Source organism: Gavia stellata, chromosome 1 (assembly GCF_030936135.1).
Source record: "Gavia stellata isolate bGavSte3 chromosome 1, bGavSte3.hap2, whole genome shotgun sequence".
Taxonomy (NCBI): domain Eukaryota; kingdom Metazoa; phylum Chordata; class Aves; order Gaviiformes; family Gaviidae; genus Gavia; species Gavia stellata.
The window spans coordinates 96,189,241-96,333,419 of NC_082594.1; the positions used below are offsets into that span (position 1 = coordinate 96,189,241).

Here is a 144,179-nt window from a genome sequence, read left to right on the forward strand (position 1 = left end):
TCTTGTGCACTGTATTTTTCATTATGTGAGTGAAGAAACAGAATCACCGCTCTGCCTCTCGTTCCCCAGGTTGTGCAGAAAGCTAAACGTCCTTACGTGGGCTGACGCCTTTCCCACCAGACGTAGGAGAGGCAGGAAGAAGAGATTTTTTCCTTACGTGATTTGTGTGCATCTCAGCCAGATACTGCTCTCCACATGACAAGATGATTAGGCTGATGTTTTGTAGTAAATGCTACGCTGCCTTCACTTCTTGGTGACGCAGAGCTCTGAGAGCCACCTCACCGTCCAGCAGCTCTGCCAATGGTGAGTGCTCCTGCTGAGGGCTCTCCCAACAGGCGAAACCATCGCCATCTCTTCAACATCTGTCTAATGTCCTATAGCCTAGGCAATCGTGAACTCATGTGTTTATTTTACTGGTAGAATACACCTGCAACTTAAATATTGTATGATAAGCAGATGTTCACTTCTATAAATTGAACAGTGCACAAAGATTTATAGACCCCAGAGGTTCAGATTTAGCGAGTGGGAGCCAAGGTCACAACTGGACCTTCAGATTCAATAAATCTTGACATTACTGGAGCATTGGGGGAGGGGAGGAAGCCATCGTTATAGACATATAACAATTTTAAAAGTATGCCAGTGGTGATCTGCAAAGCAGATGTAAGTCAGGCTGATTTTGATACGTTAAACTGATCCTTCCAGGAAAGAGATGAAATAACTCAGGATTTGATTTGGAGTCACATATGGAATATAGGAGTGGAAATGGTGATAATAAGCCCCTGTTCATATGAAAAGCAGAAGGGAAAAAAGCTCCATTAAAAAGAATAAAGGTTTTGTTTTCATGCTATAAGAAGGACACTGTTGATATCATCAGTGGTGGATTTATTCTGATTAAGGTACTTTAAATGACATGTCTGCCGTATTTTTCTTTCATGCAGTTCACTAATGAAAACCACTGGTTTAGCTACAGAAAACCCAAAGTCCTGTGTGAGGAGAACAGGTACCTGCCGCACCCCAATGGTGTCTCCAAGCTCAGGAGGCAGAGTTGGCACTGCTGGGTGCATTCGCAGGGCTGGCAGAGAGAATAGGTTGTCAGAAGTAATTCAGTCTCTAATGTCCCTTCAGACCCTGGTCTCTGCTGGAGCTTTAAACACAGGCTGGCAGCAAGGATGGAGGGGGAAGAGAGGCGAGGCAGTGTGGACAACCTGCGCCAATGTCACTGCAGAAGAAAGAGCAGCTGGAAATAGAGAGAGTTAGGTAGAGTAAGAGGCAAGGAGGAAGGTTTTAATGGGCACCAAAATATCCTGACGTGGCTGTGTTACAAGCACCTTCATAGGGGCAACTCAGTTGCCATTGCCTTTTGATAGCTGCAATAAGATAGTGTCAATAGAAGCAGATAAAGTCTGAAACACTGGAGGCAGCCTGAACCAACCCCTGCCAGCCCACAGCCCAGCCTGGGCTGTGAAGCCCTCCAGAGAAGTAGTACAAGTTTGTCTACTCCAGACTCCACGCCATACCCGGTGACTCCCAGGTTAGCGCAGTCGAAGTTAGCTTTCATCAGCCGACACACCGTTGCAGCCCGGGCTGGGCAGGGAAAGACAGAGCTGCCGCTGATGTACACAGGGCGTACGTGACCGGCTCCTCCCGCACCCCCTCCACCCTGTGGGCACCCGTCCCACTCCACACCTGCAGTTTTGCAACTGCCAGCGACGTTTTAAAATGAACAGCTCGACCAGCCCATTGAGCAAGTCACGGTTACAACAAAAACCCGCATGGAGGTTTCCAACGAGCAATTATAAATTACACTGGTGTTTTGGTGGTTGTGCCTTTCTGTTTAGAGGAACTCATAGCAGTTTATGAGAATCATCTAACTAGCAATTTTTAGGGACTTCCAAAACATGTAGCTCAGCCAAAGCAAAGCAGAAAAAACACTACCAGTAAGGAATTCCCCAGTTACTGAATAATAACTGACAAATACAAATACTCATTACAGTAGAAGATGGAGGCAGAGAAGAGAACACAAGAGGCAGACAAGAGAAAACAAACATGAAAATGTAGTACTGACTTTTTCCTCATTGAGGTAGGTATGCATGTGAACATGTCCCCCAAACTCATGTATCTGAAAGCAGAGCTGTCTGAAACAGAACAGACAGGAAGATGTAGCATTTGATGGCTTCTGCGGCAACTGAAATGAAAATTTTGGAGCCCAAGTGAAGTTATCATTAGCTGCCGGATAGAATCTTTGCAAATGAGAGTGCTCCCAAATAAAACTGTGGGATATACCCTGGCTGCCATTTGTAATATTGATAAATAGTCATATCATCCAAAAAGCATGACAGTCTGAAGCACCAGCTCAAGATTTTCAAAGTGCTTGCACAAGGATGCTCTAGATGTCCATGCACAGCTACCTGCATGCCCTCCTGAAAGGAAATCCATTGGGAAAAGCTGGAGTCAGGCCAGGGTGGTCGGGGCCCAGAGCACTGCCCTCTCTTGCTCTCATTCTGGCTCCAATTTTTCACCTCTGGGCACAGGGCTCATTTTAACAACTCTCAAGCCCATGTATGCAAGATATGGGCATATTTTGCTTCAGAGGGTGTAGTGAAGCTCACGGTACATACAGACCTGGAAAAGGCTGCTGTAACAACCTGATGTACAACAAACCTTCTGTCAGCTGGTCTTCCGTGACCGACGGTGCATTTTCTGCACCCAGCTCCCAAGTTATGGGATGGAGGCACAGGGAGTGATTACGTGCCCCAGTGCCACCCAGCAACCCCAGACAGCAGCCCCCTGCAGTGATCCCAGTCACCACGTCCCCTCGCCTGGACATTTTTTCCCCATGACCACAAGTTCCAGGATGATTAAGGAAAGGTATTTCTCAGTGGTTTCTCCACTGCTCTTTGTGAAAATCCTACATGACCAGGGAAATTGGGAAGTGTTTACACTATCTGGCTTTTGTTCCGGTAACTTTAAACACTGACTCCAAAATAATTCTGATTTCCATACCAAACAAGCACATTGTGGCTTCTTTACTGGTGAGGCACAGACTGTGAATTTCCCTGCCTTGGAAGTTGCAAAAGACAGCTCTGGTATCGGCTACATCTTTTAAGGGAGCCCCTGGTGTCCTTAATGAAACATTCATTTAGGGTAGATCAATATTCAGCTTCATTGTCATCCTATATTAGACCGGGCTGCAGGTGAAAGTGAGTTTAGTGGTTACTGTTTATTCCCAGCTGACTACTAATCCCATTTCCCATTGCTGAAATAAGGCGTTAAAAATCAAAGTAATCTCTTATTGAAAGGAAGACATTCCTAACAGCTGTATCCTTCAAAGGCTTCAGCCTTTTCTTTCCCCTTACTGTCTCCCTAGGTAGCCCTCCGGGACACATGGTTATGTGGGATGCCAACTGCTCGCTATTCATCATGGCCCTATTCTCCAAGGGCCCATTGACTTTCAATAATTTATCACATGATGTTTTGTGTGTTGCTGCAGAAATAAATCAGAACTGGGAGCACCAGATGCTCCTGCATCCCATCGTACTGCCTTAATTTATTAAAAAGGGTGTTTCTCAGCCCAGCCATGGGGTGCAGGAATCTCCTCCGCAAGGAGCAGTGAGGATGGGGGTTAAGGTCCACTGAGCCAAGTGCGAAGAGCATTGAGAGAGAGAGGCATTTCAACATGGAAGCACATGAGCTTGGAAACCCTCGCAGGGTGAACAGGCGGTCGGCTTTCCAAGCAGAGCTAGTGGTGACAGCGCTCCAAGAAAAATACATTTAGTCCTTAAGCGTGTAGCTTTTGTTCTGGGCTCAGAGTCTCTTTTTGTTACTTGGACTAGGTCTCGCACCCGGATACGGCAAGTAAATATCAAGCCATAAATCACAAATTTGATGCTTGCTTTTCTTTCCTCAAGGTTGTATAATACAATGAAAAAGATCAAGCAAATGCAAAGCTATTTTACACTGTACATGCAGAGTGCAAAAGGCCCTAGGTCTTTTCCAATGACCCCGCAAGAATACTAGGCCTCCTGCTAACAAGATCTTTTTTTCTGAGGCATCACACAAATCCTCTCATGGATTGAAGAGTTTCTCCTGTTCTTGTTTTCTTTAATGCTCTTACAATATAGTTAATTTAACATATAATGACCCTTCATTCAAACATTCTGCACATATATATTATGGAAGTTTCATCAAATGTGCCTCTGGCAGAACAGGAAAAGCAAATTTCCTACGTTCCTTCCCAGAGTCCTGAACGCACGTCAACAGTTTTTTGGTACTTATCACCCTTGGTCATTTCTCATCTCCCCTTCAGAGGGGTAGAACTGTGGCTGCTAACACACAATCTTGCCTCTGACGTTACTGCTGGAGCACCAGGTTGACTCCACCTGGAAGATGGGAGGGTACCGGGAGTTCTCCTTGAAGTTCTGGGACCTTATCATTGAAGTCCAGCCTTACCAAGGTTGCACACTCAGATCCACCACTCCCTGATGCAGCAGGGCCTGAAGTCACACCACTGGTGCTCTTATAAAATCAGCTTCTAGCTACCTGCAAGGGGAAGAGCCAAACCAAGAATGCGTGATTCTTCTTACCCGCCAAAACATTGTTTGGGGTAATTCCTCTTCTCTAGGACGGTGCCCACCAAACAGGAATTATATAACGGGATAGGAACATTCACAGTACTGCTGATGCGTTAGCAGCTTCTCTGCTCATCTCTGAGCATGTAAAAATAGGACTTTAGAGCATCACGTAACTAACTGGCAGCTCGTTTTTGTGGTGACAGCAAGAAAACACACTTTCTTGACACCAGCTCCTTTGCCAGGTTTCAAGTCTTTGCTGCACCTCCAGAGGGACTTAGCAACCTTTACGGGAACGAGCTGGCAGGTGGATTGTAAGACCCCATTTCTGTCTCCATTCTTTGCTCCTCCTCAGAAGTTTCCATTTGCATTGACATTTTCCCAAACTTGTAAGCTAGGGAAAGATATCCGATGTGCATAATTCTAGCCTGAAGAGCTAAATTTTGCCGATGACATGAGAAAGCATAAGCAAGAGCTTATAATGGGAAATGTTGGGCAATCCTGTCTTTACTGAAGGCAAAATCCCCCACTGTGCCTGCCACCAAGATTAATTCCAGATTTCCTTTGGTTCTGTGACAGGCACAGGGCCTGTCCCAGCAGCTGCTAAGCACTATCAGGTCTAAAGCTCTCTTTCAAATCTCTCAGCCCTAGCATCAAGAGCATTATCCTGAGATTTTTCCTGAAATCTTCATGAGACAACATTGGGAAATCCTAATTAGTCAGTAAGACCGTTGTTTACCCTCCTGGTAAAACACAGCTTCCGCTAAACCAGAGCCATTCTCTCCTTGAAGATAAGCAAATGTTAGCAAAATTACTGTAAATCGTGAGATTACTGGTTAAGGTTGCAGCAAAATGCAATTTGTATCTTAACTCTGTTTTCTCTCATTTACAGCCTTCTTCAAATGTCTTCTTTGGCTCTGAAAACATTTGTCTCAACCTAAAAGTGAACTTTGGGGGGGGGGAGTCTGAGTAAAACCCCTACAGCTGTTTTTGAATCATCCAGGAAGAAAAGAATGCACATTTCCCAGTATAAACATTATCTTGGTTTTATTTGGGGTTTTTTTTTGTTGTTTTGTTTTGGGTTTTTTTTAGTTCAAGGAGAACATTCAGTTTATTTAGAGTTAGATTATTTTATTTTATTTAGATGTCAGCACAGCACATCTGTATTTCTTGGTGAGACAGTGGAACATAAGAACTGCTCTGCAAGGTCAGACCAAGGGTCTGTCCAACCCCGTATCCTGCCTCCGACGGCGGCCAGTAGCAGATGCTCAGAGCAAAGCAGAGAGGAAACAGGACCACCACCCAGGGGCCTTTCCTGGTGTCCCCGCTGCGCTCCCAGCACTCAGTGGTCACAGGGCTTCCTGAGCTGGAACTGCAGCTGGACCGCTGCATTTGACAGTCACCAAATTTGGTCCTCTCCAAATTTGTCTAATCCCCTTTTGAGCCTCTCTACCGTCTTGGCCTTTGCAGCTTGCTGTGGCAAAGACACAGGCACAAGGCAGCTATGCTGCATGTGAAATCAATATGTCTTTGCCCTCTTTTTAAACCTGATAATGTCCTTGAAAGAATCTTAGTTCTTACATTACAAGAAACACTGAATAGGCTCTTCACCTGAACAGGCCTTTTTTCATAAGCTGTTTCATCATTCCTCATGTGCAAGCTTGGTCATAGACCTCCTCATTCTTGTTTTTATTCTCTCTGTACCTCTGGCTCGCCTGCGTCCATTTTAGGGGGACTGAAGCATGGCATGTCTTGGACTCACGATTCAAACAACAACTTCCTTTGCTGGTAGTATCTAGCACTTAATTTGCCTATTGTTTTCCTCCATTGCTGAGTAGCAGACAATGCTATCAGAGAATTTTCCATCGTTATTCCAAACTTCTTTCTAAAAGGCAGCAGCTTCCTGAGAGCCAACTGTTGGATAAGCAGTGGTCATTTTGTTGCTTTCCCTCTATTTTACTACTTTGCACTGACTTCCTCCTGACATTTATCTCCCAGTCACTCAGCAGTGTGAGATCCTCCTGCAACTGTTTGCTGTTGGCTCTTCTGAAGAGTTCTGCATCATCTGCAAATGCGGTTAACTCATTATTTATCCCCTCTTCCAGATCTTTGATTAATACATCGGAGTATACCACTTACTTACACTGTTTTCTAGACTGGAGCAGCTCCGTGAGAGGACTTGGGCCTTTTTCCCTCCGCAGCTTGGCTTTCCAGTGTGCCTGGGGCAAAGTACCATTTCTGGAAAGCTGGATACACTTTATTGGTGATGCCTTGCTTAGTCACATATTTACTGACCTCTGCAAAGACTGCCAACAGATTTGCGAAGCCTGACTCTCCCCCACAGAATCAACATTTCTTTCCTTTCACCATCTATCTCACACACATGGGATCCATCCATTCTATCAATTCTAATCTGTGTTACAATTTTCAATACCTTGCCCGGTGTAGAAGGCCAGCACATTATTTTGCAGTTCTTGGGTTCATTCTTGAATTATTTCTCGCTATAGTTAATATATCTGGAATAAAAGGTTCAAATGTGAGGTTTTATTAATAATTAGGACAACAAATATTCCCTGTAGTCAAGTTCAGTTGTCTGTGCTAGTTTCCCTGTTAAAAGTATAACTTCTTCCACAAACTGGGCAAAAGTATGCCCACACTTAAAATATTTGGAAAGCTGCCCTTGTTCCTTGAGCAAAGGGTTGATTTAGTTTTTGCACCACAAAATGCACTGGCAAGTTCTTCCCCCTTAAACTCCATTTTTGAATTCACAATTTTGCTCCTATAGTCTCTTGTGGGTCAAACATAAAATAAGGCATCAGCTGAACATCCAGAAGTTGTCATATAGTTTGGCATCTGCAATTAATCCTGCGATCTGAGTTCACAAGTAATTATATCTCCCCTACACTGGGAAATGCACTTGCATTATTTTGCCTCTATAATTTCAGTCCTATTGGTACAGCGGTCGATGCTCCATGCCTGTCAGTGTTTAAGAGGCATTTGGACAATGCCCTTAACAACTTGCTTTAACTTTTGGTCAGCCCTGAAGCAGTCAGGCAGTTAGACTAGATGATCGTTGTAGGTCCCTTCCAACTGAAATAGTCTATACTATTCTATTCTAAACTAGAGCTTTCCCTGTGCACTCCTTTCCTGGAATAATTGCGCATATTTGTTGATGTTGTAGCATATCTTCCTTCAGCATGATTACCCCCAGTTTTACAAAGCAGAAATTTGCATACTTTTAAAATGTAGTCAAATGTATAACATAGGGTAAAAATATGCAAGTCTATATTTGACTTGTCTGTCTTAAACACCTGTGTGTGTGCACGTGCGTGCGTGTGTGTGTGTGCATAATACTGCAGGAGCATTCATGCAGACATTAGAGAAGGCAAATGCATAAACAAAGGTATGTGTACAGGAATTGTGGTTTATTTCAAAAATTGCTAAATAAAACCTGAAGAGGTAGAAGTTACCTATAGCACTGAAGGCATCAAGTGTTTAATCATGAACATAATTGCATATATGAAAGCACTGTCTGTGAAATGAATGCAACCTATAAGGTGCTTTAAAAATAGGTTCCCACTTAAATATTTTGCCTACCCAGGGCTTCAGTGGGTACCATCATCATGGTACCACCTAGGTAAGCAAATGCAGATTAATGGAGGGAGCGTGGGTGCTTTCACCTCTCTCCCTCAAAATTAGCAGCACCGCCGCACTGTGCATTCCCACATGATAATACATCAGGGCTGTGCAGCCTTGCCTCCACCCTCAAGTCAGTTCAGAGCTGTGTTTGCCTCTGGGTAATGTTAAACTTAGGGCTTGCATTTCAGGACTACTCATCTTCACTTCGCAGCTCTCAGCTGCAGTATATCACTCACAGGCCAATACCCTTAACCCATAGGGGGGTATCCCATGTGGCATACACTAATTTATAAATGAGAATGATATCTGAATGTGTCACATTTCAGTGAAGAAAAACAAACCTTATGGACTCTTTTAAGGCTGTGATAAATTGGAATGTGCATGGTACAAATATTTATCTTGCACCCTTATTACAAGTATTTCCTTTTCACTGGTTAATTTAATTAAGACGTGTCCCTTCGGATTAAAACTTTGTAAGATGGATATATTTTTCTCCAAAACATAATTCATTTTGAATGAAGAGGGGAAAACTCATAGCTCCTGAACTTATTAATAATGATCTGAATTAAAATACATTCCTGGCTTCCTTGAACACTTACGTATGCTACAGGATAGCTGGGAGGGGAGGCAAGAGAGATTATTTTTGTTTTCATGAGACGGACCTGATCCCAGAAACACTGTTGAGCACATATGATGAGGAGTTAGTCACAATGATTTCTTTGGCAAGGGAGAAAGAAGCAGAAACAAAAACAACACTGACCCAACTTTCTGTCAAAGGGGGAGACAGGGATGAGAAAGCTGGTATGGGATCATTCTTCTTCCCTCCTGACGCCCAGGATCCCACCTCACTCCAAAAAAAGCCTCCTTGTACTTGGTAGCCCATGGCTGTGAAGGAGACTGAGGACAGGAGCAGGAGAAGTGGTCAAGCCCACTGGGAGCGGGTAGTGGCCCAGAGGGGGTCACCCTCCTGCATGGCCCTGCAGGCTATGGGGGCCTCCTGTGTGTCCCCCTCTCTGTGCCATGCAAATCGCCACCCAGTGCAGGACACTGAGCCCTCAGGGAAGGCAAAACACACAGGAGACCTCATCCTGGTGCAGCTGGCAAGTAGGCGAGAGCAGCCATCCTCTGAAGATGTTACCTGAGCTGTAGACCCAAAAAGAAAAAGGGAAGCCAGCTGGAGAAGGTGCTATTTAGGGGTTCAGAGGGTCAGGATTTTGCCTCGGGTCTGCCATGCTAATCTTGGATGTGCCACTTCATCTCACATCTCGGGACCCATTCCTGACTTTTGTCTGATCTACTTCAAGGGCGGTATCTCTGGATCACATGCCAACTCCTGTCGTGTCTGTGCAATGAGACAACGAGGCTCCACGCACAACTTTGCTGACATACAGGCATTACAGAGAGATGATGACAAAACTGCAACTGTTTTTCCAAAGTATCTGCTTTGCCTCTGCTCACAGAGCAATTGCTAGAATTGTCCATCAGAAAATTAGTCCCTGGCTCAGTCCCTGCAGAGGGGTGACTGATTTTGTGCCCGATTATCTCTTCAAGGGGGAGTTTAGACATACAAATATTTGGGAGACGCGCCTATTTTGAAAGGCCTCTTCTTCCACAAAGGTTGGTGTTTACAACTTCCATCACTGCATCTGTGGCATGCTGATGAGGGATGATTTTAATAATGTTCAAGATTGAATAATAGAAAAAGGCTTGTCATTTCACTTCCTCTTTAGAGGATAATTTTCTGATCAGTTTTGAGTATTGTGTCAATAACTCCTGTCATCTTTTCTTTCATTACAGAGCTACCAATACACTGCTAGCAGACTCATCAACAAAACAGGGGGCATGACTGCCAGAAGAAAAGGCTACTCAAACATAAATACTAAGTCTAGCAAAACATGACAAGCATATAAGCTTGAACATGAATCATTGCTGCAGGTATAATTGAAGGGGTTTCTCAAGACATTATTCAAATCCATGCTGATGCTGTTTTGCTTCCCACCCCCCTCCAGCACCTGCAGAAACCTCTCTGCTGACCCTAAGACCCTTGATGAGATTCAAGCCAGAGCGTTTGGTCAATGCCAGCTCTTACATCAGTGACTGGCACCCCTTCATGGCTCACACATCCCACTTTTAAAAGAACAATTACGGCCATGCTGTGAGTTGAATGACAAAACCCAAAGGAAAATGAACTTGAAGATGTTTCCCTAGCAACTGTGTGCAGCAGTGTTCCCACCAGTCCAACATTACAGCATCACACTCTGAACTGAAAAAAATACAGATTGAAATCTTTACCACTTAAACGGCAAGTGCAGCCTGGCAGAGACACAGCCTTCCTTGGTCACACCGGCCAGTACCCAACTCATAATGCTGGCTTTCACCTTATGTGGAAGACCACTTTGGATAAGGAACAACAACAGCATAGCAACCTCAGGAGCTGGCCCTGAAAATAAAAAAGCTTAATTTCAGTATTGTTAAAAGAAAATAAATGTTGATTATCTCTTTCTCTTTCCCTTTCCATTCCTGATCCTTCTCACTACAACATTAGTGTAATTTTAGCATATGCTCTTTAATGAGTCACCTTCAACCATCTGACACACATTGGCTTTCTTGAAACAAAAGCCATGAGTTCCCAGTGGGCAAAGCAAGGCTTACTCACCTAACTGTAATCATCTTTGAAGCAAGTCTTTCCCACGCCTTCTTGCTCATCCTTCCTAAAATGGCCTAACTCTCAGAAACAACGTGCCCTGGGGCAACCCACCCTTTCTTTCCTGGCAGACTCAGAGGTCCATATTTTCTCTCCACTGTATTACCCAGAGCAGATACAGTGAGTGATGCAAGTAGGGGGAGGGAAGAGGCCGCAGTCCCATTACTATCTTAATAAACCCACCTATCTTTTGTTTACATTGCCACCATTCTTTTAACTGATGTAGTCCAGTCTACTGCACAAGGCCAACTTTTTATGCTGAATCCTGCATTATTATCTTCCAGAATGATAGTAACCATTTCCCTCAAGGATGCTATTCTGGTTTGAATATTTAGGCACACAAATGAAAGTCTGCTGTGACACCATACTGTAAAATCTATTTGCACTGGTACATTACCTATTAGTTGTACTCCTGAGATAAATGCAACATCATACCGTATCACCCCAAGAATCATTTCCACTCACCTGTGCTGGAAACGTCCTGCTCCATAAACTTGGGTTCCACCTTTTGGACCTGAAAACACTCTGCAAATGCTCCCCAGAGATGGCCAACTGATTGCTTTCCTTAGCTGATGCATGCTCAGCATCACTAATACGGATAAATTAGCAATATTAAATCAAAAAAATTGTATCTCGCACTGTGATTTACGGTTTATCTCCTGCAATACAAGAGGCCTTGGGCATGCTGAGGCAGAGATGCCTCAAATGCCACCAACGGGACATTTTTATAAACAGAATGTGAGGGGAGGGAAGTGTTCGTCAACATGGACGCGTTAGTTGTGCAGCTCTTCCTCCTGCTTGTCAGGTGTTAGTACTCATGTCATTCATTCTTTCGATAGCTCTCTGCACACCATCAGTAGGAAAAGCTCGGCCAGGGGCTTTGCAGGGCAGGGCTAAACAGTCTCAGAGTATCTGAAAGCCTCAGCTGATGAAGCAGGAGGAAGACTAGACAATCATCCTGACCCACGAGAAAGGGAGTATTGCTTCTTACCCAGGGAAAGTGGTAGGTTTGTACAACTGAGAGGAGCAATCCAGGAGGGAAAAGAACAATCAAAAAGCTAAAACCTCTCCTCGGTGATGAGGCAATCCTGCAATTGCTGGGCCTGCTTTGGGAAAACAGCCCCTCATTACCTTCCGAGGTACACGCAGGGACTTGGGCAATCCACGAGGCCCGCAGTCACCCGCAGACTTCAAATGATGAGTTTCTAACCTGAGAGAAGGGCCGGATCCCACTCCCTCTAAATGACCAGGAACCTCTCAGGAGGCTTTGGAGCATTTCATTTGGAGTCAAAGCCTGAGATGTCCAGTTTTCTTCTCTATAATTCAAGTAACGCCCACCCACATACTTAAGATTAAGGTGTACTTTAGGATAATGAAAAGTCATTAATTCTCTTCTTACGAGAGTTTCTTATGAAAATTTCTCTGTTACTCCATCAATCCCCTCTGTTGACAAAGGATGATAGAGATGTAGTAGATTAGGCAGGCAATATTACAGGCATTTTTCTGTGATGCAGAATCTCAGATCCTGTCCTGCACATCCACATACTTACATGGCATCAGGAACGTTATCTCATAACTTGGAATTACTCCTTTTCCCACCCCTGTGCAGTCTTTCTAGCGTTGCTTGCAAAACCTCCCTACTCACAGGTTGGAGCTGGCACTGGAGTCACCATCTGTCTTTCCTGTCTGCACGAGGCTTTGATCCAGCCTCTCGTCTTGCTAGGAGCCAGAGCACAGCTCCTCCTGGCTCTCCGTCCCACCAGGTGCCAGGAGCCAGAGCCGCTACTGCTGCGGCCACAGAGGAGGCGGTGCGACCCTGTCGCAAATGGGTGATTTAGATCGCTTAAAGAACCACTGTCATAGGTATCAGCAAAAGTGGTTTTATTGAAATATGATGTTGTAAAAGTGCAACTTAAGAAAGGAAGTTCAATGGCAAGGTTCGCTCTATTACTGTACTGCACAATCACTTGAACAATGATTCAAAACTACCAAGGCAGAGTCAAAGTTACCAAGACACAAATCAGTTACCACAATACAAGGTTATGCGCGATATCAGTCACTTACCAAAGATCTGCCCTTGGTGAAAGGTCTCTCTCTGCCTTGAGGAACAACCTAGAGAAGCGTCCCAGCTCAAGGGGAGACCACCACCACACAGCCAGGCTGCTTAGCAGGGAGAGCTCAAAGAAGGCTCACTTAGGCTGTCATACTTATGGAATAAAGTGGTTGGCTTGTAGTCAAATTACATGCAATGGAAAAGGTACGCATGAGACTCCTTGTACCCACAACTTTCTTTGTTCCTTGACAAACGAGTCTTGGAAAAGCCACCCGCTATTCATGTGTTAATCACATGATCAGTGTTCCAAGCTCGTATGCATCGATGCTCACTCTGCCACTCCGCTCCTTTGTGGGTTTTCAGAGAACAGATTGGAACTAGAGAAGTTCTTGGCCCCGTTACAGCTTAGGCCTTTACCTCCTTTGGAGCCTGTACCAAACTACCCCTAGTTTGGTTAAGGAGTCAAGCGCATCAGCCACAGATCCCCATACCTTCTTATCTGCGATACTGCATTTTGAGCTGGGATCTGCCAGGATCTGACCCAGTCCTAGGACCTGGCTGCTGCAGCTGAAGCCCGTGGGCTACCCTGAGGTGAGTTGAGGATTTTGTGTGCAAGGGTGGGAAAGCAGCAAAGCAATTGCCCTTTCCCACAAAGTAAAGCCAAACCCTGTTCCCTCAGAAATCAGTGGAGAAACTGTTGGGACCTCAGCAGCGACAGTTCAGTTCCTTCATGACTGTCTGCCTCCTAAGAGGAATTTTGCTTCATTAAGATGCAGAGTTTTTCTAATTCGAATATTTGATTTGCCTCGGGTCTCGGGTTGTCTTCATTATGTGGTTGTCAACGGGGAATCAAAAGGGGCATCTCTGAACCTGCTGCGAGGCCATGAAACTTTACTGAGCGAGTGTTACTTGTGGGGGGAGAGCGAGTGGGCAAGCCCATTCCTGAGGGAGCGCCTCCCTGTTTGATACCATTGTTACGGAAACTTAAGACTTCAGGGTAAACCAGGAAGGCCAGTAAAATGCAAATGTCACGAAGCCCAAGAGAGACCATATTTGCTCACTACTTCCGTAGAACAAAACGGCTGAGTTTCTGCCTTTTGTGAAAATGAGCTTTCCTGGGGTCCTGAAGGCCAAACTCCCTTGTAGGTGTATAGGTCAGGAATCCAGCAGCGGTGAGGTGATAGATACGAATCCCAACAGCTGCTTGAGATGCTTACTCTGGAAACAAACTCTCACACAAAAGTGGCAAAAACAGAAGATATGATGCAACAGCAAAACAAATGAAAACTGTGTGTTTCATCCCAGGATGAGTTACCTACTGGGCGAGGGAGGGCAAGAGCAGTGGCTCTGTTGTGTACCTCTAGCTTTTCACATCCATTTGAACCCAGCCAGGTAGCGATGACAAAAACTTCCTGCATTTTGAGGAACTCAAACAATATAATTTTAACAACACAGGAAGAAATGTCTTTCAGCAGCAAAATAAGTGACCAGACAGAGGCGGTTCATTGTGCAATGATTAGCTAAGCAGAACAGCGCCCTACCACACTGCAATAAAGCTATTTCGGACAAAGGAAAGGGTTCATTTTTTGTTGCAAATGGTTTAATTAATCACTTCCCTCAACTCCAAATGGAAAGAGGCTGGAGCTACAAAAGCTCTGCTTGTATTAACCTCCAGGCAAGCAGACATTCTTCCCTGAAATTCATTTAGCTGTCAAAATGAGGAAAAAATGCCAGCAGCAGAGAGGTTCAAAAACTGTGAAGTCCAGGCACTTCGATCAAGCTTTTCCTTTAAAAAAAAAAAAAAAAAAAAAAAAAAGAAAAGTACACTGAAACCCACTCTAGAGAAGATTTTGTTCCCATTTCTCCAGAAGGGAGAGGCAGGGTGAGGATACCACCAGCACTTTTACATGCAATCCTTTCATGTAAATGATTTCAAATGGGAGCTCTTGCCTGCGGACAAAAGCAGAATGCATCACTGTTGCCAGACCACCTGGGACATGGGAAGGAGAGGAAATTTCCAGATGGGTTTTAAGACAATTCATTTATATTTATATAGCCAGAATAAATGTTTTTTTTCTGAGATAGCATTTCCCTTTGCTCTATCTAGACCACCAAGAAAAGAGGGAGGCACAAAATTTCTACTGCATTAATAGTCCTGGTGTTTACGGTTTGGGCTTTTATGAACTTGTGGGAGCTGTTTATTGAGTCATAAACTCTACTAATGGGGATATTATCTCTAAATTATATAAGTACTACAGTATTTGGGTTAGTTAAAAGAAAGGTTTAAAACAGTTACACACTTAGAGTTTATCTCAATTACCAACATGATCCCATAATGGGAATTTAATTGCTAATTGCTAGCTTATATTGCAGAAGAACTACAATAACAACACACAATATATAGCCTGTATAAACATGTCCAGACAATTCTATATTATCTCCTTTCACTGCTACCTTCTCATATGGTGGGGTTTTTTATTACAATGATTTAATTCCTAAATGCCTCAAATTAGGAATTCCTCTTTGTCAGGAAAGCATTTCCACCAGTGCTTCATTTGACAGATTTTAGCAAGCTGCCTGCACACACTCGAGTGGCTTTTTGCAAAACGGACAGCCTTATGCATACGCTTAAATACTTTGCTAAATTATATTCTCAGAGAGCTCTAAGAGAAATCATAGTTCCATTTAAATCAACCCAGGTTTTCCTCTGCACCTAGCTGGAGTGAAATTTGACCAAGACCCACTGGACAGAGCCTGAGTCGAGCTCATTGAGGACAGTAAGGTCCACCTGCTAAGCATGGCACTGAGTCTCTGCTCAGCCTAAGCTCCAGAATATCCCATGAGAGGGATCACAGGCATGTTCAGCATGCAGTACGGACTCATGCTCTCCTCTGCCAGGTCTCCCCAGCTCAACCTGGACTACCCACAGCTGGCTAAAGCTCGGCCCTTCCTACACATACGTACTCAATGCATGTGGCCACGACCTGCAGTAAGGGTGGGGAGCAGCCAAGCCGTCAGCATGCTTGACCTCAGTGCTCCTCTAGCAATACTGATGGACCTCAAGGGCTGGATTCATCTCACCCGACAGCAATGCAAACATCTACATTTAGCTGGTTGTTTTAAATCCCTTCACAGTCAGTGCAGAGGGAGGGGCAGTGTACGAATAACAGGCCTCCTGTAGATATTCCTGTAGGCTAGTCACTCCCTAGAGGTGACCATCACCCTTCCATTGGCGAGTAAGGGATCCAGAGAGCTAGTGCAGGTGCAGACATCTGCACTGTAGACATCTGAAGGCAAGTGACATAAGTCCCACCTATAAACCCCATGCTAATTTAGAGGAAGCTGCATCCCACCTGCACCACAGCAGCTCTGTAGAAGGTCTTTCTCTTGTCTTTCAAGACAATGCCATTCTTCTGACAGATTTGCCTTTCAGAGTGGGGGCTCTCTCAAGTACTGTTAGGTGATATATAGAATTTTTGCTGTTACAGATCATCCCACCATGCTGCTTGCCAGGGATCTGCATCAGATTTAGGAGAAGTTTGTGAATCAGTTCCTTTACTTCTCTTTGTTCGTAGTTCTTAATATGAAACTAGTCTGACGAAAGAGAAGAGCAAAGAGGACAGATGGCTAGGGTGAAGGGCAGCTGAGGATAATTAGTTTATTTGTCTGTAATACATACCCGAAGAAACTTCCAGGTGATTCAGAAATGGCCAACTGTGCAGAGAAAGTGTTTTTATAATCAATATAACCTTAATATATTATACCTATATTAACTTCCTTCCTTGTCTTGGTTATGCTTCCTCACTGGTTTTAAACTTCACATTGGAAACTGGTAGGGACACGGACTTCCCTCCACACCCCTATCTGAGTTGCCTGTCCACTGCCTAGAACATGAGTGCTGCTTCTGACTGGGTCTGAGTCACCACTCTAAACAAACAACAACAAGAAATTAATTCAGAACAAACAGTAACTTAAAAAAGTCCTCTTTCAAGATACTTTTCTCTCAAATATTATCTATACTGCCCTCTAAAAGCTAGAAATAATTTTAAAAATCTGACTGAGCTCAGATTGTGGTATTTTTTCTTCCTGATATCGTAACTTCTTTACAAACATGCTGCCGTTTTGACTTTCTCATTGTATTGGGGCTTGCTGGCTAAGCCACCTTGAAGAGGAAGAAATGCCACGAGTAAATACGCAATGGATAAGTTACTGAGGGTACAGGACACTATTGCTTCAAGAACTAATGTTTCCCTCCATGTCACTGAATAACCTACATATAACTATAAGATGTTAAAAAATGGAAAATTCTTCTAATGATTAGTTCCATGTTTCAAAACACAGGAACACATAGAATGGCTCAGCAAGCAAGAGACCAGTGAATTACTATTAGTGATATATGGACTGCTGTTCTCTGGATGCTGTCAAGTGACTGAAAACATCCAATATTTTGGTTATTGTGGAATTAGGATCCCTGCAGTTTTCCCACAGAAAGTTTGCCTTTGGGAGGCAGAAATCTCTCTTGGGCTAAAAGGACAAGACAGAGAGAGCAGACATAGGAGTCAACTGAGCCCAAACCTTTTCTGTGAAGAGCTTTCCTGCCATGAAGTACGATCAACTCACATCAGCACATGAGGCACAAAAGCAGAAGGAGGACTTCAGCATCTTTTCATTTAAGTAGATGACAAGTAAGATCTGTCTGACATTGGTACAAATGGCTCTGTCTAGAAAAATACAGTAGATGCCTGTATGATGAGCAGGACACAGGAAAATATTGCCTGGTGAGGAACTTCATTTTTGTCCACAGATTGTCTATGGCTGCTTGGGGCTACCCAGTCTGAGGGGGCCCATCTGCTGATGACCAGAGCAGGCACTCTGAACTGGAGCGGAGCAGAAGCTGATGCGAGGCCCTGACCTAACCAGCGCACCACCTGCACACGAGGACTGGTCCTCATTGCCGTTTGCAGCCTGCCATTTGCTTGCAGCAGCAGCTATTCCAGACAACTTGAAGCCTCTTATTCTCAAATGCTAAGTTGAGGAAATAAAAATTAACACTGAACACACAGCAGACCCCAGCAGTGAGATGGGGAGCTGGTACTGTAATGTGAATCTCTTTGCTCCTGCCACGGACAGCACAGATACTTGTGGAAAGGAGATATCTTTGGCTCCCCTACAGAGACCGAGAGCTGAGATTAATGGCAACTGTGAGCACTGCCTTCCCCTTTATGTGATGCATGCTTTAAAGCTGTGGCCTCCTGCCATCTTGAAACATAATCTTGTGGTATTGTCTTCATTCAGGCCCCTCATCAGCAATGTGAAAAGAGAGGAGAAGCTCGTGGCAGGATTAGAGGAGAGGTTGAAATATTCTGGGCAGCATATGCTGTAAGTCACATTATACAAGGAGTATTATTGGACTGCTCATTGGCTAGGGCTTTCCCTTCTGGAAGCATGGCTGCTTGTAAAAAAGAAAACCTGGTGAAAAGTGTTTATAACACATCAGACCACAGCATTTGACACATTGTGAGCACAGTGACAAGCACTGAAAATATTTTTCAGGCCCTCTATGCCCTGCTCCTAGGAGATCCTTTTGTGCTTGTCAGGGTTATGCAAGATGCATGAGAAAAGAGGAGAAAGAGACGTGAGAATAATAATTCAGAAGGGTATTAATAAACATCCTAAAATTACTGTCATCAGATGACCCATCTCAACCTTAAAACTGAGTACTTTAGTCTTGGAAGGCTGTTTGAGATCCTCATTGTTTTAGAAGTGAGAAACCACTTTTTGTTGTCCAGTTTAAATTTATTTGTGGCAAATTATACCCATTTGTTCTTAGACTACCAATGTTCTTAACTGAAACAGATTATTTTCCTCACCTGGCCATAATGTATTTACAGAAAGCAGTCATATTCTCTCCAAGACTTCATTTTGTTTCACTAAATAAGCCAAGCTCCTTTAATCTCCTTCCTTATCTCCATTCTCTTGGTCACCTTTCTAGTTCTCTGCACTGGTTCCAGTTCGCAGTCACCTTTCTTGACCATGACCAGACCAGACCAGACCAGACCATGATTGACCAGACCTATACACATGAAATTATAAGAAAATATATTTCTTGTACTAATTATTTTTTTGCTGAAAAGAGGCTCCTCTTTGTCATATACACATAAAGGAAAACAAACTACAGTGAATTTCCCATCTCTAAAAGCTACTTGGGAAGTTCTCAATGTTCAGAGTCAATCTTTCTTGGAAACCCTCAGCTGTACAAGATTTCCACAACTGAAACATATCCTTCTGAAGTCTGTGGAACATTAAACGCTTACAAGGGCAACTGCATTAATTTAAATTGTCAAGCTCAGTCTTGGTGGCATGTTTTAAAAATCTTCAGCTTTCATCAAACTGGCTTCAAACGCAAGTTATTATTGTTTTGGCTCCTGACTCTATCCCCATGGTCAGACATTTTTCTTTTCATGTAAGAAACCATTTTCCTCTTTTGGATCAAAAAGCAGTACATGGTCTTGTCTACAACTTGGAGCACTTCTTTAACAAGTTTTCACAGTTTTCTTTTTGACCCCCCAGACACAGACCATCACTTACCCATTTTATTGCAACCATCTTCCTAAGTAGTAGCAACACACATAATTATGCCTTGCCTCAAGTCCTTTTTTGCTGACAAAAAAGGTAAAAAGCTGCCAAAAGCTTCATATATTGCCATATGGAGGGAAAATAATTTCTTCTCAGGAGCTGGGGGGGGCTACAGAGAAGACGACATACAATTAAAAATTTCATTTACACTATCATGCAAAAGTGCAGCAAGGTATTTCTAAATGGAATCATAATTCTAAAAGGGAACTCCAAATTTCCAAAAAGATACAGATTTACTGAATTAAGTTATTGTTTGAACTATTGTCTCTCCCTCAGTTTGGAGATTTAGATATGTTGAATTCTCATCCTTCTAAATTAAACACTTGCTCCCCAAATTGTAATTTCAGATTACAGAAAGCGCAGTGTTCTGTCTACTGAATGTGTGAGTTTCCCAGCCACCAGCAGAGGTGCTCTGGCTCACACCTCTTCCCCTGTGGAATCACCCCTTCACCTCAGCTCTTCCATTCTTTAAACTGAGGTAATTACCTCTCTCACAAAAGCATGCAGTAAATTCAGATCGAGTCATGGGTTTGAGCTGACATAAGCTTAAAAAGACACAAAAACGCTAACAGGAACTCCATTTAGTCATCGTGATTTTGAGGGAAGAGAAAGGCATCAATTAATTTTCAAAGGGCAAGTACAGTGCTACTGCAAGAAAACCGCACACTAAAATTGTACTGAAACACCTCTTCATACATGTCTCACCCAAGTAAACTGGGTGGCTACTAATCTGAGTCACATTTAAAACAAAAAGCAAGAACTGTGCCGTGCTTGCAAAGTATTTACTTCTACATTGGAAGGCTATAATTATCTCCAATACCAGAGCAACTTTATACTGTGTTAAACCTTGCTAGTATTTCCTCCATAAAATAACACACTTTGACACAAACAGTACTTAAGCATCACCACAGGGATATAGCAAAAACATAGATATAAGCTAAAGAGCAAGAGAGGAAATTTGAATGGAATTACCTTATTGTGATAATATAGTCTGACCTAATATTTTAAGAGGTCATCCAACAACCTCTTTTGTTTGCAGAACAAAGCAGAACAGTCAGATTTTGTTCTGTGTGACTCAAAGTTTTCTCAACATTTGTAAATTCTCCATATAACCAGACACAAAGATTAGAGGATACAGTTTTAATTATGATTGTATAAGTATGAAAGAGTACTGTTGATTTAGAAGGAGTTACAAAAACACACAAAGTATACATCTATGTTGGAATAAGAAATTAAATGCAATAAAACCTACATCTGATTTTTTTGTTTTACAAGGAGTGTTTTCAGTATCTGTCTAAGTAAGCTTTGTAGCTGAAACACTAATCCAAAAGCAGTGCCTTGCACAGATCAGATTATTCTTCCTTGCCAAACAGATCATCCAGAAGAGATAAGTATTTGATCTCTTTCACACGAAGGGATGGTGGTTGTCTGCTCCAATCATCTTCATTCTGAAATCAGTAACCCAGAGAATATCTTAGAATATAATATTGAAAACAAGAATAATTAAAAGCTGGACAACATAAGATTGAATGAGCGGTTTCATTTCCACATACAAATCTGTGAAAAAGTGGACCTTTAGATTGCACATCCTCTTAAAAGATTACAACATGCACATTTTTATCAATCTTGCAGAATATTTTATTTAAAATATTTTCTATCATTAGACTTTTGCAGATATTTTCAAATTAAATAATGCTGTATTTTCTTCATTAAGATGCTTATACTTGAAAGTCTTGCAAGTCATCTATGTCTCAACACCAAAAATCATACAAAATAATGAGGTAGAGAGAAAGAAGAAAAAAGTGTCAGCTAAACAAGCACAACTCTGTTGCTGAAATCTATCTGTCAAATACAGATACTGTAGTCCCAAAATATTGCTGTTAATTCATGGTAAGACTTGAACAGAATGGCAATTGGATTCTAAAGTTGAACAAGATTTAAATACCTTCCTTTCTCTGATTTTTTCCATTTTGTATTTATCTCTTCATTAAAATATTCTTATACTGTACCAAAGATAGCCTAGGTATTGCAGCTAACTAACAAAATAATAAAGTCAATAAAACTCAATAAACTATACTGGCACCAGTTTGGGCGCAGTTCATTAAAAACAGTGCTATATGTCAGTATGACAGTTACAGCAAGGCTTTGGAGCTGATGAGGAACTGATTATCCCAGCATGATGATGACTGATTATAATTTCTATTGATGCTCTTTCTTCCTTTTTGATTTCAGCTGTAACCTTCCTCCCATAACTCCATGTACCATTCTCAACTGGGGCTCTCAGGCATCAACCACTCCTGGAAAGCCCATCCACTGGCTGTCCTCCAAGCCAAGATAATGTCTTCTTCATACCCAAACAAAACCTCATCTCTTAGGCTGATCAGAACAGACGTTTCACCACAAATGTCCACTTCAACCTCCTGCTTATTTCACAAGCACCTTTTCCTCCACACCTTCAACTTGTGAAGGCTGCCTCTTGGTTCCACCGCCACTTGCACCCCACCTTCACCCCATAGAAGCCACCTCCTTCCTTCACCTGCCAGAAATCAGGTCATACTCAATGGCTAAATAAGCCATCCTGTGAGGCGAAAAAAACGGTCAAACACATTGAACAGCAAGTGTATCTGTGCCTCTGCTTCTTTCACCCTTGCTTTTTGGTACAGAGCTTAGCACCATTTTCAAGGCAAAAATCCTCTGGGCACAGGTTCTGACCTTCTTTTTGTTTCTGTGGTACTGAGGCTCACGAGGTCCCTTATCCTGACACAATCTCCTGAGAGCAATCACTGTTTAAATATTGAGTTATAACTTAAGCACAGAATTCTTCTGGAAAAACAAAGAACACTCACTGAACAAAACCTAATGCACACTTTGAACCACAGGACTGCTGTATAAAACATGTTGAAGGGCTTTGATTTTATCTGTACAAGATGGAAAAATTCTTCTCAATGACAAAGTGAAAAATAAACCACCATGGAAAGCAGAGCAAACCAGCAGCATTGGGCCGTCGTTAGACGTCAGCGACAGTTTGAGATGCTACAGAAGAAAGAGCTGGTAAGCTAAGAGACAGGAGTCAGGTTAATAGCACAGTACGTGAGGAACATTGGTTTAAACTATGTCACTGTTGAACTTGAATTTAAAGGAATGCTATGTTTCTAAACGGTCTGAATACAATCAGACACATTCTGTACAAGCATAGCAACACATTGGCTAAGCCAAAATAGCAAAACTAAGTGTTGGCAGAAGGGCTTCGGTTTTATCTGTTATGAAGTTTTTAAAAATCAGCATAATTGCCTTATGCACCATCTATTTTAAAATGTTCCATTCAGCACAAGATGGCAAGATCAGATTAATCTCTGCAGTTTGTTGATACCGCATTTTTATTTACCCTAAGTAGCAGGCTGGTGGAGATATACAAAATTGATCCATCAATACTGCTCTTGCTCTACACGTACCAGTAATGTGGTGTATTATGTACAAGTTTCTATGAAGTTATAAAAAATACATAGCTATTTTCTGCAGTGTCACTGGAGTTAAAAGTATTTCCTGACTACCTCAGCAAGCGAACAGATTGTTTGACATGTGACAATGATATTTGTGGATGAAGTGGCATTCACACCCATTGTTCATGGACAAATACACCTGTTTTCCCTTCTCTTTTTTTTATCTTCTAGAAAAATGTCACAGAGATGTGACAACTATTAGGCACGGGGATGTTACAGGGCTCCTCGTCGCTGTTTGACTTCTCTGCTTCATTCTAAACCTCCCAGAAAAAAAATAATTACTTGAATAAAACAGGCACGAATACACAAAGATGAAAACTGTTGCAGTCTCCATTGGATAAAGCACTAATGATAAAGTTGAGCAAATTATATCAATGTACTGCACTGTTCCTTTGCTCAGATATACCGGTTTTACCTTGAGAGGAACCTTTATTGTCTGGAAAGCAGGGATTTGATTCTCTCTCCAGTTCAGCCCATCCACAAACTTTTTGTATTCCACTTGCTTATGGTCATCTTCAAACCTAAGCAGAATATCCATAAGATGACTCAAGATTAAAGGAAATTTTTAACAAAGTTGTATCAAGTTATCTACAGCATACTAATACATTACCTTTTGGATAATAATTTTTCACTCCTTCATTCCCAAACACTGGTAGGAGTACAGAAAAACACTACCAAACTCTCACTACTGCTAGATCATACACTCTATTCCATATACTTACACCTTATTAATGTCTCTCATAGTAGAATTCAACTTCTTTAAGGTTTATTACATTTCAACTAATTTCATTTTGCTTTTGAAGCATTGCCCAACCTTTTCCAACACTGGGATCTCACAACTGGTGACAAACAGAGTTGGGATGATCAGTGTAGAAAAGAAACAGGTAGAATCATAGAATCACAGAATCATTTAGGTTGGAAAAGAAGTTTAAGATCATCAAGTCCAACCCTAAACCGAACACTGCCAAGTCCACCACTAAACCATGTCCCTAAGTGCCACATCTACATGTCTTGTAAATACCTCCAGGGATGGTGACTCAACCACTTCCCTGGGCAGCCTGTTCCAATGTTTGATAACCTTTTCAGTGAAGAAATTTTTCCTAATATCCAATCTAAACCTTCCCTGGTGCAACTTGAGGCAGTTTCCTCTTGTCCTATCACTTGTCACTTGGGAAAAGAGACTGACACCCATCTCTGCAACCTCCTTCCAGGTAGTTGTAGAGAGTGATAAGGTCTCCCCTCAGCCTCCCTTTCTCCAGACTAAACAACCCAGTTCCCTCAGCCGCTCCTCATAAGACTTGTTCTCTAGACCCTTCACCAGCTTGATAGATGGAATGACAGCTTGATAGGTAGAATGATATGAGAGAGCTGTGCTATAACACAGCTGACCTGCTTTACATGGCTTCTACAGTCATTTCCTGAAAATAAGCAATCCTTCAAAAATGCTGTTTGCACACACCTTGGGATCAATTTACAATTGACAAACACACAGCTCTCTAACCTACCAGATAACATCCAGATTTAAAAATCACAACCCTTGTCATTTGGTAGTTGGTTTATGGCATTGTTCTTTATTTCTATGGAAGAAATACATATTTCTGTCAGTTATGAGGGTCCCCTAACTGCATGAAGATATATATGCTGCCAGCTAAAGTCTACAGGTACATGTGGAACATGCTATCTCCCTCCCTCAAATTTCTAAGATCATTATCCTGCACTAATAAACTCCATGGGAGCACATTTGTAAGACACGTCATCCAACCATAGTGATTGTGTGATTCTGTGATCTTTCTGCTATTGATTTGGATGAAGCATCTTCAGAAAAAAGGTCCTCAATTCAGCAAAACACTTAGGTGATAAAGGCACTTCGGAACCACTGTTATTTCAGTGGGATGAATGCTAGTCAAATGCTTGAAAGATATCTGCAAGCTGAAGCTACCATGCAAATTGTTTTTGAAATTAGCAGCTTACCTGCTCTGCTACAAATACTGTACTAGCAGCTTCTGTGAATTACACGTGTCTTACCGAACACTACCTACATATAAAAGGGACCTGGTTGAGGCATATAAGCACACCCTGGAAGTGTCTGTGCTACACTAGGGTCCATGGAGAGACATGTACAACTAGCAAGACTCAATACCTATTCTTTGGTGGGAAACATCAGGTTAAACAATTCTGCCCTGTAATCTGGTGAGACAAATACTACTGCACAGGAGCAGGATCATCTCCAGGAAACAAGTCTTTTAGAAAATAATTTTATCTTGTTTTTAAAGAAATAATAGCACTGCACAAAACATGGGTCTCAAAACCCTTCAACCACTGCAGAGGATTCTGGTAAAAATTAAGCATGAAGGTACTTTAAGGGAGAATCTACAGCACAAACTGGGAAAACAATACCAGAGTAGAGGAGAAATAAATCTAGTGACAAAAATAAACAGCAATAAACTGCAACTCATCCTCTCCTTCCCCTCCCCCCACACCTTTCATTTAATAGTCAGTAGGAGAGATAATAATAAAATATACTGAAAGCCATAAACAGAGATGCTAGAGATAAACTGGAATGTTAAGTATAGTGAGTTATGCTGAAGATGAAAGCAGAAGTCAGAAAAGAATGCTACTGTTACTTGTATTAAAGAGGAGCCTGAAACATTGCCATGAGAAACCCTCCTACGATACCTTGCTTCTTTACAATAGCTCACACACAAGTTAACACTTTCATAAAGCCTTACTTTTGGGGAATATATCCAATATGCAAGAAAATTATCACTCCCGCTTCTAGGGGGTTCTTGTTTGTTTCATGTTTTTTGCACGTGGCAATGGGGAAAAGAAAGGAGTTTTGCATTAGAAGTAACAAGACAATAAAAAAGCTTACACCTCTTCGAAAAAAACTATGCTAAGCAGATTTTGAATGTCAGAACTATCATGACAATTATTTTTTTCTTTTACTACATGTGTATTTATGTCTTGTTCATTGTGAAAAGTCAAAAGATTAAGTCTACCGCCAAGATGCAGAGCTATATAAGTAGGATTTTTAAATAAAGAACAACTGAAGGCCTGTAACTACTTAAACTTTATGTTGAGGCAATGAAGTCAAGGAAAGCATTGCTTCTGCTTTCCAGAAACATTAACAAGGAGAAAAGTCCTTTGATGTGACAGCACTAGCAAACTGAGATGACAACATGGGCATGAAGTTAGCTATAACCAAAGATTTTAACGTGGGCAGAGGAAATAGGATTCCTAAATCCCATATTTAAATAGCTACAGAAAGCAGCTTAAAATATTACTCTAGAATAATCCAGAAAGAAGAAAAAAAAAAAATCTACTCTTTAGCTCTCTTTCCTGCTGTGACTTATTGTATCAATCTACTAAATGCACACACCTTGCAATTTGGCACAGAGTATCCAGATGGACTGTGGAGATATCAATTTGTGCATTATTAGGACAGAAATGTCATACATTTCAGTGGCTGGAGTTAATATGACTGAAACTGCTCTTCAGGAAAGGAAATTAGATTTGTCTTATCAAGAAGATGCAACAAAGATCTCTTGAAACCATGCTTCTCTTCAGTTTTGCCCTGTGGCTTTACCAATGCATGTGATTTTAGGCTATGAAAGTCACTCCCCCATCCCTATCATAGTTTGCAGAGCTTTTTTTTTTCATTGACATTACAGAAATAATTGCACATTTCTCCTTCTAAAAATATATTCGTAATGAAATACTCCAGATATGTGAAAAATCTGGTTAAATCACATTATGACCATTTCTGAGGATGCTTTGGCAACTAAAGGCTACTTACAAATATTTTTCTTTCCCATCAAGAAATCTGTAACCCAAACATTTATGTCAAAAGTTAATGTACATGCAGAGTTTTTTTACTGTATTAGTTTTGAATAACATTTTTTAAGAAGTTAGTCTGATAATGATAGAAGAGAAGCATCATGCTGCTTTAATCTTAGAGAAAATGTTGGGATTCTTCAGCCTGTTTAATAGTCTCTGTGTAACACAGGTATATACCTAAATTGTCATAAACCGCTTTTACGAGAAGATTTAACAGCAAGCATGGACAAGTCTATGCCGCTGATCAGTATGAATTAAGAAATGGCTACCATCCTGTGTATACATATATTCGCACCTTGAACAACTATAAATTGAACCATCAGTTCCTCAGCATACTGAATAACAGAAAGAATTTCTTTTAAGTGATCCAAATATTAATGCTAGAGAGTCTTTATCACAAATGGCATAGGGAGTCTCAGGCAGCAAAGGCAACGAGCGAAAGACAGAGTGCAGGAGAATGATCATGTGACCACTTCCAATTTCGCTCCTGCTACCAGGACACTTGCTGTAGCAGGAAAAGAGGGTTTGCTTCCTGAAAGAAGTAGGTCAGCCCCAAAAAAATATTACAGGCAGGCAACTAGGCAAAAAATTATTACCCAGCCACAAACCAGAGAAAAGCTGAGCAGGCAGAAGTGGCCTGGCCTGGCCTATTAGTGACTTAAGAACTGGGATGACCATGTAGGAGGCCCATTGCCATCAGGCACTGCTACCTGAGACACTAGGGATTAACTTTTTCAAAACCACAAGCCCTGCTCCACAGTCCAACAGACTCACTCTGGTACTGTGGAGAGGTGAAGAACTACACAGCCGCTTTTAACAGAAATGTAAAGACATATTTTAAAAAATGGGGACATACACTTAACGACTAAACTAATGCAGAACAATCAACATCTAATACTTGTAAACTTGTCATCTATTCTTTCTTCCCTCCATTTTTTCTTTCCTTATCTGCCAGCTTTTATACACCCTCTGGGGAAGGACTGAATCTTTTTAAGTCCTTGTTAGCATACATTTAGCACTGCAGTAAATAAAAATAACAGAAAAAAACCCCTAAATTCATTACTTAAGCACTTTAGCAACATTTATTTATTAAACAAACTATAATTGTTCATTATACCTGCATAATTTTAAAGAAATGCTTATAATGAGTCCTGCAGTTTTCTGGCAGAAACAATTGAGTACCTTCTGCATTGCTTAATACATTGTGATTAGAAGTCTGTATTGCCCTGTGATTGAAAAACTAAGTGAGAACAAGCTGACGGAGAAAGGCAATACTTTTTAACAAGCCAGCTCAGGTAAATTGGAAAAACGAGCACATTGTTGGGTACCTAAATCCTACTATTCCACCATCCTGCAATTAAAAATGTAGATTTACTCCAGACAATTTGAAAGGGTCTTATGAAACCTCACAGTTTTTGTGCTAATTCTTCCTGCACTCTGTGGAAACTGAATGGTCTTTGGGTACAGTAAACAAAGTCTTGGGTCATCTGGAGGTGACCACAAAATTAGACAGTAACTTGTAGTCCCATCCCATGCTTTTAATAAGTGACAGATCATTGCAGTATAATTTACAATTGTAAATAATACTTTAAGAGTATTACCTTTCAAAATGGAAAAATAGAACCATTAAGTCCTACAAAAAGTCTTTGCCACCTAATCTCAGATAGCAAAGCTGAATAAACATATAGCTTCAGTCTTCAACTATTATCTGATCACATTGTCTAGCATCATTTTATAGCTGAATAGGGTCCAGCTAGTGCATTAGCTATATATGCTGATTTTGCGGGAATCAATCCAACAGCTTTTATTGTACCGCCTTCTTCCTTCATAAACACAGATACACACAGTAGGAACACCACCACCACTTGCTTCAGAAACATCAATGGACACAAAATTACATGCTTCCTCATCCAAAAAAACTCAGGGAAATAATATTGTTGACAAACTTTGCCCACACTGAATTGCATTCTCCCCAGGAGTGAGACAGTTCTTCATTAACAATAAACCTGCCTGTTTCATGATTCTTCAGTCCCAAAGAAAACTACAGAAAGCAGGAGGAAAGGAAGAAAAAAGTCTAAATCTCATACAGCCAACTATACCCTTTGATTTCCAAATTACTGGAAATCAACTCCTAGTAAACAGACGTAAAAAAAAAATCTTTCCGTGACTCTGAACCCTTGTGAAACAAAAAAATTACCAGGCAGTGCCAGCTGCACACATTATTAAGAACGTGACAATCTTCCTTCTTATCTTCAGTGCAGTGACTCACCACAAAAACTGCCATCTTTCAAAGCAGCTGATATTGTAACTTAAAACTGGCATTACACATAGCACTCTATCACATGAAGTACTTCTCACACTGATTTCTGACGCCCAGCTTTACACCATTTACCTTTCTCATACAAAAATCTGCAATACAGGCTGGCCACAGCCCCTTTAGAAACAAAGGAAAAGCGATGATAATTTAGAAATCCAGCTCTTATACAAGCTGAGGAGGTAACGCTCTCCTTCTACATTGCCTACAGAAAGAACATACAGCAGCTGAATCCTAATTCAGCTGTCACGGGTACCTGCCTAAAGCTGGGTGAAATCCAGCCCTTGGTCTCCTCCTTGTCTTCTAAGCTTATCTCTAATTTTTATTATAGTGTACTGGGCTTTTTGTTTTTAACTGCCTACAGTGAGACTCTTCAGGAGAGAAGAGGTTCATCTCACAAAATTTTTCCCCAGTATAAATTCACAAACAATAAACACATCTGTGGAGCCTATGATGTGCCATGCTTGTCTGTTTTTCATCAGCATTGAGTTAGTACATAAAGGAAAACCTGCAGTCCCTTGTCTGTGCTTCTATTCAATTTCAGCCTTTATGAAGTGGAAACTATGAGAACCCCTTGTATAGTACAGGATGTCAATTGTCCTCCAATACTTTTTGTGCTGGGCAGCTTAGTGGGAGTTCTAAAACATGAGTTTTAGATTAACACTAAAATTCAGACATGCTTCTGATGACTAATGCTTGTAACCTAACTGTCAGAAGTGATGAACGGCAAACAAATTGCCAAAGTTGTTTATCTGGCTACTGCAGGGAAATATTCTGGGAGGTTTTGGTCTGGAAACGGGGCCTTTGTGAAAAGCAGCCCCTTAGGCTTCTTAAAGCAGTCTTGTTGATACTGATTTAAGTTGGAAGTCTTGCTTACAGTACAAAGATGCTTTATTAAAATGGATTCCACATTTCTGCCTGACAAGAGTCTTTTCATTATTTGATAAATCCAGATGCTTAGTTTGCAATTCCTCCTGAAATCAAGAAGCATATCTACCTGAAAGCATCTAAACATGACAGAAGACAAGATCTTCTCCTGCTTTTTACATAGTATGAAGGCACAGACAAAACATTTAAGGATTTCCCACAAGGGAAAGAAGAGACCAATGAGTATGCATTTATACCTGTTACCAGAAAATCTGGCCATGAAAATCAAACTCAACCTGAGATGAGTGTTCAAAACACTACAGGTTACTCTGAACTCTACTTTTTAATACAAGTGCACTGAGTACTAGTTCTTTTCACCCCTATTCCCATTAAGACAGCTAGCCAAACAATTTGTCTTGAAACAATTAAATGTGCTATGGAAAAATACCAAAACCATGCCAATACTCCTTATTCTTTTTAAAAACTACAATAAAGTATGTTTCAGGTGAGATTAATAGGACTAGCAAACCACTTTTATTTACTACTGATGCTGTCTACTTGACTCAAGGACAGTTCATTGTATTCATCTTGATATGTTTCTTAAAACTCACATAATGTGCATTCAGATCATTGGTTTTACCTTACATATACACAGGAACAACTAATGCAGAAAAAGTGAACCTCATTGATAATATTAAGTATCAGTAGCTGATTCCCATAAGACTAGTTTCATAGAATTCTGGCAAAACCCAGTTGATCTACCACACCAGATAAAATGAAGAGAAGTTTCTAAGATGGATGCACCTTAGCTGATTATAAATACTCAACAAATAGGGAAGTCTGCATGTGTATAGGGAGAAAATCAGCATCATGAATTTATTAGTATTATATAAACGAAAAATTCTTAAGAACTGTGTCTGCAGTAGATATTTAGCATTGATTTGCACCCATCCATGCTCGTGATACTGTCCGTCCTTTAACTTACATGGTCAGTAAAGCTTGCAGATCATCATCAGCCAGTGGCAACTTAAAGGACTTGCAAATAGTCCTGCATATCTCATGGGGCAGCACTCCACATCTACACAAACATAAAGAGAGGGAGAGGAGTGTACATTAGGTATTTTCCAGATTTACTTCAAATGAATGTTGCTGTGAATAGGAAAACAAGTGAGGAATATTGGGGTAGAGGTAGAGAAAACAATGAGTTTTATGAAATTTAGCTATTACAAAGCTGAGAAACGTGAAGTGCACATAGTGGCCTGTCTCCCTCATGCTGAAGTCCTTAGTGATTCTTTGTGATTCTTTATCTATGACATCACAGAACAAAAAGGGCAAATGAGTCATATAAAGAATCAGCTACAAATCCTTTTCTTTTCTCCCTTAAATCACTATTTTTCCTCTCTGATTTAAAATACTGTGTTTTGCCTGTGAACGGGCATCCGAGTATGTCACAGAATGTTCAGTACAGCAGCTATAATAAAAAGTCCACAAACAAAACGAAAAAGAGACAAAAAGGCTATCCTTTTCTTGTCTACTGTCAAATGCTGAGAAAGGCTTAACATTACAGATAATATTCTTTGGACACAATATATCATTTGCTCAGCAACAAACAGAAAGTAGGTAGGTTAACAAGCAGAGCTTCCCAAATAACAGCTTAGGATAAATAGAGGAAACTTACTTGTCACGGTCGTTGTATATAAGCACTGCAGACAGTTGTTCAAAATTCTGAAAGCTATTTTTCTTCAGTTGTTCTTGAGCCACTGCAAGGAGGAAGTGGAGGTCCATTTCATATTTATCTCTCACACTGTAATAGCGCCCGAGAGTCATAATTTCATGTTCTGAAAACGCTCCATCAGTGATACTGACTATCAAATTTCTGTTCACAAAAACAACAGCCTACATTAGTTTTAAGTAAAGGAGTTAAAAACAGTTAAAAATAACTAAAGTTGGGGGGAAAAAAGATTAAAGGGCACTCTTTATAAAATGCTGTATTTAGATCTCTAAAGAATGTCTTCACTTAAATTTGAAATCCAGATCTGTTCAAGAAGGTATGATGGAAATTACCTGAACTCTCAAACTTTTGCAGGATGTCCACATCTCCTCAGTAGTTGGCTATACATACAACAATACATAATAATCATGACTGAAGCCTTTTACCAGAGGTGCCATACTGGCATGGAATATTAGCAGAGATTAATTTTGTCATTGCATTTATCCAGCAAGATAGTATTACCCTGTTTTGTTCCTATTGTATTTTGCATTCTGCAGCACGTCATTAATTATCTGTAAACAAAAAGCATGCACACCAACAGTTGCATAAAATAGAGAAGAGAATTAACAATGGCAGAGGAGAAGTGGGGCAGAAGACCCCAACAGAGAACAGAATATTAATCAAGTGTCAAGTCACACTTCACGAAGTATTGTGACAGCTGGCCCTGTTGGGTAACTTTCAGGGGAAAGCTGGGGGAAGGGAAACTGGTCACAGAGGGAGAGCAGAAAATTACACCCAACTTGTAATCACAAACCTTCCTGGCAAGAATGGAAGACAGGAGGCAGTAGCAAGATCAGTTTATGCTTGGACACTGTCAGTGGAGAATCAGACCCCATGCAGGAAAGAGCCTGAGATGCACTCTCCCAAGATTGCTTGTGCTGCTCAGATGAATCAGCCCAATCCAAGGAAGAAGAAATGTTCCTGAGATTCATCTGGTGGGCCAGCGCTGGCACTGAATGACTAATAACTCCTGTTAATATCAAGAATTTGTTGCTGGTAATAGAGCTGGAGTGATTTCTGGGTAAGCTCCTGAAGGCACTTGTAGTATATCAGCAAATGGACACAAACTTTGGAGCTTAAGAACCAGGACTAATAATCATAGTTCAGAACAATCTCCGTCTGCTTTATATTGTTGGTGGAGGGAGAAGAAGGACTAATTTTAAAAACTACATTGTCTTTGTAGTGGGGTTTTGTTGCCTTCAATGATCACAGAGTTCGTATGTCCTGGATGTTGACACAACATAAAGGAAGAAAAACACCAGTAGTGAGGTATGCAAGGAAACCCAAGAGGATTCCTGCTCTCCCGGAAAAAACTGGCCTGAATTGTAGGTTACTTCAGCTGTTACAAGGCCTCTTGTCAAACCTGGCTTAGTGTAACTATACATTGGTGTTATGAACCCAAACGCCTGCCTCTGGTGAACTCACGTTCAACAGAATTTTTTTTAACAGCAAGCATCAACATAGGTCCATGTGCCTCAATCAAAAGATTAATTATATATAATACTTCTGGATAAACTACAGTAATAATAAACTTCACTGTAATTGCTGATGCAATTAGAGCTGTACCTTGTCATACCCTTGAGGGTACTACATCACTGTGATTATATACCAATCTTTGAAAACAAATGGAAGAAATTATTAGTAATGTACAAAGTTCTGACACAAGACTCAAACTTCTGGCTGGAGAATAGTTAAATTCTTGAATGAATCTGATAATGAGTCTCTTAACATCCACATGTGAACTGAAAGCACAGGAACTTCATATCCTCCCAAATGGTGAAATTTTATCAACAAACATCATTTTTCACTTGCTTCCCCTCAGAGGCTTGTGCGTTCCTGTTCAAATGAAGATTATCTCTTCACAGAATATGATTGCACTTAAACAGCTATTCAAAAAAGGATGCTAAACACTGTATGGTGTCCACTTTGGCTCAACTGCTGCTTTTTTCATATTAAATAAATCAGAAAGATCCCTTATTTGCAGTGGCAAGAGATAAATATAAGGAGAAGACAAGCTGTTGTCAGTAGCAAACCTTATTTGAGATTATGCAAACTCCATGACTGTATTGGGTTTGCGTGGCAAGGTTTTGGTAGCGGGGGGGCAGGGCTACATGGGTGGCTTCTCTGAGAAGCTGCTAGGAGCTTCCCCTATGTCCGACAGAACCAACGCCAGCCGGCTCCAAGATGGACCTGCCACTGGCCAAGGCCGAGCCAATCAGCAATGGTGGTATTGTCTCTGTGATAACATGTTTAAGAAGGGGGGAAAAAAAAAAAACCAAACTGCACAGCGGCAATTGCAGCGGGAGAGAGGAGTGAGAATATGTGAGAGAAACAACTCCGCAGACACCAAGGTCAGTGAAGAAGGAGGGGGAGGAGGTGCTGCAGGTGCCAGAGCAGAGATTTCCCTGCAGCCCATGGTGAAGACCATGGTGAGGCAGGCTGTGTCCCTGCAGCCCATGGAGGTCCATGGTAGAGCAGATATCCACCTGCAGCCCATGGAGGACCCCATGCCGGAGCAGGTGGATGCCCAAAGGAGGCTGTGACCCCGTGGGAAGCCTGCGCTGAAGCAAGCTCCTGGCAGGACCTGTGAACCCGTGGAGAGAGGAGCCCATGCTGAAACAGGTTTGCTGGCAGGACTTATGACCCTGCAGGGGACCCACGCTGGAGCAGTCTGTTCCTGAAGGACTGCACGCCATGCAAAGGACTCATGCTGGAGCAGTTCGTGAAGAACTGCAACCCATGGGAAGGACCCATGTTGGAGAAGTTCATGGAGAACTGTCTCCCGTGGGAGAGACACATGCTGGAGCAGGGGAAGAGTGTGAGGAGGAAGGAGCAGCAGAAACAACGTGTGATGAACTGACTGCAACCCCTATTCCCAGTCCCCCTGTGCCACTTGGGGGGAGGAGGTAGAGAAAATCAGGAGTGAAGTTGAGCCTGGGAAGAAGGGAGGGGTGGGGGGAAGGTGTTTTAAGATTTGGTTTTATTTCTCATTATCCTACTCTGATTTTGATTGGTAATAAATTAAACTAATTTCCCTGAGTTGAGTCTGTTTTGCCCATGGCAGTAATGATGAGTGATCTCCCTGTCCTTATCTTGACCCATGAGCCTTTCGTTATATTTTCTCTCCCCTGTCCAACTGAGGAAGGGGAGTGATAGAGCGGCTTTGATGGGCACCTGGCATCCAGCCAGGGTCAACCCACCACAATGACCAAAACTTGGTCCATCTACTAATATCATTATCTTGTCAGTATTATTATTCCACTTACTGAATATTATTATTTATATTGTAGCAGCATTGAGAGATCCAGTCAAAACTGGAGCCTCTTTCCTGGAGCCTGCAGTAGTACTACTGAAAACACAAAGAGGACAATACTGCCTGATAAGCCTGGCACTCTAAATCTCTAAATGCTTGGGCTGGCAAAGCTGAAAGCATGTAGATAACATCACCCATCTGAATATTTCCACAGACTGGATTTCCACACGTGGCACAGATTTTCCAGTGTCAGGATTTCAAAGGTCGTTTATTTTCTCAAGCCAGTCAGTGACAATCAAGTCACCAAAACCCCCAGATAAAATTATTGTCTCATTTGGGAACTAAGAAATATTCTAGTGATTGCTAGGGACTAATGAGTGAGACCCGAGATTCGCAAACAGAATTATATCTAAACTCTTCCTGACAAATTAAACAAGCTGCAATGATTGTTCCCACAGCTTAGTTATCTTTTGTTTTACTTTTTTTTTTGTTCTAGAAGAATAAGACAGATTGTAATCTGAATTTGGTAGAGAAAGAAGAAATGATAATTCAGCACTTGAGAGCTGTTTCTCAAGCTGGATTGAAGATAGGCATCTTTGTTAAACCCGCATGGTTCTTTGTCTCTAACAGTGAACAGTCTTACCAGTAGCTTATGAGAAAAAGCAGTCTGGATAGGACCATATGATGCACAGGCATCTAAGTTTTAGTCTTTTTTTTTTTCTTCTCTTTTTAACAGTTTTCAACAGTTTTAACGATAGTTTAGGGCATAGCTTCAGTGTGCACCATGTATTTATTTCCTGGATGATGTGCCGTAGATTTGGGTTCTGAAAGTAGTTACAGTAAATTGTATAATGACAATTCTGCTTCACTACATCATACTTACAGGTGTATTTTTAAATGCAGCTCATATAAAATTACATAGGTAGAAAGGAAGAAATCTGAACAGCCAAATTCAGAGCACAGTAAAGCTTTTGCTGTATTTTATCTTAAATAAATCTTAAAGAAAAGAGGATTATCATGCTGGTTGAAGCTGTCAGATGATTGCCTGTACTAAAAATATCATTTGTAGTTAGTTATAATCATGAAATGCCACGACAGGTTAAAAATAAACAGTGATGTACACAAGAAAATACAAAACTGAAAGAAAAATTCATATTCTGTTCACAGAAAAATATCTTTAACTTTTCATAGATGCAAAGAAGTGCTCTTGTCTTCGTCATTAAAAGAGTTTCTTTTGTTCTAAAATAAGATACATGGATAATAAAAAGAAGAGAGCCTTTAGATTACTGGATATAATATGAATGAACAGAACCAAAATATACTATCACTATAAAGCACAAAAGTTAAATGTTCCTTAGAGGCAAATTCTTCCTCTGGCAGTGTGAATGCTTCCTGTTAGATCCCCTGTGGTTGCTCCCACCACAGGAGGGATGCAGACCATTAGTAGGTGCTCAGACAGGCCCAGGTGAGCACTGAGCCCAAAAAAACAGTATTACATGGACTCCCTTGCTTTCTCTTACTCATGGAGAGGGCCACTGCATTTTTGTTGCTGAAACTGAGTGCCTCAATGTCATATAACTAGACATATCTTAATCCATGCCACAAAATAGTACTAGCCTAAATCAAACAGCTGGGCAGTTCACAGCTGCACAGAGTATGGCTGTGATTAAATTTGCACTCAACTGAGCCGCCTCTTGATAAAATAAAAATCTTTCCCTGCTGCTTAAAAGCACAATCATCCCTTCTAAAAGTGCGCTCCACCAATTTTGTCATGCAAATGTTCCAAAACGTAGGCGTGCTCTTAGCGCATGTAAGAAGACGAAGTTTTGCAGATGATTATTTCATAATTTGAACCAAAACCATAATTATTTGATTTTAAACAGTTATTGTGTATATAAATCAAAATCCTTTTCCAAGTGCTATGAAGTTTCTCCAGATACACATTAACTTTCAATTTTCTCCACTTCTTACTGTAGTAGTAACATTGTCCTTCTTAATGCAGTAAACAATTCAGAATCTTGCTTCTGTTGAGTAAAACATTGGAGTCTAAAAATATTTTTACCAAAACCTGCCAATAACTGTGGCCTCTCTTAGTTTAAATCCTACCTTTTAATCACTTATTTTTCATTTCTGAATACCAGCTTGTTTTCATTGCTCACTACTTTCACTTTGAATTGCTGGAAGAACCTTCGCTGATCTATATACCTTCTGAGATATTTCAGAAGCAATTTCTGCCTTGGTTAACATTCCTATAGGGATGACATTCCACACAATATACATCTACTTATATGCTTAGTTTTTATAACAGTTCCTAAATACATAGTATGTCACCACTGTGAAAAACAAAAAGCTTGTAGGTAAAATCTCCTCCTCTGTTCCACATCAATAACTTCACCAGTACCCAACACAGTTCATATGCACAAGTATTCTGGCTGTGGGACAAACTGAAATCAGCTTGCATTTGAACGTGATTTCCTCTTTCAAGTATCTATACATTTGGCCATTGACGTATCTGGATCACTGCCAGAATCCAGGTATCTACTCACCCTATCTCTGCTGAAATTACTATCCAAGCATTAATCATTGCTCTCACTATTGCTTTCCAGTCTTTTTTAAAGATGCTTATCACTGCATCCTATAATTTCAATACATCGTGGGTCTGTGAAGACTCTCTTCTTTATTAGTGATTCAAAACCCAAATAACATAATTTTCAGTAGGCCAACTCAAACATTCATTCTTGAATTTCAAAACTACTAATTACTTTGTTTTACTCTCTCAGGATAGGCTTTTCTTTATCCTTCAGTGTATATATTACTGCTGACTTGCCCTTCTTCACAACACCCTGTGCCAGCTCCATAAAAAGTAGACAGATTTTAGTTGTGCTTTTCAGCTTACTTGAAACTATTGCGTTTCTCTTTTTTTCTGGGGCATGGATTCACTTTCTTTTTCACATACAGTCTCCAAGTAAATGCAAAACAAATGTATCCCATCTGTCAGCTAACACGTGCAGAAAGCATCAAGTAATGGTCATGCTTTATGCATTTTTGGGGAATGTGCCTTCATTAAATATTAAAAACCAAAATCCACTGTCTTACCTGAAAGGGCCATACTCAATCAGATTGGTATGCTCAGGGTCAGTGGCTGCAAACACATGTCTGATTTCTCGGGTACGAGGTTCGGCTATGTCTTTCAGTTTCTTGAGGATGACACCAATATCAGCCATGGAGAACTTAACAAAGGAAAGCAAGACATAGATTAGAGAGAAAGGCACCATGCAACCAACTATGCAATGTACCAGCAAGAGTTGTCAAGATGCAGGGCAACATTGAACTGCTGAGTATTATTAGTTTCTTCATTGTCTCACTTCAAATACACAAATCAGCACTGTGTTAAGTTTGGAGGGAAGCTTGCTACTGAAAAAAATTGCCTCCTACTGAGAATATAAAAAATTAAACAAAAATCATCAGGTCATGCACTCTCAGAAAGCTTATTCCAGCTATATAAAAACTGCTTCAAACATTGAATTGTTAAAGCAGAAACATTTGAAGTACACTTCTAATAATTTGGTACTCATTTTATGTTGGTTCATCTCACTTACTTCTCAATTAATAAAATTCACCATGTTAAAACTAATCTTTTCACCGTTGGCTCCGATGAACTGTTGAACAGATATTCTTATTCATATTAGACTGAGTATGCTGGTTTACATACTCAGAATAAGCAGACTGGAAATTTGTTAGGAACCAGTTTTTCCTGTCATGTAAGAAGAATGACTATTTCTTCTAAATAGAGGCCATTAAAATAAAACTAAATTTAGAAAAACAGAGCTGCAGTACTTAACTTCCACCCTATATTCAGATTGTTGTGTTAGTGCTCTACCAAAGATTTGCTATACTCATTTTTAACAGAAAACAACTATGTATTTAGTCATTAAATAGGGGTTGTGTCCAAGCGTGAATAGCTGATATGCCCTTACATCTGTCATGCTCTACCTAACTTACAACACACAATGAACTGTCCAAAAATAGTTTTCTCCCATTTCTTCCAGTAAGCAATGTTGTTTTAACTAGCAATTATTTGAAATTTGGTATGACTGGTATTAAGGACCTAATCACAACAGAGACTGGGCCTCACTCTCAATTATGCTGAAGTCTGTCTACAGCATTGTATCAGTTAAAAGGGATCTAGAAAGGGGTATTTATAAAGTCCCTATAACACTGACAGAGCAGTATAAAGTGATCCGAGTTTAATAAATACATCAGGGGTTGCAGGTAACATGCTCAGATTTAGAGAAAACAGTTGCTGCATATGCCAGAACTGCAGGTACAACCCTGACGTGCAATGCCACGCAAGGCAGGGGTGTGGAGCAGCTGGACCAACAATCAAAAAGTTTTAGAGACAGCAACTTTTTCAACCCCCTCCCCAAGCTGTTATTGTTTGGGCTGTAAGAACACAGCTTTTTGCTGAAAAAGCAAGGAACAGAGATTGAGAAAAGACTGGGCAGAAGGAATCAATCAGCAGAATATTTAAAGATGAACGAAGTGTTCTGTTTATTTAAAAACCTGCCTTCTCTACATTATCAGTTATTTTTACATCTTTTTTCTAAACTACATGTTCCAAACACCTTACGCAGACATTGAGTATCCGAGCAGCATGGCAATAACTCTTTACCCGCTTTCCCCCTTTCTCATGTAATTGCTGACATGCTAGTAGTCACAATCTAGTTTTGTTTGATTGTCTTGCTTAAGTCAGAGGTTATTATGTTTAATTCAATGGAAGTAAAATCAACCTCCATGTTTGTGCTGCAGAAGACTACAAAGTTTGAACAACTGATACTGTTTCAGAGATGATGAATTCATTTCCAAGGAGGCACAGTGATGCCTTGTTTGAAAGAATCCTTCTCAGACCTGGATAATATTGGTAGGACTGTGCACAACACACATGTTCTGCTTTGCAAGCAAATTTACACTTTCTAAATACATCTTTTTTCCTCAAATTGGAAAAGAACTAAAAGTGTTGAAAAGTTTTAAGAATTAGATCCTTAAAGTTACTTTCAGTACAGGTAGTAATCAAAATTACTCAATGATTTTTCTTTCCCCATAACTTAAAAACAATACAATAAAAATAATTTTGAAACAGAAAATTAAAACTTTCCAAATATCTCATATGGTATCAAACAAATTTTTCAATGATAGCAAAATCAATTCCCATCTGCACTATCAAAATTTCATCTAAAATCAACATATGCCTATAGAAATGTGGTCAAAATGGCATTTTCCAGAAGAAAAATATTCCATCTGGATTTCTTTCACCAGTTTTCAGAAAATGTACTGATGTGCTCTGCTGAAAGGAAACCTCTGTTTATGCAGAAGGAAAATTAATTATTTTCTAATTTTAGAAATAACTGACAAATAGTCATCTTAAAATTGTCTCCCCTTCTTCAAACCACCTTCCAGCTCTGCTCTTCTCTAATAATTGCTGAAGCTCTTGTGATTTGAGTATGCAATCCCCTGATGAACTAAGGCAAACAAGATGTGTCCTTACTTCTGGAGCTCTGTTCAAAGGATGTGAATAAAGCATCTATCATTGGGAGAATAAACCTTATTTTCTTCCAGCTGTTTTAAATTCTTATCTTTGCAAAGAACATTTCAAAATTCACTTTAAAGAAGTGGTTTTTTAATGTTGCTTCTTCTCTTTTTGCAGATTTTATTTTGATAATATACAACCATTCAGTCTGGAAAACTAAGATCTCATCTGATCCAAGACAATCAATGCAAACAACAGGTCTAAAGAACATTCACAATCTAATGATGCACTCTGCATTTTGGAGAGTAGCTTTGGTTTTTATTCTAGAAGGAGGAGAAACAGTCCAGCAGTAAGAAAACATAATGTATATAGCTTTGTATTTTACTACTTAAAGCATTTAGCAGTCGTAGCATTTTACATCAACAAGGATTTTGCAGACCTTCCTCATTATTCCAGGGAAGGCAGGTGGTGCTAATTCCACGTTAATTTACAAAGAAATCACACCGTTCTGCTATTTTCATTTGAGTAAGAACAGCGCGTGTGGCCCAAAGGCAGCACAGGTCAGGTTGCATCTACCTCTGCCTCAGCAGCCCAATGGCATCAAGACTCAGAGTCCCCAAGACTGCGCTAGGCCTACTGGCCTCTTGGGAGTCCTGCAGGTTCACTCACTTTGGTGAGCCAGCAGACAGTGAACAATTAAAACTAAGAACCTTCTCCCTTCTCCATCCACAAAAGATCTGGACAAATGGGCAGAGGACCATAGCTTGATAAACCCTCCTGGATATTTTCCCTAGGGGTACTCTCAAGAAGCCTATGCAAAAGGGCAGCTCTGGAGAAGGTCTGCTGAAGGCACAATTCTTGCTGCCGCCCCACCATGAGCTATGAAGCATACGCACTACCCCAAAGACCTCACAGCACAGTCTAGTCCAAAAGCTGATGTTCAAGATCACACTGTGATGAAGCAACAATCCAGAAGAGGGACTGTGATGCAGAAATGCCTTGGGCTCCTGAGCTGATGCCTTCTTAAGATGCGTCTCAGAGTGACTGGGTCAGAGCTGCACATAACAGGAATTTCAAAGTATACCAGGGTACATTTATTCAAACATTGCAGCACACACTTCATCGCAAAAAAAAAAAAATAGTAACCTAAATTTCTTACCAAACCAACATAAAACTCCACAAAATGCTCTGTGACTCTTCTGTGGTTCTCCATCCCTGTACCCTTTCTTTTTTGACCTCTGTGACAATTGCTATAGGACAATCAATTTCCTCCTATTGGATACATTTCTGGCTTTGGTGAAATGACAGCTTCTTTACCAGCCATTTGTGTAATGACTGGCAGCATAAAGTATACATCAGCAGAGGCACCCCAGCTCTCTATTTATTGTTGCTCTCCCCTCTGAAGGCAACATCAAAAGATAATGAAACTCAGTACAAACTGTAAACTTGAATTTCTGACTGTGATATAAATTTCTAATATTACAAGGGAGACATTTTGGCAGATAAATATGTATGAACCAAAAAAATCAAATCAGGGGATAAAATAGCCCCATTGGTAAGACTCTAAATTGGATGTGCCCACATCTTGACTACTGTGCACTGTTCCAGTCTCACATCTCCTCATTTGCCTTGCAAGGAGAGACTAAAAAGGGTGAGACTCTTAGCTGGATAGGATTAGACTGAGGGGGAAGAATGTCTGAGATTTACGAAATTATGAAGGTGGTGCATAAGGTGACTGGGGATTTTCACCAAACCCCAGAACACTAGAACTGGCATTGAAACTAGTGGGAGGTTGGTTTAAAACAGATAAAAGATACTTACTTCTTTTATCATGTATTTTTTCACACAGTAGGCAGTGAACTTTTCAATTTGATGCCACAGAAAGCTATGGAAGCAGACATCATCTGTAGGTTCGACAAGGGTTAAATCAATTCAGGGACAAGAGGTCCATAAACAGTCCCAAGAAGGAATAGGCAGGGATACACCTTCTAACAACGCCTAACACAGTAAGAGTGGACACTGAGAGAGAAGAAGGAGAATGGATGGTAAAGAGTGGCCAGGCTTGCATGCACTCCCTAGCTAACATCTACTAAATCCATTGGTAGACAGAGAGCACTGCACTGTGAACTTTGGGTGAAGAAACTAGGTATAAATAATTCTGAAAAATGTATAGATAAGGTATAGTCCTTAAAGATAATAGAAAACAACAAGAGCCTGCTTCACCTCATTTGCATGCTTCTCCATGTAGTTGAATGTGTATTCATCAGCATCCACCAAAAGAAAGTTGTGACCATGGAAACAAACTCTGGCTCCAACAAACAGATTCTGAGCCTTGAAGTATTCAGATGGCTCACTCTTAAAGAGCTCCTGCCCAGGCTTCTTAATGCGACCTCTTTCCAAGAACTTCCCACCAAGTATCCCTATGGGAATAGAATTTTAAATAATTAATTGTGGCTTTACTTGGGGAAAAAAAACCACAAAGGAAAACCCAAAAGACACCCCAAACCAGCTGGTTTGTATTTAAATATTAGTTTTCATCCTTGAGTTTCTTGTTTTATAATATAGTCTCCCACTCCCTCTCATTGCTAAAAGAACTGTCTCTGCCAGTGTCCACAGAAACAGTCACATTGTGCATATTCTGTAGCATGTCTCATTTGAATGCCTGCCAAACACCTTCCCTTTTTTCTTTTCTTTAAAATGGGACAGAAATGTGGCTCTTCAAATCGTTCCCACAACCCTGTCGCCAGCCTTGGGAGTGACCTTGGGAGTGACCCTTGAGAAACGTAAGATGCAAAATGTAAGAGGCAGGCAATTATCCTTGAACTGTTAAAGCAAAAAAGAAAAAAAAAGTTCACAACTTAGGATAGCACTGTCCTACGAGGATCATGAATTCTGGTGCACTGTAATTCTAACTTGTTTTTAAGGGCTTTTGAATGTAAATAAAAAGGTAGGAGTGACATGACACTAACTTCCACATACTGTTCTGCCAATGTTATTTCCTTTGTGAGCTGCGTATGTCACATTATTTCTTTTCATATTATAATGATTTTATTCGTGTCACTGGAAAATGCACGTGGTGCTCAAGGGTATGTAAGATACTAAAAGGAACATTTCGCTTTCCAGTAATATCTTCTGGTGCACCACAAGATTGTGTCGCATGTACCAAGCTTTCCAGAAAACATTGTCACACGTTTAGTTTCATCAGGATATGTGCCCTACAATAACTCTGGAGTGCCTGGGGTTCGTTTCCTGTTTATATTTGAGCTTCCAAGCCAAAAGCCAAAAAGCATACTTTAGTAACATTTAATGATGCCTTACATACTAGGTAGTGATGCAAGTCAAATAAAAGACTGATGAACAGTGTAATAAAATGCCTTTTATAGTCAAAATTATAAACAAATGTGAAACCCAAACTACTTATTAAACCAGAGTTTGGATCAGTTGTCTGTCTTAATTGCTTTACTAGCACCATAAAAGTGAAAGACAAAAAATACACTGTGGTAATGGTCAAATCTAGCTTGAATCAAAAAACAATTCAAATCACTAATGTAACTCTAATCTTAACACATTCCTTTTCACCTAGCTATTAAAACAAATATGAAATTTTAGGTTATATAATCCTGGAAACTGTTTGTAATATTTAAATAGAACTGGTCTCTGTAAGGTTGGAACTTCAGTCTTGTCTCTCTATTTCTCTGCAATTGTGCGCTTAGACTGGAAACTTACCTTAATACCTCTGTCCCATAATTGTTTTTTAAACATTACAGGTTAGTACATTTCAAGAGTTATAAAGGAAAACAACCGAAAATATCTCATTATGTTAGATATTTTACACTGAAACCTGATGAGAAATTTTGATGGAAATCTACAAGAGCCAGGCTCAAAGCACAAAATAAACACCACAACCAAAGACCCTCTTCCATTAAGATCAGATCAGACTTTGCAGGTGTTTGTACAGCTGTTGGCTTGGTCTTACACTGAGTAAAAAAGGGGTTGTGATCTTCTGCATGGGGAGCCAAAGTTCTCATGCTTTGACCCCCATCGCAACAAGTGTTTCAATATGTCCATCCCGGTGCATTTCAAATACAGTTTCATAGTGTTACTAATAGTGTGAAGTACTCTCTGCAACCTTCAGGTTGCCAGACTGAGAAAAGTAAGAGCAACTTATTACTTCCATCTTAGGACTGAGATTTGAAACATTTTTACTTACCAATTTGTATCAATTCATGCAAATAAAAAGGCAAAAATAGCCTTTTGAACTTGTGTACAAAAGGGATGGCCAAGTTGTTATTTTGGGAGTCATTTACTGTTTTAACTCATCCCCTCTCTAAGACGTACTCAAACTTACTCTTCTCCCACCCCATCCACTTCAACACTTTTCCTTCTCACACACGAATGTTCTTCTCACTCCCATTTTGCATGTTTTACTCCTTTTTCCTAGCTGCTCTTACCTGACCTCTGCAAAGCCTTCTCATTCTTAACCTCAAAGAAACCCGTTCAGTTTTCCTTCAGACATGACTAAAATGAGGGAGGGATAGAGAGAGAGAGGAGAAAGGAAGAAAGAAAAGAAGGAAGGTGGGAACAAAGAAACTTCTGTAGTCCTGGGCCTCTTTCCAGCTGCTGCTCTACCTCCCCCCCATCTCTACTTCTTATCCTGCCTCTTCAAGGCTGTTCTCTCTAAACTCTCCAATGGCCAGTTCTTAGCCATATCCTTCCACTTCACCTTTCTACCACCTCTGAAAGTCAGCTACTCCATCCACTTCAACACCCCAGGAAACTTAAAAACCCATTTACGCATACTTGCCTTTCATACCCATCTTAAAGCATTTGTTATTGTTGGTATGCAAACTTGCCCATTTATTATTTCACATTTTGTTTAACTAGCAATGTTCAATGGGCTCTCAGCTGCAATCCCAGCATATATTCTCATTCCAAAATAAAGGGAAGCCAGGAAGCAATCTCTGGCCTGGCACCCATGCTGTTGAGAGCCTGACCAACTGACCACATCTGCACCACACAGTGTGTGGCTCTGGCTCTGCTCAGGGCGCTATGTGATAAATCTGGTGTCTTAAGACACAGCTATTATTTTTGTGTGTTCAGACCGTTTGAAGGTATGTGAGGGCTGTGTTGCAGTCCAACAAAGTGGTGTTTTACAGCATAAAACTGAGGGTATGTATTGCAGCCCCTGGGTGTGGCAGAAGGACCTGAATTTTTGAGTGTGGAAAACCTCCTGGGATAGTGTTAGATGACTGATAAGGGTGGAGCAAGCCAAACCTGGTGCAGCCTTCTCCTTACTGCCTTGCAGGAGGGTTTTCTGGAGTTAAGCATCCTCCAGGAGGGGCCTCAGGCTCTCTGGGGCCTTGTTGGAATGGTGCAAAGGAGAACCAGGAGTGACCAAACAGGCAATACAAATGATTGGGGTCCATGATTCAAAGTGTTCCCTGGACTTCTTTAATTTAACAGTGTAGCTGTACCCTTAGCATCCTTTATGTTTCTGGACATAAAGAATTCCAATCAAACATGTCATTCACTAGTGGAGAACTGAGCTGCTCTTTAGTTTCACAGCAGCATTACATAATAAATATATACATAAGTGTATGTGTCTTTAGCTGTAATAAAAGAAGTTGCATAAATTACAGGCCACTGGATGGCAGGAAACTAGTAAAATAATGGTGACAGGACACTGCTGCCATTAAGCAGTGCTGAATCTTGATGTTGCAGTGGAGCAGGGCTAACTGGAAATGCTCCCTGAAGCCTGGGCAGGTACTCTACACATTTTCAAAACACTTCTCAGAGAATTGTTTGTATCTTAGTTGGGGGTAAGGTCCCTGTTTATGCATTCATAATATAGTTGGATACAAGCAGAGATGCCATTAGAAGTTCTTTGCATTGAAAAGGCTCAGGCCTTCCCAAAAACCTACTCATGTGCAGGGCACTCAGAATGACTTAGTAGCACCACTGGCACAAAAAGAGTTCTCTAGGAATACAGAAAGGTCTAGATATTCACCACACCTTCATTTTTTATGGATGTGATGTTCATCATAGGTCTGAAAAGGATTAACATCAGAAATCATTTTCAATAAAGGCTTGAGCGTAGGGTCACAAGAATACTTAGTCCTTAACTGTAAGCTGAGGAACTGGACCTCAGAAAGTCAACTGCTGGCATCAGAGCCTGAAGTAAAGGGGAATAAGCAGTCCTCCCTAGGCCAGTCTTTGCTCTAGACAGTGAGCGGGGAGTACCAAATAGGTCAGTACTGAGCACAGTGAGCTGGTCACCACTGCAAGGTGTGCCTGAAAAACCATCCTAAGGTGCTCTGTGCCAAGAAGCTGATATAGGACAATTCAAGCAGTATCAAAAGAGCTATTCATGAGGTTCCACAAGAGCCTAACATGGTCACTAAGGAAACCTTCTATTACTCTTTTTCCCTTGTCTTTGAGAGAATGTGATTCCTGATTTTTTTCTCTCTGTGTTTTTATCAGAGGCTGACAGCAGCTTTTAAGAGTCAGTCCTTTGACTGCACATGTTGAGAGGTGCCAGAGCACTTCTGGATGCTAACTGCTCTGAAACTCTTGCTGCAGATGTTTTGTGGGCTTCACAGAAATACATTAATCTCTCCAACAGGGTCATGCTTAGCCAAGGCTTCCCTATATCTCTGAGTTACAGAATGACTTCCTGACATCCTTCCCAGTGGTGCGTCCTTCCATCCTTGCGCAAGACACTCCAAGGAAATAAAAAGATGCTTGAAAATCACAAAACCTTTCATATCTTCAGTTGGAGGCAGCCTACAACAGACCACAGTGGTCAAAAGAATTTAACCATGACAACATTGAGTGATCACGCTCCAGCAATAGGATAAATGTGATCAAGCAACTGAGAAGTGACAAAGCATTTGTCACTTAAACACTGATAGTCTGGTTCTTGAAATTCGGTTCAGTATTATACACCCACATGTACAGACACTAGCACAGGGCAATCTTCACTCTTTATGTGCTCAACACTACATGATTAATGATAAAGTATGTTAAAAAATATCACAGGTGTTTTGGTTTCATGAGGTGCCTCTATACAATGGATGCTATATAGGTTTCATAACACCAAAACACAATCTTGCAAAACAAAAGATTTACTTTTTCATTCTTGATGTCTTACATTTCCTGTCCTTATTTATCATCAGTTACAATACAATTCCTGTATGTTATCCACAAGAAAAGCAAATGTTTAAAGGTCAAATTTGCAAATTAAAATGTAATAGAAGTTCTAATGCATTCAACTTCCAGTTCCCAAAGGATATTGTGAACTACTGTCATACAATGAACAGCGTTATTCTGAGTGATGAAGATTATAAATTACTATGACATACAGCTATGCATGATAATGCAGTAGACCTGCTGATGTAATTTAAATGTGCATTTAAAAATCCACATCCCTGCTTCTGCTAGTGCTGAGTCTGGCCACAATGTTTACTGTAAACTCTAATCAAACGAGTAGGGCAACTGGGACTAATTGCAAGACATTACTACATCTTACCTGTGTTTTGCTGTATATGTTCAAAAACTGAAATGGTGTCATCACTCAGGAAGTAGGAAATAATGAATTTCCGATCCTTGTCAATAGGACTATCTGTGACAAGTTTTGCAAGAAAGCGCAGTATGTTACTTTCCATGCCACTTCTAAAAAACAAAAGAAGAAATAAGAAATCAAAAACAGAGTATGAGAAAAGTTTTTATCACTAAGAGATGCATTCTCCTGAGTTTTGTAATATACATTTAATTGTGTTATTCCTGGACCAAGAAGGGAAATGGCATAAAATTCCCGACTTTGTCAAAAAACATTTTCAGCTTAAATTAACAAAACCAGCTAGAGTTAGCCAGACAGAAAGGAATCATTTTCAGGGGAAATTTACTTCTCTGCCACAGGTCTGGAATGAACTTCTATTCAAATTCAGTTGCAAATCAAGCTCCAAGTTTCTTTCCAGAAAATGTATAAAGGAAGAACACATTTAGGTATGTATATTTTCAAATCAAATTCTGAATACCAATACATACTAGGGGCATAGCAACTAGATGATCTTTAAGGTCCCTTCCAACCTAAACCATTCTACGATTCTATGATTACCTCCACAAAATCAGGCGCACCAGATGGTCTTACTAGTTGGATATTTGTTAAGTGATTGTGTTTTAAGTGATTTACAGTACCACTATATGCACTATCAATACATTCCCAAGCCTTTTTCTAATAGCTTTCTTCTTTCACAGAGGTTCTACAAGTGAATCTCTAGCATGTGACTTTGCTTTCCGCTTAGGCTTCAACAACCACTGCCTGACAAACCATTTCATAATGGAAAGTAAAGGGTTAATGCTTTAATATTGCTACAGTAAACTGCATAAAATTCAGCAGACAAAAAAAGTAAATGCCAGAAAGTCAAACAGAAAAACAAATCAGTGTTGGACTGCTGAAGCATACAAAATTCCTGACTAATTCCTGGACTAAGACTTCCATCAAACTCCCACTGAAGACAGCAGAAGGGAAGGAGGTAGGGGATGGGAAGGTCAGAATATTTGGCTTCTCAAAAGAGAAATTTTTCTGAGCTCGGACAAAATTGGAGTACCACATCACTAACCCAGTCCTCATACACCTGCCCCTTAAAAGTCTGATAAGCTGCATATTTTGCTGAAAAAATTACATCCCTACTTAACATTTATCTCCTTAACAAAAAGACATAATTTAAAAAGTTGGAAATATTTTTCACTGAAATACCTGTCTTTCTCCATGAATTTCTTGAAATCTTTTTGAGGAGGCTTGGGAAGCAGACCCATACAGGAGCACAGAGAATCCTCTTCAGAACCAAATCCAGTATAAGGAGGAAATGTTTTTTCTAGTTTTGGAGGTGGTGAAGCCTTATATGGAACTGGGGTGAAATCCTCTACAACAAAGACAGCAAAACTTATTTATTACTGTTCTGATGAAGCCATGCTACTAAGGATTTAAACTTCCAACATGAATACTTATTAGCCTATTTCTGTAACAAAGCACTGATCAAAGTCAAACCAGGATCCCGCCTACTGCTACAGGGCTGAAAAAGACTCCATAGAAGCCAACAGCAAAATTATTGTTTCTTCAAGGGTTTCAGGATTTCATCTATAATCTTAAAACATTTGAAAAATATCATTAAGATACACAGGCAAAAGGAAAGACAAATATCGTTTCAAAATGGGATAAAATAATAAATTTACAATTCTAAATTAATTTTTCAGTTTTATCCTTTGAGACAGCATGATTAAGTAAATACTTGGCTTATGAGTTTCCTGCCCTCTGCTTTTTGCCAGAAGAAAATAAATATATAAATAAATAAAATTTTATTCATTATTTAAATCATACGTATATGAGAAGAATTTGGTACATTGAAGCCAATAGCTTCAGTCCACATCTCACTTTATCCAGAGTTTCAGAAGCTTTATTATTCCTCATTTTCCCCAGTCTCAAGTCTTTTCTCACAGTGCTCAGTGGTCCTGACTATCCCAGATACACAACAGGAGCTCTCCTGACTCATGAGAGACATGTCTCGTCAGGGACCTGCACTCACTTCCCATAGGGGTTGCTCCCAAAAGCCCTGCTGCCCTATGGTCCCTCCTTACTCCTTCCTCTCTTTGTGAAAATCTTGCTGTTCCATTTGGCCCCTTGTTGCTTCCCTGCACTGCTCTTCCACTGCAACACAGCTTTCAGCTGCCAGTGGGGTTCACATAAAACTTCACCAGAGTAATACAGTCTGCTGCTTAAATAACGTTAATGGAAAATGGAAAAGGTGAGAGGAAAAAAGTGACTTGTATATGGGAGAAAGTAAATGGGCAGACTCGAGGCAAATGAAGACACAAATTGTAGGAACACAGGATAACCCAGGTTGGACAGGACCTCGGGAGGTCTCTAGCATGGTCTCCTGCTCAGGACAGGGTCAGCCTCAGGCCAGACCAGGCTGCTCAGGGCTCTGGCCAGTTGAGGCTTGACACTTCCCAGGACGGAGCCTGCACAGCCTGCCCTGGCAGCCTGGCCCAAGGAGGAAAGTTCTTCCTGATATCCAACTCTGAGCCTCTTGTTTCCACTTATGCATGTTGCCTCGTGCCCTCCTGCCATGCACCCCTGTGAAGAGCCAGGCTGCCTGGTCTCAGCAACCTCCCCATGGGTGGGTGGGTGCTGGTGGCCACTGGGGCCCTTCCCAGGCTGATCAAGCCCTGCTCCCCTGACCATCCTGGGGCCTCCCCTGAACAAGCCCTGGCTGGTCCATGTCTTTCCTGTCCTGGCAGACCCAAAAGGGTACCTTGATGAGTACCTTGATGAGGTCTAAAAAGCGCTGAGCAGAGGGGGATAGTCACTTTCCTCGATTTTTGGGCAGACCAGGCTGTGGCTGGCCCTCTTTCTTGTGGCCTCAAGCCCAGCTTGCTGCCCCCCACAATCCGCAGAGCCCTTCCCGCACCAGCACAGGTGCATGAGAAGGTCAGAGCCAACTGGCACGGCACTGTCCGTGTGGAGCGGCATCATCTCCACACCTAGGTGGGCTGGAGATGCTGCCCTGGAGAAGGGAGAGCTCTTTGGGCTAGTAAGTGAAAGACAAACATGTGAGGCAAACTGGAAGAAGATGGATCACAAACAGCAGCCCAGGGGGCAAAGAGTGATGTAAGTGATCAGTGTATAAAAGTGGATCCCATGAAATAAAGGTTTTTTCTTTAAAACTTAACTTTTCTACCCAGAACTGAAGAGAGTTGAATAACCTAAACTTGTAGTATGGGTTTCAGTGCAAACAGAGGAGAATGACAAAACTGCTGTCACTTGGAACATTTTCTGAATTGGTTTGTGATTAAAAAGTTTTAAACATGGCTATATCAGAAGATCAAAGCGACATACTCTCTTAAAATCTGACTTGCATAACAGCAGTATGAAGCTGAAAAATATAGAAAGCATTCAGATGTCAGAGATGAACTTGAAACCACAATGAGATCTTCTTTGGCCTTTACTTCTTAGAAGAATATGGTCTGACTCGAAAAGCTAATACCTTCACCAGAATCAGTCAAAAAGGGCTTTTGCAAAACGATGCCAGCATTTTTCTCCATAAAAACTACATGTGCCTTTTCTGTGATTCAGAAGTACACAGGCCAAGCCCATATGGAAAAAAAAGTCCATTCAGAAATTTTCAAAGCAATCTTCACCATGAGAATATGTGTGTATGTAAGCATGCACCAAAGTACTATTTTCTAAATACTGTTTGTGACAAAATCGCCCCTCGTGACATTTGCAGCGTGCCGTGTTGTATAACTTACACATGCAATTCTTGTTACAACAAACGCCGAGTATGCACATCGACATAGAGAGACAGACAGAAAACCCCAGTACCCTCAGGTATCGAGCTGGCGCGTGCTCAGCCTCTAGGTGGCTACCGCCCTGCCCCCCTGCTGGCCGGCAGGGAAGGCGCCGCGCGTGACACCACCGGGGGAGCGGGCACCAGGGAAGGAAGCCCCCAGCGGGCGGTTCCCGCGCTCCCACAGCGCCACCTGGTGGCCGCGCGGCAGGGCAGGCGGCGGCGGTCAGCGCCCCGCCTCACTCCGCGCCCCTCACCGCCTGGCGCCGGGGCCCGGAACTCGGGTTCTTCTCCTTAGGGTCGTCATGCTGTCTGTAAACCTTAACGTTAATTCTTTAATTATGCAATATGATAATCTGCACTAATATTTTCTCCCTCGAAAGTCCGGAGTTTCCTAAGAGCTTATTTTAGCAGAAACAAACCCCTTTTCTTTGCATAGTTGCAAATAATACACTTCCCACCAAAAAAGTTTGGGAAGCCAGGACGTTCTGTTGAATTGATAAACTCAAAAGACAAGCTAATGTGTCTACATGCAGGTCACAGTGTACGCACATTAACACTCGCGCAAAAGGCGTTCATTAGGAAATGCTAAAGCATTTCCCTTTGCGTGTACTTTAGCGCACGTGGATGAAAATCAGATTTATAAACTAGAATGAAACTACAAATTAAGAGGAATATTGTGTTAGCCCCAGAGAGTATGTTAAATCCCTCACAACCCAAGCTTGGAGGAAACAAAGCCCAAAGAGAAGTTCAGCGCTTTGGTTCCCATCCTTTCCCCAAAGTAAAACAATCTTGCTTCATTTGGATTCACTAAAGAGAACAATGCCAACATCCAGCCTTGTGCCACCTACAGTTTCCAGGATTTTAAAGGATTATGTAGTCAGATTCTCTCCTGTGAATGAGGAAATTCAGAAAGGAACTGCCATGGAGAAATACAGTTTACAAAACTAGTTAAAAACTCATTTCTGCAACTTTTGAACAGCTGGCTAGGTGCAGCAGACTAATAGACATGCCCAAGCTCAAAATTCATTTCATCTTTGCTCTGCCACACATCATTAGGGTAGAATCAGACAGACAACTTGCACTTACACATAAAATGCACTCCTCTCAAGGTTATCACTGTTTCTTAAGAAAATGACCTCTGTCCAGTCTGGAAGAGGAATCAATGCTCTCTTCTTCCAGGCTGCAACATTCTCAGTGTGAATTTACAGTGGGTAGAGGATAAACTGAAAGTCTGGGATTACAAATTTTTACCTCTGGAAAGAATAGCACAGATATTTTCCCCATGGACAGTTTCACCCCTTGTTACTGCATCAGTTGATGCCTAGCAGGGGACAGGCTGGCACTAGGGGTTTCTTTCACCTAGTATATCAAACATGTACCACATACCTGTAACTTTTTCTCACGACATCAAAACGTGAGTGAGATTTGAACAAGCAGTGGGAACAGCAAGAAACAAAACAACTCCAGCCACATCTTTAGCATATAAACAATTTGAAGATAGCATAGCCTTCTTAGTAAGAAAAACTAAATTCCTCAAGAAGAATTTGTTGTCACAGAGGCAGCATTAAATCAGCTTGAATGAGCTTGTCTGCTTTCAGTTTCAATATACGCTGTAAGATTTTGGCATACATTGTAAGATTACCTTCTGCCCTCAAAGAACTGTAGGAAAACCCTATTTCAAGGAAGAATCAAGTGCTACCTATTTTGGATTAGAGTAATAACCATACTGAATATCAGTATATAGCAGGCAGGAAAGAAATTCTACCTTCAGAGGAAAAGGACAGTCACCTCTGAGTGTTACAGCCAAGCACAGGAGAGAAAAATCCCACTAGCCTTGGACAATGTAAGAGGTGGTGATAACCTGGAGGGATGATGTTGTTAACATGATGTTCTCTATACATAAGAGGAGATGTATAACAAACAGCTGAGACCTGATTTTTGTGAAAGTCTGTTTCACAATTTAGGTAAGAAGTAAAATAAGAAGGCAATACCACCATCTTCATGACTTTTACATGCAGGATTAAAGAAAATCTGTGTTTATTCTGATTCAAAGAAAATCTCCTTTTATGGAGTCTTACTTCATGATTATATCAGTTACCTGAGGAAAAAAGGCATCTGTAAATGCACAAGTATATTTAGAAGCCGCTGCTCAGTCTCCACCACATGTAGCAGAGAGGTTAGACGCCAGAGAGACTGATCTCTGATGAGTCTAGTAAAAATTGGCAGCAGGCTTTAATGCCCCCACTGAGGGAAAAGCAAGAAGTCAGCTGTTATCCAGCAGCAGCTGCCTGGCCAAAAGCACACATGTACTGGCCAGCCGATCACCCCGTACACTGCTCTGCCCAGGCAGCAGGTCAGAGAGGGAGCCTGAGAAATGAGGGGGTGGGAGGATGAGGAGAGGAATCGCAGGGTGCTGCAAAAGCGCATAACAGACAGGCTGGGGAGGTGCTGAGACATCGTATAAAAATCAGTAGGAAACCAGATTTTACTGGTTTTGTTCCTTCAGGAACAACCTGTTATTTAAGAAAGAACACTTTATACTCAACTCTACATTTTATACTCAACTTTGAGCTAAGATACTGTGTTTAGTGAGAACGAATATCAGCTTCTCCCCCCTGCACAACAGTATATTTCATGTTTCAGCTCGGTGGCCACAACACCTATAGAATATTTTTCTCCTTCCCTGAGGCTGCACTAGCAAGTCCGGACAGATAGTATCACACATTAAGGCATTTTCTCTTGCATTCATAGCAATCCTAGATGACAGTAATGTCATTAGCTTCCTAACGAAGGGCATTAGCTATTGTTTACCCATGGAAAAGCTCTCCTTTGCTTTTCACAAACAGTATAAAGAGTAAAACAGGCAAAACCAACATTGGAAATATATCAGATATCATAATCATGCACTTCAAGGGAAATCTAAACTGCCTTTAATTCTCCTAAAGGGCAAATTCCACCAGCAGAGTCAAAACTAAACGTCGGCCTCTTGAATGGCTTTGGCAGAAGAGTATAAATTGAAGGGGAGTAATGTGAAAACACAATAACAAACAGCTGGATTGATGCCGTGAGGTTCTGAGCACTGTGCCTTGATGTAACAACTAATTTATCCACTTGCTTACTCTTACTCAAGTAAATGGTCTCCCTGGACTTAAACTGCCATTACGCATGTTTCAGTGTTTAATTGGATGGGAGCAGGATGCCGGGCACTTCATGGGACTGAGCCCACTGAGAGCACCTTGTCCATCAGACACAAACAAAATTTGTAACTCACTAAGAATAAAAGGTGAACCCTCACCCTTTCTCTCTCAAAATGTGCTTCTAAGCCCAAAACTACCCTGATTCTACTCCTAGTCCTTTCTAGTTAAAAAGTCATACCTACATTTTTTTAATCCTGATGGGGAAAGCAGGAAAGAATTTCACAGCAAATTGTGAGAATCTCTTAGCTCTAAGAAAGTGTGTATTTCCTGTGAACAAGACAGGCTGCATCAAGATGGATGTTTTTTTCATGTTAGCCAGAGTCTCTGCCATCAAGTATCCTTAAAGGTATGTGCAAAACACTTCCCAGTTTCCCAAAGGTTTCAGCTAGAGCACATCTTTGTGTGTTTCACGTTAAGGAGGCAGAGAAACTGGAGAGAACACTGAGAAAAACCAGAAAAATTATCACAGATATAAAAGAATGGACTACGGAGAAAGACTGAAAGGTTTCCCCTAGCAGCAAATGGCCCAAGAGGGAGGTAGGGTGGTAAGATGATGTATTGGAATAGTGTTCAAATATGTACAAGGTTGTTATAAAAAGAGGATACTGAGCAGTTGTTCTCCATGTCCAACAAAGGTAAGACAAAAAAGTTACTCTCTCAGTTTATACAAACCACCTTCAGAATAGCTATTAAGCAGCATTTCTAACTATGAGGTTAGGACAAGATGCCTCAGGAGGCAAAGAAATCTCCTGTACTGAAGGAGGCTGATAAAAGGCTATACAAACATCAGTCAGTGACTATCTATGTATATACACTATCCTACTTCAGAACAATGGGAATGGACTAGAGCACTTATGGTCCCAATTTTCTAGAATTCTGCACATCAGTAACTTCTGACTTCTCCTAACTTGCAAACCACCTAACTTTAATATCCAGCGACATAACCAGTAATTACTGAGCCAGCATTACAGGAGGGGAAGAGCCTTTGCGTTTGTGTAACACTTGGTTGCATTACTTGGTTGATACAGAATGGTCAGCTGCATTTCATTTATTGCCTGCTGTGAGTAAGAAATCCCCATTCATTGTTCCAGGATATTTTGCTCAGACAGAGAATATTGCTGCCAAGCAGCGGCAGCGGTCCTGGCTGAAGAAATTCTCAGGGAAGAACCCCCTGTTCTGCATCTCTGGAGTTAGACTCACTATTATTATAGGTAATACTATGGTTATTGAATATGGCTTCCTCACACACTGGCTAGTATAAGAAAAGATTTATTTGGTACAGACATGCCAAGCTATTATTAAAAAAGTCCTAATGAGACATGTTTTGCCAATTAAATTTAGTGTTTTAATGGCAACGCTACATCATTTAATTCCCCCAATGCAGCAGCCAAGTTTTGATCCAAAAACTACACACTATCTAATCACAAGTCAAGCTGAAAGAAATAGTCTACTCAGGTATTTTGTTTCACAATGTCAGAGAAAGGCCACAGTAGGATTCTTCCAACCATCTCTGAACAGTCAGATATTTAGCGATATTTATTGAATGAATAAACTGCCAGAAATTAACTAAGTCATTTTTGCAGGAAGATGTCCGTAATAGAACCATTAGCAAGTCTGACTGAGGGAATTCAAAGACAGATAAACGAAAGCCCCTATTTTTATACATTTCCAAAATGCATTTCCATTATCAACATAGTTGCTAAATGTTTCCAGAATTCAGTGCTGAAACTTCACAGGATACATACTGTAATGGTCCAGAATACATAAAACTGCATTGTAAAAGCCAATGTGATAGACTACTACCGTCATGTCAGAAAATCTTATTATGTGAGGATTCTGACATCCATATAAAATGAAACATAGTATAATGGGGAATAATTGAGCTCATTCTACTTACCCACTCACTACATGCTCTTTATTATTTTCTGACTGCAAACACAGCTATTGGAATGGGACGGGGAAGGAGGGAAGAAGAAATGGCAGTCTATCCATATGACTATTTTGTCATTCTAGTTTTAAAATAGAGGCAGTTAGGAACAGAACATGTACATTATGTGTTAGTGTTCAATAGAATAACATATAAGAAAGCCCTTCTGGATCACCTGCAAAATCACTGCTTTGCTGTTAACAGCCTACAACAGATTGTTATTGCTAAAAGTTTTAATGAACATGTTTTGTCAGTAATAAAATTCAAGGACAGCTCTGTCAAACTCAGAAGTATAAAAAGGCCCATAAGGAAAGGATGATTATCACTACTTACTGATTCCGTACTTTGTCCTGTAATATTCTTTAGTGAATTCATCACAATCACAGAGTATTATCTTCCTTCCCCAAACATTAATTACTGCCCCTATTTTCAGGTCACTGTCTCTGTAAAATTCCTGATGCACTGCTCCTGTCTAGTAAAAGAGGGAACATTTATATAGCAGCTCTATAAATCTCAGAATCCCACAACTTTTCTTAAAATCCAGGTCATTTAGTGCGTGTGATTTAAATTACAACCTTCACAGTCCATTTGCAAGTATTTTTCACCGCATGATAAGCTACCTCACTTTCACAAATGCAGAATTTACATATAGTAAATCTCAGTAGTTTTCGTTTGAGCTATTCTCCAGCAGCAACACAATTTTATAAATAACTCTTTTTGTTGTAGAGGATAACAAACACAGAAATTACAAAAACTACTATAAACACATTCAACAGCTGGATGCATTCAATAAGATCTGACCTTACGATTGTCCAGAATGTAACGGCCTCCGTTTCCTACTAACTTTCCAAACACATTGAGAACAGTGCGACTGGTGATTGTGCCCGGCTGATAGAGCCCAGTGGGAGCATACTGCAAGAAAAGAGACCAACTCTTAAGAAATACAGTTAACAGTGAAGAAAGAGAACTCAGTAACCTTAGAACTAGCAGGTTTTTTACAGACTGACTGTTATTGTAGTATTTTCTTGGGAGAATTTTTAGTAAATTCTAAGGTAAGATTACACCACTGAACCTAAAAGCCAGTGTATATGTCAAAAGCCAGTATGTATGCCAGAAGAAGCATTCAGAATCTTACTGTGTATCCAAGAGTAAAGTCTCCTTTTTCTTGGAAGGAAACACAAAGCAAAGGTTAGCACATCCAAAGTTGCACATCCTTGTCAACATCTGCTCTAAAGGCTATTATTTTGATCAGTAATAATTATAAAAACATGCAAAAGAACCACTCAGGGTTGGTCCTACTGTGGTAACCACTGCACGAATACAGGGGATTCAAGTCAGCATGATTCTATCGGCAAAATTGTTAGTATTTTTGTTTCTATTTTAAGTTTCAAAGTTACAGTAGTAATTTATCCCAGTAATATCAAATTTAATATGCAAACACATTACATTATTTTAAATTATGAACAAACTGCTGATGCAGGGTAATTTTGTTATACCGCCTCCCCTGACACCCCAACTTTTGACTGATCTCCTCTGCTGCCCTTCTCAAAATTTCCATTGAATTCAAAGGAAGAAGCCAGCCATTAAAATTGCAACATGCACTTCAATGGTAAAAGGGGTCTGTTAACATAGAGCCACTGCTAAATCAGCATCTCAGAACACAGGATGCACAAGGTGAGAAAAGCACAATATTTCGCTGTTAGGTTTTTACTATAAAATCTCATGTACATCTATGGCATCACAAATAGATTACCAATACTAGAAGGAAAAGAAGGAAAAGATTCCCCAGTGTTTTACTCCATCTGTGGGTTGACCGTTATTCTGTCAGCAGGATCTGTCTGGAGCAATACAGAAGTTTATCCAGCTCGTTAATTTTATAATCATAATAGGTTATAGAGGACTCAAACCCCTCAAAGATTTCTCTGAGAGGAGTCTTCTCAAATAAGCACCTGATTAATGCCTAACAAAGCTAAACACATGGATTCCGATTGATTTTAACTAGCTTTGCACAAGGTCCCAAATCTAGGAACTCAATTTAAAGAAATCACTCTAGATTTGCTACAAAGAAGTAATGTTACAGAATACTAAAACTGGACTTTTCCAAAGGTTCCAAATATAAGTCGTATGGATCAAATCTGAATTCACCTCAGTTTTACCTTAGTTTATCTATCAATATTAATTAATTTTCTGGACTTCTATTACTGCAGAGCTTTATTAATACATTTATCTTAATACACTAATAAGGGAGAAAGGAAATCATAGGATCTCTTTCTGCCTAAATTGTCTCTCCTTTTAATTTAAGCATGACAAGCCTAACCTTATTTTTTTCCGTCACTTACTAAGTTATTATATGAATATGTGTGCAAAACCTAAATCATGCAATTATAATTAATACTCTGATAACACTTTCTAAATATGATTACAATCCTAATACAGGATTTTCAAAACAAGGCATTTAATATTTCTTAATTAGCAAAAGAATTTGAAATAAGCTGAAATTCTCATTCCTCACCTTTGGAAGCTTATCTCTTCTGAGGAAAAGTGGAACTGCATCCCGGCCTGAGTTTACTGGTATAATTTCTTTTATATCAATAGTATCATCAGACAAATAATAATGCAGAACAAGTTCCCGTGGGTCATGAAACATGGATTCTGGGTCATCCCACAAACAGAAAAAACGTAAAACATGTCCATCATGCTCCAGAAATTGTTTCAAAGTGTCAATGCGCTCATAAGGGCGCAATGGCTTCACACTATCCAGAATCTGCAGATACAGGAGAAATTAAGAGACACACCTTTTTAATGATTTACTCTTAAAAACAGGATACCAAACTGCAGGGTACCATCTAACCTTAGAACATGCTTTTAGGATTTTCAAATAACACCACACAATTACAATACATGAAACACTACTTATGTCATTACCAAAGAACTATTTACAAGGCTGCTATGCACTCAGAAAATATATGAAAACAATTTTGGATTGGTTTGATCCTTGTTTTTCTTGCAATAAGGCCCTTCAGATCAGAGAATTGTTAAATTATTTATAGTACAGCTCACATTTTCAACAAATTGCCCATGGTAATAAGAAGACTACAACTCCAAACAGCATCACCCTTCCTGATTTACTTCCTTAAAAATTATTTTTTATAAATTATGTGGTATAAAGAATTCATTTTTTCTTTTCCCTTTGGTTTTTTCTTTCTTTTAGGTTTAAAACATAGTTAATTAACTTTTGATTCATATCATACAGTTGGCAGGTACTGGGTATGTATGTTCTCCTCTCAATATACATACACCCGTAGGTCTGAAAAGGAATAGCAAATCTCCAACTAAAGATATATTCCAGCTGATGTGATCTATGACAAGATGCTATCTATAGTCTTGGTTGCTGCAAAACCAGTAGCACTGCATTAAATCGGATCCCAGGATGATGATCCAATCTGAGGATTGCATTTACATACTGTCAGTTACAGTCACATATCTAAATGGTGCCCTGAAAAGGGTGTTTTTCCTAAGTCAAAATCCATCATGTCCAAAGTAGGTTAAAGGGGCAAGACAGTCCTTCTAATCTACAAAATTGCTTCCAAAGAAGAATGGTGATAGACATCAATGAGACAATGTAAGCTGAACTGTCTGTACAGAAAGAACTGTTTCTATTTATCCACTGATACATCTTCTGGCCACAAAAATCTGGGAGGGAAAAGGCCTATTCTTCCAGAGCAACAAATCTTAAAATAAGGAGAGCAGAACCAATTTTTCACAGAATCACTAAGGTTGGAAAAGACCTGTAAGATCATCAAGTCCAACCATCAAACATCCTGCCAATGTCCCTGCTGATCTGCAGCACTCTTTCCATTTCAGGCATCATCATGCTCATATGCTACAACTCAGGTATTTACCATCCCAGTACTATCTTTCCTCCTTCCTGACCCTTGAAGATGTAATGAGCAACCAAATACAGCCACAGAGCCAGGTAACATCATCATCCATGGGACATCATTTCCAACAATACAGAAATGTGAATCTAAGGGGTTTGCTACATTTTTCATTGGTCTCATTTTCTATCTCATCGTATTCCTTACTTTCCTTTGTACCTTCATTTTCTGGCCATCTATTAGGAGTCTGGTGCAAATCAATTTAATTTTGCTCAAAGCAGCCCAGAGCAATCCACCCTTAATAAATAAAAAAATTACCTTCCACAAAGTAGTCACAGGAAAGTAAGAGCATAAAGCAGCCAGAATTCGCTAGATAACTTTTCTGTAATTTTCAACAACTGAGAATATTAGACATGGATTTCAGTAATTTTTGGTCTTCTGATGCTCTTATTTCTCAAACCTCTTTTTCCCCTCTCCATTCTCTTTAGGCACACATAAGCACAATACTTGAATGTTTTGATTTTGGTTTTACCAAAAAATATCTAAGCAGATTATGCAGTACCATCTATAGCGTTGACACAGTCTGCCAATATCAACACAACTCAGCATGTGTTAATACACGTTACCTACAAGCCCTGAGTAAGGGAAAAATAACCCATGGCCAGAGTCACCACTATGCAGAACCAGGAGACGTATTACAAATACTACTTTTCACTGAGGGACTACAAAAAGCCTGAAAGCATGAATGAAGTGAAACCAATATGTTGGCCTGAGAGTGCCTCAAAGACACGCAAATTGTTCTACAAATCTGTGTCATAATTACCTTCTATTTTTGCTGCTGAGAGCTGCAGCAGTTTTCTCAATAGGAGGATTAAGTTGAATGCAACAGACATATGGAGTATTTGTTGCTTTCAGAGTACGAGGCTGGATCTGTCACAACAGGCTGCATATTGTGGGCCAACAGTCCTAACAGAGTCAGGTCAAGAAAAAAATACAGTGCCATCTGCACTCATACTAATCAAGAAAAACAGAAGTGAAAAAAACTCTCATTATTCCCTGCAGAAAACATCATTCCCAGTACTATTCCTAGAGAAAAGACCCCAACTCCTGCAGAGAGGAATCCACATAGTATCTAGGAGCTGCGAGTGAGATGTTTGGAGGAGGTGTGTATGTGTTCCCATATACTCATAAGAGGGAACTGCTTTCAAATAAAACCTCACAAGTCTTAAAACTGCAGAGTACTAGTTTCTGTATGGCAGAAAAATTTGCTTTACACATGCAAAGAGCTGTTAATAACATGTGGGGTAGAGATGAAAAATGACATATGAATAGACCAAGTGAGTCTGCAGGAAGCCATGGATGTGTTTGAACCACAATTTCAATTAGAACTTCCTGTAAAAGTGTTTATTATCATTAAATTAGCTCTAGCAAAATCATAAGTAGAACATATAATAGCTCCATTTTTTTCTTTTTAGTTTAATATGGAAAGAGTTATTTTATTTTTACCAATTTATTTTGTTCTGTTTCAAAAGGTGTGTGAACACATCAGGAGAAAACCAGTTATATTTGGGACTTCACTATGTTAGTACAATGAGCCATATAATAAATTTTTTAAAAGCAAGTTTTCTCTTGTGATTCATTATGTTGAAATACCTACCTCTACATACTTTCGATTTGCTATTAGAGAAATATTTTATATAATGCATATGACTAATAGCACTTTTATTAAAAATCAAGTTTTCATTATTACTGCCTCATCTCACCTTTTGCCGCTCTTTGGTGTACGGGTCATCTGGACAACCTATGGGGGTATTTAATCTAACTCCCATCTTCCTCAGAAAATTTTTTGTAAACTGGTCACAATCTATAATCTTGTATCTTCGGGCATAAAGGATTACTTCTATATTGATATTGAAATGATCTATAGTATAGAACTGATCTTCATGAGGCGGTGGAAGTGGAATCCGATGCCGTCGAACAATAGCTCCTGTAAAAGAATAAGAACAAATTCATAGAGTGAATATCCTTTGCTCTAAGGATCACTTCACAGACTTGCGAATTTTCTATGTTGATATGACCGAGACAGATGAAGCCATAAGGGACAAACAAAATTATCCTTCATTCAGCAAAAGAAATATTAGGTAAGAGGATTCTTTTTATTAACAACAATACTTTACGCTGATCATCTAGAGCCTCAAGTTCTAGTATTTCACAGAATCACAGAATCACTAAGGTTGGAAAAGACCTGTAAGATCATCAAGTCCAACCATCAACTAACACCACCATTCCCACTAAACCATGTCCCACAATGCCTCGTCCACACGTTCCTCGAACACCTCCAGTGATGGTGACTCCACCACTTCCCTGGGCAGCTTATTCCAGTGTCTCACCACTCTCTCAGTAAAGAAATTTTTCCTAATATCCAGTCTAAACCTCCCCTGGCGCAACTTGAGGCCATTTCCTCTTGTCCTATCACTTGTCACCTGGAAGAAGAGACCAACACCCACCTCTCTGCAACCTCCTTTCAGGTAGTTGTAGAGAGCGATAAGGTCTCCCCTCAGCCTCCTCTTCTCCAGGCTAAACAACCCCAGCTCCCTCAGCCACTCCTCATAAGACTTGTGCTCCAGACCCCTCACCAGCTTCGTCGCCCTTCTCTGGACACGCTCCAGCACCTCAATGTCCTTCTTGTAGTGAGGGGCCCAAAACTGAACACAGTATTCGAGGTGCGGCCTCACCAGCGCCGAGTACAGGGGCACGATCACCTCCCTACTCCTGCTGGCCACACTATTTCTGATACAGGCCAGGATGCCGTTGGCCTTCTTGGCCACCTGGGCACACTGCTGGCTCATATTCAGCCGGCTGTCAATCAACACCCCCAGGTCCTTTTCTGCGGGGGAGCTTTCCAGCCACTCGTCCCCAAGCCTGTAGCATTGCATGGGGTTGTTGTGACCAAAGTGCAGGACCCGACACTTGGCCTTGTTGAAAAGAAGCCTTGTTGACTGAAGCTAATACAGAAAATTACCACCTTCTGGAGCAAACAGGAAACCACTGGAATAAATTCACATTTGTTGGCACAAACGTAACAGGTTAGTACTTTTTCAATGAGAATAGCAAAGACGCTGCTCTCATTAAGAAAAGAGATGTCTTTTTCACTTTTTCTGAAAAGCAACAAGAGTCTCCAGTTCTCATTAGTATCACTAATTTTTCTTTTTTAAAAAAAAACACACAAAAAGGAGGTAACTGGGCTTACTAGAGAGGTGCCTGGGTGTAGTAGCTCACCACTTGTGGGGCAGCGTGCCAGTATTTTTGAGAAACAGAAGGCCTACCACCCCTCAAGGGCAAAAACTACATACAAAACTCCCTCCCTGAAATGCTTATACACCAATGCACGCAGCATGGGGAATAAACAGGAGGAGTTAGAGATCTGTGTGCAGTCGCAGGGCCATCATCTCATTGCAATTACTGAGACATGGTAGGATAGTTCACATGACTCGAACGCTGTCATGGATGACTCTGTTCTTTTTAGGAAAGACAGGCCAGCAAGGCAAGGTGATGGAGTTGCTCTTTATGTGAGAGAGCAACTGGAATGTATTGAGCTCTCCCTGGGGGCGGATGAAGAGCAAGTTGAGAGATTGTAGATAAGGATTAAGGGGCAGGCTAATATGGGAGACACTGTTGTGGGTGTTTATTACAGGCCACCTGATCAGGATGGGAAGCTGATGAGGCCTTCTACAGACAGCTGAGAGTCACCTCACAATCACAGGCCTTGTTTCTCATGGGGAACTTCAATCACCCTGATATCTGCTGGGAAGGCTACACAGCCAGGCATGGACAGTCCAGGAGGTTCCTCCAGTGTATTGATGATAACTTTTTGACTCGGGTGGTAGAGGACCCAACAAGGAGAGGTGTACTACTGGACCTAGTACTAACAAACAAAGAGGGACTGGTGGAGGACATTAAGGTTGGGGGCAGCCTTGGCTGTAGCGATGATGAGAAGATAGAGTTTAGGATCATGTGCAGTATGCACAAAACAACAAGTAGGATTGCAACCTTGGAATTCAGGAGGGCTAACTTTGATCTCCTCAAGGAACTGCTTGGAGAAATCCCATGGATTAGGGCTCTAGAAGGTAGGGGGGCTCAAGAGAGCTGGGTGATACTCAAGTCCCGCTTCCTCCAAGCTCAGGATCGGTGCATTCCTAAGAGCAAGAAATCAGGCAAGGGAAGCAGGAGACCTGCATGGTTGAGCAAGGAGCTTCTGAAAAAGCTCAAGTGGAAAAAGGAAGTTTACAGTATGTGGAAGAAGGGACTGACCACTTGGGAAGATTACAAGAATGCTGTCAGAGTATGCAGGGATGAAACGAGGAAAGCCAAGGCCTCCTTGGAATTAAACCTGGAAAGGGATGTCAAGGTCAATAGGAAGGGTTTCTTCAAGTACATTGGAAGCAAAAGGAAAACTAGAGAAAATGTGGGCCCGCTGTTGAATGAGAGAGGTGCCATGGTGACAGATGATGCAGAGAAGGCAGAGTTCCTGAATGCCTTCTTTACTTCAGTCTTTACTGCTCTAGCCAGCCCTCAGGAGTCCCAGACTTTGGAGGTAAGAAAGTCTGGAAGAAGGAAGACTTTCCCTTGGTTGAGGAGGATCAAGTTAGAGACCAGTTAAGTAAACTGGACAGCCACAAGTCCATGGGTCCTGATGGGATGCACCCGCCAGTGCTGAAGGAGCTGGTAGAAGTCATTACTGGGCCACTCTCCATCATCTTTGAAAGATCCTGGAGAACAGGCGAGGTGCCTGAGGACTGGAGGAAAGCCAATGTCACTCCAGTCTTCAAAAAGGGCAAGAAGGAAGATCCAGGAAACTACAGGCCAGTCAGCCTCACCTCCATCCCTGGGAAGATGATGGAACAGCTCGTTCTGGGCATCATCTCAAAGCATCTGGAGGAAAAGAAGGTTATCAGAAGTAGTAAACATGGATTCTCCAAGGGGAAGTCATGTCTGACCAATGTGATAGCTTTCTACGATGGCATGACTGGATGGATAGATGAGGGGAGGACAGTAGATGTTGTCTACCTTAACTTCAGCAAGGCTTTCGACACCGTCTCCCACATCATCCTCACAGGCAAGCTTAGGAAGTGTGGGTTAGATGAACATTCAGTGGGGTGGATTGAAAACTGGCTGATAGATAAAGGTCAGAGGGTTGTGATTAGTGGCACAGAGTCTAGTTGGAGGTCTGTAACAAGTGGTGTTCCCCAGGGGTCAGTACTGGGTCCAGTCCTGTTCAATATATTCATCAATGACCTGGATGAAGGGATAGAGTGTGCCCTCAGCAAGTTTGGTGATGACACAAAACTGGGAGGAGTGGTGGACGCACCGGAAGGCTGCACTGCCATTCAGCATGACCTGGACAGGCTGGAGAGTTGGGCAGAGAGGAACCTTATGAAATTCAACAAAGGCAAGTGTAGGGTACTGCACCTGGGGCGGAATAACCCCATGCATCAGTATGGGTTAGGGGCTGACCTGCTGGAGAGCAGCTCTGTGGAAAGGGACCTGGGAGTCCTGGTGGACAACAGGATGACCATGAGCCAGCAATGTGCCCTTGTGGCCAAGAAGACCAATGGCATCCTGGGGTGTATCAAGAAGAGTGTGGCAAGCAGGTCGAGGGAGGTTATCCTCCCCCTCTACTCTGCCCTGGGGAGGCCGCATCTGGAGTATTGTGTCCGGTTCTGGGCTCCCCGGTTCAAGAAGGACAGGGAACTGCTGGAGAGGGTCCAACAAAGGGCTATGAAGATGATTAGGGGACTGGAGCATCTTTCTTACGAGGAAGGGCTGAGGGACTTGTGTCTTTTTAGTCTGGAGAAGAGTAGACTGAGGGGGGATCTTATTAATGCTTATAAATACTTAAGGGGTGGGTGCCAGGAAGATGGGGCCAGTCTTTTTTCAGTGGTGCTTAGTGACAGGATGAGAGGTAATGGGCACAAACTTGGTCATAGGAAGTTCCATCTAAACATGAGGAGGAACTTCTTTACTTTGAGGGTGGCACAGCACTGGAACAAGCTGCCCAGAGAGGTTGTGGAATCTCCTTCTCTGGAGATATTCAAAACTCGCCTGGACACATTCCTTTGCAATCTGCTCTAGGTGAACCTGCTCCAGCTGGGGGGTTAGACTAGATGATCTCCAGAGGTCCCTTCCAACCCCCATCATTCTGTGATTCTGTGAAAAAGTTGTGCAAAAAACATGTAGTGGTGGTGTATGGGAGGGACAAGATTTCTTTGTATGCTCTGCAGGGTGAGGAGAGCCGTATGTTAGAGAAAAAACCTGTCCTACCAAGGAGAAAAGTGTGACCTATCAAGCACGGAGGCAGGCACATTCAACTGAGCTTCCTTAAGGAGCACACTGAAAGCAGAGACCACAGAGATGGGTTGGGCAGATTGCTGAGCTGCAGTAAAGAAACCACCTCAAAAATACGGAGCCAGGAACTCATAACCATAGTCTAACAGGAACACTATCCAAAAGAAAAAGAAAGAGGGGGAGAGGGAGCAGAATAAAAAAAAGAGACTTTTAAACTTTGTTAAAGTAAGTACATACTTAAATTTTCTTATTGACAGTCTTTAAATGAAAGGACTGTTATTCTGAGAGCATTGTATTTGTTTACATTTACCACATTAAAAGAGAAGGAATCTGCTATTGGTCTGTCAGCTGAAAACTCACAAATACCTTGATGAATTGGGTAATGCTTCAAAAGTACTCACTGCTGATGATTAAGAGACTGGAGCATCTCTCATATGAGGAAAAGTTGAGAGAGCTGGGTCTGTTCAGCCCGGAACAGAGATGGCTCAAGGGGGAAACTTATCAACATTTATAAATACATGATGGGAGGGAATGAAGAACATGGAGCCAGGCTCTCCTCCATGGTGCCCACTGACAGGACAAGAGGCAATGGGCACAAATTAAAATATACAAAATTCCATCTGAACACAAGAAAATGCTTTTTTACTGTGGGGGTGATCAAGCACTGGAACAGGCTGCCCATAAAGGTTGCGAAGTCTCCATTCTTGGAGATACTTGAAACCCAACTGGACATGGCCCTGGGCATCTCGCTGTAGCTGATCCTGCTTGGAGCAGGGTGGGTGGACTAGACGATCTTAGGATATCCCTTCCAACCTCAACAATTTTGCGATACTACAAGTATTTTAGAAACAACTTATAAGCTACAGCCTCAGTAGGTTAAACAAATATGTAACACATACATTAAAGAAAGGTATGCAGCTGCATGTATGAGAAGCTATGATTTATTCCGAGTGAAATTAAGAGTTCACAAAGAACAGCAGATTGGCATAGCTGGGACTAAACTCTTTTTTTCAACATTATGAGAGAACAAAAAGGACAACAGTGAAAGTTTTGCCACATCAATACCTCTATATAGTTGTGTGAAGATATCCTGCAGAGAATAAAAAGATGGTCCAGTCTTCAAGCTCAGGGTCTTTGCTGTGCTTACCATCCCAGACACCCCTGTAACACCAGCTTTATAATGCGGATACCCACTGGCCAAAACCAGACAGGAACCAGCAACCAATACTATTATAATAATTCCTTGCCACCACAGGTTCCCAACAACTTTAAAATTACAGTAATTATAAAAGGTGCAACTTTAAAACAACTACAGTAAACACACAAAAATTCCAAAACTAAAAATAGTTCCAGTACTAACCTACTACTACAGTAATAGTTTATTAGACACAATTATCTAAAAGGTCTTTCTCATTATCTCTCACTACAGAACTGGATCTCTTTCCAGTGCCCTTCAGCTGTGCATCTGGTAGTGTTTCCCACTGAGTCCCGTTTGATGATTTTCCAGCACTGCTATTTTGTTTTGGAGGTAGGTGGGGGTGGAGAGGGGCCTGGGGAGAGAGGGGATAAAGAAAGGCAGAGGAGGAGGGAGAAAGAGATTGCTGTGTGGTTTTGTTTGGTGTTTGAAAGGCCTTATTCCTAAGTTAGTCCATAGAAATTCTTTATTGTTTGCTTTATTTCCCTGAGGACTAATCTGTATGAAATACCTTCCACTACCACATTATCAGAGTTGTTTGTTAAATTCTAACTCCTACAATGAAAATATACCCTTAATTTTCCAGCAGAATAAAGCAACAAAGCAGATTTACTTTATGTCCTCATTAAAATAATTGTTTAATACCCGTTCAGCATCCTGATGTTTCACATGTACCAAATCCGACATTCTGGTTACTGACCTTTGACTGTAAAATAAATTCGAACCTCTATCTGCTTAAACATACTTATACACATATTTTAGATGCATCCTCATGGAAATACTACTTAGAAAACATGGTAATTACCATATTTTAACATGATGCAAAACTGCATTGCATTACCATTAAAAAAACCCACATACTTTAAAATAGGTTACCTGATTTTGGCTAATCCTTGGGTCACTCCTACAAAAATTAGTAGATAATGTGCTAAGTCAGAAGAGTCCTCCGCATAAATGCAAATCCTGTTGAATCATCATTTTAGTGAAAATATAATGGCTGACAATTTTCTAATACGAGGTGGTTTCTGAGGGTATATTCACCTCAGAACTAGTGAATAGGCCTTCAGATAGTTTTTTGTATCACTTTTCAAAGTATAATACATATGCCCATTTTGTTCTGAGGGATAAGAATTTCCTTCCTAATGGAAAATGGCTTTTAAAAGTAGTATCTGTAGCAATCCGTTGCTTTTATTAGGTATCACTGTGCCTGATCTACACATGTGGAGGATACATTTTATATTGTTGAATTTGAAATTTAATAAAACCTGATCAGCTGAGATTAGGTCTCAGCATTTTTTAAATTGTCCTTTGTTCTGGAAAGTAATCACATTTCTACTTCTAGAAATTTGCTACAAGTTGTTAAAGGAGGATCTGGGCATGTGCAACACTCAGGTTGCTCAAGATGGATGGCTATTCTTGATGTTTCTTTTGTCTTTTGTCAGTTTATTGAGCAGGCTATCCTACTGCACCACCAAGCATTCTCTTAAACATTTGCATCTAGTCAGGCTAAAGCTCTCCTCTACTGTGCCCTTGTAAAGGGAGTTGAGGTACTGCTTTTCTCTGACAGCGGTGGTGGCATCAAGTTCCCACACCATAATTTGTAGCACATCTTCTTTTCTCTCAGGGCTTCCAATTATCTGGCAACTACAGCAGCAGCTTAAGGAGACCTTAATAGTAGTGAAGGCCTTTTGACTATGGGGCAGCTCATGAAGCTGGGCAGCAAATGATTTGGTCTCTGCTGCTATATTGCTCTGCAGAAGAAATAAAGTGGTAACAAGAATTTCCTCAGCACAGCTTTCTGACTCCCTCTGTACTACTCAAGAGTGCATTAGAGAGAGGAAAGGAATGGGTAACAGTTTGTACACTCTTTGACTGCACAGAAAGGAGAGGAAACCACTACTATCCCTGCAAGACAAAGAGTTCACCCCAATAAACAAGGAGGCTTCTTACATTCACTTATTCACCCGTCTCAGAACATAGCAAGGCCATGATTTGGCCATCATTAAGTATGGCAAAATTGCAATTATTTCAAGGCCTCAGGGGAGGTCTCAAACTCTCAGATAATCAGTTATATTGGGGGAGCTGACTGCAACTTCCCTTTCCCGCTTGTACTTTTCTCTTCAGCCAGCCGGCCTTGGGAACCCAGCCAGCAGGCAGCTCCACTCTCTTTTTCAGCTGGCTGACCTTGGGGAAACCAGCCAGCTGCTCCACTCTGCTCTGGCTTGCCAGGCCTGGATTGCACTGGAAGCTACAGTCAACCCCATGGGACATAAATGACCTTTTGATAAGGCAGTATCAGCCAGCCACAGTCCTGTTAACTGGGAATTAGATCTACAAAACACTTGCACTGCCATATCTAGCCTGGCTCTCTATGGGAGAACTTCTTTTTATATGGGAAGAATAATTAACATTCTGGCTCTGGAAGAACACAGTGGAGTTTGTTATGCAGTTGAGTTTACTGTCCTTCTCTTCACTCTGTACTCCCTTATCTTTAGTTAGTTTTTGTGCACTGTGATTGTCCTGGTATTTTTTGTTTTGATTCTGGTTTCTCAAGTTCAGGTTGGCCTCTGCGTTCCTTTGTGTTTTGCACTGAATTTCTCTATTTGTATAGATTTCTTCTAATGCTTCTAATATTTTCCAAAGTTCAAAGTATAGCAAGGCAGTTCCCAAAATTAAATGAAGTTTAGATTTCAGCTATTTGGTAGCAACCTTATCTGTCCAAATTCATGTCCAAGTACAGCAGCCAATTCCATAATTCCACTTCTTTAAAGTCACTGAAATACATTTCCCACAGATCATTTACTGTATCACTCTGAGATTTTGCTCAAAGGTAAAAGCACATTTTCTGGCATTTTTTTTTCCCCAAAGCCAATTTGGTTTAGTTTTTTAAAATCATAATCGAAGTTAGAAATTCTTCTAACTTCTTTGACAGCTTCATCAAATCTTCCTGCATTCCATAAGCCTCTCCCAAGATTTTTTTCTGCAAAGCCGTAAATGCTACCCACAGTGGAGAGTACAGTGGGAAACTACTACACTTCTCTGATCTCACCATGCCCAGGGACACCCATTCAGACCATCAAGCTCTCATTTGTGGGTTATGGCACAAGCACAGGTAATCCCGTGGCCTCAAGGCATTAACCAGCCAAGATAAGAAGATCTACCTTTGTTCTACCCTACCACCTGCCTTTGATCTACCCACCACTGCTATATCTACTCTGCAAGAAGACTCCTGAGAACAGCCATTTGAGCTGTCTATTTTACATCTTTTCCACCGGGGTAAACATCCAAGTTAAGGTCACCACTGCCTTCTGCCTTCAATAGTTCAATTCCACTTTTTCCATTATGTTTTTTTGCTGTTCGTCCTTTACACAACCCCTTTCCTGCCACTGCAACTCTCCAACTGTTCACACAGATTGAGCCTATCCTGCTCCTGATGTTCCCACACTTTTTTCTTCACTCACATCCCCACACCTGTGCTCTTTTGTTCAGTGCAGTTTGCCTTTCAACAACCCAAGCTCTCCTACAGTTGAACTCTCCTCTACAAACCCCTGGCATTTTAATTAACTGAAACGTTGTATTTCAGCAGACGTACAGAAGACAGCATTATGGTTAAGATCGTGAACTTCAGTTCAGTTCAGTTTCTCATCTTGTTAACAACCTTTTCTGCATGATCATGGGCAAGATTTTCATTCCTTTGTGCTTCAGTTTACCAGCTTCACAATGCAGACAGTTATGCTTCTGTTGTTCTCAGGCTTACAAATTCCCAGTCAGGACAGGGAATTTGAATAATATAAGATATATATATATATATAAAATTATGATAAAAGAGGCAACAGGCCAATTTTTAATTGAAACCAGAATAAGACTAGCAGCTAATGGTTTGGGATTTCTTTTTAAGAAACACTGCTTTTGGATATATTCAACAACAAATATCTAGTGCCTTTAACGTAAGAACTTCGTGGTTGTTCTTCAGTTATGGAGAATGAAGTCACTGCCCAAGAGCATGTGAGTAAAGAATCCTCTGATAGGCATCTCCACCACCTTTTTCCCTCTACATCATACTAATCTCTAGGATAATAAGAATATTTATGTAACTGTTTATGATAAAGTATAGGCCCCAGATCTTCTCATCAACTGTGAAGCTTAAACACATCCCAAATAGTCCTTGGGCCTTTCAGTCTACAGTATCTCTTCCCTCCTAAACACAATCAATATACAGAGCTTCCTTACCAGCCCAGGTACGAGCAACAAATAAATTAAGTGCACTTTTGAGATTCTGGAATATTTCTTTTTAATCCACCAGTTTAATATGTTGTGTATACTCATTTATCCCACATAAAGTAGTTGTACAAAGCCGCAGAGGCCATCAAAACATCCTTGCATGGAAGACGGAGAGAATTCTTGTTTCTCTCTAACACTATTCAGTTAATTTTAGATCCAGTACCAAAGGTGACTCCAAAACCATTAACGTAAGACACAACCAAGGAAATAGGGGGAAATTGTAGCCTTCCTATCACTACAGGATCATGACTAGACTGCCAGGAACATCAGTCCTGAAGGGGCAGCCTGCACAACCCATACTCCAAAGACAATGAAAATGACTCATTACTACAGCTAGATTCAAAGAAATCAGCTTTGAATTTGCTTTATCTTGCTCTAATGAACCTGGCTTCCATCCTTCCCTCTCAAAGACGTCACCTCCGTCTGTCAGGTTAACTGTACTTCCTTTGTCGATGGTCATGTGTTCTAAGCCACAAAATCCAGAAACAGCCACTCCCACTCCTGTGCCACACAAGTCAAGGAAAACCTAAACCCAGTGAAGTCTCCAGCCTCATACATATGAGTGCAGGGAGCGGGTAACGAACTTCTAAGTTCCCAGGAGAAGAAATCCAACAAGCTTTTCTTCAGGTCTTGAAAAAGCACTTGCCCAGGTAGGAGTAGCATGAGGTTTCTCTGAATACAAAATCAGTTCTTGCTAAAAAGCCAACAAGATTTCTGGCAAGAAGAACCACTCAACACAGAGAGAGCAGGGCCTGATATACTGGTTTAAGAAAAGATTCCCAGGTAATTTTATCCCAGGTCTAAAAGTAATGATGCACTTAACACCTTTAAATATGATCCTACTCTGTATGCAGAGAAATTGATAGCATCTGCTTATCTTGGAAAAGAATACAGTAGTTAAATGGTAAACTTATTTTTTAAAATTGCTGTGTTAAGATCCACCAGAATGTACAAAATATCTTTGGGGATTGGGAGGTGCAGTCATCCTAAAATACTCATCCCAAGACATCCTGCTTATCTGGACTATATCCCTTGAAAACTTTTTTAATTCTGGCAGTGACCCATAAATACCAAGAAGCAGCAGCTGTGCTCCCCTTCTGGAACAGGATGTTGACCGCTAGATCACATTTTCTTAACGTAAACCAAGTCCATTAATACACCAGTAAATCAGCTCAGTAAACCCTCCTCCAAAAGTCCTCAGGCTGGCCCACGTGCAGTGATGGGACACTGAGGCAAGGCAGCTTCTTACCTTAGAGGTGTCAAGGAAAAATTACTGTGCCAAGGGCACTTTAATCATAAAAGAACCAACAGCCAGAGGCACAAAAGACTCTCTCCTTCAACAGTGGCAGAGATACTGCAGCAGCTGACGAACAATTACAGAGCTGCAGCTAGAGAACTTACTGTCAGTGCCAAGATGGGAGGAACTAGGCTCAGGAATGGAGATCTAGAACACAAATTGGTTTTGCACAAGTGACACAACACTGACAATAGACCCACTATCATATGATTTCAAGCAGCTACATCAGAGAAAAAATTGTACGTGTGAGTGCAGGAGGGGATTCTGCCTTACAAAACCTACATCTTCAGAAACTAAGACAATAAAAAATTTCACATTATGATCCGTAACAAGAAAAGACAATTATAGCTGTTCACTGACAGCCCATTTTAACTATAAGAAGTCACGTTAGATATCCATTAGAATGGACCAAGACTGTCTTGAAGAAAGATATAAAGGGCAAAGAAAAAGAGTGCTATTAAAAATAGATACCTTGAGTTATGCCACTATTTTTCACTTGGGGTTCAATCACTTGAATTGTATCATCTTCGAGGTAGAAGTATATTTTACAATGTCTGATTCTATACAGCTCTTGATTTTTGTCAGGCACTTCTTCCTCAAAATAGGCATCAAAAGACAATACCTATTAAAAACAATAAATAAATATAAAGCAGCAAAATCGTCAATGCAAAATTGTCAATGCAAAATATGTCAATAAAATAAACTTGTATAGATTATAAGTAACTAAATGTATGGTTTTCAGGAGGTAGATTTATTTCTCAGATGTAAGAATAGAAATCCATATTAAAGCACATAAATTTAAAATTCTTTGCTTGGCATCTTTATTATCACAACATCTAAGCAGAGATGGAACTCTAAAGTAATGAAATAAATCAAATATAAAACTATCAGCAGGCTGCTTGGAAAATCTTCTGAACAAAGCACTTTTGATAGCACAATGAGCTACCTAGGTCCTGAAGCAAATTTTAGTCTTCTATTCAATGAATTGCTGGAAAATAAAACACATTGTGACAGTAATGGCTTTACCATTGAGGTAAGTGGAAAGGGGAGTTCTTTTTAAGCAGATCCTGCAAGCTGTCTAATGAATGGTATTGAAGACTATTGGAGACAAATGACATTTTTCAGGAGTCATTGAGAGCTGTGCAATATTGGCATTTCAAAACTTACCTGGTTCTGCAATTCAGCAAGTGGGGAGATCTCAGAGGGTATAACAACTGATCTTCATGGTCTCTCGCAATAGCAATAATGCAAGGAAAAAAAACCTTCATAGGTGAGGTGCTCAGTGGTTTACCACAGTGGCCTTTATGTCTGGAGATCCCAACTCAAATGTGGCAAACCATTAGACAATTTTACACTTCTTGGTATCATTTATGGTGTTTAATCACCAAGATCAATTTTAAGGGAATATGCAAGAAGTATCTACTTAGTAGCGCATTAACTACCAGGATGCTCGCTGTAGTAAGTATGTGCAAGGAGGTAATAATTAAAACAAGGTTTCCATCCTGCCCCCCCAACACATTTAGGTCAAACCAGTGCTAATCCATACTTCATTTTTTGCAATAATTCTATTTATTATATTCAATTACCTTTATTCTTGATTCATTAGACAAACTGAAGCATTGGAAAAAAGACAACTTAGCTGTTCCCTATGTTTCAATGAGCATCTAGCAGACCATGGCTTGAAAATGCTTGAAATCTAGTGAGCTAGCCAAGATTCCTATACGACACAGGACAGAGTAGTTAATAGTCTGTATTCCTTTAGCACGTGTCTTTGAGAACCTCAAAGTACTTCCATGAATACTAATGACAGAGATTTTAAAACATCCTAATAAACAAACACAACCTCTTTTTCTACATCTGGGGAGAGAGAGCTAGTGGCTTGCTCAGGAGCACACAAGAACAGCCTCCCTGTGTCATAGTCAGAATTCTCAATAGGCCACTCTCCCTTCTCTCAGGCAGGGTAACTGCAAGATGAGAAAAACTCTGTTTCCACAAACTATTTCAAAGGCTAAAATCCCACTGGTTTTCAGCATGCATCAAACAATATGACAGACACATTTTTGGCATCTCCTGCACTGTGATCCGCCACCATTAGAGAAATAAAATTTAAATTCTGTTTAAAGGACATCATAATCTGTTAAACCTGACGGCATTAAATCTTCACACAAAATAATCTAGACACTATCAGTTATGGTTTGTTTAAGTAATACAACATGCAAGTTTCTGAACAACCTACAGATGAAATTGTTGAAAATAAATAAAAATTCATTCTGGCCACATGTAATTTTTAACTGTGGATTTCACTGTTTCATGTATCAAACACAAAAACACTGGATAAAACATCTGACATACAACAGAGCCAACACAAACAACTCCATTGTCCTTTAACATCTCTTCTTCCTTCCATTTGTTTAAACATTGGTGTATAGTGCCATTTTTGGTGATCAAGCTATCCTTCCTGGCCTCCAGCTACTATTCTGGAAGGACCAGGAGCCCTGTGTAAATCTCTTGAATGCTCCTGGGGACTTAAAAGGTACTATGGTGGAACCACTATATCTCAGTCTGGACATCCTGGGGTTCAGCTGACAAGAAGCTGAATTTCATTCCTTGCTCAGCTGCTGATAAGCCATGCAACCATTGGAAAATTCCTTAGATGCTGTACCCTCTTTTCCCTATTCTGCTAGTCCCACTAGAGTATAGTCGTTTGACAAACATATTGTTCAAGTGCCCTATTTGATAACCAATTGTTCTTAATTTTTTCAGTGATCTTTTCTGAGAATGGTTGTCTCCTGAGACACCAGCCAGGAGAAACGGTCTGTTTGCATAGATCTCCCAGCACAATCAGGTCCTAAATACACTGTATTTATTTCTTTCACTGAGCATACACCTATGTCCTGGTTTACTCCATTCAAGTAGTTTGTGCAAGTTCTTTTGCAGTTAAACTTTATTCTCTTTATACCCTTATCAACATGCTAGTGTATGAAATAATATGCAGCAGCTAACTGCAATTTTGCAGATCAAAACAGATGATTCAGGAAGGGTGAGGAGGGGAAAGAACAGAAAAGAACATTAATTATTTTTCATTTTAAAGCAAAGTTAATTTTTAAAATACTTGAAATGTAACACTTCCTAACTCATGTCTCATCCGTAGTACATTGCTGTGTGCAAAGTCCCCATCCCACTCTTTAAAAATTAAATGTTACATATGAAAACCAAAAGTAACAAATATTGAATAAACTCTGTGGCATTTTGTAAAGTTGGCACAAGATTCCCCTGGCACCTGTGGTAGTCAAATTACAAACATCATTTCAAGCCCAGGAGGCCTTGTGTGTGTACTTAATCGTAGAAGAAATTAAATTTACACCTGCTTCCTATTAGGCATATGAAATTGCAAAAACTATTTCCTAACCTACTTAATAATGAAGTTTTATGTCTGTCCTTCCTCCAGCTACTACGGTACTGCTGAAAGTTAGAAACCAAAGAAAAATGGTAAGAAAGCAGACTACGTTTAAAAAGACAAACACCTACTCAAACCATCTTTCACGTAGTGCATTTTGCTGAGTCACAAACTGCAGCACTGGAGGACATAGCCGCATTCTAGACTCTTAACTGGGGAAGCTAAATTTATTGGGTAGTAGCCTCTAACTGTCTGCAACTAATAAATACAAACACATGAGCCCTCCAGAGGCCAATTCCAAACCTGCAGACTCCTGCCCTGTATTGCCCTGTGGAGGAATACACTGATTAGAGAAGGAATGTCGAAAGGCTCACCAGCCTTCATCTCACCAGCCATGTTCAGTGGCAGGTCCCCACTGCATCCTATCTAACCCCTTTATTTCATAAACTTGGGTCCAAGTCCTGCTAACTTACAGATGGCCCTGAGAAGCCAGTGCACACCTCCTCGTTGAAAGAAGGGAGCAGATAAAGCAAGTGCAGGACTAGCTGAAGCCTTAACACTTTGGCACATTAGACCAATTCATACTTGAGCACATTGCTGAAAACTATGTGAGCAATACTAAGGACTTCTGAGGTAATGCTAACCAAAGTCACATGTATCTGTTCAAGCCTTACATTTTCTTGTAGTAGTTCTGGTCTGCCAAAGAGAGAAATGCGTAATTATACTACAATTACCTGCATGGCTTTTCTTTTAAAGCAAAAATTATGAGATTAGCCATTCTTCCCAATATTTAAATACTGTAATCATTTAGTCATGCAACATTTCTGCGATCTGCTGAATGATTTCTTTTTCTGGATCATTTTTCTTCTCTGATTGTAGGCTTTTTGCTTTAGAAATAAAACATCGCTAAGTAGAATTTAATGTAAATTTAAACATGGAAAGTAATGACAGTGTGCTACAAAATTCATATCATCACAGATTACAGTTATTTAATAACTCTCTAAAGGTGTCACTACATTCTTACAAAATAAAAAAATATTAATTTTAAATTCCTATAACGGACACAATCTACCTATATTACACATGAACAGATCACACGGAAGTCAACAAGTCTTTGAGCAAGCAAACATGATGGCATAAGCGAATTCCGATCCTATTGCACTCCACTGTGGTTAATGGTTCCTAAGTGCCCATGCACATTTTCTCTGGGACTGGGGCCTACTTTATATTCGTTCTTACCAGGTTGCCAAATAATTCCTTTACTGTCACCATTTTCACTAAAAAGAAATATATCAACCACTTCCTTATTTTTATTATAGCCTGTAAGACTTGTACTCCAATAAAGAAATATTTTTATATGTTGCTGTATGGCATGATATATGTTTATATTAATTGCCCAATATACCAATATGATGGAAAAATAGATGTTACCACTCTTTTTGTTTATCTAGGAGCTTTTTTTGCACGCACAAAATAATCTTCTGAAGTATTTGACTATCTGAATTTCACCTTTATACCATCTTTGTCGTATTGTAGCTAAAAAACATACAGATACAGATTTCTACGTACCTGCTTGTCGAATGCTACCCAAGCAGGAGCAACACTTCCCATCCCTTCAGGAAACACACTGTATTTAGGTTTCAGCTTCTGACCAGGTAACGGTTCACCTCCTATTCCAGGTTTATCTTCTCCAACCAGCATAGCAACATTATTGCAGTAACCCCAGTGCTGTGACTTGTGGAACTTTTCTTTCCCTATCTGTCAAAAGTTTGGAAGAAAAAGAGAAAAAAACATCTGTGTGTTTGTTTTTAAATCCATAAGAGTTAACTACCTAGGCAAGGGGGATTAATCATGTAAAAGTTTCTCTATAATGACTTTTAATACAGAGTCTAAAAACCTGTAACAACTGGAATGCTGCAAGTGAAGTGACATATTTCAGTGGCCAGTTTGCCAGCCTTATAGATAAAAATGGAAAAATATTCCAGTAATTTACCCAGGCTGAGAGACAGGATGATACCGGCCATTTTCCCCCCCTTCCTTCCCTGAAACAAGGATTGAGGCATGTGGTAGAAAGAAGCAAGTCACCCAGGAGAACTGTTGCAAAAGGTAGAGGGGAAAATCCTTTCCTATAGATCTCCAGAGGACAAATGGAAATGTTTCAGGAGTACCCAGAGAACAGGCTGCTCTCACTACTTATGTCAAAGATCTTATTTACACTTGCAACCCTGAGTACAAAATAAATAGCTCTGTACTAGTGAATACACTTGGATTTTGGGAGGTTGGATCTGACTCAAAAGACAGAATATTCATTCCATCTGGGCTTATTCCAAAAGAAGGTCTCTGTAGTGATTTCTTTATATTATTACTATTTTTTCAGGCAATTAAGGATGGAGTGCTTAAAAAAATATGCACAACCAACTGCAAAGAAACCCATCTTGCCTACTCTCATTTCTTGGCTGGGGCTGGAGCCAGGCTCGAAGTGATGCAGAAAAGCCTCTGGCCTCACATGAATATCAGTCTTGCCTGTGCGAATGTCCCTCCTAATGAGCTGCCCGCTTCACTGGCCATTTCCCTCAAATGGAAGCAGCCAGTTTGAGCTGCACTCCCCTAACGACCCCACACATCAGTCTCACACAAGAGGACAGGGAAATAGGAAAAGCCAACAGAAGGCTCCACTAACCCTTCCTCCCATGAGCGGCAGTTCTGACTCATCAGCTCCTCTCGCTCTGCTATTCCTCCCTTCCTTGCCCTCTCAAATCCTCGAAACACTTTGTCAGGAAGGCAGAGAAGGGCCACTGGGTAATTGCACCCCGGCACACCTAGTAAGGGGAGATGGGAGACTACCGCAGCTGTGCTCTCCCTCGGCCTGGAACTGGGTGAACATGAGAGAAGATGAGGCTGAAGGGGGAGGAACTGATGTTACGGGTGAGCACAGAGAAGACCCTGGGTAGAGGAAAAGGCTGGACAGCAAAATTTTCACAGTAGCACCGAAGCACATATATCGGCAAAGTAGCGGAGGGCCAAATTTGCCCCTCATTTGGAAGACTGAGCAGCACGATCACACGCATATATATTTACACCAGTACTCCCCCAAAAGGTGTAGACAACTCTAAGTTACTATCAGGAACCAAAAAATGGCCAAGAAAAACAAGGAAAAGGAACAGATCATTGTTTTTGATCATGGCAACGTTCAAGTGCTCAAAGATAAAGTAACACACTCAGCACAGCAGTTCTGGGAAGTGCAAGCAATGAAGCAGCAAAACATGAAAGTAACTGAGTAGTTATTTCATTCTGTCAGTAAGAAAGAGTGAGGAATTTGAAAGGCAGCTAACCAGCCTCATGGCTCATAACATTCAACGCTCATATATACAAACTACTGCACACTGAAAGTTACAATCTGAACTGTTCACCTGCCTTGCGGTGTTCTAAATCCAATGACACAGGATGGAGAACTGCCCTTGACACGAACAGGTCAATCACTACCTTAGCTTAACCTTTGCTTAAAATCCTTTTGCATACCACTTGTGTCCTTTTGAAAGAACAGTGGTATGGAAAATAATAAATTACTTACTATTTTTACAAACTATTATTTTTAATACCATAATAATCAATGGCCATACATTGCTTAAGTTAACAAATGCTGGGCTAGCCAGCACCCTTTGAAAGAGTCATTGCAAAATGAGAAAAGGTTCATATACTGGGGACAATAATGATTGGGAGTATGGAAGCACTTCCCCAAATAAGGTATTTAAAAGGTAAGCAATGTTTTGAAAAGAGGTGAATAAAAGGGCACATGACAAGTATCATAGTTTAAAGAATAATACAAAGGAAAATAAGAAGTACTCCTGAATCATGTGTTTATAACTCAAGAACAAGGGTTACTGCATAAAAAAGAAAATCAATAAAAGGAAATACTTGTTTGTGTAATGACTAGTTAGTTCACAGGCCCCCCTGCCACACAGTATTGCTCAAGCCAGGAATTTAACAAGATTAAAAAAAGAGGTGCATATTTGCAGGAATAATGCCCAAAATTAAAATAATTCATATCAGCACATTTTTTGGAGCTGTGATACAAAATTTCATTCTTCGGTGCGCAGTGTAAGCACTGAGATTTAGGTATTAGGAGTAGAACTTCATGTGGTCATCCCACCCTTCCCTGAAGAAATGAACACAGGCACTCTTCTGGTACAGGATTCTGGAACAGGGACTGACAGGGTTTGGCACCTGCTTTGTAACACATCTGCACTTGGGATAGTTTTCTCCCTCTCCTTTGGGTGCTACTGAGCTGTACTTTCTTCTTCTCTTTCTTTTTCTAATAATTTTATTCCTCGGTAAGCTGATAAAAAGTTTCTCCCCTGCCTGGGTGGAAGTCAGAATGGGAAGGAGCTTGCTGCATTTATCAGTTCAAATGTGGAATAACTATAGTCAAGCTGAGTTTTAAAAGGGAAATTTGTAGACAGAAACATCTGATTTATACTGAAGGTGCTATAGAACAGATCCCCTTTTTAGCACAGCAAGTATTCAATTATTTTCCCCCTATTACCAAAGCATAAGTTAGCGAGAAAGGTGTAGTTATCAAAGCACAGTGAGGGTGGCAGTTCTTCTGAGCAAAGGCAAGCTTTTCATGTCCTCAAAGTTTCTTCTAGAAGCATTTGCTCTTCATCTGTTTCTGGATTTTGGTGAGCTACAGTGCGCTAAAATGTTCATCAAAGTAATCCTGGCTTGCTCCTGCTGGAAATTTTCTAGAATTTAGGGATGAAATTGCAACATCGTTCACAATTTGATATGAAAAATATACAGCCCAACAGCTGCAATTCTATTAACAATCTTTTGTGGCATTCTTGTAACTTTTTAGGATTCAACAGAAAGACTATTTTAGATTCCTAATCAAAGAATTACTGACAAGCTCCTTCTCCATGAAAAACACCTAAATCCATATGCAAAATAATATCTTCTAAAAGTTTGTACATTATTTCTTAAAAAAAACCAAACGAAACCAACAACAAAAAAAACAAAAGAAAGTTTAAGAAAAAGAGTATTTATAATTAAAGATTACAAAAGAGAAAAATGACATTTGGGAATGACTTCAGCTAATGAACTAAGACCACATCCAGCCTAAAATAGTGATAGAACATCATGTTACCTCCACACTAATATTAAATGACTTCTAAAAGAAATCCATGAGAGTGCAGGGAAAGAGCTTTACTGTGTCTGCTGTGCTAATGCAGCTAAACTGAGCAGGCTGTAGATCTGCTGAACAAAGCTAGCCATTTTCTGTGCGGTGAGCCTGAAATAAATATTGAGGATACATTCAATAGTGACTAATGCAAAGTCATGATTCTCTGACTGCAGCTATTGGCTGTGCAAACTCAGCCACTGTGGTCCTTGGGGAACACTGCCTCGTGCTCTCTCCATCTTGCTTTTTAATACTCTGGTACAGAGTCACAGCAAACTCATCAGGGAGCTGCCCATTTCAGCCTAACGAAACACAACTGGAAATCTCCCACCACAATGGCTGGACTGATGAGAGAGCCCTGTAACACACGCTGTGTCAGGAGCTACGTGTTTTTAACCAAGTTCCACAGGGCGTTATGGTAGAAGCCACTGGTAGCAGTCCAGTTCTCTTCCCCGTATCCATTTTTAATTCCCACCTTGAGAACAGCAGCTGCACTGTGGAGGTCCTGCTCAAATCCTGTATCAGGATGAACTGTGGCATTTCTGAACTACTCTAGGCTGCTGATACAGTCTGCTGGTTGCTTCGGCTAAGCAATGTAAATACTGCATACTGTGCCAATCAAATTCATGTGACCTCCTGCTCTGTGGAAAGTGCACGTCACCACCAGAGATGAGACAAACCGCAGAAGTTCCTTCAATACTTATAAGTAGCATCTCTCACAAAGTTAACACTCACTGCTTAGTGAAAAGCTGTATTTCAGCTACCAATTTTCAAATCTTTTATTATCCCCGGCTTGCTGCAGAGGTTTCAGTACGTTCAGAGGTTAGGTGGTACTGTAAAAGGAGGATTACCTTAAGACATTGTTCCCAGCAACTGTGATGCCCCTCTAATGCATCCCAGAACAAGGTGCATTAACACTAACAGCCTGGATCAGTACAGGAAAGACATGGACCTGTTGGAGCGGGTCCAGAGGAGGGCCACAAAAATGGTCAGAGGGATGGAACATCTCTCCTATGAGGAAAGGCTGAGAGAGTTGGGGTTGTTCAGCCTGGAGAAGAGAAGGCTCCAGGGAGACCTTATTATGGCGTTTCCAGTACTTAAAGGGGGCTTGCAAGAAAGATGGGGACAGACTTTTTAGTAGGGCCTGTAGCGATAGGACAAGGAGTAATGGTTTTAAACTAAAAGAGGGTAGATTCAGACTAGCTATAAGGAAGAAATTTTTTACGTTGAGGGTGGTGAAACACTGGAACATGTTGCCCAGAGAGATGGTAGATGCCCCATCCCTAGAAACATCCAAGGTCAGGTTGTACGGGGCTCTGAGCAACCTGATCTAGTTGAAGATGTCCCTGCTCACTGCAGGCGGGTTGACTAGATGACCTTTAAAGGTGCCTTCCAACCCAAACCATTCTATGATTCTATGATTCTATTAGCTTGCTCTTACTCCCTGAGCTGGTAGAGCCTGAGAGAAGACAACAAATGGACATAAAGAAAAGGGTCCAAAATGCAACCCTGATGGGCAGCTACAGGGATTTGGGTTTGGGGGTTGTGAACAGAGAGAGATCTGGGGGAATGGGGCTGAGGGGCAGGAGGTACTGGAAGGGGTTCAGGAAAGAGGGACAGGGAAAGAAGAAGGGAAGGCACAGGAGGCAGGCTTACTTACAAAGAGGTTGGCAAGTAGTCTGTCAAGAAAAACTAATGTCCTGTTTTGGCACCAGAAAATACTCAAGCCAGGAAACACAGAGACAGCAACAGTAGCACAGTTGAGGGCAATTCCAAGCTCCTGCAATAACAAGGAAGATGTGGACTTTCTGCTGTGCCACTAAAGTTTGCAACAGAAACTGATATTCTCAAGGATGTATTTTCCCCCTGAGATCTATGAACTCATTGACCGATTCTCTGAGAAATGCCATGCAGAACTGTTGCACAGAATTCTCTCTCTGAGAGGGATTTCAAACTTCAGGCAAGAAAATACACTGGTCAGCTAGCAACTGGTATAGCTGACCCACATGAATATGCGGTACTCTCCATTAGCTGCTGATATAAGGCAAGAACATCAATTTGGTATCAGAAGGGACAGCTGCCATGGGCAACGGGAGGTAGACCAGTAACATTAACAAAGGAAGTAATGAAGCTGTTGCATTGCAACCAGTGTCATCCAGATTCTGAATGCAGAAGCTTTTTCCTTCGGTAACAGCGTAAACTTACTATATGCTACACTTCCACCACATGCAGGATTAAATATGGTTATCAAGATCCATGATTTTCTGTCTTGAAAAACAGGCAATGTGCATATAACTTGTATAGACAAAGCTGAAAATCTCACTATTGCACAATTTCAATATCAGTTGGGCTCTGCAGACAGAAGCTACAGTGCCTAGGTCTCCCTGCAGCTCTTAAACATTGGCTTCAGTGGCAGGAACAAAAGAAAAGAAATGAGGAATTCCCTCTTCAAGGGTATGAAACAGGCAGCAAAATTTTCAAACAGATAACCCATGAGTTACTGTTCATGAAAATAAAGAAATTAATAAACTCTTTAAAGCAACAGGACAGTAAATGATGTGTGAGTACCACGTTCTGCCATTGTCCGGCAGACAAGGGTGCTTCTCTAAGGCTGTCAGGACAGAGGAGCACCAGCCTTGCCAAGGGGCAGCAGCACTCCCAGAACAGACCGGCCTCCCCAGCCTCAGCAAAGGGGAAAGGTCTGCCTTCTGTCCATTAGCTAGCCCCCTGAAGAGAGGGGCCTCACAAGTGGGCAGGAGATGGGCTAATCTGTGCTCAAAATACCAGCCTGCTCTATCATTAGATCTCCTGATCGCCCTGAACATGACAGGCACTGCTGATGAGCAGCTTATCTCTGGACTTCTGTTCAAGGAACAGGAGTTTTAAAGGAGGTGAAGGGGGTTTGGTTTATTTGATGGGTGGACTTGTGTGTACACAAACTACTGTAATTTTGATTTTAAAGAGATTTGCAAAAATAGGGGTGATTCATTTTACTCTCTTTGTAGACAGTAAGTATTTTATGCTCCTGATGCCTTCTGCTAGCCATCACTCTTCTCCACCCCATCAAACCAAACATCAAACGTGGCACTGCTTGTGCTACGCCTGTCCCTTTCATCCCTGCTCTTCATTCAGCGCAAAGGAAACATTACCTTACGCAAAGAAAACATTACCTTACGTTACCGTAGGAACCACTCTGGCTGTTTTAAAAGTGCCTATTGCCTCCCTATGTTTCCCTCCAGTCTCATTAGCTGTGATGCCCAAGCAGCAAGATTTTGTCCCAGCTACGCAGTACTACAACGGCAGCACCGCTCTCGGGGAAGCTGCTGAATCGGGCACTGGTTGGTTACAGTTAAGGGAGGGAAAAAAAGTAAAAAGCAGCCAGCGGCCGCTGCCTTTCACAGTGCCGGCTGCAAGCTGCCCGGCCTCACTGCTGTTGCTTCTGGACGTAGATGAAGCGTTCCTGCTCCTGGCTGGAGAGGAAGTAAGCGTTCCCAGTAAAGCTAGCTAGAATGAATAATAAACATAACAGAGGAGTAATACAAGGGCTAGTGGCTCTTAGATCCAGACACCTAAGTGCTGCAAAAGGATTTAATCCTTCCCATTTGCCAATGCAATCCCTGCTGCCCTGAAGTTAGACTCCGTGTCCCTAACTACCTTAAAGCTCTGATTTTCTGGAGACAGCCCAGCCACCTTATTAAACACATTCAAGGTAGGCAAAATGCATATGTACTCCTCTTCTACTGCTTTTTGCGGGCCTATATCTGAGCCCGGTGGAAGCATTAGGGGCAGAGAAAAGAGGATTGCAGCAGTAGCTTGAACAGCGATAAGAGTGGAATTAATACCCATAATTATAAACCAAGGGCTGACAGGAACAGCAATCCCCTGTCCCCTGCTCGTCCTTCTTCAGGGCATGCTTTGCTTCTGTTGTTTCTGTGCGGTAAGAGGCGTTGATGGCAATGCTCAGAGTACTAACAGGTGAAAATACGTTTTTCCTTTCCCATTTATCTATAGCAGTGACACTTTTTTTCCTTTAAATATGCTCTTCTTGGCCTCTCATTTGTGGAACTATATGAAAATAAAATTACATCTAATAGCCAACAACTAAACAGAGATCAGAAATGCTTTTCAAGAAAGGCGGGTTGTCAGTATTAACTCCACTATCTCACGGACTGTCAAAAAGAGCAATTTGGAGCCCTGACAATGGTATAACCATGGTTTTACAATGCTGTCTCATGGCAGTTGTGACTTGGTTTTCACACCTTTAGTTCTCATTAACACATCCATGCACTATATGTACTTCAGCATGGGGTGTTCTAGAGACAACTCACTCCATCATACTCCAAAAACAATAATCCCTATCAATTAAGTTAAACTGAAATTTGGAGAACAATAAAGTCTTGGGTAACACTGAGCTGAGCTATTCTGCTTCCACCCAGCAGATACGAACGATACACACCTATTTCAATGTTGCTGATATTCGCACTCGGCAGCTACCCGAAGCATTATATACACAACCAACTCTTTACAATACAAATTTGGATTCAGCAAGAAAGACTGAGTATTTGCCACCAGGCCCTTTTTTTGTTTGTTTTTCTTCCTACAACAATGGCACTGCTGTTTGTGGGGAAGAAGTTGCCTGAAAGATCCTCACTGCTTGCAAGCTGGGCTCTTGCTGCAAGAGGTCCTCTTGTGTGCACACACCTGTGCAATGCTGACACACCAAGTGAGGCTGGGGAGTCCACGTATTTCTACACAATTTCTTGTTCCCTGTACCAGCACCTAGACAGCTACAATAGCCTCTACTTGTCTTGACTTTTTAGAGAGCTGCCAGAGGGTTTATGCTGGACTGCACTTAATGCAAACTGATTCATAGCTCATAAAGTGGGCTTCCAGATATGCTATCAGTGTGGACAAGTCTCATATTGAAGGGGTATTGATACTCATGGTATCATTGGCATTAATACTTGTGTCTTGACAAATCATTTGCAAATTGTCCCTGAAATACATTACCACCTTCTACATTCTCCCTCATATGGTGGACCAGACTCAGGAGCTAGTAAAGCACCCCAGCAGTCAGGCTGTAGAAACGAGGGCTCTAACGGCCACAACATGTTCATAGTGTGAAAACAACAGATGCCCTTCCAGATATTTTAACGTTATTAAGAAAGTCTACGCTGTTTCATCTGCCTCCTGAAGGCATCAGCTACAGTGCCATGCCCAAATGCTTCCTTACCTCCTGCACCATTTCACAGTACAGATTGTATTCAGCAAATTTCTAGCTATCCTTGCTGAACAAGTCTGAAGTAGTGATGGCAGCCTTCTCTTTTGTTTGCTGTTGTAGCTCATGATAAAAATACCATCTTATATATTCACAGGCTGCCATCGGTATTTAATAGTACTGGCAGCTCCGAAAAACCACATTAGCATCCCTAGCATTTTCTCCCCCTCTGCAAAGACTTTTTGGTTTATTTCGAGGGTATCTGCCTCTCCCTGTTTTGCTTTGTTAGAGCCGCAACAAGAGCTCAAACTGTCCCACGGCAGCTGCCAGATCCCTCAGTCCTGGCCTAGCTGCAAAGTATTCCCACTCCCAAGTGAAAACCGGAGGAGGTTTGCACACCTAACAGCACGTCGCTTTCCACTTGCCGGGTAAGGACAGGGGGGAAAGGCTTCGCCGTGGCACCGGCGCTCGCTCGCCACACCCGGGGCTGACTCCGCAGGGAGCACCTGCACCTCACCCCCTCATGCCGGCCCCACCGGCAGCCAAAGCGCATCTTGTTCCGCCCTCGTCACCCCTCAGACCGGCGGAGCGCTGCCGGCGCCCGCCCTGTGGAGGCCGCGTCGGCCTCGGCCTGGCCTGGCCTGGCCTGAGGGGGGCGGCCGGGCCAACGGACGCCAGCGCCGGCACCGCCCCCACGGCAGCCCCAGCACCGGCACCGGGGCAGGGAGGGATAGGGACGTCCCCTCCGCTGTCACTCACGTTCCGGTCGCGGGAGGCCCCGGGCAGGAGCGGCAGCGCCATGACCGCCCCGGCCCGCCCGGAGCCCCGTGCCGCTCCCCTCCCGGCCCGCGCCGCTGGGGGCGCCGTTGCCTGGAGACCGGGTGATTACGTCGGGGGGGCGGGGCGAAGGGTGACGAGGCCGAGCGGGGCGCTCCCGGCCTCGGCCCCGCCCCGCGGCGGCAGGAGGGGGCCGGTGAGGCCGCGCAGCCGCCGGGCACGGGCCTCCCGGGCCCCGCAGGCTCAACCCGTCCCCGCCCCCTGCGGCGCCGCCGCTCTCGCTTCCCCCGGTGTTACGGCCCGCCCGGGCCGTACCGGAGGGAGGCAGGTCCGGGCCTTCGTCCTCAGGAGCCCCGGCCCCGCGGGGTGCGGGAGTTGTGGCGGTGCGGGCCCGGAAGGGGGGGGCGGGTCAGTGTTTGCGGCCTTTGGGACCGAAGTAGAACTAAATACGAATCCATTTATTTACTTCTTCGGAATTCATTGCCGGCTTCTTCACAGACGTCTCAAAATCTACCTCAGGCCCAAAGCTTTGTGTAGTCCCCTTCCCTCCCTCCCACCCGCCGGGGTGCAGTAACTGCTCTCTGAACGTGGTTTCCCTCCAAAGTAACTCTGGAACAGGTGTCATGGACGGGCCAAATCCCACCACATTTGCCGTTTTCTGCACAAATTAATTTTCAGCGTTTTTCATTTTGTGACTTTTATACAGCACATTTTACTCGGGGGCCCTGGCAGGATTGGGGCGTGGGATGCTTTTACATCTTCCTGGTTTTTTGCATCTTAGTCCACCGGGATGGTGAAACTGGGTCAGTGGGTTTCCACTTGCTGGTTTCCCAGTGCTGTATTATGCACCTGCATTTGCATTTAGTGCAGAAAAGTAAACATTTAAAATGTATTTTAATTGAAAATAAAAGGAACTCTCATTTTAATCACATTCATTTCATACAGTGGGTGGTATTACGCTCAAATTTAAATTTCAAACAGAAAATACACTGAGAGTTTCTCACGGATGGCTTGGGGGGGAAGGGTTGTTTCTTTCTTTAATGGAAGTAACATTTTGCTTGTTAATAAGGGAGGATGCCTTCTAGATCGCCTCCAAAGCATATTCCAGAGTACAGCAACCATGCTATGTTATGTTCCTCCATTTTACATAAAGCTGTTCGTGAATATTTTTTTTAATTAGAACTGCTTTTTACAGAAAGATGTTTATGGATAAAATAGTTAGCTGAAACCCAAATATTTCAATTCTGATATGCCATCACGCTGTCTCAGAGGAGCTGTACTTCAGTTGCTTAATGTCCTTATTCTCATAGGTGAAGTGGATCTCCCCTGCCATATTTCATACTCTGTGATGCATCAGACCATGAAATTCCCATAACATACCATCTCTCTTCTCTGAAACAGAGGCTCATCGAACAGCATGGGCGAAGTGTTCAGTCTGAATGAGTCTAGGAGGTGCTCCCCGTACAGCTCCCATGGAGCGCTTGTGTAGCATTCGCTATCTGAATTGGTATGTGGTCAAAATGTTTTGTTTTCAAAAACTGTAATTTCAGTGAAAATTCTTTCATTTTTTATTTTTTGCCAAAAGTTTGACAAGGGGAAGAGGAGGAAAGGAGAAGGAAGGAAGGAAAGCAAGCTGTGCAAATTCTGAAAGGGTCATTGCAAGGCACACAACACTGCCATACTTCAGCAGTGAAGTTCTTCAGCATTGCCCATTGTTCTTTGCGCATTCATGTGATCCCCCAATATCCTTTCAATATGTCTTTATGTACCTGACAAACATTGCACGGGAGACAGCTGGCATACTCGTAAAACATACCTTTCAGTTTTGGCAGCTGTCATTAGAGAGTGAGGATCTTCAGAAAGTGGATCCAATGCATTTTATAATGTGTATGTGCCAATGTGTCTCTCTGAGATTAGTGAACCATCCTAGCTGCGGCTTCATGCAGAATCCCCATAGGTCCACTGTAACTAATGGCACTATTCTCATTTGGGGTAGTAACCATCATCAGAACACAATAGTGATGACTTACTGTCTCTTTTCACTTCATTCATCCTTCAGAATTGGTATCTCCTTTTTAGTTTCTGTAGCTCATTACATAGCTGGGCAGTTGAAATGTCTTAATGTTCTTCTGATATCAATAAGAAACTGTTGCTCCAAGGTTTCAGGCAGTACGGGCAGAGGCTGTATGTGAAAAACATGCAAGGGAAACAGCAGCGCTTCTTTAGGAAGGTTAGTGAAGTGCATGGCATCAGTAGAGAGTCCAATGCATTTCCAGCAAAAAATGCCATGAATCGTCCCTAACCTACAGGTCAAATCTTTCTGCATAGGATTACCTTCTGCCTCACCCAGTATAGAAACCACAGGGAGCTGTGAAGAAGGGGACCATCTTCACTGCACAGCAAAAGCACGGTTGCAACGTGGTGTTTTCTAGCAGTCTTCGATCATTTTTGTGCTTTCAAAAGTGAAAAAAAAAAAAAAGAGTATATTCTGCTTTAGAACAGAATTGTTTCTTTCTACATTACCTTCTCTTTGGGGTTTCTGTCACATGTTTATCTTTTTTGTTCCTTGCTATATTCACTCAAGAATACAGACCAAGTCAAAACAAATTAATTTTAATGCCTTTTCTGGGAAAAATGTAAGTACTACAGGAAAACCGTTTTTGATAAAAGCTTTTTATTAAATGAAGATTGTTAACGACAACAAAGGCAAGCAGTTGGCAGTAGTAAATTAACTGTATATTCTGACAGTACTCTACGGGTAATAATGGTGAATGTACGTAAGACTGCATTAGTTGTAGAGTTCAAAGGAGGAAGAAAGCAGGAGGGATGCTGAAGCTGGGGAAAACATGGAAAATACTGTTTTTGTGACAAAAAGACAGAGATTCTAGTCTCTTTGTATTGGGATTAAGTTTTACTAGCAAACTTGAAATCACTAAGGATATTCAAATTGTAAACTTCTGAGCAACCCAAAACTTTCCAGAAAAGGCTTAATTTTTTTTAAAAAAATACTGTTTTTTACTCTGACTTCAAGAGCTCCAGGGTCTTGTTAGTCCATTTGTCTGAGTGGAAGATCAGGTCTTCCACTTCCAAGTTGTGTCAGTTTAGAATAGGAAAGTTTGGAAAGAAGAGGAGACCAGGAAAATTTGACTAAAATCGGCATAATTTAGTGTCACTTCACTGTGAAGATATGTCTCTGCTTCCGTCATACGTGTTACTTCATCCTCTTTCTGGGACTGGTTTTACGGGTCATGTTAAGGCTGGGCTGTCCAAAATTAGATTGTTCCCAGGCTGCCTAGTTTAAAGTGAATTATGGCCCTATGTGGATCATCACGCAAGCACACTAAAACTTGAATGTAAGTTGAACTGTGGCATACACTTAATTAGGTACCAGAAATTAAGAATGGAAAATTATTACCTATTAATACCTTCTTCCTTAGGCCTGTCTTAGAAACATACCAAACGCTGTCACAGTTATTGCAGAAATCACACAGGGGACAGGATTAGAGGAACCAAACACAGATACAGAGAGAGAGAGAGCTACACCCCTACCTGTAGCTAGCTAGCGTAGCGGGAAAAAGGGCAAATCCTGACATGGCTGTTCATTGTGGTGCAGTGTGGGTCTACAAATACCATCAATGAACTATCATCAGAAATATCGATTCCTTATGTTTCCCCATGTCTTTTATTACCTCATTCATTTTGTTTTCATCAGTCAATGAACATGTAGCATATGAAGATAACTTCTTCAGTGACCAGAAAACAATGCTGAGACCATAATTTTTGGCTGCAGCTGTGGAGTGCTCCAGACAACCCACACAGGGAAAATCTGGCATTTTTGCAGCCACGGGCCTGTTCTGGCCATGTACCACATGGGCGCTTGGCGCATTATTTCTGCAGCTGCCCACTGCCCCAAGATAGGAAGGTATTAAGCATGAATTTCCACAGCTCATGGTCCGTAACCTTTTTCTCCTGTCGATGCTGTGGGGGATAGGAGAAAAGAAAAGAAGTTACATCCAGCCTGGTCTCGCTGGAAGGCTTCCTTAGCCAGAATGACCTTTCCACAGCTAATTGCTCCAACTCAGCATGTCCTAAGAAGGCACGTTTGCACATGAGTCACCTCGCTCAGATCTGCCATGCCCTTTGGGGAGCCAGACTTTGGGCAGGGAGAGGGTGGGAGCTGTAGTACCCCGTTGGTGCTACCTCCCTGTTGCAGCCTGTGTGCTAGAGGCCATGCAGCAGGCTGGTTTTCCTCCCCTTCTGTCCCCACCCCATCACACCATCTCACAAATTCATCAGCCTCTGGAAACTTAGCGGAAGAAGTTTGCTGTCTCACAGAACAAGCTCGCTGGGCATGTTTCACTTTGCCATGCCTGTTTAAAGCATTTTGAATTTCCTACTCATCTGATACCCATCTCTTTTACATAAGGTGTGAGCTTTTCAGGGATGTTTGCAATCAGCCTGACGTCCCTGTCATTGAAGTCGGGGAGAATATGAGGGGCCGCTTTCCTAAGTAAGTCCCCCACACTTCTGAAAGTACACCAGAAAAAATATTCTGGGCCTGGTAGATACCTTTGTGCTGCCCCCGCTGCATATATTCAGTGAGATCTGCAGTATGGAGTAGCTGTTCGGCTCCTCTTCACCCTCCTTATGTGGGCTGATTTGAGACGCAGCCACGCTAGTAAAATGAACCTGACAGAAAAGCCTCTAATTTAATTCAGAAGCAGAATGCAGCTTTTTGCAATTAAACCATAGACACGCGTTTAATACAGCACACGGTAGTTGCTGGGAAGAGTAGGAAAAACCCATGATAAGTAACGCACCTAACAAATCGACAGGAAGAAGGTACGAATACAGCACTCGGCAGTACCATAGCCATTCGTCAAAATGCAGTTGAGGCCTCCAAGTTGTGTCATCACCTGCACAAAGAGCGAAGCACGCGTTCCTCCCTCCAGATAACATCTATTTCAGAGTGAAGACGAATCACCTGGGAACGCAAAGCCCCCGTGGCGGGGGGGCACAGTGACTCTCTAACAGGAGCAGCCTAAATGGGCAGCCACCCCTAGACAGCCCCATGAAAGTCCGGGAAATGCTGCTGTTGCCTCAACTGCAGCATCCAGACACATGATGACAGTGTCGGACACCGCGGAATGGTGGCTCGCACTCATGGCCACAATAAAGAAGGGAGGCAGCTATTTCCCTCCTGACTGTATTTGATTTTCCTTCCTTTACTCCTCACCTGTTTGGGATGTCAACGGGACTGAACCCATCCACGTCACAAACATTTCCTGATTTTCCTCTTTTTGCTCTCACGCTGCCTTGCTGACAAAAACGAGGGGTTTGGCTCAGCAGAAGTGTCAATACACCTTTCCTCCTTCCAGCAGTGGTGTAGCTTGCCTGTAGCCTGAATCTCCGTGCCCATTGTCAAAGCTCTCCCATCCAGCCAATGAGGCACCGCAAGACACTCAAAAACTTCAGCCCTGGGTCTGTTCAGCCAGACTTACCAGTCTGCTTCCTTCTGCCTAGGAAAATTCTGTCGGCATTTCTCCAAGTCTTGCAAGTTGCCTTGAGGATACGCTGTCGGTTGAGGCTGCATGACTGATCAATTCCTCCCTCTCCTCCCATCCTCCATTTTCCAGCTTAATCTTTTCAGCTGATGGATAAAACAACAAAAAAACCCCAACAATTTTTAAAATTCCCATGGCAATAAAGAGATAGATAGATTACAGTCAATTACCAGAAACTGCTATTGATCAAGGCTGATTTAGAAGTATACTTGCTTTCTGCAATCAAGCTTACAAAACAATTTGCCCTGCATTCAGCATCTATTTCAATTAAAATGAGAGGGGAGGAAATGCCACTTATTTTAAATAAAAAGCTTTCAAGCTATCCTTGCAAGCTGCTTTGAGGATCTAGGACAGATCAAAGCTGCTTTGAGAACTCATCCATTCTGCTTCAAATATAATAGCACATCATCCATAGAAAAGATTAAGGCGATGTAAGATATCAAAGCAGCAAGTACATTTTGGATTTCCAAGCAGTGGTCTCAAAGCTGGTGAAGTCTGCCAGAATAATAACAGAATGGGAGTGACAGTAATCCCTTCTGTCGCAGAGACCAAGACATTGGATATTGCAGGCACCACACCAGAAATTGTTTCTTAAATTAATCAAGCTCTGTCTTAATGATAGTGAGGTCATCTGTATGGCTTAAAAGTCTTGGTCAATACCAGCTTCTCAAACCTAACTGAAATCAGTCAATTATGAATAAGATAGGAATTGAGGTTTACCCCAAACCTAATCCCTTTGCTGATTAGGACTTTATTCTAACTTCCAGTCTAAAAGCATTCATGGGAAACATATCCTTTTCATCCTTGTTTTGGCATTGTCCTTTGAATAATGTGTCTCTTTATTGCCGTTCAATGCCTGCTCCTTACGTAATGGCAGATAGCAATCACATCTCCTTTCAGCTTTTCGCCAAGTTTAGCGAACAAGACTTTTTGGCACTCTGTTTGTGTGATAGTTCATCTTTCTTTTGAACACCCAGGTCTGCTTTTCTCTCTGCCTGTTCCGGTCTGAGTGCATCTTCCTTGAATAAAGGTAGCTATTCGCAATAACCTAAAAGAAGTCTCACCAAGGTGCTGCACTGTTCCAGTCACTCTCATCTCTTCTGATGCTCTGCTGTGTCTTCTCAATATTTCTTTCTCCTGTCTTTCTGCTTTCTTGGGTTTGCACTTCTTCCTACCCCTTCTCATTCCCACTTTTACTGCTTTTGGTTCTGCTTCTTTTCTTCACTGCTGCCTTTCTCATCGAAGGCCAAAATAAGTGAGAAAAGTGTCACGTCCCCCTTTCCAAACCTGTTCATTGAATGTGCTGAAGAATAAGTGGTCTGTGGGGAATAGGATTTATTGGGCTGTTAGCTTGAATGGACCCATCTGGTTCAGCCTGTCAGGTATCTGAGCACAATTTCTTACTGAACAGCTCCACTGCTGCTCTTCCTCTCTCTAAGTGTACTTCGAAGGGCTTTTGTATCAGTGCATGAGGACTATGGGTAAGACCTAATTTAGGGGATGGGAGAAGCAGACTTCACTTTCTGAGGTGGTTTCATGCTCTTAAAATGTATTTTTCAGGGCAACTGGTCCTGATGCTGCATGGCTATCTTGCCTTCCATCTGTTGAAATTAGAGCCGCTGTCCTGGTGGGGTTTTGTCTGTTTGTTTGGCGGTAACCTGTGTTAGCACAGAAAGAAATGTCTTAACTTGAAGTTCAGTTTGAACTTGTGATTAAACTCAGTTCTTTTTATGAAGGAGGTACCTATTCTTATTTGCAATGGTTCTACCTTAAAGATGGGGCAAACTCCAGATCTTGTCGATGAAAAGGGTAAGGAAGGTTTAGATGAGAGATGAAACCCTTCTGTCATGCTAGAATCACAGAATCACAGAATCACAGAGGTTGGAAAAGACCTGTAAGATCATCAAGTCCAACCAAAAAAAACCAAAAAACAAAACAGAAAAAACCACCACCCACAAACCACAAAACACGCCACAACCCACACCAAAACAACCCACCCGCACCACACAGCACCATGCCCATCAAGCCACATCCCACAATGCCATATCTACATGCTCCTTGAATACCTCCAGGGAGGGTGACTCCACTACCTCCCTGGGCAGCCTGTTCCAGTGTTTCACCACTCTTTCAGTAAAGAAATTTTTCCTAATATCCAGCCTGAATCTCCCCTGGCACAATTTGAGGCCGTTTCCTCTAGTCCTGTCACTAGTCACTTGGGAGAAGAGACCAACACCCACCTCTCTGCAACCTCCTTTCAGGTAATTGTAGAGAGCGATAAGGTCTCCCCTCAGCCTCCTCTTCTCCAGACTGAACAACCCCAGCTCCCTGAGGCACTCCTCATCAGACTTGTGCTCCAGACCCCTCACCAGCTTTGTCGCCCTTCTCTGGACACACTCCAGCACCTCAATGTCCTTCTTGTAGTGAGGGGCCCAAAACTGAACACAGTATTCGACGTGCGGCCTCACCAGCGCTGAGTACAGGGGCATGATCACCTCCCTACTCCTGCTGGCCACACCATTTCTGATACAGGCCAGGATGCCGTTGGCCTTCTTGGCCACCTGGGCACACTGCTGGCTCATATTCAGCCGGCTGTCAATCAACACCCCCAGGTCCTTTTCTCCGGGGGAGCTTTCCAGCCACTCGTCCCCAAGCCTGTAGCATTGCATGGGGTTGTTGTGACCCAAGTGCAGGACCCGGCACTTGGCCTTATTGAACTTCATCCAATTGGCCTCGGCCCATCGATCCAGCCTGTCCAGATCCCTCTGCAGAGCCTTCCTACCCTCAAGCAGATCAACACTCCCACCCAACTTGGTGTCATCTGCAAACTTGCTGAGGGAGCACTCAATCCCCTCATCCAGATCATCGATAAATATATTAAACAAGACCGGTCCCAGAACTGAGCCCTGGGGGACTCCGCTTGTGACTGACCACCAACTGGATTTCACCCCATTCACTACAACTCTCTGGGCTCGGCCATCCAGCCAGTTTTTAACCCAGCGAAGAGTGTACCTGTCTAAGCCACGAGTCGCCAGCTTCTCCCGGAGAATACTGTGGGGAACAGTGTCAAAGGCTTTGCTGAAGTCCAGGCAGACAATATCCACAGCCTTCCCCTCATCCACTAGGTGGGTCACCTGGTCATAGAAGGAGATCAGGTTGGTCAAGCAGGACCTGCCTTTCATGAACCCGTGCTGGCTGGGCCTGATCCCTTGGGTAACCTGCACGTGTCCCGTGAGCGCCCTCAAGACGAGCCTCTGCATAATCTTCCCCGGCACCGAGGTCAGGCTGACAGGCCTGTAGTTCCCCGGATCCTCCTTCCGGCCCTTCTTGTAGATGGGTATCACATTGGCAAGCCTCCAGTCGTCCGGGACCTCCCCCGTTAACCAGGACTGTTGATAAATGATGGAGAGTGGCTTGGCAAGCTCCTCCGCCAGCTCCCTCAGCACCCTTGGGTGGATGCCATCAGGCCCCATAGACTTGTGAGTGTCCAGGTGGCATAGCAGGTCATTAACTGCTTCCTCCGGGATCATGGGGAGCCTAGGACATGACATTAGCTGGTCACTAGCATGTCCTACACCACAGTAAGACCATATTTATTTTTGTGTGCTAAATGCTGTAGCAATGATAGTTAACAAATAAATAAATGTGTTGAGGTTGAATCCTTTTAAGGGAATTTCAAGTGGAACAAAAACTAATGTGAAAGTTGAGACTGTAACAACCTCGACAGTGTCCCTTTAAATTACACTTAATAAATACCACAGAGCTGAAGTGTTCTGTGGTTATGCATATATTTGTAACAAATGGTTGCACAAATATTTGGCTCCTAAGGATGAACTAAATGGTATGACATTTGCCTGGGAAAATTAATTACTTTAACATGTGTTGTATAAAATATGAGATAATCATGTAATGTATGTGTATACTGTAGAGTGTTGCTGAGTGACTAAGTTATTCCCGAAGGAAATTTATGAGAAATAAACAAGAAATACTCAGAGATGCTGTAAATGTCATGTTATGCTCAAGGGCCTTTTGCGGCTGAATAGTTTTTATGTAGATGAGGAGGACAGGATCGTGCAGCGAAAAGTCAAGTTAGAATGAGTTAATCTTTGTATTTACACATAATTTTATTGATACTTAATGTAGCTATGATGTTTCTGTTTCAGATTGTATGGTCAGTTCATAGTGAAGATGACAAGATCGAATTAGACTAAACAGAGTGATCCAGCGTGGTCTCAGCACCAAATTTTAAACTGTCTAGGTTCAAGAAGAAAAGCTGCTTATCAAAGAAATGGGGAATAAAGTGGGCCTCATAGTCAAATCATGGCTGCTGGTTTGGGCAAAATCTTGCTCCGTAATTTATGTGACTTTTTGGAAGGGTGAAGTAATCTCCCTTAGAGGTCTTGCCTGTGAAGAGGTGCTTCTCTGTGCCGCTCACGTCTCACAAGCAGGGAAGGTTCAGCGACTGCCAGAGCTCTGCCCTCCCCTTCAGTTAGGATGCTCTGCAGAGTCTACATGAGATTGCGTACATGAGGAAGAATGGAAAGCAGTGAACTGGAGAAATATGAACTGGCGAGGGAAAAGCAGATACATACATTTCTTCTCAGAGAGTGTAGAGCGTGGTAGACCTGATCTTTAAATAGTAGCAGGAAATAATACGGTAAAAAATCATGTCCATTACACTCGTCATCTTTTCCCTAACTAAGAAACTCAAACAGATGAGGTTCTTTCTTGAGCAGCTAGCAGAATCATTTAAAAAAAACCCAGGGCTGATTGGTTTGAGGGGGTCTTTGACTACTCTGTTAGTTACGAAGAATGTGATAAACTAGGGCACAGCCTGCTCGGCGAGTGCGTCACCGGCATTTTGTCACGGAGCAGTACAGAAAGCAGCTTCCCAGGTGGCGATCCCAGAGTCAGTTCCTACCGCAGGAGAGGAACAGCTGGGGAGTGTGAAGGTGGAGGACAATGTTGGTGAGAGAGTAACAGGATTTGTAAGCCTCAGGGAATGAAGGAAGGATAACGTAAACCTGAAGGCAAAGGACTTGAAGGCAGCAGACTTTAATGAACACAGAAGATATTAGCAGGTAAATTCCTCTGGGAATCAAATCTGTGGAAGAAAAGAGCTCCAGAAAGAATTCTGGTTCATTAAAAAAAAAAAAACAACAAACCCCCAAAAGACAGTAGGAGCACAATCACAAAATATCCCAGCATGTAGAAAGGGTAGAAAATGCAGTAAGAGAGATCTGTGAAATCACAAGCTCTTCAATGATCTCAAGTGCAAGAAGGGAGTGTACAGAACATAGAAACTAGGTCAAATATCTAAAAATGAATGTTAAAAAAAACCTCAGCATAAGTATACAGAGACAAAATCAGAAAGTCTAAAGCACAAAGTAAAATACTTCTCCTATTCTTCGCTTATACTAATAAGGCATTTTAAGGGCATTTTTGATAGCAACAAAAAGGGAAACCAAGGGAAGAATTACTCTATGGGTAGGAAAATTGGCAGATGATGCTGAGAAGCTCAGAGAGCTTAGTGCCTTTTTTGAAGAAGACTAGATGTGGACAAACATAGTGCTTCTGTTAAAAGTAGGGGCAGGGTATTGTGGACCCAGGGAATTAGAAATAATCACTGTCCCTGTAACTCCTGAGAAAAGACTAAAAGAATTAGGTGATTTATAATTCCATGAAATTTAAAAATGAGATGGGGCTTGATATGATTTACCTTTTTCCAAATTCACCAGATTTATGACAAGGAAACAGGCATTGTAGGTACAACAGAAAAAATATGGGCCACACACAAGACTGTGTGTGTGTACATGTGTGTGCATGTGTGCTGGGGGTCGGGGGGGACTGGACAGACCTACCACAAATGCGCTTGGAGGGGGGTTTCAAATAGAGGCAAAATGTGAGATCCCCTCTGGTTCCCAGTACCAGCACTTATGCAGCTGCCTAGGCTGAAGGCTGTGCAGTCTGTAATAGCTGTAAAACCCAGGAAGCACGAGAGCTGAAGGGAGAGACGTGAGTGGTGTGGGTGTGCTCTCACAGTGCTCTTGGAGCTGAGACCAGTTGTGACCCTTTTAAAAAAGAGGATGCACAGCGAGGAGGAGAGGGCACAGGGAGTGCTGGCAGGCTGGCGGGGCGTTTGCTAGTAGCTTTGAGCATCCTGTGCTTCTGAACTGAATGGCAGGAAAAGGTGTGGCCAAGGAGAAGACCCCAAAAGCCTTGCAGATAAGAGGGAGCCAACCTTCCCAGTGCTGACAGCATCTTGCTGTGCTTCTGCATCCCAGATGCTTGGCCCAATGCCTTAAGGAGAGCACTAAATGTGGGGAAAGTTGCTGCATGTAAGAAAGCCCAAGGTTCAAAGTACCTCTTTGGAGCTGTGATTCTTCATCTATGTTTAGTGGCCTTAGGGGATAAGACATGACAAAGTAATCCAGTTACTCCAGAAAAATGGTCTAGTGGTGAGGATGGCGAAGAGGAGTGTCACGCCCCTGCTAAGCAGAGCATCCTCATCTTCCAGTGCTTGTAACAACAGGTTAGACAGATTTCTGCTAGGTATGGCTTGGGTACAGGTGATCCACCCCGGCATCAGTGGGATGTTGTAAATGAGTTTGTGCAGTCTCTTTCAGCACTTTTTTTTACCCAGGATATTATGATGTTTATCTGCAGTAATGGCCTGGAAGGAATCCCACTCAAAAGGTGAGGGAATGGGTGTCCTTTCACTCATGGCAATCTGGCTCATAGTTCTCTCTGAGGTGCACATTCAGGCTTGTCTCTGTGGTCTCTTTTCCTTCTGCACAGCTAGCAGCTGTATACTCACTGGGAAATGGGTGAGGAGATCACAAGGACCGATCCAGCGGGTGGAATATTTTGTCTCCAGGGGTAGCCGTGCCAGACACCTCAGGGAGAAATGCAGAAGCTGTGTGAGTGGGTAACCAGTGAATAAACTACTTGTTGGTGGAAGAAGGGCAAATATGAGAACCCAGCTTCCACATTAAGTAGTTAAGTCGTAATTTGAAGCACAGCTACCCAAGCCCGAGACTGCTTGCGTTTTAACACTTGCTAATATAACTGTTGGTAGTCTTGTCAGTTGTGAAGCGATGATGTTTTTCTAGTCTTGCAAGGCTGTCAAGGCAATGAAGCTTCTTTCCCTCATTGAGTGGAACAGCCTTCCTCTCTAATCCTCTGCCTCTCAGTGTCACTGATGGGTTTTTCTGTCTTATCATGAAAAAGTCAGGACAAGTGCCAGATCTACCTGCTCTTGACTTCCTTAGCTTGTATACTTCTGATTGCTCCCTAGGTAAATCAAACAGCTTTCTCAATCTTAATTTGTTCTTTCCCAACTTCCCAAACAATTTTCATTAACCGTGCCTTACATTTCTGTGTGTTTTGATAGAGAAGGGGCTCACATTAGCCTCTGTTTTAATGGAGAAAAACAAGTTATTCCGAAGGATGGTGGAGAACAGTAACCTACCGTGAGATGCTTGAAATGCCTCCTAAGAAAGCGCCCAAAGCTCGATATTGTCTGCAGAGGGATCTTAGGGAGAGTAAGCTCCTTAAGCTAAGTTAGCTCTTCTGAGTAAGTCTCTGTAGAGCGCTAGGCTGACCAGAACAAAATGCAGTATTCCAGATGAGTCACCTTAATGGCACTGTAATGTCATAATATTGGGTATATTTTCCACCCTATTCCTTATGTACCCCGACATCTTGTTTGTGATTTGACTACTGGTTTACACTGAGCTTCCAGGTGAATATCGCAGTCTTTCCCTGTCTTTGTTGTCTGTGATTTACAACCAAGCACTGTGCATAGTGCTTCAGGCTAGTCCATCCACTGGACATGATTTTGCATTACTGAGCACCAACAGCTCTATCATCCCACTGCCCACACGCTCAGGCTGGACAAAACTTTTAGGAATCCTTTTCTCTCCATTGGCTCAGGGTAACATAAATAACTTCGTGTCACCTTCAAATGTTGCTCCCCTACCTCTTTTCCAGATCACAAAGAAGTACAGCAAGTACCACTCATCATGTTATACAATTCCTTGGCATATTAATACTAATACAGGATCTGAAAAAAAGACTGAAAAAACATTTCAGTTACAAAGATAGGAGATGCTGGAATTAAGGCTTCTTGTGTAGTTGTGATCTAAATCCCTCTGTACAGCAATACAGGTTTTAGTCATGGGTATATAGACTATTATTTAGAGGACCCCTTCTCATTTAGGAGGCAGTATAGATTCTGGACTAGATGGACTATATTTCTGACCGAGGATGCAGTCTTTGGGTAAATGTACTATCACTAGGTGGGCACAGAGAAAATGCAGCACCATTTCTGATCCATGCTGGCTGGACAGGCAACATAAAATCGACTTCGAGATGCAGTAGAAGATTCCTCCTTGATTTTATTTTTGGTTTTATTTGTTATGAAGAAGAAGGGAGAGAGACCATCTTTCTAAGACTTATACATTTAGGACATGTTTAGATGAATGTAACTGCCACCTACTTTAATAAAGTAGGAACACATTAATTGTGTTCTCTGTCTGCTTCATCAGAGTCATAGATTTGGAAATGTAAAAATTTGTGGTGCTTGGTAGCCATCACAGCTAAGCTACGATGATCATCCCAGATACTGGACACTTTTGAGTAATTTACAAGAACACAATTCATACATATTAGTAAATTAAAAAATGTGTTCTGTGTGAAGCAAAATACTTTATAAATGTGCGGTTTGTTTGGAATGGATTCTTATTTTTTGATAATCTGCTGGTCAAGGAAAACATGGTGTGAAAACATAGTCAATTTGAAATTAATGTTATGTATTCCTAAATGGCATCAAGACTCTGTCATTGCTACTGTGAAGTAAATTAGTAATATCCCTAATCAAAGGCATTTTTGCCAATAATCAGTTCTGTTATTTTTGCAAAAAGCAGTTCCACTATATACTCAGTAGTGCAACTCCACAGACATGAGGACATTACCTCCACAGATGACCTGCAAATTGTGCCCTACAGTGTGGCACAAAACACAGAAGGAGAAGCACATTTGTGTGCTTTACCAAAGGGGGAAATTACAGTGTTGAAGTTACAATGCTCAAATTTAGCCTGCCATATGTTTTCCCCCTTTCACATCTTGTCCCGTATCTTGTTCTAGGTGAGTTACTACTCACTGGAAACCTCCAATGATGGAGCCTGCACAACCTGTCTGGGCAACCTGCTTTGCTTTGGGCTTGTCCTCATGGGGAACAAGTTCCTTCCTATGTCCAGTCTGAACCTCTCTTGTTTCAATGTATGCCCGTTGTCTCTCTCCATCCTGCAATGCACCCCTGTGAAGAGCCTGACTCCTTCATCTCAGTGACCTCCCCATAGGTGTGGGAAGGCAACGGCTAGGTCCCTCCGAACTCAGAGAGACTCCTATCCCAAGGATATAAATAAATACATGATTCACTAAGCAGTCTTTTTCTTAGATGCAGTGTCACACTGAAATAAAATAACAGCCAGTTGGGTGCGTGCACAGATGGGACTTCGTGCTTGCTCGCAAGGGGTTTATTTGTGCAGAGCTCCAGGTATTCCAGGTGCGGATATGTCCACCACCCTGCACTGGTCTTCTCCCAGCTGTGGTGGCCAGGGAATGAGGGGGTGGAGGGAGCAGGAGACTTTCTCTCTCAGCCCACAGACCTCCAGAGTTGAACACCTCAACAGAGAGGCCCATTCCTACGCATCTGTCTTTGTTCCTAAAGTGCTCTTCCTTCCAGGCTTCTGACAAAATTCTGTGTTCAGGCTACTGCCATCTCATGCATTTCCCCTGTCCTGGGAGTCTACCAACATGAAGCAAGTATGCAGCTGAGGCAAAAGAGGCCTGGGCTGTTTGTGCTACCCAGCTAGGGTGATGGGTTGACATCGATACATAGAAGATCCCAGCCACAATCCTCCTTTACCTCCTATCTTCCTTCACCAGGACTTTTTCACCCTAGCATGATCTCAGGACTGGCAAAAGGAAAGGCTGATTTCTCTGTAATCTTTATAACCAGAAAAGTAAGCACTCCTACAGTCTTGTTCCCTGTGAAGATATCAAGTGGTCTAAATTCTCTTCTGCATCTGTAAATGGCTGGGAAAGGCTGACCCTTAAACTGTGTCCATACCGCTTTTCTTCTGGATTCCTCACCCAGCAGTTTGGCAGATTGCATGAATTCCACTTTGGAGCAAAATCAGATTCACTGAAATAGTTAGCAATTTTATTAAGTGTTAAACACACAGCTGTATTAAATATGCAAAGTTAATTTAGCTGTAAATAAGAGCCAAAATTCAGTATAATCAGATTAATACAATGAACCATAATACCATCCACTGAAACAGAATGATGCAATAGCAGCTGCATTTGCAGGTTGTGCTGATCTGGAAAGAAAAAAAAATATGTACCTGGGAAGACTGTCACCAGAGTATTACTGAGAGTTTTTTCTGTGGTGTAATTTTTTAAGAACCAGAACTATTTACTTGTCAATTGGAAATTAAACCAGTGAGACTCAATTAAGGCATGACACTGTTCCCTTTGAGTACAAACATGACTCAGAAGCAGTTCATAATGAAGTCAAGCTCTTGCTTAGTTTAGCTACATGACCTGCTTAGTTCTCAAAGGGACCCATCAAACTGAAATTAGGCAGTTAAAAAAAAAAAATCATTCTAAACAAATTCAGGAACTAACAGATCCTGGGATCCCTCTGCTAATTTATATAGCTTTGCAATCACATTTTCCTTTTTTTTTTTTTCCAAGTTTTTGTCTTAGGTGAGAACATGAAGGTGAGGGGAGGTTGCCTAATCACAACTTTACAGTCTGCACATCAAGTGACAAGTGGCGCATAGCATGATGTCAGCCCATTATCAAGAAAAACAGGTCACATTTTGTCCTGTGCTACCGATGACCACAGTTTTCTACATTTTCAGCGCTTGGTCAGCCATGGTGAGGATTGCTATGGTGGCACTGGTAATTTAAAGCATGAAGATTTTTGCAGGGCCAAGCTGCCAGCAAAAGCTAAGCACAGAAAGTATCTACCTTTTGGATCATGTCATATCAACTCAAAGTCCTGGGGAAGGGACATGATTCCATGTGCAGTGTGGTTGCCCTGGCCATGACTCCTCTCCCAGCTGAGAGACTCCTCGGGGTGCAACATTTGCTCTATTTTGCTGCAGATTATTTACAGGAGGTTTGAGTAAGTATGACAATATTCGGAAAAACAACCCAACCCCCTTTTTAAAAAACATTTCAGGCTCAGCAGTTTTGCATTTGGAAAGAAGACAGGTTGGGAGTTGGTTGCATGTTTTCAAACAGGAGCTGTATAGAGGTGAGGGTGAGACTTCCAGCTGTAGACACAAGCTGGATCTCTTGGGGCTATGATTTGGTTGTCTAAACAGAGGCACCCCATCCCATGTGAAGCACCCTACAGTATCCAAGTCATCCATATAGGGCTTCTAGAGAAGACACAGAAACCCATATGGATGGCTTGGATATTCTGAGGTGTCCCAAGGGCACGGAACCCCGCTGTTCAGGCACTGAGTCCTGCCCCCTCTGCTGCCACGCGAGAGATGAGGTGGCACCCAGATCTACAATGTCCTGGACAAATAATAGCATGCGTGCAGGGATGGCACTTTTTACTGAAGAGGTCCATCAGGTGAAATTTAAGATGCTTAAGAGGGCAAAATGCCTGAAGGGCTTCTTCATTATGCCTCTATGAATCCCTCAGCAACATTAGGCTCCCTGAAAAGCCTCTCACTGCATTAGATTAGTGCCTCCCAAAGTCACAGGAGTTCACAGCCGGAAGGGACACCCTCCCAACCCGTACCGCCTCATGCACTGAGGCAGGGCTGAGCATTTCTGAACCATCAGTGCTGCATGTTTCCTTATTCTTCTCTCTGAAAAAGTTGAACAAAACATCCCTGGGTTATGTCTTCCAGTGCTGCATGATTCCCGTCATTAGGAAGTTTTCTCTATTGCCTAGCCCAAATCTTCTTTACTTCAGTTTAAGCTGATTTCTTCTTGTCCTTCTTTTGATGGACATGAGGAGCAGTTGATCATAATCCTCTTTATAACAACCTTGTACGTACTGGAAGACTGGGAGACAGATTTTCTGAGAACCTGGTTTTGGCCTTAAAATAATTCTTCCAAATTATTTTGCTTTTCTACCACTTGGCCACAAAATAGGCAGTTTTCATAAAAGAAGGAGACAGGAACGATCATTTGATAACCATCTCTATCCCTCTGCAAATGCAGGTTTTAGTCCTCTGAGAGGCGACCTGTCAGACATTGTACTGATACTCTTATTTATCAGTGTCCTGTAATCTGTAAATCCTTCTAGTGAGATAAAGGTTTGCAATTTTGTTCCAACAAAAATTTTTGGGGACTTTAACTGACTGGTGCCTCTGATCCCTTATTGAACTTGCAGTGGCCTGCCTAAGTGACTAGTTGCTGAGCCAAGGAAAGCTATATTAGGAAATCTGGATAGTAACACAATGGACTTCCCACTTCTTACAAAGCTGGAGATTAAGAAAAGCAGTGCAGATAATCAACAAAACCATTTTAGAAATCACTGAGGAGCATTTTCTCAGCCGTGTGGGACCAACGCTGCCACTTAGCTGTGTGTGTTCAGCTCCTGGTGCAAACCTCGGGCTGCACATGTCCACATCTCCTCCCCTCTTCAGAAAGAAACCTCTTGCACAAAACTCAATTTGCCTTTTCTGAAAAATGAAACCTGTTTGTCAAGGAACAGGAACCCTGTCTGAAATCCAGAATCAGTTGGCACTGCTGCCATTCATCTGTGAGAAGTGCTGACAGCCTTTGAAAAGCAACGCAAAACCTGTGGGTGCCTCACGCTACCGTTCCAGTTTAGATTATGGAGCTGGGGAGATGAAGTCCGTCACTGCTTGTTATCTTGAAGGGGATTGGTTTGAGGAAGAAGCAAGGAGCAAACAAGACTGTGTGTCTCCTGACGCTGAGCAGGATGGAAGAAACTCAAACCAAAATTGAGAATAATACATATTGCACAGGAGTGGCATCACTTTTAGACATTTGTAGAAATACTTGCACTCAAGTTTCATCAGAAAACACCAGTTTTGCATGTTATATAGCTTCTCGGTGGTGTGACATGATAGCAAGGAGGAGCAAAAGTCATGGGTGACAGAGATGGGCACTGCCTTGTCACTGCTAAGTCAATAAGAATTAAAGGCAATGCCCATCTATTATGTGGCCGGAGGAGTAAAGCATGGTTTTGAAGGCTTGGTCATCATTCCTGAAATACCCGTACTGTAACACGGGCAGTGCAGTGCTGTACCCCCCTATCTCTGTAACCTCTCCCCAGGGAGCTCGGCTGCCTGTGTATCGAGGACCCAAGGTCCAGCTCTGGTACGGCACAGCTGCATAACCTTGAGTCAGGCTGCTGAGAAAGAGCCTTGGGAAAGTCAGCACACAGATAAGAGAGGTAAAATTACAGTCAGAGGTAGGGATGCTGAGACGGGCTTGTTGTAGAGCTCAAGAATTCAAGAGGGAAAACACCTGCAGGGAAAGCTATTGAACCCTTTAAAAAAGAAAAAAGAGGCTGTGTGGGGGCTGGTCAGAAATTAGGAGATGGTCGGGTCGCGTTGTTGGTGTTACCTCCCACTGTACGGGGATAACCGGCTTTTTGAAATGCCCGTCATCCCTTGTAGTAAAGGTGCGTGAGCCTGCTTTGAGCCCCAGATGTCCCTCCCAGCCTCAGGGGTTCTGTTCCGTGCACGGAGAGATGCTGCTGTGACAGCACCAGGGCTATTGCCATGCCCTGTCTGAGCAGCACGGTGTGGAAAAGCAGGTATTAATTTAGACACTTCAAGGTGACGCAAGGACACAAGTGGGTCACACTTGCTGGACCGGTGCACAAACCCCAGGAACATGGTGCCTGCCTAGATGCGCACACACGCGCGCGCGCACACACAGAGCCACTCACTGGGTCTCTACCAGTTTTTCTGGCCCTCAGCAGGCTGATTCCTGCTGGGCTCAGTTGTGCCTTTATTTTTCCCCAGGTCCTGAAATTCAGCCAAAGACGAGTTTGGACATCCAAACCCGCACAGCAGCTGCCAGGCAGAGCAGAGGCCATGTTGGAGGATGAACTGGTGTCCATGGGGAGCTGAGGAGGAGGGGAGTTCCTCCTCAGGTGGGAGCAGGACATGGGGACTGCCCAAGGTCCCAGCCCTGGGTGACCGTGCCTCCGGGCATCCTGGCAAGGTTGGCCTTGGCAGCTCTTTTGTCTCTGCAGTGCAGCTGCACAGTGATCCCATGAGGTCTCCCAGGCTTGGGCACATGCCTGACCCACACAAGAGCTGCAGGTGTCTAATGAGGGTCTGTTGGCCACCCTGCGGTGATGACCATGTCCCGCTGACATCCGTTTAGGATTTGGGCCTGCACAAGTCCTGGAGAAGAAACCCCTCATGGCAGGTGCTTTATAAGTGTATTGGGCAGGGTGGTCACTGTAGATGGGGAGGACCTGAAGGATGCCTTTCTGTCCCTGAACGCTCCTCTCATTTTCCCAGTGGTGGTTATTCTAGCACAGTCTGTTACTCCCACAGCTCTTGCCTCACTGGTTTTTCTTCAGCCAGCCCAGTCAGAGCAGTGCTGCTGGTGTTGGGCACCATGGAAACACTCTGCAAAGCATCTTTGCCACCCTTCGGCTGACATCTTCTGGCAGACGATTCCTCCTGCCAGCTGGAGACGGACTGGTTTATTCAACCGCTCTCTGCAGAGGCTGCTCCCCTCAAGAGCTTCAGATTTTTCCAGCCCATTTCCTCATCTCCTGCTTTTTCCCCTCATGCAGAGATCCCCCTGGTGCCTCCTGAGGAAGGTACTACATGCAGCTCTAGGAGAAGGTAAATGAAACACTCTCCAGAGCTTGTGACCTTCTTCCTACCTGGTCTCACTCCTTCAGCCCCTCTTCATCTCTGGAGATGCAGGCTGATGGTCGGGGCCCCGAGGGCAGCCCTCACCTGACCCTGGAACCAGTGCTGGGAAGAGGGCTATGGGAGAAGGAGCTGTGGGCATAAATGCAGGTAATGGGATCTTGCTCCCTTCGGCAACACACGGTTTAATCAGCCCACAATACCAAGTGGAGAAGTTTGCCCATTATTTTTATTTTATTTTTATCAGGAGCAGTTAAACTATTTCATAAAGGAATCACATTCCTATCTAAAACAGATCAAGCAATAAAAAGGTGTGGAGACCAGACGAGGGAAGGTGTACAGAGGTATAGCATATGGAGAATTTGTATTCCGCTCGCTTCTTATTCAACCTGCAGATGATAAACTGCATAGTTCACATATTTACAGAGCTTTGCGAAAGGTTAGCAGTTACCTCCTCTATAATATATACTAATGTAGAGAAAAAAAAATTTGACACTGTAGAAACATAAGAAACCCTTTGGAAAGCTAAATCATGAGCATAACATTGCCAAGACCTCTTCTCATATTGACAAGAAAGGATTTGCACTGAGAAATCCTATTAATAGAGATTATTTGCATAAATACAAACATAAATGTTTTGTGCAACAGACTCCAAATCATTTGTATTATATGTACTTCTTCTGTGACATGTATGTTAAAAAAATGTATTTTTAATAATACATTTTAATAAGACATTCGTTTTGCCACTTAGAAACGTACACAGACATGACTCACCAGTGTTTCATTTCTCCTGCAGAAGTGAAGTCAAGCTTACAGATCTGTAAACGCCGGGATTGCGGTGCTCCCTCTCGTTTTTCGATGTAAACTTCATTAAACACTCACCAGTTCTCAATAATTCCCTTTCCAGTAAGTTATCACAACTGCTCCACAAAAGCTTTCCAGCATCTCCCTCTCCCTTTACAATCTTAGGATGTGATTTATCACTCCAGTCTCGGTGCATTGACAACTTTTAATAGTACTAATTGCCTTATTATCCACTCCAGTGCAAGAGTAAAACCTTTTGACATTTTCCTTCCTTCCCCGAGGAAAACAAATCCCAGTTCCTGGGATGCTGCCTTCTGCTGCCTCTGTGATTACTGGGGCGAGGAATTCCTTCAGGCCCTTTACCTTATCAACCTCATCTGTCACCAACTTTCCATTCCCGTCTCTTTCTTGGTGCTCCCTAATCACTTTGCATCTTCCGTTATTTTGTGGGTTTTTTTCCTCTTCCTTTTTCATTTGCAATGTCAATCTTCACCCCATATTCTATTCCTTATTTTCTATCAATGTACTTTTTCACATCAGGCTCTGTGATACTTACCTTGCTCCAGTTTACTATTTTTAAATTAGTGTAGGAGTGCCTATTAAAAAAAAAAAAAAGCATTTTTCTGGCTGTTCCATATTTGAGATTTTGCTGCAACAACTCCAAGCAAATCACACACGTACACAAATTTCTGTATGTCACCTACCAGAGTATCTTAATTTTCTAAAAGCAAATCTAATATCACAAAAACATTTGGCAGGTCTGTAGCCTTTGCAATGCTGATATAATAAATAAATTTGCTCTTTTTTTAAAGCAAAAAATTGGAATTAATTAATTGCAGTACCACATACCCTCAGCATCTAGTTTTCCTGCTCAGTGTGAATAGTAAGAAGAGAGCAGCTATAGAAGAGCATTTCTGATGTATGTTCAGATGTGCAGGAGCACAAGGCTAAATGCAGGAGAAAGACCAAGGGGCTGAGTGAGGTAACACCTACTTTCACAGTCCCATGGATGTGCTGCTTAGATGGGACCACTGGAGCCTTCTGCTCACAGCAGGATGGTTGGTCATCAACACTGGATCAGGTCAGCTGTGGCTTTGTTCAGCCAAATCTTGTAACCCCAGAGGAGGGAGAACCCACACCCGCCCTGGGTGACTTGTCCCAGTGCTGCACCACCCTACTGGTGGAAGAGCTTTTCCTAATATCCAGCGTGACCCTCCCAAGCCACAACTTGTGCCTGCTGCCCCTTGTTGAGGAGGGTTTGACTCCATCATCTTTGTAACTCTGCTTCAAGTAGTTGTAGGCTGCCTTAGACTGCCCCTCAGCCTCCTCTTTCCCAGGCTGAACAACCTCAGGTGCCCTTGTAGGTCCTATGCTTTAGCCCTCTAATCAGCTTAGGTGTTTTTCTCTGGACCCTTTCCTATTTCTCCACATCCCTCTTGAACTGGAGGGCCCAGAAGTGGTCACAGTATTCCAAGTGTGCCTCACCAGCGCTAACTACAGACAGGTGGATCACAACTTTCCGTAACTGCTGACCATGCTCTTAAGGTACCTCAGTATGTGATTTCCTTCATTTGCAGTGAAAGTGCAGGGTTCATTCAAATTCAATTTGAGATCCGCCATAGCCTCCATGCCCTTCCCAGCATAGCTGCTATGCAGCCAGTGCCTGTCTATGGGGTTAACCTGCCCCAAGGCACCGGACTTTCTGCTTCTCCTTGCTGAGCTCTGCGAGATTGCTCTTTGGGCGATGCTCAACTTCCCCAGCTTTGCCTTTGTATTGAAGCTCTACACTTTAGTGTGCCAAATGCCTCTCCTGATTTGGTGTCACCCACAGGTTTGTTAAGGGGTTCCATTCTGGCCCATCACACAGGTCTTTGATGAAGATATTGAACAATATTCGTGCAGCAGCAGTCCCTGAGGTACTCTGCTTGTTACCACTGCCAGCTGGACACCAAGACATTGATCGCTGCCCTTGGGGCCTGGAAGCGCAGGCAGTTTTCAGCCCACGTAAGAGCCCACTCCACCAGCCTCCCCTTCTCTATATAGCCAGTCATTTCATCAGAGAAGAACAGGCCAGGCAAGCATGTTTGCCCTTGGTAAATCGCCTTCTCATCCTTCATGCCCTTGGCAATTCAAACGTGTTTCATGGAATTCATCTCACCCAACCTTCAGTACCTACAGGTGAGCAAGCCATGGCCTGGGCCACCTTTGAAAACAGTGAGGAAAAGTGGGTCCTTCTAAGTCAGATTCATCTGAGCCACTGTAGATGTCAATTTTAGAATAAGATAAATTTGCCACAGAAGTTCCTGTTTCCTTTCATTTATATAAGCAGGCCATAGGGTACCGAGCTCGATGTCCATATTCAGACAAATTCCGCTTCTTGTGCCTTACCTTCAACTCCTATACATTGTGCAGTCCATGGTTTTCTGATTCTCTGCAGACTACCTGAGGGTCTCAAAGCCTAACTAGAGATTCCCGTAACAACATGAAAAGAGAAAAAATGTGTATGCCACTTCCAATGTTTGTTCTACCTTTGCTTTCATATACAAACCAGTTAGTCATTGAAGCATATGCTTAGCTTTACTTGCACAAGCAGCCTCAAAACAAAGCTCCTACAGGAGCCAGCATGCGATTTAGCTGGCACAAGATGCCTTTAAGTTTGGAAATTAAGTATCACATTTGATGCCAGAGAAATAGAAAAAAATGTTATCAATGTTCCAAAAGGCAATTTCTCAGTATTTTTTAACAGTCATACATTATTATAGGAGCATTAAAATACAGACTCCGTTATTGCTGTTAATTATCATTCCTCCTCTTTATTGTCCCAAATGGATTCTGAAACAATATTTGGCAACACTTGATTTTCATACATTCCTTTCATACATCTGCAGGTTTTTCTTACGTTTATAGATTTGTTCAGATGTATTTTGGCTTAGATTTCTGTCTGAGCAACATCAACTACCACAGCATTTTGATTGTCTCACTGGAGAGTATTTGAAATCTGAAAATCAAAATCTGTATATTTGGCTGCAGTATGAGTTTGTTGTCTTTTAAACATATGGGAAAACGGCATAACCTTTACTTCACAATTAATAATTCAAGAAAGCAAGATGTGTAATTAAAAATCTTACTAAATATGTTGGCTCTGAATTCTCTAGGTCCCATGTGTGTATTGGCAAGTGTATGTAGATAGCCTCTTGTTGCAATGACAGTTCAAAGCATCTATGTTAAATGGGAATTGTACAGTTCAATACTCATTAATTTCATTTGTGGATGTTAACATTTTCTATTAAGTATTTTTAAAATATACAGAGCACATACGCAGAAATGTTTTTTTACAGCTTAAGGCTGTGAGCGGTTGATTTTGTAGGAGTTTGACAGTGAAGTCAAAAACTCTTGTATCAAGGATGAGATGTGTAACAATATATTCCAGATCTCAGGTAAGCATCCTACCAAACAGGCAGCAAAATATCCTGACTGTAACCAACCTCCCTCCCTCCCTTCTTTCATTTCCACTTCAAGCAGCATATTTAACTATTTAGCAATGATTTCAGGTGAACTTTGAGATGAGATGTGCAGGACAACCAAGGGATCAGGCCCAGCCAGCACGGGTTCATGAACGGCAGGTCCTGCTTGACCAACCTGATCTCCTTCTATGACCAGGTGACCCGCCTAGTGGATGAGGGAAAGGCTGTGGATGTTGTCTACCTGGACTTCAGCAAAGCCTTTGACACTGTCTCCCACAGTATTCTCCGGGAGAAGCTGGCGACTCGTGGCTTAGACAGGTACACTCTTCGCTGGGTAAAAAACTGGCTGGATGGCCGAGCCCAGAGAGTTGTGGTGAATGGGGTGAAATCCAGCTGGCAGCCAGTCACAAGCGGAGTCCCCCAGGTCTCAGTTTTGGGACCAGTCTTGTTTAATATATTTATCGATGATCTGGATGAGGGGATTGAGTGCTCCCTCAGCAAGTTTGCAGATGACACCAAGTTGGGCGGGAGTGTTGATCTGCTTGAGGGTCGGAAGGCTCTGCAGAGGGATCTGGACAGGCTGGATCGATGGGCCGAGGCCAACTGTATGAGGTTCAACAAGGCCAAGTGCCGGGTCCTGCACTTGGGTCACAACAACCCCAGGCAACGCTACAGGCTTGGGGATGAGTGGCTGGAAAGCTGCCCGGTGGAAAAGGACCTGGGGGTGTTGATTGACAGCCGGCTGAATATGAGCCAGCAGCGTGCCCAGGTGGCCAAGAAGGCCAACGGCATCCTGGCCTGTATCAGAAATGGTGTGGCCAGCAGGAATAGGGAGGTGATCGTGTCCCTGTACTGGGCGCTGGTGAGGCCGCACCTCAAATACTGTGTTCAGTTTTGGGCCCCTCACTACAAGAAGGACATTGAGGTGCTGGAGCGTGTCCAGAGAAGGGCGACGAAGCTGGTGAGGGGTCTGGAGCACAAGTCTTATGAGGGGCGGCTGAGGGAGCTGGGGTTGTTCAGTCTGGAGAAGAGGAAGCTGAGGGGAGACCTTATCGCTCTCTACAGTTACTTGAAACGGGGTTGCAGAGAGGTGGGTGTTGGTCTCTTCTCCCAAGTGACTAGTGACAGGACTAGAGGAAATGGCCTCAAGTTGTGCCAGGGGAGATTCAGACTGGATATTAGGAAAAATTTCTTTACTGAAAGAGTGGTGAAACACTGGAACAGGCTGCCCAGGGAGGTGGTAGAGTCACCCTCCCTGGAGGTATTCAAGGAGAGTGTAGATATGGCATTGTGGGACATGGTTTAATGGGCATGGTGGTGTTAGTTGATGGTTGGACTTGATGATCTTACAGGTCTTTTCCAACTGTAGTGATTCTGTGATTCTGTGAACTCATCCCACAATTACCTGAATTAAAATTGGCTTCCGATCTAACAGGTCCTCATGAATGTCAGCTGTCTCAGTAGTTAAGAACCCACCACCTGCTTCCTGAACTGCCCCAAGATAACAAACATCAGCTTTTCCATTTGTCCCAGTACTGGAACATCACCACATTGTATCAGACCCGCTTCCCAATCAGACAGAGCTCTTTAAGCTGATTATCCCTGTCTAATTTTTGAACTATATTACAAAAGACAAGGGTGGATGAGACCTCCTACTCTTGGCAGATTTGATTCTAGTCATTCTCACCCACCACCCACCTGCCCCATGCACAGTCCTAAGGTGACCGAAACCCACATTTTTTTATGATCAATCTCCCTTCCAAATTGTCACCTAGTTCTAGTTGTGCTGAATTTGGGTGAACATACATTATCTTTTTCCACTATCACCTACAGACCGCACATGGGTAGCTGCATGCTACAGAAGTTTGATTTTAAAGTAATTTTTTGAGATTTCCAACAACTTTCAAAAGGTTAGGAGGAGGCATTACTGATGCTTCTTGACATTACTGTATACTACATATGTTATGAAGTGTGCACAGGCACCAATTTTGAATTACAGTATTGACTTCTGCATTTTACTCTGCATGCAACCTCCCTTAAGACCTCATGACAAATGCACTTGAATCTCAGAGGCAGCTGTATCTTTAACTACAGTATTTTAATTTTCAGTCTGGCTGCTAAAACAGAAACAGCCTTCAAAGATTTAGCCAAATTCTGGCCTCTTAAAATTCAGTAATAAGATCACACTGGTTTTGACCAACCCGTCATCTCATTTTAGATTAAAACTTATTGCCCAATGTGGCTTTAACAAAAAAGAGATCATTTCAGAAAATGGATTATCCCATTAATACAAAACAAATGGATGATTTATTAGCAGTCTCTCCCAAAACCCATTATTTAGTAAACTTTCAACAGCTGTTCACTACAGAGGGCTATAAGGCATGCCTTAGTCAATCATTTAGCTTAGTGTTCAATTTTGAAAAGTGACTGATAACAACTGTTTGCAAGAAAAAAAATACACAAGCCTGTAGAAGGCAAAGGTAAAATAATCTGATCACTAGAATGATTTTATCATGAACTTCACCAAGCAGTATTAGCTATGGCCAGAGAAACATAAAGTTGCTTTTCTCACATCCTTAGCTGTAACTCAGCACTCCTGCAATTCACCTGAATGTTGCCCCGTCTTTCCCTGAATTGAGCCTGTTCCCTGGTTTCATAAGCAGGCAGCACAAATGAGTTCCACAGACCAATTACGCCTTATGTGAAAAGGTGTTTCCCTGCGCTAGGGTCATGTTTTCCACCTTCCAGTTAAGTTCTTCAGCTATACAATAAAAAGCATAGAGATGCTGATTCAGCCTTTCATTAATTTACACATTTCTAACACTTCCCTTCTTAATCATCTGCTTTCTAAAATGGGTGTTCTCATTTTTTTCCCCCCAAAAAATGCCCTTCAAAAAAAATTTTCTTCAATCTTTATTTCACCCTTCTCTGACTCGTCTTAGCCTGCATTAGTTTTTCTCAGAGGGTAATAGTAACTTTGATACCATTTTAGAGAACTTGCCAGCAGAAATACACTATTTGTTATGCTCCATTCCGTTCTCAATAATCCCATTCATTTGACCATAAATTTATAGCGCATTCCCTTATGTACAGGGATATGCAAGACACTGTTCTGAGCTGACACATGCAAAATCTCAGGTATTTGCAAGAAAATTTGCATTTATTTGTCTCAGTACTTCATGTTTATCAAAGCCTGCCACTCCATCATCTCTTCACCCTGTCAGTTCTAGCTGTAGTTCCTGGTAGCATCCCCTCTAAGGAACTGTATCAGAGTTTCGCAAATACTGCTGTGCCAGCCGTCATTCTGCTTCTCAAGTCACGAATGCATTATGTAAGGCCAATCCTAATACAAACTACCCATATTCGCCTTTTAAGTGATACCATTTCTCCTTTTTTTTTGGGCCCTCAGACAGTTTTACATCTACCACAACATTATGCTTCTTATTCCAAAGTCTTCAAAAAATAAAATAATAATAAAATGCCAAATATATTTAATTCAGTCAGTTCCTTATTCATTACCTTACTAAGAAACTCAGATAATGGCAACAGAATAGCAGAACTGTCCTCTGCAGAAATCAGTCTTGCACGCTACTACGTAAGTTGTTTTTTGGTTGTTTTTTTTTTAATTCTGCTTTTAACTATGAAGTATATTCCTTGCTCACATGAGCATCCTTTTTAGAAAACACACTAAAAGATGCTCCCTTGATATCCTTTCACAGAATAGACTCTTTTTTAAAATGGAAGGTTACGGGTTCATGTTACTGAGATGGTCGTTTCATTCCTAAAGCCCTTCAAAACGCCCGAGTTCATTCCAGTCAGGGTGGGTGACTCATGTCAGTTGGCTTCAGCAACTCTTCTGACATGCCAAAAATCCATTAGCTTCATATCCATTAGCTTCATCAGCAGAAAAGAGCTGACGGGTTACCTTCCCATTTGCCTTAGCATTGAGTCCAAAGGATAAGAAACTTTCACGTTTTAACATTTTCATCTTTCTTGATTTTTCTTTAAACCCCAGATGACCCAGCATGCACATTCCTCCTTGGGCTTCCCATTTCCAATAAACTGCAACAATTGTGTTTACATAGCTTTAGATAGTCACCTTTTAAAAAAAAAAAAAATATTTAGGATGCTAACATGTTATTTGTGGCCATTTATGTTCCTTGACTTTGGGGGTTTGTTTTGGGGTGTTTTAAGTTTTGTTTTGAAAAGTCTTAAACTGGCTTTAGCTTAACTAAACCGTTAAAACCTCACAGATCTGCTACTTAACTTACTCGCCTCGGCCACAAGCACACATATATGAAGTCAACATTTAATACAGATCTCTGAAGTCCACAGATGCACTAATCTAAATACATATGAAGTTACTATGTCAAACACCTTTCACATACAGCCCAGTTGATGGATGTTCATCCCATGTCCTGTACATCCAGAGTTCACATCCATCCATCTGATGCCAATGCTGTTCACACATGTGAACAAGAACCCAACAGAACCTGTGTGACAAAGACTCCATTTCACATTACCTTGCTGGTACAGCAAAAACCAGAGAAATTGGGGCAGAGCAAACAGTCCTTCTTGGGTAGAAATTTCTAAAAGTTTCACAAGTTTGAAATGCAGAAAAATGCATTAAGCATTTGTTTGGATTCTCAACTTCTTTAGAATAACCTAGTAACAAATTACTAAAACCACCTTAAAAAGCTACTTGAGAATAAATTTTCCAGCCCATCCACAGCTATGCCTTCAGTCTCCTTTAGAATCTGCTTCCTGCTTTGATCTGTCAGACGGAGGCAGCAAACACAACGGGCAGATTAAGTCCCATTGGCTTTCCCAGACTTCAGAAGAAACGGGCAGTCTTCCAAGAAGCAAACTAAAGCCAATCTGTACCCTAGTTTTTGCATAGCTGACACCCTAGACAGTAAAAGTCAAATTAAGTGACAACTGCAAAAAAAAAAAAATTATGTCTAAGTTGGGGAGAACATAGTGGCAATAGAGGTGAATATGAAAGTAAGTATCATTTCCAGCTAAAATGGACTGCAGGAGCAGCCTTCAGTTCATTCAGAGCACATTGTACTGACGTGCTATCAAGGCCTACAAAGCACTGGCCCTTGCAGAGTGCTCAGACAGAAGCCGCATCTCTTCATCTCACCAACTACTGAAGTCTGAAACGACCTCCATAGTTTACTGAGTGTAAAACAATTCAGCATCAGATCACTGTGGAGTCTGCACTTGCAACAGTTATCTGCGTACTACAGTTTTAATCGATGAGTTACGCATGCCTACACATCTGGGAAAAATAACATAGGTACATTTGCTTAGCACACAAGTATCACAAGTATCTCTGTAAATGTTTGTACCAGATGCCTGCAGGCTATAAACATAGAGACTTTCTTATTTTCTGTGTACACAAAGGCCAGAGTCAAAGTGAATTTTCACCTTTAATAAGCTCATGAGTCTTTGTTATTTAATACGCTGTAAAAAGGTACTACAGATTGATAGATTATTGCAGTGACATCTAAAGAACATGGACAGCCATGAGGCTGAAACTACAATATCACATACGTTATGTAGTCATCAATACTATCTACTACAGGATGAAGAAAAATACTTTTAAAATAAACAATATTTAACTGAAAACATAGAAATGGAGCTTTCTTTCTTACAGTATGGTTACATATCTATATTCCAAGAATAACATTTTAAAAATGCTAGATCTTGAAAGGTCATAGATAAAAAGAGTCATGATGAAGATGAACCAGTTTTGCCCAGAAATGCTATAATGAGCACACTGCACAGTTTTTCAGCAAATCCTAGTTTTGCCAAGCTTCAAGAGGCAAAAGCCTGAAATGTAAAAGCTTCCAAATTGTCTAGCTAGTCCACTCGTCCTGCTCTGGAAGGCCCAGTGACCCACACTGCTCTAAGACAGCGTGTCACCACAACTGTTCTTTGCTGACGTGAATGCCATCAGGAAGAGACGATTCAGGTCCTTATGATGCCAGGCCTAACAAGAAGCCTCCAACAAATCCACTGGACACGACGATGTTCTGTTTGATAAATTCTGTTGACTGAGAAGAAGAATAATATTAATAAAAAACTGAGTCGGTTGTAACATCTGATTGTAATATTTAATACTTATCACAATTGCCTGGAAACAATACTAAAATTATGGAGGAAACTGTGGGGTGAAGCAACGTGTTTAAAAACATATGAAGCTAGGTGGCAGCTTCTGGCACCAATGGAGTGAAAACTGACTCTTGGCTGTCTTTAACAATATATTTAAAGGACAGTCAGCATTTTAGAAGTCAAAATACAGAGGAATTGTCATAGCAATTTCATGCCAATACCACTCTTGTTTTGACTGAAACAAGACAGAAGTTCTACAAACTCCCTTAGCAATAAAACGTGAGCACCACCATCACTTCAATTTTAATCACAGGAAAAAAGTTAAAAAAAAAACACAAAACAACCACTGTTTTTTGGAAGACTAGATCATTGAAAAAGAAATAGACCTCATTATGAGCCAGCTTCCTAACAACTTAATCCTACAAAAACCACTTATGTATGACCACATTTGTGTACAATATTTCATGAAGTAATAGCACAGAGTATAACATGTTATATCAAACATGTGCCATTTCATAAATCCTCCACTTAAACACTTCAGATTGGCTACGAGTACCCAATCAGAAAAAGTAACATAAACTGAAAATAAATAAAAATTAAAAAAGGAAACAACCAAAAACCCCATCCTGTCCCACTCATTTCTGCAGGGTGATGGAGAAGGACAGCTTAAGCTAGTTGAGGTAGTATAGAAGAAGCTAGAAAACCATCTCTCTTGAACTTCCACTTCACATTCACATTAAAATTTAAGGTAATTTTTATCAACCTATGTGCAACTCCATACAGGTTAAATCTGAGATATCAAAACTCTTAATTACAGAGCACTAGCGTGGCTGTTGGAATATGCTGTAGACAATGTTACAAGTCAGGATTCACAGTTATTGAGAAAGAAACTTGGATCATCTGTATGAAATTTGAAAATAGGTAAGAACAGGCTACACATGCTTTTTTTTTTTTTTTACAAAAAAAACCCCAATTAAATAAAAGTCTTCAAATGACAGAATGAAATAACCTCAGTAACACTGACCAGTATCACAGGCTACCTCTTTTCAACATGGTATGTAACTAACAGATTCTGAAGACAGATATTCTAACTGTATAAAAATGAGGTAAAAGCCACAACTCTTAGTTACAAAGTAGTTATAGCTTTTCTCGAGGAAGAAAGACGTCTTCTCCAACTAAGTAATTTTGTTATCAGCAGACTAAGAAAAGCTGGTTTTTGTCCTTGTAGCTACCATGTTTTAACCACAACACCTCCAACTTTTTACCGTGTCATGACCTTACTGCTTTCTCACTAGCCAAGAATCTGCACAGACAAAATGGCAAAGCCAATGGCAGTCCCTAAGCCATATCAGCTGTAGAAATGCATTAACTTTGAAGCTTGTGTGTCATCTTTAAGAATGAACAAAATAGAAAGCTAAATGAATAAGAGAGAGTACAATCTGATAACTTTTAATAAAATATACAGCCAGACCATTTCTGGTGCCTTCCAGTTTTGCACCCACATTTTCAACTAATCATCACCTGCAGTGGCAGGTAAGAAGAATTGGCTCGTAGAAAACAGTTTATCACCTTAGACTTACCTCTTCAATCAGAGTATTGATTTCAGGTGCTGCCTTATTTGCACGCTTTTTTAACTGTTTTTTTGCTTTGTTTACATCTTTTTCAACTCTCTTCCAGTCAACTTGTACATATCCACTATGACTAGCAATCTAGGAAAATAAAGTGTATTTAGTACAGTTGTTGTTAACATTTTATGAGTCAAAATACAGTATCTTAGTGCCTAAATATTTAATTTTCTCTTTTTTAATTGCAGATAGGAAAATACATTGTTCCAGTTACAACAGGTACTGTGCTTCAAACACTAATATTTTCCAAAATAACAGCAATTCAAATTAGAAAAAGCAAGGACAAAGTTCAGTAGACTACTGTTAATTTTACCACCTATCTACTGTTCAGTTATAAAACCTTTAAATAACAATATTTTTCCTTCAGCATTTACTGTGACTTTACTTGCAAGAAAATGAAAGAGAAAAGCACATTCATAGGACAACAATGAAAAAACTGTTTAATTTCAGTGTCTTTCAAAATTGTGGAATTCTGATTCGTGACAGGATATTTGGGACTAATCAGAATCATCCCTAGAAATACTGAAAATTATTATTTTATCCTACATCATTTAAACTGTCCAAGAAAAAAGTATTTAATACAAGAGAATTCTCACACTTTCTACAAAACCAGTAAGTAGGAAAATAACATGGCCTGTGTACAGCACAAGTTCTGCAACATCAGCAAAATGGGTAAGTTTTGGGGGATTGTTTATACCAATTTACACTCAAACTCACAAAATGCTTAAACAACACCCATGAGATTTTTAGCATGTTTAACCATCATCCCAACTCTTTGCCTTATTTCTCTTACTAAGATTTTATCCTGGAAAAAAATAAGATGTTCTGTTACTTGACCAACATTGACAGTCCACCAATTTCCTTAAGACAATTTACAAAAGAAATACATATATAAACATTTGTAAGATCATAGATTAACAAAGAAAATATCAGGCAATTACTGCATGCTCTAGAGAATAGTTAAAACAAGTAACTCAACAGTAGGGAAAAAAGAGAGGAAAAAACAAAACTAAGGATTACTGCTTTTTTTAACATTAAAACAAATAGATACAGACCACTAAATTTAAAGGTAAATGACTGTTATACAAAAAAAATTTATGAAGAATAGTACTTCTCAGATCCTTCTTAAGGTCATGTTTGGCAAATTCATGTAACTTATGTCAGAGCATTCTATGCAAATGGTACAACTGGTAAATAAAATTCACAGGTAATGAAGTTTTGTGGAACAGATATTTAAATACACAATTTATTCGGTATGGCATAAAAAGAAATGTTTGACATCACTTACAGGCACTGAATTTTATCTTTCACATTGTTCTTTCTACCAAATAACTAAAATTAGACCATCTAACTTGTTTTAAAACAACAGCCACAATAATTAAGCAATGTATTTCACCACAAATAAGAATTTCATGATCCTGAAAAAAAACCCAAAACACTAAAATGAAGCACGTGTCAGACTTCAAAAATTAAGTTCCTAAAAGACCACCTATGTAAGAAAATAAATTTCCATTTCCATCTTTGAAGAAGATTTAAAAAACAATTCGCTGGACAAATGCAAAATGAACTTATTAAGTATTATACTCTTCTTTACTTCATACCTCAGAATATATCATATTCATTGACCTTGCCTGTCTGTTGTAAAACCATTTATCCACACAGGCACTAGTGTTAGGCAGGGATAGTTAATTAAGGACTGTCTATACAGTATGAAAACAAGAAACAAGTCTTAAAGCTGTACTGGTTGTACATCCCAGTCACTGGATGACACACCACAAAAAAAAAATGTTGTGCATTGGGGTAATTTGTATATTATGAATTTAACATTACCATAAGAATTTCAAAGAGGCCCAAGTTTTGAATTGGTGCTTTCTAACTCATAAAACTGAAAACTAAATATGGACTGACCTACCCAGCCCCACACAATGTAAGAAATGCTAATATACTTGCTTGCTTGGAAGTTGTAAAAAAATAGAAGCAAATATAAGACTAGTTTAATTAGCTCAGTTATCCATAGAGTACAAGGATGAGGTAGAAGTTTTTAATTAAGTTCTGTTTAGCTCTCCAGTAGTTACAAATTACATTTGTATCAGAACTCCAGTTTACACAATAAAAATTATACTACTTTTCTCCCTGAACTTAGTAGCAGAAATCTTAAGTTCTGCTTTTGAGTTTTTGTACGCATCTATGAAATAAGCAATAAAGGACAATGTTTTGAATATAAAATTTATAACTGAGAAGAAAAAAAACCAAACAACTGTACTTCACTGCAGTGATAGTCAGAGCCTGTGTCGTATCTACTTTGGCTGCAATCCTACTAATTATGTAACTTTGTCTGTAAGTGCAGAAATAATCCCATTGAAATCAAATGTTGGGGAGACAGACTTCAATTATTAGACCCTAGTACATCATAAAAAACCTATTAGCTTACAACAGTAAATTTACATAAACACAAGTTCTTAAAGTTCATTAGTATTTTTAAACCCAGCCCCTACAATAACAGAGAAACGAAAATAATAATATTCCATTATGAGTTCCATATTTATATATATTAAAGAGTCATACCGTTCGATACATATAAAGAGATATATATATTCTTAAAAGAGCCATATGGGGGTGTGTGTATATCTATACATACAGAAATATATATATGAGATAGAGGAATAATATATACATTATATATATAGATATATCTTTCTCTTATATCACATTAGTAAAATTTATTTTTGTTTAACATCTTTCGGAACTGTTGAAAAAAATCACGGATTTTTTCCAAAAAGGCAATTGAAAAAAATACATCAGTTCAGGAATACTAAAAATAAGTGCATCTTTCTCTACATTAATCAAAGAAAACAGAGATCTAAAGGGAAGACCTCATTTTGGGGGTGATACTGGAGAGGCATGCAAGTACTTTGTTATTGTGAAACATTATTAAGAGTAATGAGCAAAAAAACATTTAAAAGCAAAAAATTTATATAGCACAATAGGACAAAAGAGTTTTAATTTCCTCAAAGACAAAGTCTCTCATACCAAAAAGCTCAACCAAGCGCAGAAGGTACAGGCCAGCTCCCTGTCTTCAGTTGCTTGTGCAGCATACAGAAGCCATGTGTACTTCTAGGTATTTAGATAGGTAGCAACCCCCATCACACTCAACCAGTTTTCAGAACATATCTGACAAGTCTCTAACTTCAATATACAAAGACAAGGAGGGACTGAGAAATGATACAACATTTTTTGTAAGAGTTAAACTGCAGAGGCTGTATCTTCAGCCACCATCTGCCGGCACAGCTCCACTGTAACCAGTGAAACTATTCCAATTTACAAAGGCAGAGAAACGATGCCCCTCCATTTCATGTCAAAACCTGCCAGAAATACCGTATTTCTTTAAAAGGCTAACTTCCAACTACCATTTGCTTTGGTTGTTCCACTGAATGTTCCCTCAAACTCTGCAGACATCAACTGTGAAGTGGGATATTCAACGCAAAACTGAATACAACTCTTTCTTAAGTCCCCACCCCAGAAGCATGTTGTTCTCTCCCCACTTCACTGAGATGCCACAACATCATCATGGCATGGTATCAACAAACCCCTGTACGATATATAGCCAAGGATATCTTAAGAGTTTATTTTGCTTCTTGTGTTGTTTTCAAAGATTTACTTTTCTTAAGTTAGGAAATAATTTAATGAAGAATTGAATTCATCAATGGCATGCTAATGGAACAAGGCAAAATATATTAGTGAAAGCAAAAATAACCAAACAAAAATACAATTTTATGATTACATAATAGTCAACACACAATGGAAAAACCTGCAATTTGTATGTTGACTGCAGAGCAAAAAACAACGAAACCATTATTAAAGATACAGTTTAAAAAACACAGAACAAGCGCTCATTAAGAACAACTGGTTTTAACTAATTCATTATAGCAGAACCACATGAGTTCATCCTTCCCTACTCTTGAGGATTTCACTAAATTCTCTGCTGTATAAACTAGAAGTTATACAAGGAAAATCCCTTACTTGCTATGAGAAATTAATTATATTTTCCTTAATATAGTGCATGAGTATTGGTCTTACAGCAGCATATTTGAAGAGCTACATCTATTTCAATAAAAAGGATAGTTAATTGATTAAATTAAGCTGTTGACATATCCAGCAAGAAGATGTAATAACAGATCTTAACTCTGAAAAACTATGCAAATTCCTTAATGTCATTTTTATTCTCTTCCTCAGACTACTTTTCATTTAATCTGTATTAAGACTGAAAAATTTCTAGACCACTTACAAAAATCTGAAAGATCTTTTTTGTTTCCCGTACAAACTGACACTCCAAAAACATATTGCTCTTGGTTTCCTACCAGATTTCTTGAGATGAAGTCATCACACGCTGAAGAAAAAAAATGTATTTTTTTAGTTTCAGGACTGAAATGTTTCACTGAATGGGCTTTAGCCAAGAATCTTGCCTTCTGTAGTTGTTCTTGTTTTAGCAGGTAATTACAATGTCAATATTGCAATGAGGAGTTGAAATGAAATGTGACTTCAGAGAAATTTATAGATAAAAAGGAAGTTTCTAGTCATGTGCTGAAATACTCCTCTGCCCACTCAGGGGAAGTGCTGAACATTCATAGGGAAATTAAAATCACGATGTGTGATCTTTAAATGAAAAAATTAAAGACTACAGAAATGTAATTACATTATAGAATTTATGACTCAGCTTTAAAATGCAAAATGTCTTGAATTAAAATGAAAGACCAAGGCATTTACTTCATTCCCTTCCGAGAGAATCTGATCTTACTTAATTAAAGATAGAGACAACTCAATCAAAATATGCAACTCATTTTTCCTCTTGGATAATATTCCTTTGCAGATACACTGTAAATGAGATCAACTAAGAAATCAGACACTTAAACACATGGCAAATCTATTTTATATACAGGAGAGCTCCCCAAACTTCACAGCTTAACAAGCGAAAATACTGCACAAGTAATGTGTTTTAAGCAATCTCTATTTTCCTTTGTCTATAGACAAAAGTTTTTAACTTTTCTGCTTCCTGTAGTCAAAAGTACTAATGAAGGCACATGCAGGCAACATTCTGCCTGCTACCCCTGGATGCCAGGCCTCTGTTCTGTAGGCTCTTCAGTCATATTTAGGCAAGAATTGTCATTAAAAGAATTAAGACCAATGCAATGTGATATGGGAAGAGAGATTCTGATCTTGAAGCCAACTAGATAAAAGCATGACAAGTACTTCAAGATCAACTGCATATGCACACACACACACATATATATAATAAAAAGATTTAGTTCTTCCCTCATGATCCAGAAATATACATTATGGGCTAAAGAAGTCCAGAGTGCTCCATCAAATTGATTCATTTGCTGGCATAGCACATTTGGCCAAAAATTTACATCTCGACGATTCTAAACCATTTCAGATTCAACATCCTTGTAAAATGCATTCCTATATTTAGGTACAAGCCCAATAACCAGTGATTTCCAGGAGATTTAAAAAGGTCATCAATGCACAATGGTGAAGTGGAATGAATGCTAATATTATAAAGCTCCATATCAAAACTATTTCTCTTTGACTTTTTACATTGCTGTTGATGCTTGCTTTTGAGTAATGCAAAATAAAATACACTTTATATTTGTTGAAAATAACTTAAGCCGAATAGTTCCAAGAGCATACATTCTCATTTAAGTGCTGCAGTTCAGTTATATGTTCAACAAGGAGTTTAAAAAAAACAAAAAAAAACCCAAGAGAGAATGATCATGAAGGAAGTAAAAGTACTTCACACAACTGTGACATTTTGATGCATTACACAGCAGCAATCAGAGGTACTACCCAAGTCTTCCTGATCAATGGTTGACTGCAACAGCCATTACAATCTAAGAAATAACTAAAAGTGGGATATGCTTTTCAGAAACCCTCCAGGGTGATGTTGGAAAGAATAAATAAATAAATGTATCTCTCTCTCTCTTTAACATCCTGCCCCAAAAAATGGTGTACTATTTGCATGAACCTAAGTAGGCACCGGTATATTTCCTCTAGAATGACTTGGGGAAAAATGACAAGCTCACAGGTAGTAAGAAATGAAAAATGCCAGTAAAAAAAATTAAGAATTACTTGGCATCTTACAGAAGATTATGTGAAATTCTCCTTCACTTAAAGTTTCTTCATTTAATTTAAAGGCTTTTTGGAAATATGCCCTCCCCTAACCACAATATCTGATGAAAAATGCAAATGGTCAAGCCAGGTAACATCATTAAAAATATTTTGGAGTTGAAATCCAATTGAACAGAAGAATGCAGTGAAGCTGTCAGAAGTCAGCAAAGCTTCAGAGATTCAACAGATATAACTAGTAAATACAGCATGGGGAGAAAAGAGAAAAACATGGCTTCCTAACAGGACCAGAACACACCCCCCAAGCAACTGCCAAAGAAGCCTACTTCTTCTAAAGCACTGATAAAATTCTCAAACCTATTTTAAATAAATACAGCTTAAGTTCCTTGACCTCCCTAACCATAGGTTTACAGGCAGTTCCTCTAATCTGGCAATACTGAATCACATACAGCATCTCAGTTTCTGCACAGAGGTTTCTTTTGGCTTACTACAAACTATTTTACAAGATACAGTAGATTCTGATTTACCACTGATTTTTAGAAATGCCTCTTTTGTACGCGATATTCCAGCTGAAATGTAAGTTTTTGATTGATAAGGCTAAAAAGAGGAAGTAGATAAGAAGCCTTCCTAATTAAATTTTACCCAACAGCTGTGATTTTCCTATTGTTTAGTAAATAACATTTGCCAACTTATAAAGCATGAAATGCTACATACTTGAAGCAGAAGAAAGCCACCACCTACTGCAGTTGCTGCAAGCTTTCCGACTTTCTGGAACAAAAATCCCGCACACCTTAGGAGAACAAAAAAAAAAAAAACCCAGTCCAATGAAGTTTGCTGAACAATGCCACACTTCAAAATTCTTGACTACAACTATTACTATTTTTTCATTTAACAAAGCAAATGTATCATTTCACATTTTTAAATTTTAAGATCAGAATATTTAATACAAACAAAATTTAGTTTATAACATCTAACACAGGACAACATGAGTAATGGTTGCTAGTTCATGGCTGTCTGATGGCCCCTTTAAAGTAAGCTTGAGATCTCCAGACCTTGTCTACACACAAAAGCTGTATGCTACTATTAAATGTAACATGTTAATAAAGCACAATGTAATAATATAAAAGTGCCATTGTAACTGTTCCCAAATGGAAGGTAAATATATTATACCATCATTTATATTAACTACACAACCCATAACTTAAATATCTCAGGTAAAAAGAAGTTACATCCCTACCACAAGAGTTAAAATCAGCGGGGCCCCTCTCCTGGGCCATGGCCTTAGTCTATTTTTAATGGATCAAAGCAACCAGAAAATTAAAATCTCGTTCGCAGTCTCCAAACACTCCCACATCAAATAGAGAACAGCACAGATATATGGATATCACAGAATAGTCTGGGCAGGAAGGGACCTCTGGAGGTTGTCTGGTCCAGCTACCTTCCCAAAACTGGGCCAGCTGCAAAGTCTGATTCAACCTCCAAGCTAAACCAGGTTGCTCAGGGTCCTAACTCAGGCAAACGTTAAATGTTTCCAAGGCTAATGGTTCCATAACTTCTCTAGGCAAGTCTGCTGGTGTCTGACCCACCCCCCACAGCAGCCCACACACGCAGGGGAATTTTTTTCCCCCTGCATATGAATAGTGAATTCATATTTATACACATGAATACACACACAGAGGTATGTACATCTACAGATACTGACATATACAGTTTCCAGATCTTTCAATAAGCCGTTTTTTATGTATGCCAGATGAACTATTCCCTAGAAGCTTCACAGTTTATGCATACACATCCAACTTTGAAAAATAAATTTAATGCTACAGAGGCAAATTGAGAAAAATTAGACTGAAAGCTAAGCCTCAAAGCTATACTGAGCCTGGACATAAAAATTTCATTTTTAGCCTATCTCATCTTCCATACCTTGCATAATTCTGTTTTAAAAGTTACTGTGCTACCATAATGTTGTTTTTCACTGAACTTAAATTTTTTTAGAATACTGGAACAAACAAATACCATTCAAACACCTTTGACAAATAACAAGTAGCTTGACATAGCTGCTAAGACTGTGGCCACATTTTCCGGTTTAAGTCCTCATCTTTACTGTCTAGCTTTCACCATGAATTAATTATTTTAGCGTAACTATGCTGTGGTATCTCTCTTCAGTTAACACAAGAGCAGACTATTAATTTGTTCAAAATGGCTCCAGCTGAATTTAGAGGGAAAAAAAAGTCTCTACAAAACAGGGCTCTTAATTAAAAGTATATTCTGCCACATATTTTTTTTTCCTTCATTTCTTTTACATATAAAATATGTCTTAGCCATAATATCATAACTAGATTTCTAAATCTATACAAGTAAGGAAATATGCTTTTCCATACAAACAGAAGTGATATGCAGTAATTTTCCATTTATTCCTTGTATTTTTAGAGTTCTGACATTTCCCCAAATACTTTTCAGAATAGCTGGTATGAGTTCCCTTAGCTAACTGGTACTTTACCAATACTACAAAACACTTTAGAATGGTAAGTCAGAGTAATGAGTTAAGAAATTGTTCACACATGAATAATCTTGATCAATGATAAAGGAAATCCTGTTAGAGAAGATAAATGTATCTGCTTCAAATAGCCTTGGAAAGGGATCTTCCAAGAACAGTAAAAGGTCTAGCACAGCTATGAAAAGTGATGCTCCCTCACCAGCCAGTCACGCCGCCCATCACAATCTGGGTAGCTACGGAGTATTTTTCTACAATTGGTCCTGAATTCCGGCCAAACACACGATTCCACCAATGGTGACGCCGTGCATATTCTGTTAAATCCAACACTTCATAGGAATCATCGTCACTTTCATGTTCTTAAAAAGAAAAAAAGAAGTTATTTTCTCAGTTATACAGCAAATTAATGATCTATGTAAAAACTCCAAACATTAACAGAACCGGTTTTGGTATTAACTGGCTAAGCCAATGGTTTAAATTGCAGCATACAGGCTACCTATGGTCCAGCAGCTCACAGAACAAAGGATTTTGAGATTTTATGCCATAATCTTCAAGGTAAGGAAGACTATAGGGAAGGTATCATCTATAAAATCATGACTGGCACAGAAAAGGTGAACAGGAATCTCCCACCTGTTCAAGTACAGAAACCAAGAGGTGTCAGATGAAACTAGAAGGTAGTTGGTTCAGCACAAAAAAAGGAAGTCTTCCTCTCCCCTCCTTCACCCCCCATCCCCCGGAAGCCCCGGTTAACCTGTGGAATAGCTCGCTGCAGATACCAAAAGCTGATGTGGACTCAAATAGCAGCAGAACAAATTAAAGGGGAGAAAAAAAAAAAATCCACCAAGGGCTGTCAGACACAAAGACAACCACCATGGCTTATGAGGTCCTGGGCTGAAAAATCATTAAAAACATTGAGAAAGTAGCACTATATGCTTACCCTGTTAGATTTTTCTTAGCTCATCCTGCAGCTGATGGCTTTCAGACACAGGATGCTGGGCTTTCATCTGACTTACTGCAGTTGCTTTTATGATCTTAAGCAATGTGAAACACGTCTAACTTTAAGAGAAAGCATAGACATCTCTTTTGGATAGACCAAAAAAGTTTAAAAGATTGAGAATTTCTGGCCTAGTGTTCTCCTCATACGGCTAGATGTTAGCCTATGCTGATAAGCCAAGAAGAGACACGTCTGTTCCTTTTCCACAACAGATGAAATGGATGAAGCTGGGACTTCAATTAAGTTCCATACTTGCAGTACAATTCCACCAACATTTTCAAAATAGTCCTACAACTTCAAATTGGAGATCCTAAATACCACATTTACTCAAAAAATCAAAGGGAAGAGAAGGTTAAATCTTTTTTTAAAAAAGATATTTTAAAAGCATATCATAGTCCTATGCACATGCATACATGAATTCAACTCCATTTCAGTTACATAATTTAAGGTGAAATATAAGTTCAGCAATGATGCTGGGACATTCCAAAGAGGGAAAGAAGTTAAATGACTACCTAGAATTATAAAGAAAGACTGAAGATATGAGCAGTCTATTAAGAATGTCAGCAACATTTTTAAACTCTTACTACAAGTATGAGTTAAAGGTTAGAGAATGCAAGAAGCGCACACGTAGGTATGAATTCTTTCCCTTTATTATCACTTAAGTGTTTTTGAGTACTAAAACATAAAAAGCAAGACCCATAACACTAGAAAGTTGTTACTGAATCTTCTTTCTTTCCATCTTTGAGGTATGGAGTGCAAACTGTTTAACTTCTTTAAATGGAGAAGAACATAAAACCCCTGTCGTAGACTGTTAGTTATGCTAATTCTGCCCCTAAATTAATAATATTCAAATCAAAACTCACACAAGTATAACACGTTGCGTGGAAAATAATAATGCTAAAGCATTTTCTATTGATAAAAAAAATATTCCTTTCCTGGTAGGATAGTATTATGCATAGTCTTCACGCACATAAAACTGTGCCTGTGCAAAAAGGCGTTACACCGTGAGGTTATACTGATACTCTTGAGGATCTGCACGTTAGAAGATGTGGAGACGAGGGAGGCGAGGGAAGCCCTTCCTAGCTTCCCCAGCGCGCCCCGGAGCTTCGGCTCCGCGGCCTCCGGCGAGGCGCCGCCGACGCCAGAGCCCGGCACCTGCGACCTCCCGTCCCCGCGCTGCCGTGAGGACCCCGCCTGCCCTGCGGTTCTGCGGCGGCTTTCACCCGAGCACCTGCCGCTCCCTCCCCGCCCCTGTCACACCGCTCCCGCCCAGAAGGGCTTTCGGCAGTCACACGGCGGAACGCCACCGCGAAGCCCGGGAAGGAGCCGAGAGGAAGGTACCAGGGCCGCCAGCAGCGGCGGCTGCCGTCGCTTGAGCCCGCCCGGGGACGGGCCAACGGCTACGCGCGAGACCCGGCGCGCAGGCGCCTCGCCCCTCCCCCACCGGCCGCGCGGCCGGGGGGGACGGACGGGGGAGGGGCAGAGCCCGGGCCATCCCTCCCCCGCCCCCGGGAGCCGGCAGCAGCAGGAGCCGCGGGCTGCCCCCCGCCCCCGAGAGGACGGGCGGTCGCTACGCCTCCTCCCCTTTCTCGTAAGGGGACCGGACCGGACAGGACACGTCGCTGCGGACGCGCCGGAGCCCACGGGGAGCCCACTGACCTGAGGCGGTGCGGGGCCTCCGCGCCGCCATGTTGGCTGGTGCTGACAGCGGAGCCGGGCCTGGGGCCGCCTCGCTCCGCCCCCAAACGGCTGCTCTGCGCTGCCAACGGCCGCGCCGCTCTACGCTCTCCCCCAGCCGCGGCGCCGCCCCCTCCGCGGCCGCGGGGCGACAGCGCGCATGCGCCCGCCACCCTCCCCTCCCCCAGCAGCAGCGCGAGGAGCGCTTGGGGACTCTCCCCGAGGCGGCGGCTGACGTCACGGGCAGCGCGGGTCCCCCGGCGCCGGGGAGGACTGTGGGGGCTGTAGTTCCGCGGGGGCGAGGCCGGGGGAGGGCGGCCATTTGGGCGGGGGCAGCCCGCTGCCCGCCCTCACGGCGGGGCTGGCGCAGTGGGGCTCGGTTTCTCCGCCGTCAGCGCCCCGCCGGCGGCGGGGCCGGCCCTTCTGCCCCGGAGGCCTTAGGCTGCAGGCCCGAGGCGCGGCGCTCCCGCTGAGTCGCTGTGGCGGTGGGGCGGAGGGTTGGCAGCCTGGGCTTCTTGCCTGGACCGTGGGAGACCTACTCACCCCGGTCATATGCGGAGGGTGAGGACCCTCAGAATAACTTTTTCCGTGGAAGAGAAGTAAAGGTGCAGCAGTGGCCGTCGAGGGACAACAGGCCGCACGCAGCGGGGACATTTGAAAACACGCGTCGTGTTGCCATGGGCATTAAGTGTCCCATAAAAATTAATAACCAGAAAAGACAACAAAACGCAAACCCCGTCAAATAACGAAGGTTAAAGTCAATGTGAGCCGTGAAACGTTTAAAAAACAAGTGAAATTCGGGATCGCTTGACCCCAGTTTACTCCCTCCGATGCAAAGGTGGGTGCTGTTGGTGTTGCTTTGGCGGGCTAAAAGCCACACAATTTTATTTCTCTGCATTTATTTTGTTTTATTGTGTGCAGCTCCGAGCAACCTCTATTGCCATAATGTAGAGGTAGCCAACACAGTAAGTACAGCTTTCAGGAGTGTTGTGGCAATGTGAACATCAAGAAAGCAAGAGAGTTCAGTTATTATAAATACTAAAAGAAAATTGGAAACAGATTATTTAAAAATTATTACAGTCTCTCATTTGGACTGACATGCTGCCAGTATGCAAGACGGACAATGAAAAACCCCCACTTTTTCCCCATGTCATAAAGCTATTTTTATAGAGTGAGACATATCTCTCAACATGCGAACTAAGCATTTGAGATTCTAATTAGCCCCTTAATTACACCGGCCTTAACAGTCATGCAAAAAAAAAGAAAACCATATGTTCTACATGAAGGTACTTCTTAAATCAGCTCTAAGATTGAAGTTAGCCTATAAAATTTGACGTTAGTATATAAAATAGTGGCTTGCTTATTAACTGTTTTTTATTACAAACATTCGCCATCATGAAAATCAGGTGATAGCATGCCAGACAGAACTAGGTTTATATATAATATATTGTTTTCCTTAAGATTTTCAATAAATGTATTTCTGTATGGAACACAAATTTGCCTCTTACAATTTGTTTTGACAAAGATGTAACATCTGTGGACTTTTCATGTTTAAATTTTTTTTTTTTTTTTGGTATTCATTTCCCAATCAGTAACAAAAAGCTTGTTGACTTTTACTGCTGAATGAATCACAATCTTTTTTCTAACACTAGCAGTCTGTAAAAAAAGAAGTTTGGAGTGTGTTACACAGTCCTTATAACTAACAGTGGAAGGCAGCACACTAACAAAACTAAAACCGCTGCTTTCTTGGCTTCCTTCGTGATGCCAAGACCACACAAAAGGCAACCCAGCTGACTCATCCATGGTATCTCTAGAGAAGGTTCCCATTATCTAGGTACTTTGGGTCTTCCCGATTGTTGTCAGTCTGGGTTTATACCTGAGTGTATGCCTGCACGATACTGGTTTCCGTAGCAGATGATCTCCTGGCTAGGAGGACAGGGAAGGTGCTTTCACTAGCGCAGACAGACCTGTTGGCTGTTTTCAGTTTCACAACTGTTGATGCAGTTGCAAACCCTACAGCAGTTTGTATGGCTGGCTTTCATCTCTATTTCTATCTCTCGGGGAGATCCCAGAAGATAATTTTTTACTACTGTTTATTCTTCTGGCTGAGTGCATCCCTGTGGAGCTCCTGCAAACTCTCACTTCTCTTGTTCACTGTGTAGATGACACTGTAGAAGAGATAATAGAAAGGAATTTCAGGATGGTCATAACAGCCACCTTGTTTCATATCATCTCAGTCAGTGCTTGGAAATTTCTTATCCCGTGCCTGACAGAGACAGTCTGAAGTCTGCGCAAGATTTCCAAGTCAGATGCCAATAAGGTAAGGGAGGCGACTAGAAAGTTGTGCTTGGATTCTATGAGCCTGCTGGCTGACATGTTTTTCTACTTTCTGTTGCTCAAATTCTTAATATTTGGTTTCACTATTTTTAACTGATCATGCAGCAGCATTTCTCAGATGTCTGTACAAACAATGTCCGTTCCTCATGTCTGTACAAACAATTATATTAATTTCCCTTCAGAATGGAGAGATTTATATGATCAATACTTTTTAAAGATTAATATTAGAAACTGCATTATATTCTACATGCAACTTCTGTTTGTATCGACGTGGAGACTGAAACTAGAAAGCAGTGGTGTGCTTGCTGAATGGAGTTTGTCTTAAATACTTAGGTGCGCATTGACAAAATGCTGGGTACTGAATTTGGTCTGAAGTTTAAGTGTTGTCTTGTGACTTACCTGTTAGGCTGTGTCTGCATCTCACACGCAATTAGCTGTCCACCTACTACTCCAAGGGTAATGCCGCTGTCTTGAGGTCCCTCTGATCTTGGGGCTCACTCTCCTCGTTAGTACAAATGGCTACGTTTGCACCCTTCTCTCGGCCATGCCCCCCACGGTGCTGTACTCTCAGGATACGCACACGTCTCACCAAGTACATTCACACTGCACGTCGCCCAGTCCACAGGCCTTTGCAGCATTTTTGGCAAGACCATCCTTGCACTTGTTTTGGATCCCACCTGGGTGTATTACACAACCACACCAGGCAGCCTTGCCTCCTTTTGCACCACCCTTGCTGAGTCAGGGCAGTGCAACAAGCTGAAAGGAAGAAGTTTGGGAAAGAGCCAGAGAAAGACCTTCCTGCAGGTTGCGGGACTCTGGTATCTCTCTTCTGGCATCAGGATGCACTCAATTCCCACTAACACTAACCTGCTGACACATGACATTTCCCAATGGGGTACCAGTTGTGTAAGGTGCAGTAGGTCTCTGGCAAAGACAGCCACGGTGGGTAGTTCAGCCAGGTCCTCAGCTGCTCCTGGGTGGCTGCTGAGGGTACCTGATGCCTGCACGGGGTCTGTGGGCACTGCCTGCGGGATTGGCTTGATGTCAGCACAGAAAACACCATCAGGATTGCTCTTGCTTCCTGCAAACTTCACAACCTGTGCAGAGACAGCAAACCTAGTGAATCCAGAATATTTTGAGGGTTTTTGACCAGCCTGTGATCTTTGGCGTAATTGTGTTAGACCTTACTGAGGAGACCACATGTTATTCAAGCTCTGCAGCGGTATAAAAAACCCTAAGCCCATTCAAATTAAGTCCACATAGGTGCCACCTTCAAGCTATCCATGGGGACAAATTTTTCAAGGAAAGGTAGGCAATTTAAGCTCAGGCCACGTTTTGGCTTCACCCTTAAAGGCTCTTTAGAAATGAAGAGTTTCTCTGTAGCATCAGAAGGACTATACAGAAAAATTGCTCTCTTTGCTCTATAATCCCTGGCTACAGATTCAGACTGTGCATCCACCATCTGACCACATACCTGTGACAAGCAAGTTCACTACCACAGCTTGCAAGAGAACATACATGGATGGCATGCTTACCTTCCGAATACTAAAAATCCCCACAATAAGCAACCCAAAAACCAAAAAGCAGAGGAGAGCCCCCTAACCTTCAAACGCCCGGGTGACTCCAATCCTAACAGCTCCTTTGTGCTGCTGACTAGACTTCCAAGCTGGGACACACACGCTTGAATTTTTAACCATCTTGCGTGGTTTAATGCGTGGTTTAACTATAAAAACTAAAGGCAACGTACACTGCAGGCCATCTTCACTAGGCCATATATGTGAATGAAACTTACATTCTTAGCAGATTTAACCTAGTAAATACAGTTTGAATAACCTAGCAATAAACATACTGGAAGGAGTGGATGATTCCTTTTCAAAAACCAGACTGGACATGCTGTTATTCAAAGCTTGATAGGCTGGCAAGTGGCAGAGAAATGTCTTCTCAGATACGGGAAGGGATTTGGGTTCTCTGTCCATCGAGATCCTGTTGTGGGAAGGCAGCAGACTCTGACTCTTGGAGGTTATGACCCTTCTGCAACAGCCGCCAGACTGTTTTTAGAGCAGGAGTGAAAGCTTGCACCAGGAGTTATCCCAGCTTTTTCTTGCTTGTCTGGCAGAGAGGGGCCATAATCCAAACTGTGATGCACTAGGAAGATGTTAAAATGAAGATCCTCCTCCCTGTAGTTATTATGCTAAGAAATACATATCCTTTTGTTTTGTGCTGTCTCCAGATGAGACTTTTGATGGCTTGCTTGTATTGGTTGTCTTCAGCCTTCCTTTGTTGCTTTTCTTAACTTTGTAAAATGTTATTTAGTTATGAGAATTTTTTTCTGTTTTGTGATCATCATATGAATTCTGCTTTTCCATTTTGTAGTCCTCTAATCCTATGACAGTCTCTTTCATCTTAATTTGTTTATCCTAATGAAATTTCAGTTAGTAATTCCCACCACAATCCATGTATGAGGAGAGCAGGAAAAGGTGGGAGAAAGGGATGTCTGTTGTCTAGATGAACTAACAGGAGTTTAAATTGTCCCTTGCTGAAGGATTAAACTAATAGGTACAAAAAGAACACCCTTAAGTTTAGTGTGCTGTGAGAGGCTTTTCAACAGGCAAGAACCAAAGGCATCTCCAAAGCAACATGCACTGGATCCACAGCACCTGCATTTTAATTATTAAACAAAAATGATGGTTAGTGTCAGGTAAGGCTGCAGCAGGATACATTCCCATGACCCTAACCTGGAAAAGTAAGGAAATAATAAAATTAAGAAGTTAAGGGGGAAGATTGAGCTTTCCACTTCATTTTATTTACAACGTTGTTAATAATGCAAGCTCATTATCCATTAATCTTTTGATCTCACCTCTGCTCTGTTACTAGACTTGGACTGCAACACAGAGCTTTGACGATGACCTCATGCTATTGTATAAATCCCATCAATGTGTTTGGACAGTCTGTATGCCATGCATGTGGCAAATGCTGTGATCGTGGCGAGAGGGGAGCTAGATTTTGCAGTAGAGCGCACGTCTGGTGAAGTTGAGCTCATTATTGCTTTAGGATCTCTCCGGGAGGTAGCTAATACTTAAGCAGTGGGAGCAGACTGCAGAAGGAGATGTCTACTGTGACTCATGAAGGTTAATCTTGCACAGTCAAAATGCTTAATAAAGACTGGAGTGTTGAGCTAAATTTGAGGCTTCTTGTGATTACCTAGGCAAATAGAGGGTGGGAAGGGGAATTGAGAGCCTTAAAAAAGCAGAAAGTCTTGCAAGGCACTGGAAGGTTGTCTTTAATGTGATACAGGTCTCAACGAGATGCAGTTCCTGTCATATTCTTGTTAGAAACTTTTCTCATGTATATGCAAAGGGACTTTTTCTTTTTTTTTTTTTAAGGGTTCTGCAAAGTTTGTGTTCTTAATTTTTTAGTTTTGTTATAAGTAAAAAAATAAAAGGTTTTTAACTTTCTGGAGGCAACCTTTTGTCTACTGTATATCCATATTACAAAATTTCAGAAAAGGGTATTATTGACTGTTGTACTCTATTACTTTAGATAAATTAGTATTTAAACAGCTCTTAGTCCTGATCATGAATATAGTGATATATTTTAAGTTGTCCTTCAGAGACAAATATCCTATCCCCTTGTTGTATCTTGTAGGTATTCAGGAGTTCCCTGCCACTGTCACTCAAGTACTCGGACAAACCAATGGAGAGAGAGCGAGAACATGGACTGACAGAGGACCTTTGGCAGTCTGTCTCGCAAAGAAAATGTAAGGAATTACTTTTTTAGAGAAGCTATGATGATGAATCAATCACACCTACCACTTCCACAGTTAACAGAAGTTCCTATTAAGTTTCTGTAGTGTAAGTGCACATAAACAATTAAGAGAAAAATAAAACTCTTTTGCATAGCTTCTTACAAAGCTAACAGTAATAGGATAATAACTGGGCAGGGCAGATTTAGAAACAATCCACACTGAAAAAGTTGAGGACCATCCAGAAATGCCATCTGAGCAGCAAAGAGCCCAAAGAATTTCAGACTTTTCTGTTCGTGAAGCCCCGCACCAAGAAAAGGTTAAAAATCCTAAACTGAAGGGAAATGTGGTAATAATGATTTTCATTTTCTTTCAAGAAATGAAAAACAATACAGAACTGTAATGAGTAAACACTAGACAGTATACAAAGAGGAAAGATAACTCACGTGAGTCATCACTGCTGGCAACGAAAAACCTTCAATCAGATTCTGCTCTGCTAGTCATAGGTAACATTCACTGAAACACCTGGCTGCTTTCAGCTCACCTCAAGCTTATGAAGAGTCCTCCTAAAGCTTCTTCAGTGCTTCCTATTTTTGGCTGAAATAAAACTAAATAAATTTCCCCCAGATAACTGAAAATGAGCACATGGCCAACACAATCAAACATGAGACTCCTGGAGTACAGGACTGCTGCCAACTGCCCCATTCCCTGTGGCTCTATCCCCTTCCGAGATGCAGATCTCAAAATAACATTTCTCTGCTGAAAGGACTAGCTTACTTTAGCATCCCTGAGATTAGGTGAACTGAGTTTGTTTTTGAAGGGTAATTTTCCTGCAAAGATTGAGGCCCCTGGCAAGTGGGGAGACAGACTGACAAATTGGAGAGGCATTCCTTATTGCACTCGTACAGAGTAACGGTACTTCGCCACCAAGGCTTCTCCTAACTTCACAACGGCAATGTAGAATAAAATTTAAATAATTTCTTTATAACGAAGATTAAGTCTTGAGCAATTCTCCAAAGGATCAGACTGTCATTTAGTTACCTTTCAAAGCTCAATAATAATAAAGTAGACTATAGCACAGCATTGTTTCCAGTAGCACTGTTAATTTTACCACTTCTTAAATACTCAAATCTTGATCTCTGATAAAATAGTAACACAGTTTGACAAAATTGAAAGCAGACATTGCCTCTGATAAAACTGTTCAAAGACAGATAATGTTCACCTTTTCCGCCTGATTTTCATTAATATTTGTTTCCGTGGAAGTATTCCACCCACCGTGACTCATCACCACTGATTACCTTCAGCACTTACGGTCTCTCCAAGGATTCTACAATGATTTTTGCAGAGTGAGAGCTACACCCCCCTAAAGAAGACCAAGCTGTACTACGCAGATCTTTCAGCACATGGCAGGACAGAGGCAGTGCCGTCTGCTGAAGTTATTTGGGACATAATTCTGAGCTAAACGTCTGTAGCTGCAGCAATCCTGAGTCTGATTGAACCTGAAAATGGCATGGGTAGAGATTAGAGGAGGAAACCTAGTTTCTCTTCCTGTTGTTAACTCATTGAATTGACAACGAGCAAGGCAGTCTGGCTCTATCTACGGAAGTTCTGGTTGCCATATATTTCCTGGCACTGCTACCATCTGCCCAGTCCTACAGGCTGCTGCAACAGTGAGAGCATGGTAGTAAGGGCTCCAGTTCAGCCATCAGTGTTCTAATGCAGTTCTCACTCAGTTCCATCTAGAGTTACTCGGAAGAGGATGACATGTGTGAGAGATTTTGGTTGGTCCACTTTCCAACTGGAATCAAAACTAGCATGTAGAGTTTTCTAGTCTATTCTTACAGTCACAAAACATACTCACTCAGAAGAGGGCAAGCAAAAACAACAGACCTACATGCAGGCAGGATCACTTCTTGGAGGAATCTGCTTATGTTAATTTTTTAAATTCTGTTTCATACTGAGGGCTCTCTCTGGGTATTTGTCAGATGGCAAACCCCATTTTGAACGTGGAGCTTGTTTGCTCCCTTTTTCTTGTACATCAAGGTTTGGCTGAAGTTTTTGCAGGGAGTTGTGTGGAAGCTGCACTGGCTGCTGCTGCTCTCTGTGCTTAGCCCCAGGAAGCCATACGTGTGCTGCAGGGCCATAGGTCATGCAGGAGGACTGATCCGTATGTTGCCTGGCAGCGGAAGAGGTTATGGAGAAGCAGCTGTTTGGCACAGTCTCCAGCATATGCATAAAAAGATGCAGCAAGCAGAGAGGCAGATGTCGTGATCCAAAGGAGAAGGGGAGTCCTTTCAGGCTCGGGAAAAACCTGATGAGTACTTAAAGGGTGCTCAAAAGTGGTGAGAAAATTGAAGCTGTGAAAAGGTATAGGCCTTCTGTGTGTGCATGTACATTTGTATATATTACGAGAGGTAAGATCAGGGGTGACTTATAGTTCAAAACCCTTCCGTCTCCATTTACCTCAACTTCTACATTTCTAAAGATGTGGATGCTTTCAGGACTGCCCCAAGACCAGGCTCCTGGAAAGCGTGGATGCTTATGTTGCCAGCGTATTGTCTGTGCTAGCGTTAAGCTCCAGAGGCCTAGATAGATGTGCTTTGGGACTCTGCTTCTCTGAAGTGATACTAACTCGTCAGTATGTACCACAGAGCTACACCAAGCTGGCTGGAGCTGCAGAAAGGTGACAGGGATCCGTGAATCTCAAAATAGTTAACACCCATGTAGTTACCATACAGCAGCATCTAGCAGAGGGAGCTGCAGCAGGGATGCACATCACCCACCAGCTCTTATTCAGCTGGGACCTCACCCTGGAGTTACCAGGAAGGTGGTGAAACTGGGGAGGATGTTCTGATAACGATCACTAGTGTAGATGCACTTTATCTCTTTCTTGCTTACTCATGACATATCACCAAAGTTAAAAAGTAAACTAGCGAGTGGATCATAAAGCTGGACATCAGCAGCTCAATATTTTTGAAATGCAACTTCGCAGCATATTATCGATAAACTTTGCTTTACAGTGTTTGGTGGTATTTATGTTTTTTGTTTATTTGCATTTTGCATATTTTAGGTGTATTCTATATCCCATAGGCTGTTCCTGAATTCAATTTAGATTTCTTTTTCTTCTGATTGATCAGAACCAGTAAGTAATCTTCAGAAAATTTGTTTGTTCTGTTTGTTCCTGTCTTCTTTCTAAATGTGTTTGATGAGTGGGTGATTTGTTTGTGCTGTCGTTACGAAAACCATATGTTGATGTGGTCTTATGGAGGAGTGTTTTTATTATTTTAAGAGTTCAACTAAGGATGTTTCCAAAGGAATCATAATTGCTTTTCTAAGTACAAAGGCTGAACAATGACTGGCTTACAAATAATGCCAAAAATCTGTTCAGCTCAGTCTAATTATTTCAAAGACTAAAGTCTGTTTCTCAGAAATGTCTTCCTTCCACAGTCTGAACTTTTTAACATACTAAGAAAGTTATGTTTACTCAAGTGCTCTATAGATTTATAGTCCAAGTGCCTGGAATGAGGGAAAATATCCACTTTTTCACATATATGTCAATGTATGCAAAACCATTAAGGCTGCTCCTGTCTTCATGTGGAATGCATTGTGCCACAGCATAACCGAGGACGGATCCTGCAAGGACTTTTGGACATAGGTAGGTATCCTGGGTGAACAGGCTGAGGAAAGTGTCGCTGTTCACACAGCTGAATCGCCTAGGAGGGTGTGCAGGAACCAGATCAGTGCTGAGTTTTGTGTATGATACTTGTGACCTCCATGAATAAAGGAGAGTTTGAAGCAGATGAGGATTTTCACTTGTGGGCCATTTGGCTCCTATCCATTAGGACCGTAGGACCAAATTCCTGGCTGCCAACCTGGTGAAACACCTACTTTACAACATTTGGTGAAAAGGTTGGCCATAAGTCAACGTCTAGTGCTTTTTCTCTAATGACATGAGCTGAGCGTAAGACCCCATGCAGACTACTGGTGCTGTGGGGTTTGGTTGTCATTTCCACGGCCGTGGTCAAAACTGGAGGGAATTTTCTGCCGGGGAACTGGCTGGCGGCTGTACTGATGCCGGCTGGTCAGTATTCCTGGAAATACCTTGTGAGGCTGTTTGGCATCGCAGATGAGCAAGAGACAACTGCTGAAGACTAGGTTTTGATGTAGATGGTATCAATTTACTCCATAAATATGAGAGATCCGTTGACATCTGGGGGACTACATGCAATACAAGGAATGCACCATGAATATAATGGTGGTAGAATTGGTCCCTAAATTGGCTGGTCTCCAAGGGACTGAATACTATGCTGGCAAAAGGACAATTGCTGAAAGTGCCTCAGTGCCCAGTAAAAGCTGCTGAAGAGGGAAATATATGGTAGAGATTCAACTATGTATTTTATATATGAAATATTAACTAGGGACTATTATTCAGTGCTGCAGAAGTAAAGAAAATGAAAAGAAGAAAATAGTTGTGCAGCTGTCCAAGACGTTGAAAAGGATGGACTTTATTCCGAAAAGAATTTTCAGAAAAACAATTTCAAACCTCCCTGCTGCAAAGCCTCCTACACAGCCCTTGCAGAGAGCCTTTTAGAGGGGAACTTGAAACAAAGGAATGCAATAGCATGGCAACATTTTGTGAGCAGCAATATGGCAAATAAATGCTACACATTTATAGGTGTATGTCAGCCAAAATAAGTTACTGATGAAGCTGCTTTCTTGTGGGTTGCAACACGAAATGAGTAGGGGGAAAAAGTAGAAAATACTAATTCTGCAGTGAGAGACAACATGTCATACTAAGTGTCATACTAATGCACTTTGAAAACATATGCTATATAAAATTTAAATGTTATATAAACCATGCATATATTATATAAACGCCATTAGGTTATAAATATTACCTGAAATAAATGTACATGCATTTCTATTTTGTGTGTGTCTATCTGTGTATATAAAATACATATATAATGTAAAATATATATTATTACATTATTGGTGAACTGAACTGCTTATTTTTCTCCATAATCCAGCAAGATTATAGAGAAAGTTGACCTGGTGGTCAAAGCCACAGCCTGGGATTTGGGTTCAGGTGTTATTTTGTCTCAGACCTCCTATATCATGTTAGGTGAGGGTCTCTATGCCTTATCTGCAACATATCTCACAAAGAATTTGAGAGGATAATTAATTTAAAGAATGAAAACCTCAAATCCATAGTGATCAGGGCTAGCTAGATACCTTAGATGAACAGAATAGGTAATTTTTTCTGAAGGATTCCTTTGTGGGAATTCCTGCTCCATGTTTCGTGGCCTGCAGAAATATCTTTTGCTGATCATTGACTTTCGGGATATCATATGATCGTAGCATGGGGTTTGAAAGGCAGCGTGAATGAGGAACTCTGTCATGGTTGTTGACTGAGGAATGGGAAGTTGTATTCCCAGCTTTGCTTTGGTTTTGATCCAGGTTCATTATGGTAAAGTGCAATAGACTTAAAAAATGAGTCAGACCATGTTGGGGTATCCTCACACTGCCACCACAGGGCACTGCAGACGTCTAACTGGAAACCTCTGTCTCCAGAGGACAAAAGTTGCAGGTCTCTGTGCTCCCAGGGAGATGAAGCCAGGAACCTG

General features: G+C 41.5%; 2 protein-coding genes across 2 annotated transcripts; both read right to left on the bottom strand.

The window, feature by feature from the left end:
* Positions 1-20,952: 20,952 nt before the first annotated feature.
* On the bottom strand, positions 20,953-88,732 carry EFHC2 (EF-hand domain containing 2). Its single transcript, XM_059825008.1, has 15 exons — positions 88,691-88,732; positions 79,107-79,295; positions 74,612-74,762; positions 62,786-63,009; positions 59,657-59,908; positions 57,946-58,056; positions 57,478-57,616; positions 49,428-49,593; positions 48,198-48,340; positions 42,893-43,089; positions 38,239-38,372; positions 31,797-31,994; positions 31,104-31,196; positions 23,516-23,621; positions 20,953-21,048 (listed from the first exon to the last, which is right to left on the bottom strand). Exons 1-15 carry the CDS (start codon positions 88,730-88,732, stop codon positions 20,953-20,955), a joined length of 2,241 nt encoding a protein of 746 aa, XP_059680991.1.
* A 30,130-nt stretch (positions 88,733-118,862) lies between these two features.
* On the bottom strand, positions 118,863-132,520 carry FUNDC1 (FUN14 domain containing 1). The gene is made up of 5 exons (XM_059822815.1): positions 132,459-132,520; positions 130,008-130,164; positions 128,029-128,104; positions 121,147-121,275; positions 118,863-119,508 (listed from the first exon to the last, which is right to left on the bottom strand). Exons 1-5 carry the CDS (start codon positions 132,487-132,489, stop codon positions 119,431-119,433), a joined length of 471 nt encoding a protein of 156 aa, XP_059678798.1. The 5' UTR covers positions 132,490-132,520; the 3' UTR covers positions 118,863-119,430.
* Between the last annotated feature and the right edge of the window lie 11,659 nt (positions 132,521-144,179).

What these genes read in the sequence shown, in the direction of transcription:
- EFHC2 (XM_059825008.1), bottom strand. Translation starts at nt 88,732, where the DNA reads ATGGCGCTGCCGCTCCTGCCCGGGGCCTCCCGCGACCGGAAC. An exon ending in GGGCCTCCCGCGACCGGAAC is followed by an intron (nt 79,296 to 88,690) that starts GTGAGTGACAGC and finishes AACTTTTGACAG; the next exon opens with ATAGGGAAAGAAAAGTTCCA. An exon ending in GAAGAGATAAGCTTCCAAAG is followed by an intron (nt 58,057 to 59,656) that starts GTGAGGAATGAG and finishes CTTTTCTTGCAG; the next exon opens with TATGCTCCCACTGGGCTCTA.
- FUNDC1 (XM_059822815.1), bottom strand. Translation starts at nt 132,489, where the DNA reads ATGGCGGCGCGGAGGCCCCGCACCGCCTCAG. An exon ending in GAGGCCCCGCACCGCCTCAG is followed by an intron (nt 130,165 to 132,458) that starts GTCAGTGGGCTC and finishes TTTCTTTTTAAG; the next exon opens with AACATGAAAGTGACGATGAT. An exon ending in TCAATACTCTGATTGAAGAG is followed by an intron (nt 119,509 to 121,146) that starts GTAAGTCTAAGG and finishes TCTTCTTCTCAG; the next exon opens with TCAACAGAATTTATCAAACA.